At 38.6% G+C, this 124,749-nt stretch overlaps 4 protein-coding genes and 2 pseudogenes across 11 annotated transcripts; 4 read left to right on the top strand and 2 right to left on the bottom strand.

Annotated features, from left to right (window-relative positions):
* The first annotated feature begins 4,167 nt into the window (after positions 1-4,167).
* On the top strand, positions 4,168-49,233 carry LOC104592813 (protein MICRORCHIDIA 7). 3 transcript variants are annotated; one of them, XM_088900160.1, is made up of 21 exons: positions 4,168-5,397; positions 17,682-17,756; positions 17,884-17,918; positions 18,034-18,112; positions 18,737-18,829; positions 19,007-19,091; positions 23,302-23,377; positions 24,660-24,788; positions 28,921-29,019; positions 29,269-29,370; positions 30,552-30,713; positions 30,806-30,901; positions 32,272-32,323; positions 32,404-32,515; positions 32,593-32,663; positions 32,743-33,140; positions 47,215-47,294; positions 47,387-47,450; positions 48,528-48,650; positions 48,737-48,854; positions 48,980-49,233. In XM_088900160.1, the coding sequence occupies exons 1-20, from the start codon at positions 5,019-5,021 to the stop codon at positions 48,809-48,811; spliced, it is 2,385 nt and encodes a 794-aa protein (XP_088756286.1). In that variant the 5' UTR covers positions 4,168-5,018; the 3' UTR covers positions 48,812-48,854; positions 48,980-49,233. The 3 variants fall into 3 exon arrangements, with proteins under 3 accessions (XP_088756286.1, XP_010250612.1, XP_010250611.1); XM_010252310.3 differs by having other exon boundaries at positions 30,806-30,874; positions 48,737-49,233; XM_010252309.3 differs by having other exon boundaries at positions 48,737-49,233.
* A 1,032-nt stretch (positions 49,234-50,265) lies between these two features.
* On the top strand, positions 50,266-51,110 carry LOC104593266 (PI-PLC X domain-containing protein At5g67130 pseudogene; annotated as a pseudogene).
* A 7,376-nt stretch (positions 51,111-58,486) lies between these two features.
* On the top strand, positions 58,487-61,664 carry LOC104593265 (TPD1 protein homolog 1-like). Of its 2 annotated transcripts, none has more exons than XM_088901955.1 (3): positions 58,487-60,025; positions 60,205-60,294; positions 60,802-61,664. In XM_088901955.1, exons 1-3 carry the CDS (start codon positions 59,944-59,946, stop codon positions 61,137-61,139), a joined length of 510 nt encoding a protein of 169 aa, XP_088758081.1. In that variant the 5' UTR covers positions 58,487-59,943; the 3' UTR covers positions 61,140-61,664. The 2 variants fall into 2 exon arrangements, with proteins under 2 accessions (XP_088758081.1, XP_088758080.1); XM_088901954.1 differs by having other exon boundaries at positions 58,488-60,025; positions 60,799-61,664.
* A 22,083-nt stretch (positions 61,665-83,747) lies between these two features.
* On the top strand, positions 83,748-88,289 carry LOC104592811 (glutamate-1-semialdehyde 2,1-aminomutase, chloroplastic-like; annotated as a pseudogene). The gene is made up of 3 exons (XR_016083464.1): positions 83,748-84,288; positions 85,262-85,437; positions 87,061-88,289. The product of XR_016083464.1 is annotated as a glutamate-1-semialdehyde 2,1-aminomutase, chloroplastic-like (transcript).
* A 211-nt stretch (positions 88,290-88,500) lies between these two features.
* On the bottom strand, positions 88,501-89,953 carry LOC104592812 (Pollen Ole e 1 allergen and extensin family protein). The gene is made up of 2 exons (XM_010252308.3): positions 89,476-89,953; positions 88,501-89,362 (listed from the first exon to the last, which is right to left on the bottom strand). The coding sequence occupies exons 1-2, from the start codon at positions 89,651-89,653 to the stop codon at positions 89,019-89,021; spliced, it is 522 nt and encodes a 173-aa protein (XP_010250610.1). The 5' UTR covers positions 89,654-89,953; the 3' UTR covers positions 88,501-89,018.
* Positions 89,954-95,454: 5,501 nt separating this feature from the next.
* MUB4 (membrane-anchored ubiquitin-fold protein 4 precursor) lies at positions 95,455-111,132 on the bottom strand. Of its 4 annotated transcripts, none has more exons than XM_010252306.3 (4): positions 110,904-111,058; positions 110,458-110,700; positions 98,698-98,868; positions 95,455-95,844 (listed from the first exon to the last, which is right to left on the bottom strand). In XM_010252306.3, the coding sequence occupies exons 2-4, from the start codon at positions 110,585-110,587 to the stop codon at positions 95,789-95,791; spliced, it is 357 nt and encodes a 118-aa protein (XP_010250608.1). In that variant the 5' UTR covers positions 110,588-110,700; positions 110,904-111,058; the 3' UTR covers positions 95,455-95,788. The 4 variants fall into 4 exon arrangements, with proteins under 4 accessions (XP_010250608.1, XP_010250607.1, XP_010250609.1 ...); XM_010252305.3 differs by having other exon boundaries at positions 110,842-111,052; XM_010252307.3 differs by having other exon boundaries at positions 110,880-111,052.
* Between the last annotated feature and the right edge of the window lie 13,617 nt (positions 111,133-124,749).

Below are 124,749 nucleotides of genomic sequence, written 5' to 3'. Positions count from 1 at the left end.
GGACCCCAAGAAAAAAAAAGGGAAATGAATATATTACATTTTTTTTGGTAGAAATGAATATATTACATTTGATGATTATTGACATTGGGCTTGCCCCCATCCCAATTAACATTCTGTCTGTCAAAACAGTAGGGGAAGTTTCAAAGGGCATGGTATGCATTTGAAATTTTGAAGAATAATGGAGGATAAAATAGACATTCCAGTCTTTCTATCATTTATGTCAACTGCCAGGAAAAAACTTGGAGGTTTTGCAAATAGTGGGGAGAGTTTTAGTCCATTTCCTAAAAACTTGGAGGTTTTGCAAATATGGGTCTTTGCTACTTGTCTCTAGAGAGGCAACAGGGTAGGTTCATGGAGGATTTTGAAATTGTAGACTCTACCCACCTCTCAACCCCTACCCAAGGTTCAAATTATCGATACTGTATCGACTAAACCCTGAAACACCCCATGTAGGGGCGTATTCGGAGGCTTTTGATATAATACGTATTGGTAGATACGGGTCGGTACGTGACGAAATTTTTAACTTTGCCCTTACCTGCCCAAAACGCATAATGAATTGTTGGATTCTGATAATCCAAACCCTCTTTGCACATGAAAATGCAAAACCCTCCTTGACCCTACCCTCCTTGCAAGGGTAGGGTGGGTTAGGCTTAGAATTCACATTTAATTTCCTATTATTTCTTTATATATATATATAATCAATAAATAAGTAGAATAACATAAATAAACATCAAAGTTTCTATAATTGATCAAGACATGTAAAAAATACATACACTATCAATTATCCTTTAGATAAAATTCAAAATACTATTAAAGTCAAGACCTAATACATAAGTTCATATGCATTCCAACAACAGCCTATATTATACCTACCTACAAGTTGTAGAATCCCAAAACCCGTCCCCACCCTAAAATACATCCTCATCTCTTTAGCCTTTAGAAATGTCATTTATGGGATAGAACCTAAATGATTTTTAATTTTTGGATAAATCGCAAAGACCATGCATTATGGGGTCGATGATAATTCCTCCTTTAACTTTCATTTGTGACAAAGGCCCCTTTGAACTTTCATTTTGTAACAAATACCTCATGATCTTTCATTTTGTGACAAATACACCATGATCTTTCATTTCTACAAATACAAATATGTAGAGTGTAAAACCTTGTATTTTGTATTGTTTTATACATATTTCTATGTAAAAAATACAAATACAAATATATATATTTTGTATTATTTTGTACGTATTACCAAAATACTCACATGTTTATTTTATTTTTCTTGACCCTTTTCTCTTAAACCTTAATTAACCCAAAAATACCTCCATCTTATCCAAAAGACACTAGCTAAAATAGCAATAATCATTTCATTGACATATAAAAATAAGTTTCTTTAAATTATTGTTTCATTTTCACATGAATACCTTTTTTTCATCTTAAATTATAAAAATTATCCACTCATTTATCCAATAAATTAAAAAAACCAATTTTACATCTATTAGAAAGAAAATTCTACCATTTCATATAAATATCGACTGTGGTAAAAAATCTACAGGAATTTATTGGAAATTGAGAGAACTTTAATATTGTATTTGAAAAACTAATCAATCATAAATTGTTCAAATAAATAAGAAAATAATAGTTTGGGGATTTAAAAAATTAAATAGTTGAATAGAGATTTTTTTGAAGTTAATTGATGGAAATGTAACAAAAAGGGTATTTATCACAACATAAAAGTTTAGAGGTATTTGCAGTAAATGAAAGTTTAGGGGTAATTGTCATTTTTTTTATAATGCCCCATAGGGCAAATTCATTCATCAACAAACTCAGTTTACATATCTTGTACAATGGTATTGACGAGGAAATCAAGAGCTTGAGACCAAGTTTTAACTCTTGTACATGTAATAGAAAATTTAGCCAATTTATGTGCAGCCATGTTAGCTCTTATAGGAATGTGATAAACCGAGTAGCTTGAGAAGCAATGCAGCAATTGTTTGCAGTCAATGACTAAGACGCTAATACACCACGGTGGATCCAACGAATCCACTAACAAACATTTGATTAAAGTGAGGGCGTTGCTCTCAACCAGTGGAGCCTGAAGAGATTAACTTTAGTGGGTAGGAGATTAGAAACACTCTTCTAAATGAAAAGTAGGATATTTTGTGGTAGTAACTTGGTCCTCCAAAATGAATTCCAACTTATGTTTTGAGTCAACAAGTCACTGTTAGAAGATGAAGGAAGTTCATTTAGTAAGGATTTCATACCAGATGAGGTGGAGTAATTACCGCTGGGCGTAGGGAGCCAAACTAATTTATCATTAAAATGAGCTTCCAAAGCAGGCAACCGAATTGAGAGAATTGATTGGATTGTGTTGTGGTCAAAGTAATGGGCCAATTTGTCGTGATCCCATGTTCCCCTGTCATGATTGATGAATTCAGCTACTTTGATCTTGGAGAGGTCTTCACTTACTTTGGTCCAATCAGCTTGGATGCCTGGAATCCAGTTATCCACAAAAACATTTACAGCCCATCCTGACCCTATTAACCATCTACTGTCTTGATGTAAGAATTGTTTACAAGTCATTAAGCTCTTCCAAGTGGTAGAGGTGCTAGCTTTTGATTTTGCTAACCAAAAATTTTGATTTTCTAAATATTTGGCCTTGAGAATTTTTACCCAAAGTGCATTGTTTTCTTTCAGGAACCTCCAACATAATTTCGATACTAATGTCTTATTCCTCATTTCAGTTCATTGAAGACCAATTCCACCCTTATCCTTGGGTTTCAACAACCATTTTCCACTCCTTTTAAGTGAATTTTATTTTATCCTTCAGTTGAGCCCCACCAAAAGTCTCTGCAAAGATTATTGATTGATGAACATGTAGCTTTTGGTAATAAAAGAGTTTGCATATAATAATTTGGAACAACTTCAATGGTTGGTTTTATAAGCACTGTACAACTAACTTGGGAAATAGTTTTACTTTTTCACTCACTCATATTTTGGATTTTTTCCACAATAAGCTAATTGTCAATGACCCCATAATAAATGGACTCTTTATAATTTATCCTTTAATTTTGGACAAATTTTTTAAACTACCTCTATTAGTTAGTTAATTGACAAACTTAACTCTTAATGTTTAACTCCATTAGTTAGTTAATGGACTCTATTAGTTAGTCCATAATAAATGGACTGCAATCATCTCAGAAATATGAAATTACAGCCCGTTCTAATCTACTAGTAACTACTATAAACCGCATCTTGCCCGTGGATCTGACATCAATCCACGGTCAAGATTCAGTACACCCCTGGTAATCTTAACTCCGCCTAAAACCCCCGTCTTTTAAACCCAATACCACCCTCAATCCATATTCTCTACACTTCCCCTATTCCCTCTCTTTTCAACATTCTTTTCTTTGACTCAACCGCAGTAGGTGCAGCGGCAGCTTCGGCACCAACATGAGACACCTCTGTGGCCTTCGTCGCCAATCACCGTGTTGGCAAGCGGCAAGTTCTATCGCATCAAGCGACAAGTTCTATTGCATCAAATTCTCTGCCTTCCAGTACCGTCTTCAGCTGGAAGTCAAAAGGTATGACTTGACATTGTTTGCAAAATGATTTCAGTAATCGGATAGAGAGAGAAGCAGAACGGGGGACAAAGAGGAGAAGAACAAGAGCCCAAGATTTCTTCTTGTTTCTCCCTTCCCATCTCCTACGCCTCTATAACTGCGACGAGAGGTACTCCCCGGAAAACCGTTTCTCCCGCCCAAGATTTCCCATCGTTTCTCCTATCGTTTCCCACCATCGTTTTGTGATGGCCTTTCACACGAAAACCGACATCAGAAAATCTCCCCAGAAAACCGACCTCAGAAGAAGAGCAAGCAAGATTTAAGAAATTTCGTGACGACCTTTCTCATGAAAGCCGCTCGGTATTACTTCGAGCTCACGTCAACCCTGAAACGAAAAGGAAAAGACAACTAGAATCCATATTGGGCAAATGAATTTCACTGTCATCTGAGGTCTGGAATTACAGGAATATCCCCCAGGGAGTATGAATAAAATATTGAGCGAATGAACTGATCTAAGCATCCATATAATCAAAAGCGATTAGCTTAAAGCTCATCGGAGCTGACGGTGCATGAGCTTGTGGTGTAACCCCGCAGGCACCAGATGCAGCAAGGCTTTCCAACCAAACCTCATCGCGATGGTCGAGTCAGGGTCATTGTTGCGGTGCCATGACCAGTGGCAACTCCCGCCCTGTATGTCTCAGGCATTAGAGGGCATTGGAATTCCACCTCTTCCATCGGTGTAGATTCTTCTCAAGTAGGATTAAGAGGACAGCTCCGTTGCTACAACTCCACTCCCTGTTCTTGTTGACAGAGATGGGAGCTGCGCTGGTTAGGTGTCGATAATTAGAAGATGAACAGTGGAGTTTTCCACTATTTCAGCAGCGGACCCTCTACCTTCGAGTGGTTAGGTGCCAGACTGCTAGGGCTCCGTCCATTTATAAAGGGAAACCTGTTCCCGGTCTCGATCCGTAAGCATAGACGAACTAAAGCGGGGCATTTAATAGAGAACTTCAAAACGAACCTACTTGAGGTCTCTGAGAACGGAACCACAGGGGTACTTTTTAGTTTCACCCCAGGGGTAGACTGAACTATAAAAACCCCTATTTTTAAATAAAGATAAACTTTGTCAATTAATTAAATGACAGGGGTAGTTTAAGAAATTTGCTTTAATTTTTTAATCAAAAATTGATGTCAAAATGCAGCTTTATTTGGATAAACTGCAACTTCACGCGGTCACGCCTTCATCATTTATTGTACTTTCTAGTTTCAACAATCAGCGGCGGGGAAAAAACTGAAGCCGCGTCAGACTTCAAGTTGGGTTTGAGAGTTAGAGACCCCAAATAGAAACTCTCCATCTTTACTTTTCGTTGCATTCGTTATTCACTTCCACTGCACGATCAATTTTTAGATTTGTTTTCGATCCCCAAAACTCCCAATTTCCACTGTTTCATCATCGCCATGGACGCCGCTGTTAAGCAAGAAATCAGTGAAGCTGGAGAACTAACGATGGGAACCGCTCCGCCCAAGGCTTCTGTTTCTAATCCGGATGTAATCGAACTCAGTAGCAGCGGCTCTGATGACGACTCCGACGATGATTCCGTACTCGTTAAAAGGTCTCGAGATTCGAACGGCGTCGATGGAGATTCATCCAAGAAGCAGAAGTTCGATGTAGTGTTACCTCTTGGCTTCCTCGATCCCCTGCCACCGGAAGAACCTGTGCCTATGCGGGAGACCGTCACGCCTCCTCAACCTCAAGGTGTTGCTTCGAGTTGCAAGCAGTTCTGGAAAGCCGGGGATTACGAGGGCGCTCCTGGCGATTGCCCGACATCGTCTCTGAGTAATTCAACCATTTTTGTTTGTTTGTTTGCTTATTCTGTTGCTTTATTGTTTTGTTAATGTTCTCTTAGCTATTATCTGATATTTTTACGCACATAGTGGTTTAGTGTTAGAAGTCTGTCTTTTGTTTTAGCGCTTTGGGTTTTTCTTTGGATTGAACTGGATATATAACTGATTTGATTCTTTGGTGTTTGTGCATGTTGTGACTTGACGCTGGTGGAATCATGAAAGTACGATGGGATTCTTGCCAAAAGAAAAAGAAAAAGAAAAAGACAAAGAAAAAGAAAAAGAAAAAGAAAAAGAAAAATTTGATTGAACTAAACGATGCCAATGTTATTGAAATCACATTTATTATGTCAATAATGAAGTTACCTGGACTGGAGACCATGAATAATGCATATGCATCTTCTCATAGTTTGTAGAATTCATCTTACGACAATTACATCCTAATCCTCTCGAATTGAGAAAGGTCCTTGTTCTATAGTAGGGAAACAGGAAGACACTCAGTGACTTAAAGTTGGACAAAAAGAATCTTGGCCTAGAAAGATCTTCCTTAGATCTTGTCCAGAACCATCATTTGTGATCCTTTATAATAATTTTTTCTTTTTTTTCCTTTCTTTCTTTCCAGGAGGATTATCCCTCCACAAAGATCTTCCCTAGATCTTATATTTGGCCTAGGAACAAGACTGTATTTGATATGGAAAGTAAGGAACAATTGCAATGATGATTGATAAGATTTAGTAGGAGTAACAGAAAAACAATTCCATATTGTAAAATGGAATTATGGAAATAGGTAGTTTTTCATGGACATGGATATAGAGGAAAAGTTGTCAGCTTCTAAAGTAGGGCAATAAGTAGATAGGCATAATAATTAAAGAGTTGGTATAAAGGAAGATGAAGATATTGCATTGATGAGTAACCTTGGAGAGATTAAAACAGTGCTTAATAAGGGGAGAGAACTTTGGGGGAATCAATTAGTGGTTTCAGCAAAGGAGAAAGTTGAAGAATGGCATGCAATTAGAGACATGATTAGTAGTTTTTTTGAAGCTGAGAGGCTTGTTAATGTTAACTGTGTTTGATGAAAAGAAAGCCCTCCTAGACCTCCTGGACGAGGAAGTAGACATAGCAGATTTTTCATTTCAAACTAAGTTTGGTCAGGTTTTGATCTCATGTTGGTGCCCAAGCTCTAACTTGAAGCCTTTGCAGATAGATGATGGTATAACAGTGGGGTTGCCTTTTCACTTGTGGTGGCAATGAACATTTGAGTTGACTGCTACAGCCTGTTGGGGTTATTTAAGAGGTTTCTTTGTCAAAGACCTTCATTCAGTGGTATTGAGATTGGTGGGGATGAAGTTTGAATCTATACCCAGGAAGATTGAAATTTTCTTTGGCGGAATGTTTCACCATATCTGGCTTGCAACCTCCATTGAAGCTGCTTTGTGGAGAGGAGGAGGTCATAGGGTGGAAAGCAAACAAATTGAAGAAGATGAGCTATGTGGTAGGAAAAGATTGGATGATTCATTTTTTTTATTTGGGATTATTGCATGAAAGAGGGGTTGGAGGAATGGAATAGCAAGAAGATTGCGCTCCAAATTGCTAATAATAGTTTTACATTGAGAATTAGAGTGCAACTTGATGGTAGGTCTTATGCTCAGGTATTAATTGTTGGGGGAGGGGAACTGCTACCTACTTTGGAAAGTAATAACGTGCAAGGCAAGCTAAATGAGTTTGATCGACAGGTATTAGGGGGTGGGTTGGGTAACATTCCGAGTCAAGGCAATTTTGACATGTTTGGGGACTGAGAGCTGACTAAGGATGGGCTAAGTGACCAAGCGATCGGAATAAGAAGTTCAAGCTATGAGTTGGGATGAATGGGTTTAAGTGGGCTGGCTTATAACTCTAAATCAGATGGTTTTGACCATAGAGCACATGCTCTTTTAATTGGTCATGTGAACTAATGATAGACAATCCGTGGTTGCGCTAACCCAAATAGAATAGATACAAAGAGTGGCCTACTCTCTAGGCAATCATCCACAAACATCGTTCCAATGATCCCTGGGAATATTGAACTAATTATCGGTGATGTAGCACGATCTAATGCTCCGTGCTGGAGGACAGCTTGGACGTCGGGCTAGTGAGGTTGCTTGGTCGAGCTACAAAACAAGTCTATTAGAGTGTTCGGGGTACTTTACCCGGTGTGGGCACACCGATGCTTAAGTTAGCGATTTGGAGGTTTGAGAGAGCTGAAAGCTTTAGATTGCAAGAGAATTAGAGAGCTTAGTCGCGCATACCTTGTGAGACCGGAGGCAAGGCCTTTATATAGGCGAGCTGTCGTAGGCCTCACAATGCGTGCTTGAGATCGTCGGCTAGTCTGGTCCGGAGTTCGTTTTGCACCTGAAGATAGACTCTGTGTAAGCTAATAAGGCTTATCCAAGTCCGTTCGAATTGGGTGGGGAGAAGATAAACTCTGTTGACGTGGTGCCGTGATCTCGAGGAGATCAGAGACAATTGGCTTGCTTCTAGATAAAGGTTACGTGGCACCTTGGTCGGTGCATATAATTGAGCTACTCAAGCCTCGACCTAGCTAGGTGACCCGAGGTGCGCAAGGTGGTTGGGATCGCTGAGGTGCCTGAGGTCGCTGAGGTGTCACCACATCATTCCGTCACTCCATGTGTCGTCACATCATTGGATGGGCCAAATTGTCCCCTACTCCCGAGCTCGACATGGTCAACTCGGGCCGGGAGTATCATCGAGCTGAAAGGATTTGGCTCGGTCTTCGGTATCTGTTGAATGTACCAGGAGTGAAAGTGGGTAGGAGCTCTCTCACCTTGGCCAAATAGGCTGACATGGTGGGCTCTCGAGCCTCATATTGCCCATTCACTTGGTTCACCACTAGTTAAGAATCATTGCATACCACGAGGTGCTTTGCGCCGACCTCCTTTGCCAATGTTAGCCCGACTATTAATGCCTTGTACTCAGCTTCATTATTCGATGCTTCGAACGCAAATCGAAGGGCGTACTCCAACTTCACATAGCTAGGCCCATAGAGGATCAACCCAGCTCCAGTTCCGCACTGGTTAGACGAGTCATCCACGTGGAGGATTCAGGGCTTCTCGTCCCAGGTTGGGACAGGTGCCACACTGGTAGATGCCTCTAAAGTGGTAGTAGGCTCAACCACTCCAGGGGTCAGCGTGTTGAACGTACACTTGACGACGAAGTCAGCCAGAACCTGTGCTTTGATTACTGGGCATGACTCAAATCGGATGTCGTATTCGCTCAACTCGATGGCCCACTTCGTTAGTCTTCCCGAGACCTCGGGCTTTTGAAGAACGTGCTTCAGGTCGGTCGGTTAGGACTACAACGGTATGGGCTTGAAAGCATGGGTGCAACTTTCGATCTACCAATACCAAGGAAAAGGCCAGCTTTTCTATGTCGGGGTGCCTGGTCTCGGTTGCGTGTAAGACTTTACTTATATAATAGACAGATCATTGCACCCTGTCCACTTCTTAAATTAGTACTGAGATAACCACCTCGTCACTTGCAGAGAAGTAAAGTTTTAGCTCATCTTCGGGTTTCGGTCTAGTCAATAGTGGATGCAAAATGAGGTACCTTTTGAGCTCATCGAACGCGAGCTGGCATTCCTCGGTCCACTCAAAATCTTCATTTTTCTTTATGGCCGAATGGGAGACACCACCCAACCAATTTAGACATAAGCTGGTTCATGGCGGCTTTCCGGCCTGTTAGTTTTTGGACTTCTTTTATGACCTAGGTGGTTTCATATCTAAGATCGCCTGGATTTTATCCGGGTTGGCTTCGATGCCACATCGGCTATATAGCCAAGAAATTTGCTCGATGTGATCCCAAAGACACTTGTTCGGGTTGAGCTTCATGTTATATTTTCTTTAAATTTCAAAAACAGAATTTAAACCAGAAAACAAAGAATTAGAAAATTGAGTCTTCACGACCATGTCATCAACATAAGCCTCCATTTTATTACCAATCAAATTTGAAAAGATTTTGTTTACAAGTCGTTGGAAAGTTGCTCCAGCGTTTTTCAATCCGAAGGGCATTACTTTATAGCAATACAAGCCCAGTTCAGTTACAAAAGCTGTTTTTTCTTGGTTGGCCGGGTCCATCCAGATTTGGTTATAGCCGGAGTAGGCGTCCATGAAGCTCAACAACTCGTGCCTCGAGGTCGCGTCTACCAGGCGGTCTATTATGGGGAGCGGGCAACTGTTCTTTGGGTAGGCTCTGTTGAGGTCGGTGTAGTTGACGTACATGCACCACTTGCTAGTGGCTTTTTTCACAAGCATTGGGTTTGTAACCCAACTCGGGTACTGGACCTCCCTAATAAAGTTTGTTGCGAGAAGCTTCCCGATCTCCTTGTCAATTATCCTCCACCTCTCTAGGGCGAGGTTTTTCTTCCTTTGCCTGACTGGTCTGATAGTTGTGACTGTAATGGCTCTGGAAGGCGAGCTCCAATCTGCACGGTCATCTTGGGCTCGATGTCTGAGACCGGTACTAGGACGGTGTCTCCCATTGGGCGAGCTCACTTGTCGGCTTCTCTGGGGGTGGTTCCAGGTTGACATCGTTTGCCAGCTTCCCTTTGCTTTTCAACGCCGCTACTTACACTTGCGCGATTCCAGTTGGTCGCCTCGCGCCACCCCTACTTCGTAGATCATCGGAAATTTCGACAAGTAGTAGGTCGACACTACCGCTTGAAGTGCATGCAGGATGGGCCGACCTAAAATGGCGTTGTAGGGGGACAGAGTCACGACCACCAGGAAATTATGCTTGAAGCGGACTGAGTTTGGCTCCAAGCCTACTGTGACTGGCATTTTTATCCAGTCTAGATGTCGTACCACATTTCCATTGAAGCCGACGAGGGGAACGTTGGCCGGCTGTAGATCCTTCCTCTCGAGCTGCATCTTCTCGAATGCGTCTAGGAATAGTATGTCGGCCGAGCTTCCGGAGTCGACCAGAATTCGCTTTTTCTAGAAGTCATTAATTATCACCTTGACAACGAGGGCGTCATCGTGCGGATACTAGATTCCGCAAGCGTTTTCCTCAATGAAGTATATGACTTCCTCCACATGAGGGCGCTTCGGCGGATTCTTGTCCTCGTGCTCAAGCTCTCGGATTGAGTTTTTCTCTGTCGTAGTATTGCATCTTGCCACAATCGATCCGCCTGTGATCATGTTGATCACATCGCGAATGGGTCGCTTTGGTGGTGGTGGGTCCCGATGTGGCTGGTCCTTGTCCTGGTTCCTACTTGACTCTAGCACTTCTCTTGGCTGGTTGGTAGGTTGGCTCTGATCATCACGTTTGATGAACTGCTTGAGGTAGCTTCGATGGATCAACTCTTTGATCTCGTCCTTGAGGTTGCAATAGTTCTCTGTGTTGTGACTGATGTTGCGGTGGAAATGGCAGTACTTGTTTGGGTTATTGTTTGTGGGGTCGCCTCTCATCTTGGGTGGCCACTTAACGTACTCGGCCATCTTGATATGCATCAGTATCTCCCCTCTCTTAGCATTGAGGGTTGTTTAACTTCTGTTCCGGATGAGAGGGGTCCTCAAACGTCGGCCTAGCGACCTGTTGCTCCGTGTGGGGACCTACTCCTCCTTCTGGACGACCTGCTTCGTTTGTTACGAGGGGACTTGCTTCTCTTCAGCGACTTACTCTTGCGCCTTTGCTTGTTGCTCCCCACTTCTTCTTCTACCCTTTTTCTCTTCCCGCTTAGCTCTAACTGGGATTCGAGCGCCTCCTCCGCCTTGGTGAACTTGTCGGCCTAGTGGAGGAACTCCTCCATAGAAGATGGAGGGTTCGACTCAACTTCCTAGCACAAGTCGGGGTGTTGGACACCATTGGCCGCTGTGGTGAGATGAACGACCAGGTCGAGATTTGGGATCTGTAGGCGCTCTAGGTTGAATCACTTAATGTAATCTCGTAGCATCTCATTTGGTTGTTGGACCACGTTCAAAAGGTAGGTCGCCGACTTCGGACATCTTTTGTTGGTGGCGAAGTGGGTTGTAAACTGGTTCCAGCTTTTAATGGAGACCGCGACTAGCCCCGAGTACCACATTCGGGCTGTGCCTCGGAAAGTGGTTGGGAAGGCCATGCATAGGCTCGCATCATTTGCCCCATGTAACTGCATCAGGGCCTGGAAGCTGTCCAGATGGTCAATTGGATCGGTAGTCCTGTTGTAAGACTCCAGCCTTGGGGCGTTAAAATCCATAGGCCGTGGGGCCGTAAGGATATCTGGTGCTAGTGGGGAGGTGCGGGTCACCTGCTGTGCTGCTGGCTGGACAACGACCTAGCTCACATCTCCTTTTCTTTTTGCCTCCTCGTTGTTGGTTGGGGTGAGTTGGCTTCTCCCAGTGTTGCAGCACACATGTCGGCGACGCCTCCTTGACACCTCGGTTGAGTTGTTCCCTCCAGTTCTGATTGGTGTAGTGGCTCGACTGTGCTCTTTGATTGGGACCTGGTTTCGATCGTCAGAGCGACGAGGGTCCGGAACCTGGCCTTGGTTCTGGTTGCCGGGCTGCTGGTTCTGAATCGGCTCGACGTTCAAGTTCTGCTGTTGTGGTTGCTATTGCTTTTGCATTCCTACTAGGGTGGGAAATTGCTCCTCCCACGTCCTCATTTGCAGGTTCATGCCACAGATGTACTACACCAATGCATTGAATTGGCGCACATCAATCCCAGCAGGAACCACTGATGGCTCGACTGGAGGGAGAGGCACATTCACTTGGTGCAGGGGGAAGGCTGGATTTGGCATAACTAGAATGCCTAACAGGGTCAAGGTCACTGTGAACTGCCCGATAGTTATAGAGGGGACCTTAGGATGTGCTACAGGTTGGTCTTGCCCCCTTGTGACTTGGTTGTTGTTGTTGGCGGGTTGGTTGCTTGCGGATGACATTGAGATTGTTGTGATGAAGTGAAGTGAGAACTTGGATTTTGTTGCGTTCCCACAGACAATGCCAATTGATGTAGCGCGATCTGATGCTCCCTGCTGGAGGACAGCTCGGATGTCGGGCTAGTGAGGTTGCCTGGTCGAGATGCAAAACAAGTCTGTCAAAGTGTCCGGGGTACTTTACTCGGTGTGGGCACTCCGATGCTTAAGTCAGTGATTTGGAGGTTTGAGAGAGTTGAAAGCTTTAGATTGCAAGAGAATTAGAGAGCTTAGTTGCACGTACCTTGTGAGATTGGAGGCAAGGCCTTTATATAGGCGAGCTGCTGTAGGCCTCACGATGCAGGTCCGAGATCATCGGCCTGTTTGGTCCGGAGTTGGTTTCACACCCAAAGATAGACTCTATGTAATTTGAATTTGATAAGGCTTATACAAGTCCGTTCGAATCGGGTGGGGAGAAGATAAACTGTTGACGTGGTGCCGTGATCCCAAGGAGATCGGAGACAATTGGCTTACTTCTAGATAAAGGTTACATGGTGCCTCGATAGGTCAGTGCATATAATTGAGCTACTCGAGCCTCAATCTAGCCGGGTGACTTGAGGTGCGCGAGGTGGCTGGGATTGTTGAGGTGCCCGAGGTCGCTGAGGTGTCACCACATCATTTCATCATTCCATGTGTCGTCACATCATTGGACGGGTCAAATTGCCCCTCGTCAATCGGTATTCGGTAAAAGTATGAAGGGAAGCAATGATCTTGAACCAATGAGGGATGGTGCTTTTGTCAATCTTCTAGGTTGAGAGAACACCAAGAGTTTCAGGGGTATCAAACTGAATGGTCGACCCCCACCCCAAAGAGCCTATATATCTTATTAGTTATAAGTATTTACAAAGAAGCCCTTGAAGGGCTAAAGATAAAAAAGAATAATTACAAAGAGGCCCTTGGAGGGTTGAAAGATAAGAAAGAAAAAGAATGCTATGGTACAATAGGGACCATAAAACAACATTACATCAAGTATCTCTACACTCACCCTCAAACTGATGTTGAGACATAAGCATTAGTTTGCCCACAAGAAATAGATGTCTAGATTTCGTCATAGGCTTTGTGAGAATGTTAGCAATCTAGAAGTTGGAAGTTATATGAGGAAGGGAAATAGAGCCAGCAAGAAATAGATCAAACAAGAAATAGATCCCTAATGAAGTGTTAGTCCACCTCAATGTGTTTGGTTCTCTCATGAAACACTGGATTAGATGCAATTTTGACAGCACTAGTGTTGTCAGCATAGAGAGGAATAGGCGTGGGGAGGTGAACACCAAGATCAAGAAGAGATTGAAGCCAAACAATCTCACTGCATACCGATGACATAGCCCTGTATTCGGCTTCTGTAGATTACTTAGAAACTGTCTGTTGTTTCTTACCTTTTAGGAGATAAGGGAGTCTCTCAAAAAGACACCACCCAATAGATGACAGTAGACCGTATGGTGTTAGGACAACCTGCCCAATCTGCATAAATTCTCAACTAAAGAGGAGATGAAGAAGAAAAGAACAGTCCTCGAGGTAGAGTACCATGAACATAACAGATAATCCGGTGGACAACAGTCATGTGGGGCTGAAACGAACTGACTAACTACCTGAACCGCATGGGAAATGTCTGTACGAGTCATGGTGAGATAGATGAGAGACCCAACCAATTGTCGATATAGAGTAGCATCAGAAAGCAAGGCCCCATCGGATTTGGACATCTTGACATTGAGTTCCATAGGTGTATCAACCTGTTTGGTGTCTGTAAGGCCAGCAAGCTTAATAAGATCAGAAGCATACTTGCGTTAACAAACAAAGTAACCACGGTTGCTATGATGTACTTCCAACCCCAAGAAATAAGTAAGAGAACACAAATCTTTCATATGGAAGGAACTGTGGAGAAGAGACTTAAGTTCTTGGATTCCAACCTTATCATCCCCTGTCAATAACATATCATCTACATACAACAACAAGATGGTAATGCCTTGTGGTCTTTGACGGATGAAGAGAGAATAATCAGAGGCACTTTGATTGTAGCTAGCAGCCACTACAACATCTCAGAATTTTTCAAACCAAGCCCGAGGAGCTTGTTTGAGACAATATAAGGATTTCTTTAACTGACAAACAAGAGAGGGATCACCACTATATCTAGGAGGAGGCTTCATGTATACTATCTCCTTCAAAAGCATTCTTCACATCTAACTGATGAATGGCCCATGAATGTGTAGCAGATAAAGCTAGGAAGATACAGACTGTAGTAATCTTGGCAGTAGGAGCAAATGTCTCTTCATAATCAATGCCATACTCTTGGGTGTATCCTTGAGCAACAAGCCTAGCTTTGTACCGGTCCAACGAGCCATTTGATTTCAAACCGTGTAAACCCAATGACTTCCAATAAACGAAGCATCTAGGGGAGGGACCACCAAATCCCAAGTGTCATTCTCCTGTAAGGCATGAATTTCTGCATACATTGCATCTTTCCAATGAGGACTGGTAATGGCTTGCTTATATGAGCGGGAAATCTCTATGACAGATAACACAATAGAAAAAGAACTATGGTTTGAAGGGAAGCCATAGTGGTTAGGGGGTTGAGAAATACGAGAGGAACGACAAAGAGATGTGGAAGGAAGAGAATCTGAAGGAACATTACTTACAGGAGCATTAGTGGGGGGAGGATCCAAGCCAGGAGGAAGTGAGGTTGGAGGCGTAGGATCTGGGGCGCATAATCTTTTGCGAGAGAAGACAAGAAATTCCTTCACACCAGTAGGAGGAGAAGCATTCAGTGAGTCAAAATTCTGCAAGACAGAAATAGATGGAGCAGATAACTTTGCAACAACAGCAAAAAGGGAGATATGTTCAAGGAAAACAACATTTCGAGAAACACAAATACGACGAGCAGAAGGATCATAACAAAGAAATCCTTTGTGATCTGGACTATATTCCATAAAGGCACACATAACAGACCGAGTAGATAACTTAGTACGTTCATGAGGAGGAAGATGAACAAAGCAAAGACACCTAAAAACATGTAGGCTAGATAAGTCTGGTGAACGGCCAAACAGTATTTGAAAAAGGGGACATATTAGCTAGAACTGATGAGGGAACATAGTTAATCATGAAAACAACAGTACTAGCAGCCTCCACCCAAAAGGAAGAAGGTACATGTGATTCTTGTAGTAGGGTTCTAACAACACTGAGCACATGACCATTCTTACGCTTTGCCACTCCATTTTGTTGAGTTTTTGGTAAGAGGAAAAGAGGCAGTAGATGACAACTTATGGGAAATGTCATTGCTACCAATGATATTTAGTTTTTCACCATTGGTAGTAATTATATGTCTATGATGGGATTTAGGAATGCTATATGGGGGTTCAAAATAAGTTCCTGTCATATGATTAGTTGCTCTGGAATCAATGATCCAAATATGAGACTGAGAAGAATAGTAACTAGAAAACTCACCAAACAGGCCAATGACAGAAAAAGTGGAGGAATTAGCAAATGATACCAGTTGCTGAATTTCATCCATAGATACAGGAGATGCAGAAGGTTCACCCTTAGTAGAAGAATCACCCTTGGAAGAGGAAGCATCAATTATTTGGCCCTCAGTCACTTGATATGCACGTGGTTGGTTTTTCTTCTGGGCACCTTTAGATGGTCTAACTAGACAGTCTAGGATGATGTGACCATGCTGCTTACAATAGGTGCAAACATTCTTCTTCTTACAGTGAGATGCAATGTGTCCAAACCCCTTGCAATCATAACATTGTATTTTGGAGAAGTCCTTAGCCCCAGATTTCTTATTTCCATGAACAACAAAAGCTGTATCAGCCCTAAAGTCAATTAATTTTCCATCAAAACTTGCAGCAGTTAAAAGTCTAGTCTCCTTCCTCAACAAGTCCCCCATCACTGAATCCAAATCTGGAATAGTCCCTCTACTCAGTATGTTGGACCTGCTAATCTCAGATTCACTTTTATTTTCTCAAAGTGTTGCTGGAGATACTTGACACATTCTACAGGATCTGAAGATTTTGTATTGACAAGTTCATACTCTTCCCACAAATCAATAAAACCGGCATAATATTCCTAAATTTTCTTATCTCCCTGACAGTAGGAAAATATTTCAGATTCAATCTGATACTGTTTGGACATGTTGATTGATGGTACACTTTCTTCAAGTATGCATACATCTCATAAGCTGTATGCATCATTCTCATGGGTACAACAATATGAGAAACAATTGAACTTAGTATCCAAGAGACTAATTTCCCATTATCCAACTTCCATTGTGCATATCCTTTGATATCAGTTTCATCTGGCTTAATAATCTTCCCATCCAAATATCCTTCTAGGCCTTTTCCTTCAACAAAGAAGTCGAAATGGAACTTCCACATGCTGTAGTTAGTTCCATCGAACTTTATAGGAATGATATCAACCTTCTCAGACATTTCAAAAGTCTAAAATAAGTTAACAGATTTCAAGAGAGGGTAACAGTCCAAGAAACTGGTGATTAATCACCCAATTAAGATCAGTAGCAAATCAACAACAATGCTGAAATAATACTTCACCGAAAAAACTGAGGTCTGCTACAGAAATCTCAAAAGAGGGCTGTATCAATCTCAGTCCTAAAATGGTAAGTTTCAGGACTGTCAACAACAAGATGGGATCGATAGAATGATGAACAGATAAAGAAGGCCTGGGTGACACCAACTACAAAGTTCTAGGCTAATTGAATTAGCCAATTTTTAAAAAAAGAAGAAAATCTGACCTGCTGGGCTTTTCCAGGAAAAAGGATATCAGCTTCATCTGATCCAAAACAGCACTTAAAAAAACTTCAACCAGGATTTGAGAGTGATCGAAATACTCCTTAAGCAGTCTACTAATCACCCCAAAACTCAAACAAATCAGCAGCTGAAGGATATGGCCTGCCATGGTACCATGTCATTCTTCTAGGTTGAGAGAACACCAAGAGTTTCAGGGGCGTCAAACTGAATGGTTGACCCCCACCCCCAAAGAGCCTATATATCTTATTAGTTATTAGTTATATGTATTTACAAAGAGGCCCTTGAAGGGCTAAAGATAAAAAAGAATAATTACAAAGAGGCCCTTGGAGGGCTGAAAGATAAGAAAGAAAAAGAATGCTATGGTACAACAGGGGCCATAGAACAACATTACATCAAGTATCTCTACAGCTTTTACATATTAATTAAGTTTCGGAACTTATGGTGCTTTTACATTTTTCTTTTTGGAACTTATGGGCAATTGTCTTATATTTTGTTTCTGGAACTTATGGTGCTTTACATATTAATTAAGTTCCGGTTACTGATAAAAAATATTTTCTTTCCCCATATGTTTTGCAGGTGGCATGGATCATGTCAGGGTGCATCCCAAGTTTCTGCATTCAAATGCTACTAGCCATAAATGGGCTCTTGGAGGTATGTTTCCCTTGCCTAGTTTTTCTCAACTTCTTGTGCAAATTTTCATGTCTGTGGGTTTTGACATATAATTATGAATGTGGGCCATCTTGTATTGTTGGTAGCTTCTCATTTTCTCCTTTTACAGCTTTTGCAGAGCTCCTGGACAATTCTTTAGATGAGGTATTTTTTCTTTCTTTTTTTTTGGTTCTTGTTTGCTTGCTTTATGTCTTTAATTTTGTTATATTGTTTGTACCAAACCATGCCTTATACAATTTATCTTCCACCTTGATGTCAGATATGCCATGGAGCTACATATGTTAATATAGATATGCTGAAAAATGAAAAGGATGGTAGCAGAGTGTTGCTGGTTGAAGGTATGAAGCTGATTTTTCTTGTTTCTATTTTTGTGGTCTTATTACCTCCGATGTTGCTACCATACTGCATTATGAAGGTGGGAGTTGATAGTGCAGCCAATCCAGGTTGGCCTCAAATATGGTCTGGTGAACCCTAGAGGTTCAGTAGGTTGGTGGTTGTGGCATTAACCAAGCACTATTAGTAATGGGAAAAATGTTGGTTTGAATACTTTATTTCCTTTGTCATTTTTGCACAAAGTGGCCAGTCTCAAACTTGAATCTGTGTTCTCATGCTTGTCAACCTGAGATGACAGAGACGAGAAAAACAATCCTTACATAGAAGATAGAATAAGGAAGATGAATTGGTGTCTCTACTCGTTCAAATATGCCATATCTTTTATGTCTACACACACATAACACAGAACTTGCGCTTTCCTATTCTTTTAAGTTTTAATAGGTCAGGATGGTCCAGCCTTCGGATTATATTAGTCCGATACTTAAAATTTGCACAAAGATGCTTTTATGGAAAATTCTAGACTTAAAGTGGCATCATATTGATGGATAATGCTGTAGAATTGTCATGAATCATCTTGAACCTTTGATTCTCATGGTCATGTCTATGTTTATGATGTTTTGTTATTGCAGATAATGGTGGTGGGATGGATCCAGATAAAATGCGACAATGCATGTCTCTTGGATATTCTGCAAAAAGCAAATTGGCAAATACAATTGGACAATGTAAGTTATATTCATACAGAGAGGTGCTTTCCACAGAAGACAACAATATTTGCTTTCTAAGCAATCTGTTCTGACTTCTGACAGAGACCAGATATAATATAATTATTATTTTTATTATTGATGGATTTCATATTTTTAAGTTTATTGTTTTGCTATTATGCTATTTCTCTTTTCTAGATGGAAATGGCTTCAAGACAAGTACCATGAGGCTTGGAGCAGATGTTATTGTATTTTCACGTTGTCATGGAAAAGATGGGAAAAGGTTAGAAATGTTCTTTACCATTATTTCCCACTTCTACATTTTTTATGAATAATAAAATAAAATTTATATAGAAATTCAAGGATGGGTGAGATTTTCCCAAACAACACAATGAGCCCCTACAATATACAAATCCACAATAGTTACCCCTCATATAAAATTTGCAAAAGGCTAACTAATCAAAGAAACAAGAAACAAAAAAAAAAGTGGAACATTCCTCCAACCCTGCAGTCACTTATCCTCCACAGGAAGTACCTCCCCAACTCGTAAATGCTATTGCAGACATTAAGGTCCAGCTACACAGCCTCTTCCTTGCTTCTACTATCCCTTCTCTTCCTCTAGAGTTCCCAAAACAATTTTCTTTTTCATCTTCCTTTAACCACCTGACCACTATTCTCATGAGTCATGATTGCTATTCTAGCCACATTCCTCTCCTGCTTGACCAGCAACCACTCCCTACTTTGAAATCCTCTCTATTCCTGTCATCTTCTTCCAAATGTTTCTCTCTTTTTCTCTCTCCTTCTCTCAAAAATAAAGAAAAGAGAACTTCCTCTAAAGGTCTCTTCGGCTGCAACTCCCCTGCCCAAGAAAAACAGTGCTAGGGCTTAGCCACCTGTTTCTATATGCCACTACTATCTCAAAAGGAACAGATGCGTTTATGTATCATATCAACAAGATACTTCTCCCTCTCATCCTAATTGTCCTAACCACCAAAAGACTCTGGCCTCATCTATCCCCTTCCTCTTCTCTCTTATCTACATATCCAACAGAGTTCTCCAACCTCTCATCTGCATAGTTCTCATCATATATCTGTAGAGGGTGGGAGCAGGAACCTGCCACTGCATCCTTAACAGTCTCTGGTGGTGAACAGCTCATATACCATACTGACTATCTGTCGACATCACCTTGCAGGAAGGTGTTCTGCAATTAAATTGTTGAAAAGTCTTTTAATATCTCAAAAAAAAAAAAACATTGAAGAGTCTTATGTTCTCATCGGTGCCCTTGATGTTGTTAAGCTGAGCCTTTAGCAGCTCTTGTCCTGGATAGCATTACTCTCTTCATTCCTTGCCACCAGATGTCCAGCTTGTCCACTCCTCCTCCATTGCTGGTAAGTGAAATGACACCCTCTTCTTAACCGCCCGTCTCCTATACACTTTCACAGAGTGCTTTTTTAGAACTCTCTGAACAACCTCTGATTGCAGTCAAATTAAAATGAAAAGTTCATAGAGCCTTTATAGCTCGTGGCCTAGTAATGGCCTGTAAACGCTACCAAATCACATTGATAGGGACCAATGCACTTGCATTTCTAGATTAACATGTAAAAGGTCATTCTGAGTTAATTCCTACAGAAAGGAACTCTGGCTTCAAAGATTATGCTTCAAGGAACCTTTTTAAGTGTTAAATTAAATTGATTAGTTAATTAGGTGTTTCACTGATTTGTCATGGAAAGGTGATATATTATTACATTATATGTACCACCAATGGACAAATAACTAGAATATGATATTCTAGGTTTTGGTATGTCTGTATCATTGTCATTTTTGATGCAACATTGTCTGGCTCTTTTCAAGGTAATAGCATCATTTATTTCAAGATAGGTTATTTCATAGGCCAGTTTTCTTCTTTTTCAAGATGCTTCCCTTTTTTAAGAAATTAAATATCATGGACAAAGGAAATTTGCATGAAATTGGTAATTCAATGGGAATGCCATTACTTTCAACACAAGTACAATATGTCAGGCATGGCAAACCCTTCCATATTTAGAAATGTAGTTCATTTAAATACAAATCTATGAAGAAGTGACCATATATGGCAGGACCTTGCTGTGCTTTATTCAAATAGATAATATTGAAAGCAATCGTTGTTTTTTGATCGGTAACAGTGACCTTTTTATTAATTATAAACAGAATAATGTACAATGTAAATTACAATCAGTGCTTAGCATCTGCTACAGCTTAGCCCAACCCACTTTCCTTCCTCATTTGAATTGTGTGTGACTGTGTGTGTTACATCATTTTATTCTCTTATTCATACCCGTCCCCCAAATTGATTGATTCCTGCTGGTTCCAAGTCTGGTTAATGTATCAGTCATTCCATTTGCTGACCTCCTTATCCATGTAATCCTGGTATTCAATTCCATAGCAATGTCTCTTGCCTTGACTGGCTGTTGCAATTTCCAAGTCACTTGACAGGTTTTGCCCAGTCAATTTATCACTGGTTTTGAGTCATCTTCCACAATGCTATTTCTGTATCCAAGAGTTTAGCAAGGGGGCAGGTGATTAGCAAGTGATAGGTAGTTTCACCACTTGCCATACACAAGAAACAAATGTGAGGTGAGATACTCCAAGTTGGCCTTCTTTTTTGTGGGACATCACAGCATTAACCTTCTGGTGTAAACAATCCCAGCAAAAAGCTTTAATCTTGGAAGGGATGGGCCCCTTCCATAAGTCTGAACCAGGAAAACCGCTGGGGGTGAGGAGGAGGAGGTGAAAGGATGCAAAAGAAGGAAGAACAATAGAAGATCCTAGGGAGTTGGGCATCCAGATTCTAAATCTGAGGAGGAAGAATCAAGGGAGACACCCTCAAGCAAACTGAACAACATTGAAGCAATAGCAAAGGACACATCACATTCCCTTAATCCCCTACAAAGGCCCAAATCCCACCCAGCCCTGAGTTAGAAAAGTTGACACAATGAGACATAGGCTTGTTTTTATTCTAGATAGGGCAAAAAAGGCAAGGAATCTGTCCTTAATGGTTGGTCACCCGTCACCTACCCTAAGATCCTCAAGAAATTTGACTTTTTAATCCACTTGGCACATCATAATGGAATAAGGAAGCCTTGATCGAGATCATAACCATAAGGGGGTGGCTCATAGGGTTAAAGCATTGGATCTGTTTTCAGATATTCAGGTTGATGAGTTTTTCAGATCTTGGGGAGCAATTGTTGCTTCCTCTTCTAGAAGACAGATAGCATCAGTGGACTGGTCACCTCCATCAAGTGGCTGGCTGAAGCTGAATTTTGATGGGAGTTGTATGGGCAATCCTGGCCCCTCCGGAATTGGAGGAGTTATCACAGATGAATGAAGAAGGAAATATGTGTGCTCTATTCTCAGGTCCAATTGAGCAAGGTGATGTGGCATCTGCAGAATTTTAGGCAGCTGTTTTTGTAGTTGAGAAAGCCAAAGAATTGGGTATTGACTATTGAATGGTTAATTATTGAAGGCGACTCCAAAATATTGGTTGAACGCATCTAAGGAATGTTTTTAGGTGTTTCAAATGGCTCTCTAGGGGCATGTCTATTCAGGTTAATTGGGTTAGAAGATCTGCCAACAGCCTAGCAGATGGTCTAGCTATGCAAGGGGTTCGGAGACAGAGTATGTTTTGGGCTCAGCTATAATATGTTTGGGAGGTCTAGACACTTGGTGCCTGTTGTATTTTCCACAATGTCTTGCTTCTTTGCTTTCTTTTAAAATTAATAAATTCTTCTTATGAGTTACTGATAAAAAAAAAAATTAATGAGTCCAAGGAAGGAAAGAATCAAGGATATCCACAATAATTTTCCATGGGAATTTTAAGGTGGCCCTAGGATTCACCCTGGCATTCCCAACCATTTGATGCCAAACTATGAATGCTATTGATCACATCATGCCACAACTTGTCTGAGTCCAAGGGAAACCTCCAAAGCTATTTGCCCAGCAATGACAATTTCCTCATCCTAATTCACCCATACCAAAACCCCCATCGCTTTTCCTTCTACATGCTATGGTCTACTTGACAAGATGGCATTCTTACCCTCCCTTGATTCCCAAAGGAAATAAAATATTTCATGATTCTTTCAAGAGTCTTTGCCACCTTCACTAGAAGCTACTGAAAGGAAATAAACAGGCAAGTTTACTAAGGGTAATTCTTCCAGCTAATGAAACATAGTTCTTATTCTGCCACCAACTTCTCCGAAAAACTATCCACTATGGGGTTCCAAAAGCTTGTAGATCTAGGATTCCATCCAGTTGAAAGCAATTCATGTTTAGTTGCTAGTTTGTTAGTTTTATGTGTGGGTTAATTGTAACTTGGGTTTATTAATCTTTTGTTCTGTATTTATTGCACATGTTCACTTGTTGGATTTTCTTATTATTATACGCATTTGATTTGTAATTTGTAACATCTTTATCTTTACTATCAAAACTAATTGTTTCATCTGAACTTTTCCCTTTAGCCCCACACAAAGTATTGGAATGCTTTCGTACACATTTTTGAGGAGTACAGGGAAGGAGGATATTGTAGTCCCCATGGTAAGGATATGTTTAAGAACTCTTAGAGCATGTTCTTTTCTGTGTTACCCTATCAGGATTTTAGGTTAACTCTGTTGAGTTTCTAGTATCAAGGTTAAAAATATGTTCTAGTGAATTATGATGATTTTTAGGCTGTGTTTGGTTTGAGAGAAGATTTTGGTGGGATGGCATGATAAAGGGAAAATGGGTGAAAAATTTTCACGTTTTGTTTGGTTGCCAAAGGAAAAATAGTGGGGAAATCAACCCTAATAGTTAAATAATTAGGTAGTTAGTAATACTTTATTATTAATTAATTATTAATATTTTATCAATTAATTTGATAATTAGTTAATTAATTATTAAGTAAGAATTCATATTTTAATATCTATTTAAGATTTTATATTATTAATATTTATTATGAAATAGTTAAATAAATTTTATTTTGAATTATTAATTATTTAACGTTTTTATTATTTATTTATTCATTAATTACTTAATTAATTATTAACTATTTTGTTGTTAATTAATAATTAGTTAATTAGTTATTATCTTAGTTTTTATTTGTTTGTTATGTTATTGTTAAGATTGTATTTTATTAATACCTATGACTTAATTAATAGTTTTATTATTTTAATATTAATAAATTATTTTTCGTTATTAATTAATTATTTTAATTTATTTTAATATGCTATTATATAATTAATAATTTATTAATGGGTTATGCGTCTAATATTCTCTCAGAAATACTATAAAGAAGGTGAGGGTGGGCGTTGGCGCAACGGTTGGGTTGCTCCATTGCAACCTCGGTGACCAGGGTTCAAATCTTGGAAACAGCTTCTTTATGTGTACAGGGGTAAGGCTGTGTATGTCTTTCCCTCCCTAGACCCTGCATTGGTTGGAGCCTCATGCACTGGGCTGACCCTTTTTTAGAAATACTACAAGGTGTTTATTTTTTTGGTTAAACAAGTTTACCTCTACATTCCCACTTGTTTCTCACCAAAATGGTGGGATTCCACATCCCAAGAATTGGGATCTATGATCCCATGTTTCTCCCATCCCATTCCACAAACCAAACATGGGTAGGGAAGAATATTCCATATTTTCCCTTCCCACCCCACAAACCAAATGGAGCCTTAAGGAATATAACACCTTTAAGCTATATGCCTGTAACAACACAAATCCCGTAGTAATAAGCTATGTAATGATTGTAGAATTTATATATTTGATATATACTTCTCAGTCTTCTTCTTTTAAGCTGTTGCTTCCCTACCCCCCTCTGTGTTGTTGGCATTGAAATGACAAGATCGACTATGAGAAAGTAGGAAGCAATTGGAAAAAGGTGTTGCGGTCATCACCTGGTGATTGGAATACAAATTTAGATACTATTGTACAGTGGTCACCTTATTCAGATGAAGACGATCTTCTTCAGCAGGTGATTTTTCTTTTCTACTTAAATGATTATATGTAATTACATTTCTTATTATGATTTTCTATTAAGCTCCACCTATGGTAGAGGATTTGGTCTTTCATTCTGTTATGGACTTATGGTGCAATAATAAGGTATAAAAAATAAAAAATAGCTACTGTTGTGACATATAAACATATAAGTTATTTTTAAATTGAATGTGCTTTGTTGGTCTCGTATGAGAACAATTGCCAGTTACAGGATGTAGGATACTCACTGATTGGCTAATGTAATAACTAAAATAGATGCTTACAGGTATATTTAACTTTTTGTTGTAAATATTGATGTATTATGTATAAGATGCATGGTCAGTGAGGTCTATACCTGTAAGGGTAGTTATCTCTCTTTATTTTCTTTTGTTACTTATGCTTTTTAACTCCTGCTAGAAGCAGTAAATATTGAAACTTCATTTTTTATGAGTAATTAAAAAATTGCAAATACATTTTATTTTATTTCTTAGAAGCTTGGAAAACCCTTGTAGTCCTAATAATTTAGAGGCCAAAACATCTCTCTTCCCTCACTATTTCATTTATGTTGAACAGCCATTTATACATTAAAAATACCATAATTGTCAAGGTGGCAAGATGGGGCTGAGGGGCAAAGGCCTGCCTTGTCACCTAAGTGTCTAGGCATCACCTTGGTGAAACTTCGGCAAATAAAGGATTTAATTTATAAGATACGCTTGCTTTTTTGTTATGATTTCATATTGAAAATATCGATAACCATACAATAAAAGAGAGTATGGTCACTTTTTTGTCAGAAACCCTAATTTTTGTTACCAAATTTACTCCCCATCTTTCTTTTATTTTTTCAGTGTAATCTGTCATAGGAAAGAGGTTTCCAATTGGGTCAAGTAGGATCCCTCCCTGCATGACCTTACCTATAATTGCCATGTAGATGAATCCCGTGTCAGATCTAGACCATCCATCCTGTAGGGGACCCACTAATTCAATCCCATAGTCTGTACTACCCTACATCAAACCTTGTATTAGAGCTTTGCCTAATCGGTAATAGTTGTTTATCATTTTAGTTTTTAGTTAATACAAAGTTGTCCATGAAAGATGGTCTATCTTGAACATGTGGAAAAAGTCTTGTGGGTCAGAACTTTTTCTATGAATGAAGGGTGGGAGAGAATTTGTATGTCTCTTTATAAACTCCAATTTGGAGTAGGAAACGAACTCAAAACAACTTCTAACTCCTAATAGAGTAATAGTGACTCTAACTCCTAAAATAATTCTACTGGAAATTACCAAAAACATTTAAGTGTACTTTTACTTTAAATAGTAATTAGGGAATTTCTATAAATAGTAGGTAAGAAAGTTACCATAAATAATAATTTTGATTTTCTAATAAGAGTAAAATTCTAGATGACTTAAAAATCCTATTCTTAAGACACCTAGAACTAGAAAATAAATATAAAAAAGTAAAAAAAATACCAATACCCGTATCACCCATGAATTCAAAAATTGGTTTAGGAATAGGAAGCTGATTTCATCCTCCATTGATTCTAAAATTGGTTTAGGTTGCAATGTGGCACTGACCTTGTCTTTTTGTTACCTAGTTTGGCACTTTTTTGTCTGCACATCTTGTGTCAAGGTTGCAACTTGGACGGGATTAACTTGAATTAAATAACTTAATAAATAACTTGACTTATAATTCATTAAATTAAGTACTTGATAAAACTTAATTATTCATAATAACTTAATATATTATCTTAATTAAATTAAATAATAAAATTATTGAATAATTAATAATTGGATTAAAAGTTTACAATGAAGAAATAATAAAAATAGTAAAAAGCAAAACACATTTAATTGACAATAATAAAAACTTATACTTTACCTATTTCAAAAAATTTAACTAACAATAAAAAAAATTAATAATATGGTGTTACAGAAATGAATTGAAGAAGCTCAAATGGGCAACACAACATATGAATTTAATCATACAATGGGTGGGAAGGGAGGCTAATTCATTTGCTGATTGTTTAGCCAAACAAGGAGTAACTAGGGATAAGTTGTATTGGGCCCAATTGTAATCTTTGTGCTGTTTCTTTTCTTTTAAAGGGTGAGGCTGCATCTTGCACCTCCCGTCGGGATGCTTGTAACAATCTTTATCTTTTGTTGATAATGAATTCTTAATGAACTTTTATTTATCAAAAAAAAAATTATTAAACAATATATAAACCTAAAAATATTGCTTGGGGTTGGATTCGGTTTGGCTTAGCCCAGTTAAGAATGTCATAATATTCCTTTTGCTTTACTTCTTCTCAACAAAGCCCGTGCATTGCACGATGAAATAGGACACCAAACCAAACCAACCTACCTCATTGTTTTTATCAATGTGGGTGAAGAAGATGAAGTAGGCGGCTTCTTGTAACCCATTCTTGCCAACCCATACATTGTATGGTATCTAGGTTCCAAATAAACCTTCATTTCTATATTGATAACCTATACAATGGAACGTAGGATATCAATTATATAAAAACAATTAATATTATTATTAAAATTAAAATAAATACAAATATATTAAAAAAGTAATGGAATTAATACTAATTTTTATTCCATTTGTTCTTTTTCTTTTTTGTAGTAAATAAGCAAAACAAAAATCGTAGAGTTTTCACATTGAAAACACTACACTATAATAGACTTTATGGCCAGTTTTTGGTTGAAATTGTTAGAAAAAAGCAAAATCATTGGGTTTTGTATAATCCGGATTCAAATGTAGATGATTAAAACAGGTTCAATTAGTTCCTTTTTCGATTGTCTGTTGGCATATGGGTGCCCTACATCAACCCATGTGCTTCACAGTACCATATACTATACAGGTATGGTACCGTATACTACACAGTTTCTTTCACTAGCCATGTACTAAATGGTTACCAATATTTTTGAAAAAATAATTAATATTTAATAATCAAGACTATTTTTTTTTGTTTTTGAAATTAATTATTGTTAATTTAATACTATTCCATTTTAAAATAATAATTAGTATAAATTAAAGAAAATTTACCTAACAAACCTTGATAAAAATAAAAAATTAACAATCAAAAAATAATGTTTGAATCGGACATGAACCTGCTAGGTTCAATTGAGAATTAGCAAAGCCCATGCGTCGCATGAGGCCCTGCTAGTATGTGTATATATTGACATTTTTTTATGTATTTTTCTTTTACTCTACTTCTAAGTTGGGCTATAAAACCTAAATGAAAGGTAAAAGTGCAAAACATGAGCAAGAAGACCTTAAAACCCAACTACTTGTCAAACCAACCCACCCAGGACTGCTTGGCCTTAAACCTGACTTACCCTGCCCAAATTGCATCCCTACCTTGCAGTGCCTCTGTTATATTATTCCCAATTGAGGCAACCCCAAAAGTGTGTCCTTGCCTGGCGATGATGCCAAGACATGTGTACTTTGTTGAGTGATCCCTAAAAGTTCCTTATTGCCTAGGGGCACCTTGACAACTATGAGAAGTTCCACTAAATGCTCTAACCTGGATAATTTTCCAACCTCAAAAGCAATCCCAAACACTATCTTAATTTGTTGAAAGTAATATTTCCTTTTTTTCAATTCTTTTCTTATCTGATTTTGACTTCATAAACTTTAAATGTTGATAAATTCCTACTTTTTTTTGGTAGATAAATTCCTACTGGATCACCATATTGTTGGATCTTTGGGAATAAAATTATGGAAAAATTCATTTCCATTTGAATAGGTAAAACTAAATTTTCTTTTTCTATTGGATGAAATTGCAGCGACCAGCGAGAATTACACATTAATATTGGAAAGTAAATGTGTCCCCTACATGTTTGTATATATGGTCTATGGTGTTTTCATCCTTTCAATTTGTGAGTGATCCATTGATTCATATGGTGTTAATGTGTTATAGTGTTACCACAACCTCAGCCATTTTGTGTGCTACCTGATTTTCTGTACTCCCATACAATGTGGACCATCCTGAATGTTTAAATTGCAACTTTGTTTTTTGACATATACTTGTTTTTTTTTTTCCTTAGCTCAATTATTTTTTCTCCAAAGCTTATTATGTACTATCATTTTCACTTTTCCTTTTTATAATCTCCTGCTTTTGCTTTTACAGTTCAATTATTTGAAAGAACAAGGTACACGCATACTCATATATAATCTTTGGGAGGATGACCAAGGAGAATTGGAACTTGATTTTGACACAGATCCTCATGTATGTCTTCTATAACTTCCATTCTCAAAGCCTATAGCTTCTTTAACACATATAGACAAGTTTATTAATTATTTTTGAATGATTGACTTTTTTGGTTCTTTGGTTAAAAATTAAAAAAAAAAAAGTCGTCTTTGGTTTATGATTGAAGAAGATAATTCATGGTAGATAGTATACACCTCTATATGATGATTAAAAAGAGATTTGTGTCTATATAATTAATCATTTCATTTGTAACGTTTGAAATTACAGGATATTCAGATTAGAGGTGTCAATCGAGATGAGAAGAAGATACAGATGGCAAAGCAGTTCCCTAATTCTAGGCATTTCCTGACTTACCGACATTCGCTAAGGGTATATTATAATATTAGCTCTTGTTTTGGGGTTCTATAACCACTTTTGTGGCATTCTTAGGTAGAGATTCTAAAATTTATTTTACATTCTTGTTCAAAAGTTGCTGTACGTGTTGTTGCTAACTCAGCTCAGCATAGCCTTATTTCAACTATTTGTGTTGGAAACATTAATTGCCCTGCTAGTTCACTCTATCAATATGTTAAAATTGAGTTACACTATCTTATCTTATTATAGGATATCTCCCAAGGCACTTATCTTAGTAGTTGATGGTTTGATGGTTCTGCTGTCCAATTTAAATGGGTCATTGTCTAACATCATTTTATGATCTCTGGCCACTAGATTGGAATAGTTTTTTTCCCCTTAATTACAAAGGGCAAAATAGTTCATGGTGTCAGGCTAAGGATGATCATCTTGGTTGACTCACAGTTCATAGTGCCAAACAAAAAAACTGAACACACCATGAACCATTGAGGAAAAAGAAAAGGATGCAACAAAAAAGGGGTTGGGTAGTTGGGGGGACTTAGGTGGGTTTGGCTTTCTTGTCACTGCAACCAGCTATCACCATCTCTTCACACACCTGGTGAGCTTTGAGAAATGAATAATAATAAATTTATTATTATTATTTATTACTATTACTTGCACTTTATCTAAAAAAGAAGTCCAAGGAGTAAGAGGAAAGGAAAATAGGAAAATAGTCCAAGGAGTAGGAGGAAAGTCCAATTTTAATGCATCAATGCTTTGAAGTAATAATAGGAGTAAGAGGAAAGGAAAATAGTCTCTAGGCCTTCCTTTTGGGGCAAATGGTTCATGAATCAAAAACATTAGGAGGTATCTGATTATGTGCTGATGTGCATGGTGTTACGGAATTGCTACTGTATGCTATATGGTTAACATGCAGGCATGTGATGAGCATTCAGATCCACATAATTTTGAGCTCTGATATGTACACAATAATGTAGTTTTTTATGTGCTTTGGATATGTAGGTTTTGGACTTCACTGGAAGTAATCTATGATCATTATGTGGCTATGTTGTCCTGACTTGTTAAGTTCTCAACTCCAACTTTGTTGTTGTATCCACTTAAAATTGTTTTGACTTCTAAAAATAGGATCCAGTGCTAGGCATTTTAATAATGCATCTATGTGGGATTTCATGATATCATTTCATCTTCTTGTTTTTCAGAGTTATTCATCAATTCTTTATCTTAGACTTCCACATGGCTTCAGAATTATTCTACGTGGGAAAGATGTTGAGCATCACAACTTGGTGAAAGATATGATGTTAACAGAAAAAATCACATACAGGCCACAGCCTGGTGCATATGGGGTTCCCAAGGAATCAAATGTAATTCTCGCGTTGTGACATTATGCATTTATACCTGTCTTTTTAATTCATGATGATTTAATCTCTGACTTTCATCATATGTTGGATTTCAGATGGTTGCTGTTGTGACAATTGGGTTTGTCAAGGATGCAAAAGATCATATTGATATTCAAGGATTCAATGTTTATCACAAGAACCGACTTATTAAAGTTGTTTTTAATTCTTTTAATGCTTTTAATGTTAATTGGAAATGCAATTAGCAGAATCTGTTTAATATATAAGATGTATTATTTCTGCTCAATATTTCTGACACGAATCTTGAGAAACCATTTCTGAGGTCTAGCCACCTAGACATATTCTCGTTGGTTTTGATTGATTGTCCTCTGTGTGGCTATATTTCTGGTTGAAAATACTTGTATACTTAATGATACCTGGATACCTGTACACGCCTATTTACCCATTTTGCATACTGCATGCACTTATAGATGTACCCTATATCATTAACACTTTTAAAATATGTAAAACAATATATTTCAAAAAATTATACCATAAAGAATCTGCACATGTTAAAATTTTAATTAAATTCAGAAAGACTTAAGTCTTGAGAAATAACATTTATCTTTAAAAACTAGTTATAAATGTATAATATAAGCATATTACATAGAATACCCATACCAATAGGATTCATATTCCCTTGTCCTGTTTCTGTTTCTGTGTATACATATCTGGAAAATCATAGATACCGCACATTTGAGTTTCTTTAAACCGACAAAATTAGGTTTTGTCTAACATGGCATATATGTGATTTTACCAAGCATGGGTCTTTCTTTTGTAACTCCAACTTTGAATTTTGTAAATTAAGAGTTTTCATCTTCAATTTTCTGATAGATGATCTTCAATCTATAATGTATCCTTACCAACATTTATTCTCCAAAATTTCAAATACTGAGGAGTGAGGATTTTAAAGTATTCATATTACCAATCTAGAGGTGTATTATTGCAGCAAGAAAGCTTAAATTAGAGAGAAGGGGATAATAATCAAAGCTAGAACGAGTATTTAGTCATTCCAGGACTTGAGGAACTGAAGAATAACACTTGTGAAAATGACTCTATTTCTTACATTTTGATTCTTCTTAATATATAGCTGATCCAAAAGCTAACTGATACCCTAAAAAGTAAAGTCGCTTTCTTACAATGTTTTGAAGACTGGCCCTGATGTTGCACTAGAAATTAGAAAACTGTCATGATTGTGGGTTGACCAGTTCAACTGGATGAACTTTAATATTCTTGTTTACTGGTTCACTGGTCCAACTATCTAGGTTAATGCCAATTCAAGAACATTGCTTTCTTCTATAATGCTAAAGTAGTTGCATGTCTTTCACATGACCTCTAAACGAGGATAAGCAAAATATCAAACACAGAGTTTAAGACTATGACGAAAGTTGAGTCTCTTAAGCTTGCTTCCTGGTAGTGTGGAATGTCATAACCACTAGCCTGGAAAGATAGGAAAAACAAACCTGGATTGAGCATCTCCTATTTTTATGGAGCACTATAATCAGAGCTGTTTATTTTATTTCAGCCATTCTGGAGGGTCTGGAATGCTGCAGGGAGTGATGGTCGGGGAGTTATAGGTATTCTTTTGTACTTTTCAGACATTGATCTAATTATCTGAGACTAGGGTCATTTCTAATGCAATTTCATTTCGCTACAGGTGTGTTGGAAGCTAATTTTGTTGAACCAGCTCATGATAAACAAGGATTTGAACGTACTACGGTTCTTTCAAGACTCGAGGCACGATTAGTACAGATGCAAAAAAATTACTGGTTTGTTCTCGAATATTTTTTGACTTGGGTTTCAATGTTTCTTTAATGAATTAACTACAAACCACTATTTGATTTAGGTCCACCAACTGTCATAAAATTGGCTATGCTCCTCGGCGTCAAAAGAAGCTTGTTGAGTCTGCAAGTGGAGGTTGCTAGTTAAATGGTATTTCGTTTAATTGTCAGTTGTTCATGTTGTTTTTTTTTTTCTGACCAATTTAATTTTGCAGAGTCTTCACCTGAGTATCTTCCTCACCGATCAAAGCATTCAGAAAAAGCTGCCTCCCCAAGCAGAAGAAGAGAGCCTGAACGATCTCTTAAAACAGTTGACCCCAAACATGGGAATGCACACATGAATGATAAAGGGGAAAATGGAACAAAGAACACAAAAGGATCAACTTCTAAAGAACCATTGCCACCTTTTCTTGAAGATGATAGTGACACAGAGATTCGAACTGTTCCTCTTGAGAGAGTGATAAAGGGCAGTAGTAACAAGACATCCCCTAAGAAATCTTTCACAAAAGATGGTTCTCTCACAAAAGAGTTCTCTCATCCATGTTCAGGAACTTGCAAAGCTCAAAGAGATGATTTATCAAATGGGCATACTGCTAGAAGTTCACAGGCAAAGGTAAGTATCAACTGAAAAATAGGATTTTTTTTTTTTTTGGTTGTTGCTAGCTTCTACTGGAAATACTTGTTTCTTGTGCATATGTGATGTAGGACAAACTACTCAATTAGAAAGTTGAAAGATGAGTTGTGGAGGAGAACAATGAGGTACAAGGAGTTTAGCAATGAGTTGTGGTGGAGAACAATGAGGTTCAAAAACTAAGTGTTGGATAGAAATTTTCAATGAAACTTTATAGAGATCATTGGAATTATGGAGGCATTTTGAGTAGGTTGTCCACAAAGGAGAAGATATATATATATATATATATATATATATATATATATATATATATATATAGTTGTTGTTGAGTGGGCCGACTTGTGTTTAGTTTATTTCCTTTTAAATTAAGATGTTGTTGGGCCTTGGGCCCATTAGTCTTTATTTTTTAAAGAGTTGTAATTACTTAGGTTGAGTTGCCGCCCTACTTAGGGCATCTTTGTAATATCTCATACTTAAGTTAATTATAAATAGAATGAGGGGCTGGCGGCTAGGGTTAAGTCAATCTATCCTAGTCGACCTTTTGCTCTTTTCTTCCCTTTCCTTTGTCTCTTGCTGAAATCCCCAACTTTCTACTCTTCCTTTCACAAGAGGCTTGGCCGAAATCAGCACATAAGGTTTTCTACTTGGTATTAGAGCGGGTTGAAGGTTCTTGAAGAGATTTGTTCCTGCAGCCCTAGATCGGCCGACTGCATGGAGATTTAAGAGGCTGATCGAAGCTTTCAGGTAAGCCCAGTTTTGGATTTTCTTGGTGGATCTGTATGCCCTATAGCTGGTCTAGGGTTTCTCATCAGAATCAGGAAAAACTGGAGATAGGGGAAGAGTCCTGATTTTGTTGGACTCTTCAATTTTGACCTAGGTAGTGGCGTCCTATTTTTTTAGGGTTCCTTTGGGTTTTTTGTAAGGGGCGATTCAAGTTCCATGTGGTTTGGAGGCCTCTAGAGAGGGCGGTTGCTTCTTCTCTCTTTTCTCCCATCCCACCGAAAAGGAATCTTTCGTGGAAAGAAAGTCCAGGACACCAAAGGAGTGTCGTTGGTTCCAGAAGGTATTTTGTTTATTCTTGTTGCATTTTTTAGCTGTTTTCTGTACCTCTTTGAGACACATGGAGGGACACAGAGTTGAATATAAGCCCGGGAATGAAATGGGACCAGTGGGAGGAGGTGCTAGAGACCCCTTCGGAGCCGGAACCATTACTTCAGTTAGGTTGGATGGTACAAATTACTTGGAATGGTCCCAATCTGCAAAGATGGCCATTGAGGCTCGTGGAAAATTGGGGTATATTACTGGTGAAGAGGTAAAACCCGAAACTGGCAATTCCCGGTGGGTGCAAGAAAATTATATGGTAATGACATGGTTGTGTAATTCTATGTTGCCACATATAAGTAAAAACTTTTTATGGGCAAACACTGCTAAGGAGATATGGGATGGGGTGGTAGAGACCTATTCACAGAAGGAGAATGTTGCTAGGGCTTATCAACTAAGAAATCAGATTATTGCTACTAGGCAGGGAGATAAATCTGTTGCAACTTATTTTTCAGTCCTTAAGACCCTGTGGCAGGAGATCGATCATCTAGAGACCTTTGCTTGGGAAACCACCAAGGATGCAGCTACCTATCAAAGACACTTAGAGAAGTATAGGGTGTTTGAATTCCTTGTTGGCCTTAACCCTGAGTATGACATTGCACGACAACATCTTCTTTCCAGGGACAGTGTCACTCTCTCCCGAGCATATGCATTCGTGTCAGGGGAGGAGTGCAGGAGGGATGTAATGATGAAGAATCTCATGACTGATCAATCTGCTATGGTAAGTGCTGTGAAACCTAAACAGAATGGCATTGAAAACAAGAAGGAAGACAAAAGGGACTTAGTCTATGACTACTGTAAGAAATCGAAGCATACAAGAGATACTTGTTGGAAGCTTCACCCACATCTTGTGCCAACCAGATTGAAGAATAAGAAAGGAAATGCACATATGGCAGTTACTGGTGACACTCCGGCCCCTCCTACTACAACTGCCTTGGAGTCTGTTGCAGCTGCTACAGTAAGGGCCGAGCTTGAGAGGTTTGGGTTACTTCTGAATCAGAGGGATACAACTAGTTCCAATTCAGCCGCAACCGGACAACAAGGTACAGGTAGCACAGGTGGAAATCACTCCACCTCCCTTGCCCACACAGGTAGTCCACATGTCACTGCAAACTATGTTTCTGCTTCAGGTAAGGAGAGATCTCCTTGGATTATAGACTCTGGAGCCTCAGAGCACATGACCCATTGCTCCACCATTTTCTCCTCTTACCAGTTCAGTTCTAGCAGAGATAGGGTCTCCACAGCTAATGGATCCCATGTTCCTATTGCTGGGAAGGGATCTATCAAGATTAATGATTCCATTTGTTTACCCTCTGTCCTCCATGTTCCTAGATTGAGCACCAACTTGTTATCTGTTAGTAGTTTGACTAAGAATCTGAACTGCTCAGTAATTTTTTCTCTTGGACATTGTATTTTGCAGGATCTAGATTCAAAGAGGACGATTGGGAGTGGTCGTGAAGTGAATGGAATCTACCTCCTGGATACTCTTCCAATTCACCAAAGTCATCATGTTTGCAAGGGCAGTGAGTCAAAACTTGTGGATCAGATTATACTTTGGCATAATCGTCTGGGCCATTTGTCTTTTTCTTCTTTAAGTTCTTTGTTTCCAAAACTGTTTGAGTCTGTGAGTCTGTCAAGGTTGAAATGTGAAGGTTGTGAACTTGGAAAGCATTGTAGACACTCTTTTAAACCGAGTAATAAAAGATGTTATTCTCTTTTTGATGTTATTCATTCGGATGTGTGGGGCCCTTATCATGTTCCCTCTATGGGCGGCTATCGCTATTTTCTCCTGTTTGTGGATGATTTTTCTCGATATTCCTGGATTTACTTGATGAAATCACATAATGAGGTACCATCCTTGGTGAGACAATTCCATCAGATGGTATTAACACAGTTTGGAACTAGATTCAAGATGTTCAGATCTGACAATGCTAGGGAATATTTTGAGAGACATCTTGCCTCATATCTGTTGGAGTATGGTGTTGTCCATCAGAGTAGCTGTTCCTACAGTCCACAACAAAATGGTGTTGCAGAGAGAGAACAGACACATTGTTGAGACGGCAAGAAGCATGATGATCACAACAACAGTTCCGGTTCGTTTTTGGGGTGATGTTGTTCTCACGGCAGTATATCTGATTAACAGGATGCCTTCTCGTATACTTGGATTCAGCACTCCATTCAGCCTTTTTTTTCCTCAGGGGGAGATATTTCATATTCCTCTAAGAGTGTTTGGGTGTGTCTGCTTTGCGCATATTCTTGGTCCTTACCGTTCGAAGCTTGATCCCAAGGCAAAGAAATGCGTCTTCCTTGGATATGCAGAGAATCAGAAAGGGTACCGCTGCTATGATCCAGTCTCTGGGAACCGGTTTGTTACTATGGACATCACTTTCTTCGAATCTACATACTTCTTCTCAAGTAATCCTTCTCAGGGGGAGTGTTTTGGGGAAGTAAGTCAGCAGTCTATCCCTCTCCCAGTTCCAGTTCCTGTGCCTACTACTGTGCTTGACAACCATTCGATGTCACCTACCTTGCCCCCCCCCTTTTGCGTTCCGTCTCACAGTATTACTCACGGCAGAGACTTCATAAGGAGGTTGATTCCACTACAGCAGAACTCACACCCTTTTGCGTTCCGTCTCACAGTATTACTCACGGCAGAGACTTCATAAGGAGGTTGATTCCACTACAGCAGAACTCACACCACTTCCTGTCGATCCCTTGGAGACTCCAGATTCGGCTGATACAGATCCAGGTATTCCTCTTGATCCCTCTACTATTTCAGTTCCCATTGGTCCCACTAACACTGTTACAGATAACCTTGATCTCCCTATTGCTCTTAGAAAAGGGAAGAGGAAGTGCACTGCTCATTGCATATCACAATACTTATCCTACAGTGGACTTTTTCCTTCCTACCGTGCTTTTCTCTCTTCTCTTGATTCCGTGTCTATACCCAAGGGTGTTAGTGAGGCTCTCTCCAAACCTGAGTGGAAGGCAGCTATGCAAGAAGAGATGGAGGCTTTGATTAAGAATCGGACATGGGAGATTGTGGACCTACCAGAAGGCAAGGAGACAGTTGGATGCAGATGGGTTTACACAGTAAAGTATAAGGCAGATGGAAGCATAGAGAGGTACAAGGCAAGACTTGTTGCAAAAGGATACACACAGACCTATAGCATTGATTATCTAGAGACTTTTGCACCAGTTGCAAAGATGACCTCTGTTCGGATACTCCTTTCTCTTGCTGCCTCATACTCTTGGCCCTTGTTTCAACTGGATGTGAAGAATGCTTTCCTAAATGGGGATCTGCAAGAAGAGGTGTATATGGATCTTCCAGCTGGTTTTTATGATAATGCTAAAGAGGGAAAGGTATGCAAGCTGAAGAAGTCACTATATGGCTTGAAACAATCCCCTAGAGCATGGTTCGACAGATTCAGAAAGGCCCTGATTGTTTTTGGCTACACTCAAACTCAATCTGATCACACCTTGTTTGTGAAGCACAGGGGATCCTTGGTGTCAATCCTAATTGTTTATGTGGATGATATTGTTGTCACTGGGAATGATCTGAGTGAGATTGATAGTCTGAAGAGGAACCTGCATAAGGAATTTGAGATTAAGGACCTTGGAGAACTGAGATACTTCTTAGGCATTGAAGTTGCAAGATCGAAACATGGAATTTTTATCTCTCAAAGGAAGTATGTCTTGGACCTTCTCCAAGAAACAGGGAAACTTGGAACAAAGGCAGCTAGCACCCCCATTGATCAGAACCACAGAATCAGTGCATCAGAAGGTGAACCAGTAAAGGACCTTGGGAGGTACCAAAGACTTGTGGGTTGGCTACTATACTTGTGCATGACAAGACCAGACATCTCCTATGCAGTAAGTGTAGTAAGCCAATACATGCATGCTCCACGAGACTAGCACTGGAAGGCAGTTGACAGGATCCTTGCTTATCTGAAGGGACATCCAAGCAGAGGCATATTGTTTACTGATCATGGACAGCTCAAGCCAGAGACCTATACAGATGCGGACTGGGCAGAATGCCTCGATGACAGAAGATCAACTTCAGGAGTGTGCACCCTAGTTGGGGGCAACCTAGTCTCATGGAAGAGTAAAAAACAAACAATTGTGGCAAGATCAAGTGCAGAAGCCGAATATAGGGCCATGGCACATGGAGTTTCAGAACTTCTCTGGATCCGTTCTCTATTGGAAGAAATTGGTGTTCAGGCAGAAGAACCTATGATGCTATACTGCGATAACCAGGCAGCAATTAATATTGCTCATAATCCAGTCCAGCATGACCGAACTAAGCACATTGAAGTAGATAGACATTTTATCAGAGAAAGGATAACTTCAGGAGAAGTTTGTCTTCCATACATTTCTTCTGATCTATAGCTTGCTGATGTCCTCACAAAAGGCGTTGCAAAGAATAAGCTGGAGCATGATCTACGCAAGTTGGGGATGTATGACATCTACTCCCAACTTGAGGGGGAGTGTTGAGTGGGCCGACTTGTGTTTAGTTTATTTCCTTTTAAATTAAGATGTTGTTGGGCCTTGGGCCCATTAGTCTTTATTTTTTAAAGAGTTGTAATTACTTAGGTTGAGTTGCCGCCCTACTTAGGGCATCTTTGTAATATCTCATACTTAAGTTAATTATAAATAGAATGAGGGGCTGGCGGCTAGGGTTAAGTCAATCTATCCTAGTCGACCTTCTACTCTTTTCTTCCCTTTCCTTTGTCTCTTGCTGAAATCCCCAACTTTCTACTCTTCCTTTCACAAGAAGCTTGGCCGAAATCAGCACATAAGGTTTTCTACTGTTGTCAAGGAGTTTTGAAACTATGGTGTTATATGGAGTTTTGAAATGAAATTTGGTAGGAAGAAAGGTTATGAAGATCTATGGTAGGCATCATAGTTGTCAAGGAGTCTAGGTGATTCTGAGCCGTCTTATTCGACTTAGGACTCGTCAATCTCAACCAAAGGTACTGGAGCTGGATCGGGACATTGGGGTTCCTAGTCGCCTAGGTGATTTGAATTTTATAATATAAAGAACTGACTTTTGGCTAGTTCCCTAGTTTTATGAAGGTCATAAACAATTAATATTGAAAGATGGTTGCTGCTTGCCATGGAACCTAGGCAGTTGTCCTAGGATTTGCGTTTTTTATTAAGAAAAGGGTATTGACTAGGCGAAAAAGGACCCCTTATCACTTAGCCTCACCTCGATGCCTTGAAAGGTATACCTCTAGGGTTCACTCCCTTAATTTGACAATCAAGAAATAGAAAGATAGCTTAATATGTGGAGCAATGAGTTCGCATGGTGACAACACTTTCTTTTGACACTTCAATAAAACATGACATCATCATTCATGCCTTATTCCAACTATATGGGGTCGGCTACATGAAACTTGTTTTGCCAATCCGTTCTATTTAAAACCATATCCACTACTAATTATTAGTGATTAAATCATTTCGTACTACTTCTAGCCATGTCCTTTTTGGTCTATCCCTAGCTTTTTTAGCCCCTTCCACTTGTAACCAATGTTTTAAAACGCGGAGGCGTGACACAAGGCGTTTCACTACCTTGAGGTGTGAGGCATAGTTCAGAATGCAAGAGGCATAATCCTCCCGAACACAAGGAGGCATATGCCTCCTTAAGAGGAGGGGGGTTAGGAGGAAGGGGAGGAGGATGGAGAGGAAGGGGGGATCTCATTTTTTCTTTATTTTTAATAAAAATATTTTATATTAAGAAGAATAAAGATGCATAACATTAGTTGGGCTACATCGAAAAGGGGGCGAGGGGGTCTGGGGGGCTTCGCCCCCCAGCCGAAGGGGCAGGGGGCAAACCACTTTTCTTCCCTTCCTTTTCCTTTTCTCTCTTTTTTTTCTCTTTCTTTTTCTTTCACTTCCCTTTCTTTTCCTTTCCTTTTTTTTCATTTTTCTTTTTTCTTTTTGTCTTTTTATATAAGATGTGCATGAGGCGTATGCCTCTTGCACTTGAGGCGTACTCCTCAGAGGTATCAGTGCCTCTGGCATATGCCTCAGGGCGTTTTGGGAATGCCTCGCCTCCAGGCGTATGCCTCCCATGCCTTTTAAAACACTACTCGTAACAAATCACTTCTTCTAATTGGAGCTGTCGGTGGTCTTCTATGCATGTGACCAAACCATCTTAGCCTACTCTCTGATTTTGTCACTTATTGGAGCTAGTCCTAGGTTTCTACAGATGACTTCATTCATGATCCTATTCTTTCTAGTTTTTCCACCCATCCATCTTAGCATTTGCATTTTTGCCACACATTTCCTAAATATGTTGTTTCTTGACTGTCAAACACTCTGCTCCATACAACATAGCTAGCTTTACAACTGTTTTTATAGAATTTTCCTTTTAATCTAAGTGATATTCTCCTATCACGTAAAACTCTAGATGCACTCCATTTTGCCCAATCTACTCTAATTCTCTGGGTGACATCCTCCTCATCTCTCCTTTGTTATGAATTATTGAACCAAGGTACTAGAAATGGTCATATTGAATTATCTCCTGGTTTCCAATCCTAAGTATCTTGATTTACATTCCTATTATTACTAAATTTACATGTCATGTACTTTGCTTTAGTTTCTACTTATTTTAAGACCTTTTGTTTCTAGGGCATTTGCCCATAAGCTTAATTTTGCATTTTATACTTCATTAGTTTCATCAATTAAAACGAGTGCTTCCCTAGGTGATTTGGTTTGATGTGTAACACTTACTTGCAACCCTCTAATAAAACACAAACATGCTATTAATCAAACGAGAAACCAAATTATTCAGTGAGTGTGTCTTGCTATTATTACCCTAAATTACACATTAACAACCTTCTAACATATGAAAAAATAAGGATTGCCTCTAGGGTCTACTTAGAGGTGTAAAATGGGCCGTGCTGGACTGGCATGGCATGGCCCACGTGCGGCCCGTGCAAAGTGCAGGTCGGGCCATTCCGACCTGAGGCCCATCCCGGGTTGTGCCTCCCTCCCTTGGGATATTTTGGGGGGTCAGCTCGACACAGCTCGTGCAAGGCCATGGGCTAGGCTAGGCCATGGATCGGGCCAAAGCTATTTATTTAAAAAAATTGAAGAAAAAAAAAACTTAAAATTTTAACTTTATATGAATTTTGATGTATAAAATTGCTTATATATACAATAATTAAATAAAATAGTATAATAAAATTGAAAACAATTGTTTATTTTATTAATATATCATATATTGTATATTATTATATAATTATAATTTATATAATATTTTATATATTATATATTATATATTATAATAGAGTCATGTCGTGCCAGCCCACGGGCCACAGGTGGCATGGCACGACAGTGCGGGCCGTGTTGGCTCGACCCGCCGACCTGAAACCCCAAGCCTGGCACTGCCCATACAGTCATGCCGTTCCGCGGCATGGCTCAAAATCGTGCTGGGCTGTGTCGGGCCGCGGGCAACACGACCTGATTTACACCTCTAGGTCTCCTAGCTTACTATGACAATTTAGAAATATCAAGGTAGGCTAACACGTTGAGTGATTCAAGCGACGACACTTTCATGCAACCCTCCAATAAAACACAAACATGCTATTAATCAAATGAAAAACCAAAATCACCTAGTGAGTGCATGCCTGGATAATTTGGTTTTGATGAGTTTACATGATCACAGCACTTTCTTGTAACCCTACAATAAAACACAGAAATGCTAAGAATCAAATGAAAAATCAAACCACCTAGTGAGTGCATGCCTTTTTCGTTCCCCAAATGATACAAGAAATAACCTAGAAACATATGAAAAAATAGAGATTACCTCTACAATCTACCTACTACTTTACTATGACAATCAAGGATGCCAAGGTAGCCTAACATGTATTGTGATGTATGGCTTTCTAATAAAACACTAACCTGTTATCATTCAAAAGAAAAACCAACCCTCCAATAAATCACGAGCATGCTAATAATCAAATTTAAAACCAAATCACCTTGTTAGTACATGCCTAGGTGATTTGGTTTCAGTTAGTCCACATGGCCGCAACACCTTTTTGCAACCCTCCAACAAAGCATAGACATTCTATCAATCAAATGAAAGGAAAAATTACCTAGTGAGTGCATACATGTTATTGCTACCTCAAGTGATACATGAACTGCCCGCTATGATATGATAAAATGGAGACTACCTTACTAGGAATATTACGAAATATGAAGGTGGCCTAATATGTGGAACGATGAACTCACATAGTCATAATACTTTCTTGTGCCTCTAAAATAACCCATACATGTCATAAGTTAAAGGATAAACCAAGTCACCGAGTGAGTGCATGCTTGGGTGATTTGGCTTTCATGAGTTCACATAGTTATAACAATTTCTTGTGAGCATGCAATAAAACACAAACATGCTGTGCAATAAACCAAATAACTCAATGAAGTCATGTTTGCAATTGCTACACCAAATGATACAATGACAATGCACTATACAATTGAGACTATCGCTAGGATATACTACCTAACTATGATAATGAGGTAATACCAAGGTAGCTTAACATGTAGAGTGACGCCTAGGCAATAAGGCGCTCATGGAGGGTCACCTCATTCAATCACCAAGATAGTTTTTGCACAGTGCTGTTGATCCTTGGTCTTGGATACACTTATATTCTTAACTTTTTTTGAGGTTATAATAATAAATCAAACATTGTGAAACTAAATAATTTAGTTTGAGTTGAAATACTAGTTACTTTTTATTATTTTTCTTATTTGGGTTCAATCAAGATGTATATTGTCTTGAACCCTCAAAGACTTCAAAACCTGACCTACTAAACATGGAAGAACACAATTTTCTCTAATAAACACATTGATTTTCTTCTTCTTTCGTCCTTTCTTTTCATTTCTTCTTTTACTAGGACAAAAATAGAGGCTCAACTCCTCTATTTTCTATTTTTTTTTCTTCCATTTTCTTTCTTGAATTTGTTGATAGGTGGTTGCTGAAGGAGGGGGACCCAAAATCAGTCAACAGCTAGTGAGAACCACTCACATTTCGTAATATAGGAACTCAAATAAACTTAATACATTTATTCCACTACACTTTTGCACTTAGACAAGGTATATTAGACACTATAGGGGTGACAAATCCTACTAGAACTGAAAAATGAAAAATGAAAAATGTAGAAGTTATACTATCATACTCTGACTAAAAAATTTAATAACTCCTATGGCTCCATCTGTTTGCAGTGTGAATTCAAACTAGATGCAAATTTACACCTGGATCAGATTTGCATTCACTTGTTTGTATCTATGATTTGCAGTTTTGCACCTTTACCTGATGCGAAATCTATACTTTTTTGTTTCATTTTAGCAGTTCAAGTTTTGCTTGCCAAAAACTGATGCAAGCTACCCTCCTACATTCTCTTTCATACAAAATGGGGACTCCTCTTGTACATATAATCTTTTATAATATTTGAATAAATTTGACTGTACCGATAATAAAAAAAAGCTGAAACAAAAGTAAACAAGAATTTACACTCCCATGCATTTTAACCAGTTCAAATGGAAGTACATACAAAATCTGCCGTGCAAACAAATGGAGCCTAAACTTCTTAGCTAATTATTTTGAAACTTAAAATATGAACTATAATAGATAAACCAAGTTGTAAGCCAAACCCCACAAACATGTAAATCACGAAAATATGTTACTCAACACATGTAGGCCTTGTGTTGGATTGGAAAGATTGAAAAGGAAATTGGCATCCTGGAAAGCTAAATATCTCTCTTTGGGGGGTAGAATCACTCTACTAAAGAGCTCTCTATCTAACCTCCCCTCCTACTTCCTCTCTCTCTTCCCTATCCCTACCAAAGTGGTGAACAAAATAGAAAGGCTCCAAAGGAATTTTCTTTGGAAGGGCTGGGAGGAGGAAAAGAAAATACACTTAGTCAATTGGAAACAGGTGTGTACTCCGAAAGAAAGAGGTGGCTTAGGGGTGATAAGTCTGAAAACTTTTAACAAAGCTTTAATAGGTAAATGGATCTGGATATTTGCTAGAGAAAGAACTAGCTGGTGGAGGTCTTTAATGGCTGACAAGTATAAAACAGATGGAGGGGATTGGACAATTACCTTGAACTTTCCTTCCTTGGGTTGCTCTCTTTGGAAGAAAATTACGGAAATCTACCTTCTGGTTGAAAGTGGTTGGTCCCTTAAGTTGGGTTCAGGTCTTCGCTTGAAATTTTGGAAAGACAATTGGTGTAACAATAGGTCCCTTGAAGAGCTGTTCCCTCACCTGTTTCAACTCGCAGAGGATCAAGATGTAATGGTGGAAGATTGTTGTGAGCTGATGGGGAATGGTCTTGCATGGAGCCCTAAGTTCAGAAGACCTTTCCAAGATTGGGAAGTGGACCAAGTGGTGAACCTGTTGGACTTGCTCTCTAGTCAAGTTCTGAACCCCTTGGAAGAAGATTCATGGATTTGGAAGTGGAATGTTGATGGAATATTCACTGTAAGCTCTTTTGCCAAAAGATTAGCTAGTGGAGGACTGGATAATTTTCCTGCTGCTAGAATCTGGACTCAGATTCCTCCTCTCAAAGTGAATGCACTGCTGTGGGTGGTGGTATTGGACAAAAAATCTAACTAAACAGAATTTGACAAAAAGAGGAATTCTGATTCAAAACATGTTGTGTGAGCTGTGTGGGCAAGCAGAGGAGTTGGGATTTGGAACAATCATCTCTTCATCCATTGCCCTTTCGCGGCTGCAATTTGAAACCACTTTCTCTCTTCGGAAGGTATTTCCTGGGCCATGCCAAAACAGGTCTCAGATCTGCTAAGGAGTTGGGATTTGTTAGGTCTTTCTAAGCTGGCTAGAAGTGTGTGGTGGGCTATCCCTGCAGCGGTTATCAGTTCCATATGGGCGGAGAGAAACAGAAGAATCTTTCAGAATAAGGAAAAGGAGGTGGACTGTCTTGTGTCTGGTGCAGTGGGAAAGCTAGTGTCTTGGACTGCAGGTGTGAAAGGCTTCCAGCCTAGGGTCTTGGGGTCTCAGTTAAGATCTGTTAGTATATTTGAGATGTAATGTAAGCTGAGAGGCTGTTTTCAGCCTTCGCTCTCTTCTGGGAGTTCTTTTGTATGGTTCTGAATTCTATCAATAAATTTACCTTACCTTTTTCAAAAAAAAAAAAAACACATGTAGGCCTTGTCCCAACTTTATGGGGTTGGCTTCATGAATCCTGTTCTGCCATTCCACTCTGTTGCCATACCTATTGTTATGAGCCCTTAAACCATTTCTTGCTACTTCAACCCATGTCCATTTTGGTTTGCCTCTATCTATTCTAGACCCTTTAACTTATAACAGGTCACTTCCTCTCAGTAGTGTTGTAAATGGTCTTCTCTACATTTGACTAGACCCAGTGATTTAAAAGGCGTGCCTAGGCGCATAGGCGAGGTGCATTTTAGGCTAGATGCCTCACCCAGGTCCTAGGCACAGCCCTTCAAAAGGCGCACACCTAGGCGTGCACTTGGTGCACCTTGCACCTCAGCCTAGGTGTGCGCCTTTTGAAAATTTGACGCTTTTTTGCTTTTTTTGTGTCTAGTGGTTGGGTCGGGGGCTTCAAGAACCCCCTATTTGGTAATGTTTATTCATTCATCCCAATAAAATATCTTCTTAAAAAGCAATTAAAACTATAAAATCATTATTTTTTGTGTGAGAACTAAGAATTTAAGACCTAATGTGGACTTGTTTAGGCTTGCCTCGTGGGACATGGCACAAGGGCAGCTCATAGAATCAAGAATGTAATATGTTTTACATCACATTAGCTACTTGAAGTAATGCAATTGAGAAAAAAAGGGATTTTGGGTTTTATATGCTTGAAAATGTTTTATAAATTTGATTGTATTTTTAAATTCTCATTTGAATATGCTTTACATGTTATATTTATGTATTTTAATTTTAGATAATAGGTTTTTTTAAAACATTTATTTTAAAATTTAAGTTTATATTTTTAATAATATTATGTTTAATAATTTTTTGATTTTTTATTTTGTTTTGAATTTTTTGGCTTTTTTATTTTTTATTTTTTTGCGCCTTGCTTAAAAAGGCGCGTGCCTCAGGCGCAAATTGACCCTTGCACCTTGTGCTTCTAAAACACTGATTAGACCATCTTAATTTACTTTCACTTATATAACCTAGTGTAACTACTCCCAGGTTCCTTAAAATAAGTTCATTTCTGGTCCTATCTTTTTTGGTTTTCTTGTTCATCCATCTGACATTTGCATTTCTACCACACTCATTTCTTGGACACAATTCTTGGTTGCCCAACACTCTTCTCCATACAACATTGCTGGCCTTATAACCATTTTGTAGAATTTTTCTTTTGGCCTAAGTAGTATTTCGCATCACATGACTCAAAATGCAACATCCTCCTCAATCTCTCCCTTGTGAATTATCAAACCAAGGCAACGGAAGTGGTCACATTGAAATCTCTCTTGGTCTCCATTTCTAAGTGTACCCTGATCTTCACTCCTATCATTATTAGATTACTATGATTTGGTCCCTTAAATACGAAGCTGAGTTCCTGGCCTTCACTTTTGGTCTTGTCTCTTGACTTGATTAGCTATGCATTCCTTTTGTTAATTCATCATTTTTAGATTTCAAATTGAAACACAGTAATAGCTTCCGTAGGCCTTTATGCTTCAACTTTTAAGATTGACTAGATTTTATTTGATCAAACTTTTAGACAGCTTGATATTTATTGCTCCTTCAAATGCTGAGTTTAAATGGCATACGAGTGACTGTCTGGTTTGGACAGACAAGGATTCTTTCATATTTTTTATACAATTTCTGTTATTTCATAAAATGGGTGACTACTTTAATAATTCTGTTACAAATTCACAAGTAAGCCTCTCCTCCAACACCCAAAATGCGCACACAATACACCCATCCAAAGAAGCGCTAACAAATGGTTTTACTGGCAGGCAGCTGATAGGCGTGCCCATTCCAGTTATAGCGAAGATGGTCTAAATCAGCTGGGCAGAGAGGATTATATGTCTGACAGGTTCCCCCCATTTCTGTATTAAAATTTGTAGTGCTTGCTGTAGCAAGTAACTTGAAATCTTATCCTTACATTTTAGTTGTTTTATTTTTTAGATTAAGGAAAGTGGAGGCTGCTTTACAATTTGAAAGAGATAGATGTAAATCACTAGAAGACCGAGTAAGCATTTCTTCACCTTCCCCTACCACTTCAACCAATTGTACAAGTTGGGTTGGTCTTGTATTTCAGTCTCTTGGTCATCTTGTACTCCAATTTAATGTATATAATATTGGACATGGCTTGGGATGATGGTTGTTCCAAGTTCCCATCTGGCGTGAGAAAATAAATTCTTGCTTGTGCAGTGTATTTCTTGTTTATCCAAAACTAAAGCCAAAAACATGGTCTTGAATTTCTGGTTTCAGAAACATGATTTCCTTTGGTGGTTTGATGTTATGTTCCATAAAGCATACCATAGTCAGTAAGAGATTATAATCAAATGGATAATAGCTTAACTTTCTTTTTATTTTTCATAATTATTCATGCTTTGGACCCAAATCCATTTAAATACGAGTTGGTATAATTAATATAAGCTTTAAAACTGACATTTGTAAGAGAGTGTTTAGTAGAACTTGGGTGTATGTACCAAATAGTAGCCCATATCAGGCTTATAAAGTGAAAATGATTTTATTTTTAAAAACATCTTTTTGTTGGTTTCAGAAACACAGAGTTTTGTACCCTGAATCAAACTGAAAATATTCACTTTTTTTAAGAAAATATATGTCCAAGAATGCATTTATGTTTTTTTCTGATGTGACCTTTTTGAAAACAAAAAAAAAAAACTCAAAACGTTCATCTTGGAAAATACCCCCATAATAGCTGGACTTATTGTCCTCGGTGACTTTTTTGTCCAATTAATTTGACCAATTCTCCTGAACACAAAATTTAAAGTTGTTAGTTTTCTGATTCAGACATGTCTCAGTTTTTCTATATCTTGGTCTCGTTGAGAGGACCATAGTCTTTTAGTCTTTTCTTTGTGCATGTTAGTTTCATGTCTGGCTCTGGCTCGTTTGACCATGCCATCACTAGCCATTTGCTTTGCTTGTGTGGGCCAGCATTACCGAGGCTTCTCCTGTTCCTATTAAACTTTGATATAGTGTTACAGTAATATGCACATATTGAGATGATTATGGCTCTCCTTTCGCTGTGCAACTGATAGAACCAGTTCATTCTTGCATGTTTTTTGTTTTCTATGCCCAGCTTAACGAGGCAGAGCAAAGGATTGAGGAGATGAACAAGGAACAAGAGGCTTTGATAGACATATTTTCAGAAGAGAGGAATCGGAGAGACAGTGAAGAGGAGAATTTGAGGAAAAAGTTGAAGGTGAGGAAGAGGTTTCTCCTTAAATTTGCTTCTCAATAATTCCTTTCTATGTATTTGTTTCATGAGGTGAATTTTATTTCTTGAAGGATGCTTCTAATACTATACAAGAGTTGTTAGATAAAGTAAGGCTGCTGGAGAAAATGAGGTCTCCTAAGTCCTAATTGTAAAATGGATCATTAAAGATGCTGGTGCCCCTTGCTGAAGGTGACTTAATGGAACATTGTTGTGGTTTCAATTTCTCTGAGCAATTTACACTCTTATACACAACTAGTTGTTGATCATGCTGACCCAAGGATACGTAATTAGTTATATTTTGGCAAGCTGATCAGATTGGTGTCCAACTGTTCATACATCTTTAGAGGGATCGTTGAATGACGCAGTGTCTGGAGAAAGGAGGGAAGCTCTCTGGGGAAGTGAGAATATCTTTGTATTAACAACTATGTCACTATATTTCTGTCTAGATTATTTATCTCTAATTCTCTATGTACACTTACCAAAAAGATTCTATCTCCATGTACAGTTATTTATTTTAGTGTAACATTTTTTTTTTTTGCTGAAAATGCTAGTGAAGACTTTTTAAGCTGTATCCTTGCATTTGGTCTGACTGGTCAAATTATTGATGTGGTTTAAAGGGTACTGAATGGATTTTTGAAGGGGTGGATATTTTCTTTTTATTACTGTAGAGAACATTAATGTGGTCCCCACTGTTCGTTTATTTATGATTAGTGGTAGTTATTTTCAGTTGGTAGTTATTTCTTTTCTTTGCTTATATAAGCAGTAGGGGTAATTCAGCCTTTTCACCTTATTTTGATTATTAATATAAATAACTGAATGGGGCGACAATTCTAGTCATCCCACTCTTTGAATTCTCTACTGTTACTTTGGCCGAGTTTGGAAGGAGTACAAATGCAAATACGTAGAGTGCAAAATCTTGTATTTTGTATTATTTTGTATGTATTTACGCTGAAAATGTATTTGTACTGCTTCCAAACTGAGTCTTTGGAAACCTAAAGCAATAATACGTCTTAATTTGTACTGTTTTGTAAAATTAGTTGGATAAATTAGCTGGACACCCTGTACTATGGGGTCAGTGACAAAGACCTCCTATACGTTTTTTCTGCAACAAAGACCCCCTGAACTTTAGATAGACAAAGACCCCCTGTATGACTGTTTAAAATTTTCTAAATGTGCAAACTATCCTTTAATTTATGAAATTATCTTATTTTTTTACACCTTGGGAACAAAGTGACTGCCCGCACAATCTTTCTCCGTCGCTGGCACAACCCGGAACCGCCACAATACACCGGCCACCACCTACGTCATCTGCAAGAACTGAAGAAGACAGATCTGATTTATGTTGGCGATGGATAAGAGATAGGCAGGTAGTGGCGATGAAGAAGAAGAGTTGACGGTTCCACCAAGGTTTTCAAGGCATCCCGTAAGAAGCAGATGAATTCGTTGCTGTTGTCTCCCTCTCCGGCGCGACGACTAGAAAATGTACATAAACCACGAACTAACTCCGAGTGCAATGGACAATCTAGAAACAAGAAACCGTGTAAAAGACTAACTTAATTACGAGAGACTGTCTCTTAGTCTCATTTTTGTTTTGTTTTCTTTCTTTTTAATTGGCTACTAAGATACAGAAAAGATGGCAAAATTTTACCATAGGAGATTTGAAGCTGCAACTTAGCCACCATGTTAACCAGTTCCGCGGATCACCGGGAGACATGCAGAGCGGTTGCAGGAGGGTCTCTCTTCTTTTGTTCATCATCTCAACCTTTGTCCTCAGTTGCTGCGCGTGCTCCAACGGGAAATGTCAGTTTCTCAACTCGTGTCCTGGTCTGTACAGCGGTGCGGCAACTGTCCGGCGAGCAAGAAGAGAGAGCCCACTTGCACCAGAGACCAAGCCATCCAACCGAAATCATTTATTCTGGGGCTTCCCTTCAACAAGTATTCATGGTTGGTAACCAACAATTCGTTCTCTATTGTTGATGCACCGCCCCTGTCCGGTGTCCAGAGGATGACATTTTATAATCAAGAAGACTTTCTAATCAGTTGAGGAATGGTGTAAGAGGGTTGATATTGATGTTGGACATAGTATGATTTCGAGGACGAATTCTGGCTCTTCCATTCTATGCATGGACAATGCTACAACTTCACTGCCTTTGAACCTGCAATCAACACGTTGAAGGAAGTAGACGCATTTTTTAGTGAAAACCCATCACAGATCGTGGCCATCATAATTGAGGACTATGTGAGGACTATGTGCACATGCTTAAGGCATTGACAAAGCATTTCACAAATGCAGGATTACTAAAGTTTTGGTTTCCTGTCTCAAAGATGCCAAAGAAGGGTGAGGATTGACCTACCGTTACTGACATGGTTGTAGAGTGTTGTTGGTCAAAATGGGTTGAGGGCAACACTGTCAATTTTTTTCTAAATCGAAGTGTGGTTGAGTAGTCCAAGACCCGTAGTGGCTGGGACTGGTAGGTCTGTCTCGTGAGGAGTGAAGAAAGGAGAACATCAGAGGCCCCGGGTTGGTACTCTAGGCGGAGATTCTGATGGTCAAGTTTGTATGAAAGGGGTGCAAGGTGGATGAGGCCTGAGGTGTGAATGGTCAGACGAGGCCACAAAGGAGATTAAGAGTTCTCAAGTTCTTGTTCTTGATTCTAAGCTCCAGTGCCTTACCTTGAGGGGATTGTCTTCTATTTATACTTGAGGCTGCCTGGAGATAAGTGGGTTTGGACAGTCCAGATGTAGTCTGCACGCGAGGGGCGCGGTCATCTGAAATCGCCAAGTGACTTGGCGCCATTGGTTTCGGAATGCACGTCAAGTTCTGTTCCGCACACACCCTGATTGGGCCCGCCCTGAGCGCCGCCGTCTAACACGCATAGGCCCGCTATTGGGCAAGGCCATGTGCGCCTACATCACAGAGAATCACCGATTTCTGGTGTTCACTTCTGATGCTTCCAAGGAAGCTGACGAAGGAATTGCATATTAGTGGAAGTACATTCTGCAAAATGAAACTGGAGATCTTGGTTTTGTACAAGGCTCATGTTCGAACAGAAAGGAGTCACAACCACTAAATTCATGAAGTGCATCCCTGTTTCTACAGAATTACTTCCCTTCCAGTAGAATCTGAAAGCTGCAACGAGAACTCAGCTACACTTATTGGGATGGTCGGTACTTGTTACAAAGCGGCTGGAAATGTGATGCCTTGTTTCCGTGACATGAGGAGTGATGGAGGAGGAGGTGTTTTTTATGCTCTCGAAAGAATGAATGGACCGACTTTATGTGGGTGTAATACTATCACTCCTTGCTAGAGCTGTCAAACGGGCTGGCATGGCACGGCTCGTTGGTCATCCCAGGCCGTGCCTCTTTCCCCTATGATATTTTGGGGGGTCGGTCCAGTACGACCTATAGCTTGAACTTGCATAGGCTCGTGCCGTGTTATTGGTCGGATTGGTTCGTGGGCCAATCCTTAGGCCAGGTCAGGCGATGGATTGGGATAATGATATTTATTTTAAAAAAAAATCTTAATATATATCCGGCATGGCCCATACAATCGTGTCATACCCGACATGGCCTGTGAACTATCATGCCGGACCAGGCTGGACCGGCTCAAAATAGTGCTGGGCCATAGGCGGCATGGCCTGATTTACACTTCTACTCCTTACCAGGTTGGAGCATCAAAGGCATCATGCAAGGGAATTGCTGCAACTAATAGAACTCAAAGGACTGGAAGAAGCTTTTCTGGATATGTTCAGTTGTCCAAACCATTTTTAAATCTCTTGATTCTTAACTTATTTTGCTTTTCACTGATGGCATTTTTTGTCGTTGTAACTATTAAGATCACAAGATAGCTGATGGGTTTCTACTCTATAGCCTTGCATGCCATTACATAAATTTTGGGCTTTAGAACAAGTTGACTAAAAATTTTTGCATTGGCTAGTGGAAGGTTGAGACAGGCTAGCTGGAATACCGAATGTTACTGTGAAAGCAGCAACTCTTTTGAGTTCTCAGGCGAAAGTTGAAAGTTGATGTGGGATTTGTTTTGGGGTTTTTTAGTATATAGAAGTCAAGAGACACCAAAATACCAATGTATCAAGAGGCACCACTTCGGGAGTTATCTTATTGGTCATTTGGTCGTGCTTCAGCACTGTGAAATGAAATACAAATGAATCTATTCCTGTCAGTATTATATGAGAAATATCACAGTTTTCTGTGCACCTCCAAAAAACTTTGGTGGAATGGTTTAACTCCGACGATGATCTGATTTATTGCCCGATTCATCGCTGTTGAGTGTTGTCTCCTGTGACGACTATAACATTCCGGACTCTACCTCCCAACGTCGCCATTTCTGCTCGGATGGTCTTCAGGTAGAGGGATTTCAGTGTCTCGATCAGATCGGTCTTCGTAGCATAATGATGCTTTCAGAATCAATCTCCCGGTACCAGAAAAATCACCCGAAAATATAGTGATCTCGTCCGTCTTGGAAGGAAATAGTTTGAGCTCGGGAATGTCTGAGCTAGGTCTGCTATTTAACTCTCTGACATGTTGAATTACCTTCGCCAACAATGAATAACCGGTCACCACCAGCCAATGGGTAAGACAGGCAGTTTATGGTCAATTAGGTTTTAAGAGAGAATGACAAAAAAAAAGAAAGGTTAATGGAGTATTTTAATAATTTAACGTCTTCCATCATTTGCCCTAGCGATCATGGCAAAGTAAATAAGGGAGTCTTTGCCACTGACCCCATATGGGGTCATTATAATTTATCTAAATAAAATCTTTTTAACATGTAAGTTTGTGGCAAATAAAACCTTTTTAACACGTAAGTTTGTGGTTAATTTTGTATGTATTTGATTTTGAAAACACGGCTACATAAATGTCAAATAGACATTAACATTTATTGCAGATAAAGAAAATTAAACAACTGTTTGGTTTCACTGTTTATCAAATAAATGGTAGAAAACTGAAATGCTTTAAATTTTGTGCGTGGGACATTTGGGAAAATGTCAAATTCTTAATTTTCCCAATGCCCAACGTTTCTTAAAATCAAATGGTGTGACACATTTTAATAAGTATTAATATGAGCTAGAGAGTAAAAAAACATATAAAATGAAATCCAACCAAACAATAAAAATAGGGAATGCTTAAAATGAAAAAGTATAAATAAATATTTAAAGTAAAAAACTACAAATAAATGACCTATCCATTAATGCTCACGAAACCAAATACATACTTTATGAACAAGATTTAAGTTCAAAATATCACAACTTATCGGCATATACGTATTGGTTTTTAGCGATATCCGTACGTTAAAATGGAGATAATTTTACTGTTTTCAAATGTTATTAGGTGATGGGATAGAGTCGAACCTTCCAGTTTAAGCGAGTGAATAATGATGAGATAGGGTTTTCAGTTGAACGAAGCTCTTACGTCGATGCTTCGAACCTTTCAGTTTAGCTGAGTGACGACGCTCTTGTATCGATATTTCGAGCCTTAACTGAGTGATTTTATATTTTCTTACACACCTCTTATTTCTTTCATCTACTTTCTCCCCTACAAATATCCAGTATCAATAATTACAGATCATGTTTTCAAATCTTCGTAAGCCACTGGTTGATGAAATCTTAATATCTTACGATGACAATTGTGAGAGTGCTGGTTCCGAAAATTTTCAAATTTTAAATTCTTGTAAACAAACCTTTTAATATGGGATTAAGACCTGCCCTATAAAATAGAACTTATAATCCAAAGGTTAAATTAAATCAGGTATTATTTCAACAAGTTTTCTTGGCGGTAAAAGAATATTTCTCTTTCGTTTTAGTGACTTGTTTTAACATATATAATCTATAGGTGGGTATATATTGATTCATAACGGTTTAGGAATGATTAATATGAACTGATATGATCGTATTAGTCAATATGATATTTTAAATCTTATTCACATAGAATAGAACTTAGATGAATTTCGATTTTATAATGTAATAATTTAGTAAAATATGTTATAACTCCTAGGGTTCCAAAAGAAGAAGAAGAACGAAAAAGAAGAAAAAAAGAGGATTCTAGAAGTCTTTGTTGTATCACTCAAGTGGATTCCACTTTCAAAAACTGACAAAGATTTATGAGTGCTCGTTAGCAGGTTTCTTTTTTAAGGAAAATTCTCGATTAGTATCTTGTACTTTGGGTCGTGCCACTTTGGTCATCGAACTTTAAAATGCAATAATTCAATACCCAAACTTTTAAAATGTGTCAATCCAGTATTTGCCGTTAACTAGCTGTTAAGTGGCATTTGAAAATGACATAAATGCCCTTCAAGTGTTATTTAATTTTCTTTATCAACCATCTAAACGTTGACAAAAAAATTAACAATCCAAATCTTTGCCTTTTCCATTCAAGAAAGTTGGTGTCACGTTTGAGTGGGCATTCTAGTGACCCAACTTTAATGAATAGAAGAGGCAAGGATTAGAGACTGTTAATTTTTTGTCAATGTTTGGATGGTTGATAAAGAAAATTAGATGACACTCAAAGGGCATTTGTGTCTTTTTTAAATGACACTTAACGACTGGTTAACAACTATTTAGCAACAGGTATGTATTGTCATGTTTTGAAAATTCGAGTATTGAATTATCGCATTTTAAAGTTCGGGGACCAAAGTGGCACTAGGCCCAAAGTATAAGGTACTAATAAGGAAATTTTCCCTTTTTATTCAAGAAAATATATACAAGAAACAAAATTAAAAATAAAAGATAAACCTATCGAGCTAATTACTTGTAATGTTTTTCAAATTGTGGTTTCACACATTCAAATCTAACAAGTAGTTTCAAGGAACCATTCTACCTAAAAGCTTAAGTTGTTAGGTAAAGCTCCTGAATAGGTTATTATTCTTCCACTTGCCCCCTCATGCGAAAGTTTATCAGACTTGAAACGACAAGCACAGATCCAGCCATATCTTGTGTTGAAACTTAATTAATTATAATTAGGTGATGAGGGTCAAACACTACACCACCTGGTCAAATAGGTTATAGTACCATCTCAAAAAAAATATTCTACCTAAAGCTTAAGCTTTTAGGTGAAGTCACTAAATAGAACCGTTCTTTAACAGGCAGGTCCAAAAAGGAAGTTCCCAGCTCATTGTGTTCCATTTGAGCTGCAAGATAAGCTTCTGTATTTATTTCAAGGGCTTGAGAATCTGAACCTGGATTTGAGGTCATCCATCAAATGGGAAATGTGTAATTGTCTATAACAACACAACCTTTTTAAGGTTCAAAATCTTGATCAACAAAATGCATTCCTCATAGGAATGGCAATGGGGCGGGACCATATTCCCTATCCTGACCCCAATCCTCGCTATGGATAGAAATTACTCTCCATCCTTGATCCCCAATGGAAACAAGATCCTTGTGGGGACTTGAATCCCTGAAATATTTTAGTTAAATATATTTTTTTGGAAAGTTAATTTATTTAAAATAAATAAATATATATTTAATGTAAATACTATTTAATATACATAATCAAGGTCAGGGCGGGACAATTACCATCCCTATTAATCCCTATCCTTGCCCCACACCCCACCCCTGCCATGGCAATTGATGGGGTTGGGAAGGTCAGGTACCTGGCAAGGATGGGGAAAATTACCATCCCTAATTCCTCAACCAATAGTGTGAGAAGCCTTACATGAACTGAATATAATAGCAATTTGCTTCTCAAAACCATACCAAAAGAGGCATTGTCACTATCTTAAAAAAAAAAAAAAACGACATACGCTTTCAGCACAAGATTAACAGCAACCAAAAAGATTAAATTTGGATTTCATCACCATTCAGTCAATAGTAGTGGCAGATTTAGAACCTTTGAGTGATGGGGGCAAGCATTATCATAACATTTGAGTAATTAAACAAAAAAATGAGATTAAAATATTTTCATTCTAAACATTTTAAGAGAAATAAATATATCTCACAAATGAAAAAAAAATATATAAGAGAAATAATACATCTCACCCCTTTGAAAAAAATACCACAAAATTAACAAACCCCTTAACAACATCAATTTTCTAAGAGAAATAACCATTAAAAAAGATATTATAAAAGTAAAAATAATTTTAAATATCTCACTAGTACAAAAATAAAAGTAATAATATATTCAAAAATATAAAAAAAAGATAAAATATTAAATAAATACAACAAAATATAGGTACAGTACAATCATATGAAAAAACACTTGTAACAAATAAGAACTTAAAAGAATAATATTATTCTCAATAAGTTCCTATCAAGGAAAAGAAATAAAGATTATCAACAAAATAAGAATTGTGATTTGTTAAGTAAATTATTTCATCTGGGAAAATTAGAGCCAATAATAAGACAAAAATAGAATAACAAACCTAAGTGTGCATATAAAAATTTCATTTTCAATGGAAATTTATGAAAGACATCATTCATTTTTTGCTTAAAAAACAAAAAATAACTTCTTGTAATTTGTAAATGGTTTCATAACAAATAGCTTAGATAATATCAGAACCATATTTATATGCCTTGAAACGCTAAAACCCAAATGTAAAAACCCACAAGGGATTAAAAAATGAAAAAAGGGTTGGAATTAAAAAATGCAAATCCAAGATAACTAAGTATAACTTTTTAGTAGTAATGCTCGCTAGCAAACAAAGTTGGGGGTTAAAAACAATGTAAATCCAAGATAATAAAATACAACTTTCTAGTTTGAAGGCTTGCTAACAAAGTTGGAATTAGAAAATAAAAATAAAGGATAAGATCCAAATGGATCATCTTTTCTCCTAGAATTTTTTTTATGTTTTCAAGCATATAGGGATCTAGACTATAAAAAAAAAAAAAATGAAAGAAAAATACTGTTCTTAACATAGCAACGGTTAGGATGATTTTGCGCAAAAACTAGAGGTTGTAATTTGTAAAGAGAGAGATCTCTTCAAGTGTGTTTCGTGCTTTAAGAATGCTAGAATGAACAAAGCTAGAAGGGAAGGACTCTACTTAGCTCATTTTCTTAGTTTTTTCTGCATAGTGCAGCAATTTTTGCAATGTGTGGTTAGGACATACTGTTAGGTCGGTGTAAGGAGCGTTCTACGAGGATGAGGTCCAGATTCTCAAATGATCCCTTCAATTTTCAGGGGTAATGGTTGCTAGATTTTAAGTAGATCCTTGGACATGGGTGCCATTTTTTGACCCCTTACCCATACCAAAAATAAATAAATAAGCCCCCTACCATTTTATACTTTTATTTGAGTGGGGCAAATACAGATTTCTTTTACTTCTTCATCTTCTTCTGTTCATTACTGATTGCCAAACGGCCATCGACAATCACACGCATAAAGTTTTCTTCTACTTCTTCATCTTCTTCTATTCTTCTTATATTTATATTCATATTTATGTTATACAAATTAAAACAGATAGGTGCAATTCGTAAAAATTAATTTTGATTATATAAAAGTTAACACACGTACCCTTACGCTACGCTATTAAAATATAACATATATTTTATCCATATCACATGACATAATATGTGATTAGTGATATAGGCCCAAAGTCCGACCCGGACAATGAAACAGATTCGGATACATCGAATTCAAAATCCAAAAACTTTACATCCGGTAGGGTTTTGGACATTAAAGGGGGGTACGAATTGGAAGAGCGGTTCCACTTAAAAACCTTGGCATGCACATGGATGTATGAATTCAATGGCGGGTGCGGGTGCGGGTCCATGTGCATGTCCATCCATATCCATATCCATATCCAAACCTGATCTGAAGAGTGAAGCGTGAAGACACCTACCTCATAATAACATCCGGCAAGGGCACCCCACCCAGTCTCACTGCTCTTCTCTGCTTTGCACTATTCTCAGCTCAGCTCACTAAATCCTTAATCAGTAATCTCCAGGCTCGCGCGTGTGTTCCTCTGAAATTGCATGAGATGAGACGGTTTTCACTTTTCTGCCGCATGTACGCGTCGTGAGGGCTCATCTTGACATCTTGTAAGCCTATATATTAATCTCACCTCTGTAACTCTCCCTCTCCTATTTGTTGACATTCCATTCCCATGGAAGGAAGAAAAACCGGATTTCAAAAGATTGCCTCGAGTCACGAACCCTAATCTCTGTTCACTCTCTCTCTCTCACCGTCTCTCGGTCTCGCAGAGTCGCAGTTTACATGCGCGCGTTTCCGATGTAGATTGTTCTTCCTCGTGCGACCAAATATTCTAAAAAGTCTCGAAATCTTAAATCCGTTTTGATCAAAATCAAAATCTTCTTGGATAAATTTCGATTTTAAATCTTTTCAGCTCGAACTAACTTCTCCGGTTATCGACGTTTGTTTTGAGGTTGCGACTTTCGAGCGAAGCTAGCCAGCACAACATTCCGATATACAACCTGTTTTATCCACTGTCCACGCAGTAAAACCAAATGCAACTTTCCCATCTCGGTGCTAGTCTCTGAGCCCTCTGCCCCTGGTCATCGACTCATCGTCTCTAGCTAGCTGCACGGAGCTTCTCGGTTTCCAAGGATGTTTGGGTTTTCGAAGACAGGAGTCTTATTAAGCAGTTGTGCTTTTACTGCGTTGGTTCGGTTTTAGGAAAGCGCGTTAGCCGAAGCAGACCTCACATTCACTACATTTACGAAAGGGTTTAAAAAGGTTTTCGAAGCTTTTCCTGTTTCCATCTTCTAATTGTTTAAAACGGTCCGGTCTTTCTCTCTTCTTCTGCAGAAAGATTTCCTTTCTGCTGCTTCTTTACAAACTGTTCTAGTTTCAGGCACATGCGGTTTGATCTGATTTCTTTCACTTTTTTGTGAGTGTAAAAAGCTCAGCTCGTCATTTGAGGTTTTTAAGTCAAATCTTCTGGATTTGTTTTCTCTTTCCTTAATATTTTATTTTCGTCTTTGTTTATTAATCGGCGGTAGTTGTTTTCTTTGACTGATTTGTTGAGTAGACAAGTTCAAGTTGGCTTATGTACTCTTTCGTTCGGCGCAGATTTCCGTCTGAACTGTGAATGCTTAATTTGCATGTCATGCCATTCTTCTCTCTATTCGATTCGCCCTGTAGCTAGGCTAGAGTCTTCTCCGTCGGTCTTTTCGGCCATTCTGCAAACGACATTCATCAGAAACTCTAGCTCCGCCTTTCATATTCTTTTGGTTACATTAACTCGGCCTTTCAATAACTTCTGGATCATTCCATCCGATACACCAGTCTGATTCAGTTACTATTTCTTCTGGAGATCTCACTTGCATAGGCGTTGCACCGGAGAGCGGAGAATTCAAGTTTCCAACGATGAAGACTTCACCGTCAATTCGGCGAGTCGCCCTCGTTGTAGCTGCAGTCATGGTCGGCTTTCTACTCATCCTTTATACAGGTCTGTGGACTGTACTAAATCGAATCAGACGCCCTTACTCAAACCACTTTCTCCATCTTCTTTGATTGCCTAACCTCTCGCCCTTTTATTTTTTATTATTTCCCGATGAATTCCTTTCATTTTATCGTGGCGTGTTTTTCTTCGATTATTCCATTGCTGATTAAAGTCGCACCGCGCAGGTTTGCAAGACGAGCAGCGCAGCTCAACCATATTTGAACGAAACATTAGCTTCTCTGCTCAGCCTCCACACCGCAAGCTTCTTCACCAGCGTAAGAATTAAAATAGTTTCTGCCTGTTAATATTTTCCTGTATAATCGAACAGAATTAGGGTTCGAGCGTGCCTTGCTTCTCGCCTGTGCCTATTGATTCTGAGAGACTGAGCTGGTGAGGGGGAGAAATCAGATACAGACAGACAATTGTTCGTATATATGTCCCTTTTCCAGGGAGCTGTTTCTTGGATGACCAGATACGGGCACCGTTTAGTCCGGGACTCCTGGCTCGTTAGACGAATTCTAGAATGGGACCACCCAACCCCCTCACCCAAAAGCTCAGCAAGCGGCCAAGCGCACGTTACCCGACCCAGAAAAGCAAAAAAATGGTGGGCTATGCTCAAATGATCCTTCTGTCTTTAACCCGTCAACCGACTCAGAAAAGGAAAAAGGAATAATATTTGTCTCAAGACCTACTAGTCTGTTGGTCTTTATCCCTGAAGGTGATTTTCTTGATTCAGAAATTTTCATTTTGTTTGCATCTGGGGTCTGGTTGTGTTGCAGCAGAAGCATTGATTGAGCCCAACCGAATATGGGGAGAGAAGTGTTCCAAGTCTGACATAGTGGTGAGCCAGGGGCCCACGGCTCCTCTGCCAAATGGGATCCCAACCTACACGGTGGAGGTCATGAACGTGTGCGTGACAGGGTGCAACATCTCCGGCATCCACCTGAACTGCGGCTGGTTCAGTTCGGCTCGCTTGATCAACCCCCATGTATTCAAGCGCCTCCGTTATAACGACTGCCTCGTCAACGACGGCAAGCCCCTTGCGAACGGCGCCACCCTATCATTCCAGTATGCTAACACCTTCCTTTACCCACTCGCGGTCTCATCCATCGTCTGCTGAAGTCGGTGATATCGATTAATAAGAGACAGGACTCTGCAAGAGGACAAACGATAATATAAAGCGAAAGCACGGACTAGGTGTGTGGATTTTTTGCTTTTGCTTTATAATTTTGTTTGTTTCCCTTTTCTTTCTTTTCTATTTTCTGTGGATAGGGGGTTTCTTTCATTAATGTTGTATAGCGAGTCTCACAAGATTTTTTTGGTATTAACGGAGTTTTTGTTTTGTTATGTTATGTTGTCTCTCTTCCGCCATTAACGAGGGACTGAGAGAGATGTGCAAATTTGCTGCACATTAGAATTTAGAATAGGGATAGGTTGTTACACCACTACGCGTACGGATACGAAAGAACAAAGCGTGGGGACCATGGGGACTGGGGAGAACGTTTTTATTCTTTTGTGGAGGTTTTTTGTTGTGTATACAGTATACTCTTAGCATGTGGATTGCGTGGGTGGAGAAAGTGGAATGTTGATTTATTAGAGAGAAGATAAGTGTTAAAGTAACCACTGACCGGTGGGGGATCGATTCTTCTCATCATAAATGTGTTACAGGGAAATTCTTCTGGTCTAAATTCTGTGAATCCGATTGTATGAGGATCTTTTATTGTTTTTTTGGTATTTAGGGTTTTTATTGTTTGTTTGTTATGTGGCGATTGCCAGCTTAGCTCTGGCTATTCATTCCCCATTTTCTTCTCTTTAAACTCTGTGAGCGTGACTGATAAAACAGAGAGTCTGCGGGCGAGGGAGAGAAGTGTGTTACACTGTCACCACCCAATCCATTTTCAGTCTTGTTGATTAGACGTCATTACCCGGAGGCTTAAATATCCTTGTGCATTTACCGAGGCACCTTTGAGGCTTTGACTACTGATTGATCGAATAATTTTTACGCACTAATTTTCAATTTTTATCTATTAAATTCCTCCAACACCTAACTAGTTCGTATAACCCCATGAAAAAAAAAAATTAGTTCGTATAATCTTTTGATGGAACATAATAAGTCTGTGTTTGCAATATAAATATTTTTCCGTATAGTGTTACGTGCATGATTAGGACGTTAGCCGTAAAACTGAACGTGTGCAATAAATGGACAGTGAGGGCTGACTGACGAATATCGTCCATTGCCTTTCCACTTTTCGGTTCCTTCGTTTTTAGCAATCAACTGTCTTTTGATTGGTCTTCGCTCGGTCCCCCCCCCCCCTCTCTCTCACTCTCTCTCTCTCTAAGTCACTAGTCACATTGGTTCACTCCTCCAACCTACTGTCGTGCTCTAATGTCCCCTTGTTTTCGTCTCTAAATCACGACTCTGCCCTCGATGCGCATTCGAAGTTCTCATGTTCCAACCCACCCGCCCTACCATCATGCATTATTTAAACAGATATAGATCCTCTTATGTTAAAAATAAATAAATTCTTGCATGAGACAATTGCTACCATTCATTCGTTCCAATATGGCTGCAGACTGAAGGCCTTGGTCATCAGATAATGGTTAGCCCTTGTTTATATATTTGTAAAAACCGCAGCGGCTGTACAGCGGATACTACCACTTGTGATTGAGAACATTATACATTGATAGGATATGAGCTTTACCAATCGAAGAGATTTGCTTTGTCACTTTTTTCGGTAGACAACCAAAGAGAAAGAGGATTTGCTAGAGCAGAGCAGCCTAGTGCGTGACCTGGAATTAAAGAAACAGGTAGGTCCGGCGGGTTACTTCGGGATGTCGAGTAAAGGCGATTCATGGTTCAGACAACCTTTTCCCTTCCCGTCCAAAACCAAAAGTAGTTTACAGAAGTGTCGGTTCACTACTGTTTAGCCAAGCCACCAATTCAATAAAATATTACATTAATTTAAATCACTGCCTTTGCCTACACAGTGGCCAATTAAAATCCTCGTTCAGAAATCGACAGTTTTGAATTTTCGTCGCAATTTTAGAAAGTATGGATGCAAGTCGGATGGGATTGGGTCGCTTTTCGGTCAGCCTAGAGGTATAATGTGCACGGCCCCCACTTATGCAGGCCTTGCAGTACTGTGGCCTGTGGGTTGGCACGATTTTAATAAATTATAAAAAAAAATTAATATAAATTAATAAGATATATAAGAAATTAAAGAAAATCTTAAAATTTTATTTTATATAAGTTTTGATGTATATAATTGTTTATATATGATATAATAAAATAAATTTTGAAAAATTACAATTGTTTCTACACGAGAATCACCATTCCTATGTGTAAGTAGTCCCTCTAAGCATGACTAATGGGAGTGGTTTTTTGAATTTGTTTTATTTTATTTTTATGGGTAAATTGCTGAAACTTTCCATGCAGTTTGGTAATTGAAGTCACTTACCTTGAACTTTCTATCACAGTTGCAAGTAGACACCCCCCCCCCCCTCCCCCCACAAAATCCTCTAACAAGAGGCACAAAAATGTCCAAAATACCAATGCAATTTTTATTGAGGCCGGTTTTTGCAGAAAAAATAATTAAAACTTTATAAACAACAAAAAGATAGAGAATTTAATGGAGGGCAAATTTGAAAAAAAAAATCAATTTTAGAAAAAGAGATTGGAAGGGTTTGGAGTAGCATTATTATGAAGAGAATATTTGGAAAAAAAAACATTTTGGTCAAAAGTAATTGTATGGGTATTTTAGACATTTTCATGCCTCTTTTTAGAGGATTCTAAGAAGGGGATCTACTTTCAACTATGTTAGAAAGTTGAGTGATTGCAATTACCAAACTTCAGGTCATGTTTCATCAACAGTCAAAAGCATTAAGAGAGGTTTCAACAATTTACCCTATTTCTATTTACTAGCAATTTGGCGAGAAAATTTTCTTGATATTATTTGAATTTTAGATTTATCATAGTTAAAATAGAAATTGAAAATTAACAAAAGTAACAATATGATTAAAAATAAACTTAAATGCTTGTAGTAAATTTGTACATACATTGCAGGTGAATATTTTAAATTACAATATTTATTATTATTATTATTATTATTATTATTATTATTATTATTATTATTATTATTATTATTATTATTATTAAATTTTGTTTTTCAATGCTATCATAAATAAAAATAATTTTTACTTTAACAAGCATTTTTATTTAATATGATGGATATATAACATTAGAAATGTTCCAAAATGTTTGTGACAAATTTCTGCACTTTTTATTTTTTGTGTTCTATCTTTTTTTAATATTTATTATTCAATTATGACATCATGAGTTTCTTTGAAAAGTTGGATCGTTGTCCCACCATCTGGATAAGAAAATAGATTAATTTGCTTTGGGATTAGTTTTAAATTACATGTTTCATCTACATTATATAAATAATTTTTACTTATTATACTTAGTTTTTGTTTGACATAATTAATTGTTTTTTTTGTATCATATATTTTATTTATTTTAATTTTTATTATTTAATTATGGCATTATTTATTAACCAATTTGACCCTAAATGGTTAAATTGCTTACCCACCACCTGGAGGGAAGAAAATGGTTTAATTTTCAAACTATTTTTCAAAATATTTATTTTTATACTATTAAATTTAATATTGTAGACTTAATTAATAAAATTTAATGATAAGAAAAATATATCTTAAATATAAAATTTAATGAAAGGATATACCTTAGGTATTAGATTTAATGGGAATGGGAAAATAGTTTTATTTCCAATTGGTAACATTGATTGGCCCATTATTTAATGGGAATGGGAAAATACATCTACATTTCTTATTTAACATACTTTTTATTGTTTAATATGTCAAATGTATGATTTTAAAAACAGTTCCTTTTTTTAATTTCTATATTTTTTGCATTTTATCTATTTTTGAATTTTATTATTTAATTGTGGTAACATAGCCCATTAGACCCAAAATGGTTTAATTTCTTACCACCACCTAGATGAAAACACTATTTTTTCTAGGTAGATTTTAAAAGTATAAGTTTTTTATGTTATTGGAATTATTAATTTATTATATATGGATTTAATTATGAGAAGAAACGAAAATGTCTTAAATATATGATTCAGTGAAGATGAATGCAAGTTAATACGTTAAATTGAGATTTAAAGAGAGATTTAAATGCATTGATTATCTTAAAATTACTTATTTTCAACTCATTTAATATCAATAATCGATTACCCTATTTGCCCTCATTTTTTATCAATAAATTTAAATATTAAAGAATAAATTTTGTCCTTAAAAAATTACAAAAATATTCTTGAGATACTTTTTAAATAGTAGAGATCTATTTATTGTCATAACCCTCTTCTCCCCTTTCTCCTCTATTTCCACCTTCTAGTTCTTCATGCCGGTCACCTTCAGTAACTCCACTAACAGGGGAGCAGAGGTTAGAGGCGGGAGAGAGAGGGGAGAGGAACGGCACAAAGAGAAAAGTTAAAAAAGCAAGAAAAAAAAAAACAAACAAACATTCAAGCCATTCCCATCAAAAGCGATTTACACGTGGTTATAGTCATCTCATGTAAAACTATTGTGGACTCTTGTAATTGGTACCACACCCCGCTCAACAGCTACGGGTGTTCAGCTAACCCAAATTCGTATCCCAGATGATCACTTGGCATCCCGCTTTAGGGCTCTCCCTTGTAAGGTCAGCGGACCTTATACGCACCCTGTTTTCATCATCCCTTAATTTCGAGTAATGTGTAATATCTAATATCAATGCATATATATATAACATAAATAAATGTCCATTCGGGTTGGTCATCACTTGTCTACTCTGAGCCCACTCTAATGAAAAAAAAGCAATCAACTGCACAGAAATTGCCTCATAGAAGAAGTACAATTTGTATATTTGGAATGGTGATAGGTCGGAGAATGAATGGGGGTAGCGAATCATATGTGGAGGCGTTGATAAATAAAACTAAAAAATAATAAAAGTCTTTGTGGTGGATCTAAATCTCTCAAATAAAACTATATCCCAGAAGGGCTTTAAAGCCTTTTTCTTAAAGCCTTCTTCATCCTAAGTCTAGATTGCCAGAGCTAATCCCAACTTAATTTTGGGCCCGTATTTAGACCTAGACTTGAACCTTTCTTACATTAGCCATGAGCTCTACTGGATTTAGGGCTGTCAATGGAGTCTAAAGGTTTATATCCAGTTCGACTTCAAATTCAATTCCCCAAATATAGATGTTAGAACTTGTATTTGATTAATAATTAGATCGGATGTGGATTTATTATATATATATATATATTCAAAATAATTAGATTTTTAAATTCTCTAATTTTTTTGATCATTTTAAATATAATAAAATGATTTCAGATTAAATCTGAATTCGGTGCAAAATCAAAATGATAATGTGAATGAAAATACAACTGAATTTTATCCAAATCCGATCCATTTATAACCCTAACTAAGCTAATCCTGATCAAACTTCGTTCCAATTCCAATCCTGCGCCAAAAGTACAAGAGAAAACTCATTATACTTAGACAAAGCAACCTATCTTTCCACTATTACTAGATGTTACAATTGGATAGAAGTTCATAAGCCCTACTTCGAAATATCACTCCATTCAAGAGGTAGCCTACACGTAAATGTTTTTTTTTTCTTCCTTCTTTATCAAGAAAGGGAAAAAAGCTACTCCATTTTCTCAAATGATAATAACTTTGGTTCAGTTGGTGTTCGGAATGGCCGAGGATAATAAAGTAATTTTGCCCCCTCAGAGAAGTCGCTGCTGAGGCCAAGGTGTGTAGGCTGAGGCGGGGTGGATCCCGAGTATGGTAGAAGCCGAGGGTAGATGGCCAAAGTGCTGCAAGGTGGAAATTCGTCAGAGGCTCCGAGTGAGAACCCGAGGCAGAGTCTCCAACGATCAAGTTAGTATAGGGTACGAAGGGAGAGTACCAGGATAGGATCCTGGTAGGTAGTTCTATAATAAAGTCACAATAGCAGTTATTGCAATAGCTATTATGACAATAGTTGTAGGTCTTGAGTTTTTGTAATCCCTTTATTTGGAGGGGGGTACCCCTATTTATACTTGAACTGCCTGAAGGTAGGTGGAAATGAACGCCTGAGATGGGAGACGTACAAGGGCCTGCAGCGGGTTTGTTAAGGTCATGTGAGTGCATCGCGATTAATTCCGTACGATGTGGACAAGACAACCCCTGCTGTAGTGGATCTCGCTCCCTGATTTGGCGCTCGTGGACTAGGCCTCCCAGCCTCAAATGGGCTGGGTTGGGCCACCCCACATCAAGTTCTTGTTGTAAAAAAGTACATCTAAATTTGTTATTTAATTTTGCGCCCAAAGTAGGTGGTTTATTAGATTATGTTGCAATAGGCACGTGCGTTATATATTCATTAACATGAACAAATAAAAATAAATATTAATTAGGTCTTAAATTTATAAAATTTGTATAAGATACTGACAGTAGTCACATTGAATTGAAGCCAGAAAGAAAGTCTCCTTGAAAAATGGTCGTAGTATTTTAGTGACACATGACCTACTTAGAGAGAAAATAATATGCGGGAGAGGTCAATTAAGTTTGATTGATTAATGAATGAGCAATTGACTTGTTCAAATAGTATGTGATGGAGGGAGATTTGACCCGACCCCTTGGCCATACGACACGTGGAAGCAATCGAGAGAGACCTAGTAGAAGCGCCAATTCAGTATGCAGCGGGTCCTCAACCCGAGTTCCGAGGAAAAAAGTCCCGAGCTCTCCCTCCGAGGTCCTGAGCCTTACAAGGTGCACAGAATGCAAAAACCCGAACTGCCCACCCAGGGGCAGTTCGGACCATACTTCTATCCGAACTCAAGACCACCTCGCACACCACTTCGGCTCCAAGTCGCCTGACTGAACAACCATACCTGATGCCCAGAAAGCTCGTATACGGAGGCGGCGCACCTGACTGATTAGAGGTCCGACAGATGACAGCCGCCCTCCAACGGCCACCTGCCACCGCCATCTTCGACGTGGCAGAGACGACCCTGACAAGGAACAGTGGAGGTTATGACACCCGAACTGGCAACTGGCAGTGGAGATTATGACACCCGAACTGGTAACTGGTAACTGGCAACTGCTGAGGAAATGACACCCGATCTGGCAGAGGAAATGACACCCGATCTAGCGGAGGTAATGATACCCGAACTGGCAGAGGTGTGGAAGTAAGTGTACAGGGTGATTATAAAAGACCCCCATCTCCCAAGGAAGGAGGTATGTGATTCTTGCGCTTTCTGGTCTTAGAATTCCCCATTTCCCTTGCCTTTTGAAGAGCACTAACTTGAGCTTCGGAGTGTTGCAACCGGGTTCCTCCCCGGAAGTCACCATTTTCTTCCTTGTTTCAGGCACCTCCAATCTCGTCAGAAGCAAGGTAACCAGCAGCTAGGACCGACCGGATTGCGCATCATCATTTGGCATCGTCTGTGTGAAACCTTTCAAAAAACCTCCCCTATCCTTTAACTCTCTCTCTCAAAAAACCTTAGCTTCCATGGCTTCCTCCAGCAGCAACAGGCACAACGCCGACTTGAATGCTGTAGGGGAACACCCTCAGCCCGCCACTGTATGCATCGAACAATTCACCGTCCCCCTCTCAACGGACGGAATCCCTAGCCTCAATGCACCAAGCATGGTGGCACCTGTGAATGTTCCCCTTCCCCTCCCTATCGAGACAACTTTTGTTGAACCTACTGTTGTCCCTCTGGCGACTAGCCAAAACCAGTTCAATGACTTGATGCAGTGCATGCGGGCAATGCAAGCCCAAATGCAGCAATTCCAGCAACATCAGCTTCATCAGCAGCAAGTACTACACCACATTTCTCAGTATCACTATCAACAGTAGTTCCCCCAACTGCCTCTGAACCAACCACAGCTCCCACCTCGGCACCCTGCTCCGAAGCTGGCCAAGCCCTCCCCTCAGGGCGGGCACCCTAACCGATGAGGAGCCTCCCAACTCCAGGACCCCTCCAAGAGCCAAGCCTCATCCTCGGGCAGGAGGGAAAGACTAATCACCCCCGCCTCGCAGCTCGCCGGTGGATCGGGAACCTCCTTGCCAGTTAAGTCAGCACCTCGGCACTCTAAGTTCGAGTTCCCGCTCACACAGAACTAGTTTGGCGTCCTGGCAGAGGACTACCAGCAGTCCGGGCCGATCAACCTCGGCAACACCGAGGCAAGTAGCGCCAACACCAGGCCCTCTAAGCAGCAGCGAAGACGTCGGTGAAGTCGCCGAACTACCACCCACATCCTGCCCGAGCTCCAAGGTAAAGAAGAAACAAGCTCGGACGAGGTAAAAGTTGCACCTATTCTTTCAGTCCCTTCCCCCCTGTCATCAGAACTCCTTGCAGTCCCCATGCCCAAGGATCAAACTCCCTCCTCTAGACAAGTATGACGGGTCTTTTGACCCCAATGACCATGTCGATGCTTTCCAGTCCCAAATGCACCTGGCAAGGGCCAGTGAGTCTTGTATGTGTGTGGCGTTCACTACAATCTTCAGGGGAGTAGCCCGCACCTGGTATAGGAACCTGGCCCCCGGGTCGATAAGAAGCTGGACCCAATTCATGCAGTTCTTCACCGCGCACTTTGTTACCAGCAAGCGGTACCCCCGCACCGAGGAGAGCCTCCTCGGAATAGTCCAAAAGGAAGGAGAGTCCATCCGGGGCTATATCAAACAGTTCAATGATGCATGCTTGCAGATTTCGCGCCTAGACCCCGCGGTACAGCTCGCGGCAGCCAAGAGGGGTGTGACACACAAGGAGTTCAGGTGGCACATGGTAGTCAACCAACCCGTGATCGTAGCCGAGTTCCTCAAGCTTGCAGACAAATTCATAAGAACTGAGGAGGTGATCAGCCAAAGGACTGAAGGCAGGATCGAAAAAAGGAAGAGGGAAGGCGAGCCCTCCAACTCAGATGACAGGAGAAAGAGAGACCCAGCTCGGGGGCCGAAGCCAAGCCAGCCGTTTCGAGCTCCCTCAGTAGGCTGGGTGGACTACACGCCCTTAAACACGAAGCAGGCCGAGATCTTAATGACGATCAAAGACGCCCCGTATGTGAAGTGGCCACCTCATCTAAAGGGAAACCCGAACGAGAGGAATAAAAACTCGTACTACAACTTCCATAGGGACGACGGTCATAGCACTGAGCATTATAAAAATCTCCGCGACGAGATAGAGGAGCTTATCCGTCGCGGGTACCTACGAAATTTTGTACAGCATAATAATAATAATAATAATAATAATAATAATAATAATAATAATAATAATAATAATAATAATAATAATAATAATAATAATAATAATAATAATAATAATAATAATAATAATAATAATAATAATAATAATAATAATAATAATAATAATAATAATAATAATAATAATAATAATAATAATAATAATAATAATAATAATAATAATAATAATAGTAATAAGACAGATCGATAGGGAGAGCACAACAGAGATGCTCCCGAGTCCAGCAGCCGACCAGCCGAACCACAGAAGCAGCCCCCAGAGGAAAGACCAGTTCGGGGAACAATCCACGTGATCGTTGGAGGATCAATCGTAGCAGGATGCACCTCGACAACAGCTCAGGCATCAACCCGGGAGGCCACCAGAGAAGAACAAAATCCCCAAAGTGGCCTAGGATGGAAGACCCCATATTCTTCACCGAAGACAATGCGCGCGGGGTCCACTACCCCCACGACGACGCACTTGTCATAAAGATGAAGATCAACAACTTCGAAGTCCAGCGAGTACTCATTGACTCCGGTAGTTCGGCAGATATCCTCTTTAAAGCGGCTTTCGACAAGCTCCAGTTCCGAGAGAGTGACTTGAAGCCCGCGAACACCCCGCTGGTCGGCTTCAGCGGAGAAGAGGTCAGACCCCTGGGAAAGGTCACAGTACCTGTGGAAATCGGCACATGGCCTAGCACGGTAAGAATCAGTCACGATTTCTTGGTGGTTGCGACCCTCTCCCCCTACAATGCCATAGTAGGTTGGCCGATCACCCACGCTTTAAAAGCTGTGGTGTCCACTTACTATTTGGCCATGAAGTTCCCAACGGACTTCGGCATCGGGGTAGTGCGGGGCGACTAGCTCGAGTCCTGCAAGTGCTACGTTGCTGCCCTCAAGGGAAAGGCCAAGGTAACCAGCGACCTCGAACTGGAGCGACCTATGGAATAGAACAAGGAGCGAACTGCACCAACAGAGGAAACTGTTCCCATCTCTGTATCGGCAGAGGACCCTGCCAGATTACTTCAGGTCGGAGCATCCCTTGAAGAACCCCTGCGATCCGAACTGGTACGCTTCTTACTCAGTAACTTAGATGTTTTCGCTTGGTCCGTGGCAGAAATGCCCGGCATAGACCCTATGCTCATAACTCACAAGCTCAATACTGACCCTGTAGTCAGACCCATTAGACAGAAGAAACGCAACTTAGCCCCAGAACGTTGGAGGGCGGTCGATGAGGAGGTCGAGAAGCTCCTCGCAGTAGACTTCATAAGGGAAGTTCATTACCTGAGCTGGGTAGCCAACCCAGTTCTGGTAAAAAAGACAAACGGCAAGTGGCGCATGTGCGTCGACTACACTCGTGTCCTCAAGCTCGGGACACGAGTTGCTAAGCTTCCTGGATGCCTACTCGAGCTACAACCAAATCAGGATGGACCCGTCCGACGAGGAAAAAACCACCTTCATAACCAAGTTCAGCCTGTACTGCTACAAGGTTATGCCCTTCGGACTGAAAAATGCTGGGGCGACCTTTCAAAGGCTCGTGAATAAGCTGTTTCAGCCCTTAATTGGCACGAAGATAGAATGTTATGTAGACGATATGGTCGTCAAGACACAGTTCGGGTGAGTTCCTAGGGTACATCGTCAACCGGCGCGGTATTGAGGCCAACCCGGACAAAATAAAGGCCATCCTAAATATGACACCACCCCGAAAAGTAATAGAGGTTCAGTGGCTAAACGGCTGGATAGCCGCTCTGAGTCGTTTCATGTCTAAGTCAGCAGACCGTTGCCTGCCCTTCTTCAAGGCAATAAATGGCAAAGGGTTCGAGTGGAACCCGAACTGCCAGCTCGCATTTGACGAGCTCAAGAAATACCTCGCTAGCATCCCGGTGTTGACCCGGGCCGAAGAGGGTGATGTTTTGAACTATACCTCTCGGCAAGCAACGAAGTGGTCAGTTCGGTACTGATAAAGGAAGCAGATCGGGTCCAACGACCCATCTACTATGTTAGTAAGATATTGCAGGGAGCAGAAACAAGATATCTAGAGATAGAAAAGCTAGCCTATGCGCTGGTCATTGCGGCTCGCAAACTCCGCCCGTATTTCCAAGCTCATACCATCGTCGTCCTCACCGACAAACCCTTGAGGCAAGTATTACTCAGGCCCGAGGTCTCTGGACGATTGATGAAGTGGGTCATCGAACTCAGTGAGTACGATCTCCAGTACAAGCCCCGAACCGCTATCAAAGCTCAAGCCTTGGCATATTTTGTTGCAGAATGCATGTTCAGCTCCGAGGTCCTCAGTCCGGTTGAGCACGAGGCTCCCAGTTCGGGTGAGCTCCGTGCTCCCAGGCCGGTTGAGTCAGAGCCCCGTGAGGTCGCACCCCATTTGGTATCCCTTCTGGTTAGGCCGAGCGCGAACTGGGATGAAGAGCCCTGGATCCTTCACGTAGATGGCTCCTCAAATCAGCAGGGCAGCGGAGCCGGTGTAGTTCTTCGCGGTCCGAGTGGCACGAAACTAGAGTACGCGCTACGCTTCGAGTTCGCGGAATCCATCAATGAGGCGGAATACGAGGCGTTGATAGCAGGGCTAGCTCTGGCGCAAGAGGTAAAGGCAAAACACATAGTTATCTGCAGCGATTCCCAACTCGTGGTCAACCAAATTACAGGGGAATACGAAGCTTGTGAGCTAGTTATGATCACCTACTTGGCAAAGGTAAAAGAGGCACGGCTTAGCTTCTAGTCACACTTCATCAAGCAAATCCTGAGGTCAGAGAACACTAAGGCCGATGCCCTATCCCGGCTAGCCAGCACTAGTGACAACACCATGAGAACTGTGTACATGGAGGAGTTACCTCGGCCTAGCATTCTCCGGGGGGCAGAAGAGGTCGCTCCTGTCGCCCAAGCAGAACCGAGCTGGATTGATCCACTCGCGAGCTTCCTGCTACATGGAATCCTCCCCGCAGAACGCAATGCCGCCAGCAGGGTAGAGCGCCAGGCAGCCAAGTACGTCATGATAGACGGACGGCTGTACCGAAGATCCTACACGCTCCCCTACCTGTGCTGTTTGCGACCTCCCGAAGCCGAGCTCGTACTCTGTGACACTCATGAAGGCTATGTGGCGGACACCTAGGGGCAGGGCTATCGCTCAGAAGGCACTACGACAGGGGTACTATTGGCCAACAATGAAAGCAGACGTCGTCGGGCTAATCAGGAAGTGCCAAAAGCACGCCGATATTTACCATCAGCTCGCCGCCGACCTCTAGTACCTCGCCAGCCCATGGCCCTTCGCATAATGGGGTATCGACCTACTCGGGCCATTCCCGCTAGCAACAGGAGGAAGGAAGTTCCTAGTAGTGGCAGTAGACTACTTCACCAAGTGGGTTGAAGTTGAAACTCTCGTAACCATCACAGCTCGAAACGTCCAGAACTTCTTATGGAAGAACATAGTGTACCGCTTCGGGCTACCTCGGGTGGTGATCTCCGACAACGGCAAGCAGTTCGAGGACATCAAATTCCAAGAGTGGTGCCAAGGCATGGGGATCCGGCAAAACTTCACGTCGATTGTGCACCCACAAGCAAACGGTCAGGCAGAAGTCACGAACAGAGCTATCCTCCGCGGACTAAAAGCCAGGCTAGACCGAGCTAAAGGGTTATGGGTAGACGAGCTACCCAGCGTCCTATGGGCATACCGAACTACAGAGAAAACCGCCACTGGAGAAACTCCCTTCAACCTCACCTAGGGCACGGAGGCAGTCATCCCAGCCGAAATCGAAATCCCCTCACTTCGGTTGGAAGCATACAACGACAATACTAATAACGATGAGCTACGTACCAACCTCAACCTACTTGACAAGGTGAGGGACATCGCATACATCAGAACTGTAGCGTACCAGCAAAGGGTAGCTCAGTACTACAACGCCAGAGTTAAGAAATGAAACTTTCGCGTCGGCGACCTGGTCCTCCCCAAGATCATGGTACCTGAGCCCGGCGTTGGCAAACTCGGGCCGAACTGGGAAGGACCCTACCGAGTAAAGAGAGTACTCGAGGGAGCATACGATCTCGAGACCCTGGAAGGTAAATAGATACCCTGGGCATGGAACATCGTCAACTTAAGACGATTTTACATATAAATTATCAAACTAAGCAGGCCATGAAGCCACTACCAGAGCCAAAGGGCCAGAATGCCGAGCTAACAAAGACCTCGGCACCCTAAGGCCCAGAATGCCGAGCTAAAGATGACCTCGGCACTGTAAGCTCAGTGCATAGCCCAGGGCCCAATTCACCCTATGTTAACTAACCCGGGCGGAGAACAGATCGGGCACATAGCCTTACTATGTTAACTCGCCTTGGGGCTTAAGTCTAGCAGTTCGGGCATATAGTCACTTCAGCAAAAGAAGAATATTTGCACAACACTTGAACATAAAAAGTACTTCATTGCTAAATGTTCGCTTTACAGTATTTAAAATTACAAAAACAAAAAACACAAACGAGCTCATAAGCCCGGAGGTCAATCTTCCTCGCCTTCAAAAGGGACTTCGACAATACCTGAAGGTCTCGCTTCGTCTTCGGAATCCGCATCATCATCAGCTATAGCAGCCGTTTTCGGGGTGATGCGCGAAGTGGTTATGGCACTAATATCGAGCTCGGGGTACGTGTTCCTTATCATCCATCGGCTCAACTTGAAACCCCTTCTATACGAGCCCACCATCATATCGTCAAAGCGCGGCGAAGCAATGTAATCCTCGATGGCTTTCACCTTCGCCTCCTCAACGGCCTGAGAGAAGATCTGAGTCTTCTCCCTAATATCTTCTTGGAGGTACTCAACCTAATGCTCCAGAACCAACTTCAGGTCCGCCACGTGTCTCACCACCATTCCTAAGGCCTCTTTGTCCCTCCGAAACCTCGACAGCTCAGCTCGCGCAGCACGGGAAGCCGCTTCGGCAGCTTGTGCTCTTTTCAAGCCCCTCTCCGCTTGTATTTCCAAAGCGTGGATAGGGGAGTTCACCTGCCAGAACGAGGACAAATCAGCTCGGTAAAAAAAACAAAAAACAAAAAAAAAACACTACTTCAACTTACCACCATGGCGTGAGAGGCAGCCCGAGCGCCTATGAGATTTGTAGGAAGATCGGCCCTCGCTGCGACCTCCTCGGGGCAAGTAGCCTTCTTGCTTTTTCGGAGAGCGTAGCTCGGCGTCAGCATGCTCCCAACCTCATCGTGACTTCCCAAGCCCGAAGGCACAGCCCGGGTATAAGTAGTGTCGGCATAGGGGACCCCTGCCGCTTCCTGAACTGGAGGGGGCACCTCTGGCTCCCCAGGAGGCTCCATTCTCGGTGCCTCGAGCTCCGCAACCCAGGAAGGATCGACGCGGACCCGCTTAGCAGCTCGTTTCCTCCTTTTCATGCCAGCAAACAAGTTCGCACCTCGAGTCTTCTCTGCCTCCATAACACCTGCAAAAAGGAGCTTGGCGTCAAAAGACGGGAATAAAAGCAAAAGCAAGAGTATCTTCGTCTGAGCAAGAAACCTACCCGAACTCAGACCGACCTGAATAAGCTTGTCCTCCGTCAGGTAGATTTCGCATTTGAGCCCTTGCCGGGCCCAGTTCTGGAGGCCCTTCACCATATCTTCGTCTAATGTGACACCGGGGTCAGGAGCGGCCAAACCCCACTCAGTAGGAAACGGCCACCCCGTAGCACTTTGAACCATGAAGTAGTCCCACTTCCATGCCGGGACCTTATTTGGGAGATGGTGTAAAAGCCTGAAGCTCGGGCGAGGTGACAAGTAGTATGCCCTCCTACACCCGGGCAGGGGACCCACTTGTTTCTTAAGCATGAGAATAGAAAAAAAAATTTCCAAGTCCAAAGGAAGACAGTTTTCACAGCAAAGGGAGGTGGTCCCGACAAGGTTGCGAATAGAGCTCGGGTGAAGCTGACCTACAGTGACGCTGAAGTGGTTCATGACCTCGACGATTAGGGGATGGAAGGGAAGGCGTAGCCCGGCAACAAGCTGCTCCCGGAATATCACGATTTCATATGGACCGTGCTCCCAAGGAAAGTCGCCCGAGAGTAAAAAGTAAGTATACTCCCTAGGCAGGTTGTACTGGACGATAAGGGACCAAAGCCTCTTGGACGTCATAATGGAAGGTCCGAACTTATCTAGCACCCGACCTCGACGGGAGGTGGATGCCAAACTACCCGAGGTGACTCGGCCTACGGGCTCAAACCCGAGCTCTTCCTTGAGCTCTACCTCGGGCTCCGCCTCGGACTCACTAAAGTTGTCGGGGGCAGCAGCTCGGTTCGTAGAACCAACATCGGACCCCCCAAGAGACTACCTAAACTACCCGAACTAGACATCGAAACAAAGATAAGGTTGAGGACTCACCAGGAAAAGCTACCGGACTACGAAAAGTGATGCGAGCCCAAGAAACGAGTGCTGAAGGATGGCGAAGGAAAGTGACCAGGGGCCCCCCGCTATTTATAGCCACTGCACTCGCTCATCAACGGCCAAGATCGAAACCATCCAACGGCTCCCCATGAAACCAGTTGCGCACCCCCCAAGAAAAAGTCAGTTTGGCGCGCATTTTTGACGATTCAAAAATTTAAAATCGTTTACGCGCGAGAGCTACACACAGCCCGGAATTGACCCCTGGCTGAACCAAGCCGACCCTAGTTGAGCCAAGAACACAAACAGGTCAGACCGGAGAAGTTCCAACCCAAGGCCAAAGTGTCTCAAGGCAAATCCACCCGTCATCCCGTGAACTCCCCACGCCGGGTCAGGACCCCGGGCATAGGGAGTGGGGGGGCAATTGATGGAGGGAGATTTGACCCGACCCCTTGGCCATACGACACGTGGAAGCAACTGAGAGTGACCTGGTAGAAGCGCCAGCTCGGCACGGCAGCAGGCCCTCAACCCGAGCTCTCCCTCCGAGGTCCTGAGCCTTACAAGGAGCACAAAATGCAAAAAACCCAACTTGCCCACCCAGGGGCAGTTCGGGCCATACTTCTATCCAAACTCAAGACCACCTCGCACACCACTTCGGCTCCAAGTCGCCTGACTGAACAACCGTACCTGAAGCCTAGGAAGCCCGTACACGGAGGCGGCGCGCCTGACTGATTAGGGGTCTGACACATGACAGCCGCCCTCCAACGGCCACCTGCCACTGCCATCTCAGACGTGGCAGAGACGGCCCTGACAAGGAACAGTGGAGGTTATGACACCCGAACTGGCAACTGGCAGTGGAGGTTATGACACCCGAACTGGCAACTAGCAACTGGCAACTGGCAAAGGAAATGACACCTAATTTGGTAGAGGAAATGACACCCGATTTGGCGGAGGTAATGATACCTGAACTGGCAAAGGTGTGGAAGTAAGTGTACGGGGTGATTATAAAAGACCCCCATCTCCCAAGGAAGGAGGTATGTGATTCTTGCGCTTTTTGGTCTTAGAATTCCCCATTTCCCTTGCCTTCTGAAGAGCACTAACTTGAGCTTCGGAGTGTTCCAACCGAGTTCCTCCCCGGAAGTCTCTATTTTCTTCCTTGTTTCAGGCACCTCCAATCTCGTCAGAAACAAGGTAACCGGCAGCTAGGACCGACCGGATTGCGCATCATCAGTATGTATTAAGTTAAGCGGTTTAAGCCAACTCAGTTTTATGTTTTATCAACCATACATGCATAAAATGGCAAAAACATTTATAACCGGGTCTATGTACTTTGGCTATCCTACAAGTTCGATGGCCTGGACTAAATTTGTGCGAATCTTTTTTTTTTTACGTTAATTGATGGAAAATTAACGGAGGGGGTCTTTATTGCAATTAAAAGTTCAAAGGGTCTGTTGTAAATAAAAGTATAGGGGATATTTGTCATTTTGAAAATTTATAGTCAAAATTGACATATAATCCAATTATATAGTCAAAGCAGGCTCAACATTAAACACATTGCAGATTGATTCAAAACCAATATAACTATGACAAGCAACTGTACATTTTAAATTATACTAATAAAAAGGGATTCTAGCAGAAAGAGGTGACTTTTGAACTCTATTAGCAACATAAAGTAACCGTTTTGTAAAATATCAGAGACAAGGCATCTTTTGCAAGCTAATATCACAAAAGGGCAGTAAAAAACAAGCTGTATTTTTATGACAAAATTGCCCTTATTTATAGTCATCTCCTTTTCTGCAAAATGTACGGAAAACCCAAAGAAACCTTTCTTCGTCTCTGCTTGTTGGTAATCGACTGACACTTTTGAAAATTCATTCATCTTCTTCCTAAAGAAATCAGCAGGAATGGGATCTCTCTCTCTCCAAAATCGGAAATAAACCCTATTGTAGCCTTGTTCTTCATCTTGAACGCTGTTCATCTTTTTGTTGGTAATAGAGATCAAAAGTTGCCTCTTTGTACTAGAATCCCTACAAACAACACCAAGATATCAAACAACAAGGAAAAAAAAAAGAATTGAAGCAAGGCTGAATGCTCTGCAACCAATTTCAATTAGTTCTTTGGGTGATGATAGCCAACTGCAGTGGTTTGCACCAATGTGAGAAGTAGAGTGATAACGATGAGATTCACAATCTTGTCCCATTTGCTGGGCTTCACATAACTACTAATCTCATCACTTGCAACACTGAGACTCTGGTCGTTCGTTTACTACCTCCGGCAAGCGTAAATGAACCGAGGTATTGTGCAAACTTTCCACACTTGCAGTATCGACATCAATGATCCCATGTATAGTAAGGACCTTGGCGTCTTCATGACTACGAATCAGCTCACTCATGAACTTCAGATATGCACAAACCTCACCACCGCTTCTATCCTGATACTACTCCCCTTTGAAATCAATCAAGCTCTCAAGCAGCGTCTTTGTATTGGGTCCAATGAAGATGAACGGAGGCAGAGATAAGCATCAAATTTCAATCATTTTGTCTTGAAGCTAAAGAGCATGGTGAAGGTGGACAATACACTGTCGTCTTCTTTGACAACACTACCACTCAAGTCAGGCCCAGACAGAGTAAGCCAAAGGGCATGGAGAAGGGTTGGCAGTTGGCACTTCTTCCAAACCACTCTTCTTGCAGTGGAAGAAGCCAAGAAATGATGTAGTTGCTCTTCTTCCATTGAAATCAAGCGTGGGCTTCACCAGACTGTGAACAGTTCGAAACCAGAAGAAAATGAAGAAGAGAAACATCTCATTCACAAAAAAACCAGCTACTAATAGTAGCTTACATGAGCTTATATACAAAACGAAGAGAGAGAAAACTAACATAAAGAATAACAAACTTTGTAACTAACACTGCCACCTCATCAGGAAATGCCAACTCACTAAAACTAATTCTCTAACTCACTTAACAGAATAAATAACTAACTAAATGAGCTACACTAAAATTACAGCAGCTGTACAAACTGTCATACAACACCATCCTCACCAAGTCATGGGGTCCCTTCCATTTTCCCCTACTCAACACCACTTGGAAGAAGCTTTGCTCCATCAACTTCTAGAGGATCAAGAGGGGAAATTGATTACTGATGGAAAACATGGACAGACCCAGTTATTGATCCTTTTCTTGTCCCAATCTTCGCCCAGATTTCTATCCTAAGGGTAAACAAACGATGCTAAACCACCCAAGGAGCACAAGGCCACTTGCAATATGAAGCAGCCTTGCTTCACCATTATATCCACGAACTCGTCTCCCTTGGGGGCTACATTGAATTTGTCATCAATAACATATATTTTTCTGGCTTCGTCCTTTAGAGCTGCAACTTCTTTGTATTTTCTCTCAGTATCTTCATTAGGATTAGAGCTTCGTACAATATGTTGCCACTACAGTTCCAAATATGGAGATCAGTAAATCTTCTACAGAAGTTAACATGAACCTATTATGTTCTTCCGGACAGGTTGGAGCCGTTGATCCATTGACAGTTCTGGGTCATGGCGATCCGATTCTCAGCCATGATCGAGAGAGAGAGAGAAACACCTTTTTTTTATTATTGAGAAGAATAGAACAAATTTCCTAATTTCTTTTGAGAATAGTCGAGAGGGCAATTTTGTCCTGTATGATATAAATACGAAGTGTGTGTCATAAGGTGGATACACCTCGTATGTTCCAAATTTCCATTCTCATTGTCTTTCTATCTCCCTCCCACTCTCTTACTTTCACAGTTGTCTCTCCCTGCTAAACAACTGTGTGATTTGAGAAAAGGACATTCTTTCAGTGAATCTCTCTTGTCTCCCTCTCTCTCAATTAGGGATGGCAATTTCCCCATAGAATCGGGGCCCCACTCTTTACGGGGCAGGTTTTCCCTGACCCTAAATAAGGACGGGGCAGGGATGAGTTTTGTATATAATTCCCCGAACCTGCCCTGAATCCGAAGGTAAATTAGTAAAATATCTCTAGGTTTAATATTGATATTTAAAATATCTCTAAGTTTTCACTAAAATTTTAAAATCCTAGGATCCCATAATTTTATTTTTGAATTACCCCTAAAGTATTATATTTCAATTCTAAAATACCCCCAAATTCCTATATCCTATGTATAAATTGTACATAAAATAGACAATTTTTAGGTAATTGCCTTGAAACGGGGAAAATTCGGGGATTCCCCACCTTGCCACTGGGGACGGGGCAGGTACGGGGCAAGGTATCTTGACTTCGGGGCGGGGACGGGGAGGGGGTGCCCCGCCCCATTGCCTTTCCTATTGCCAATCTACCATTCTCCCTCAATTTCTCTCAATTTGTTTATCATTTAATCTCTCATTCTCCATCATTTTCTCTCTCAGTCAATCTCTCATTCTCCCTCAATCTCTATTGTTCTCTGTTAGTTTCTTCCCTATTCCCTCTCTCGTTCTTTTCTTTTCTTTTTTTCTTACACACTTAAACGATATTAACTAGACCGTATTAAAGAACATAAGACCAACTTGGTATGGTTCTAACTCCCTCAACCCAATTTGATAAAAATTCACAAGAAACTATTGGCTGTGAAATTTACACCAATTTGATAGAAATTTATAACTTGATTGTACAAATTGTTGGTCCCTTGACTAACTTATAACTTATATGGTTTGATTAATACTATATAAGTTTCTATGAAGAATAAAAAAACAAGAATTGGAGTGGGAGAAAGATTAAAGGAGAACGATAGAGATTGAGGAAGAATGAGAGATCTAGAGAGAGAGAGATTTTGATTTGGTTGTAGACCAAAGCTAAGAGAGTGGGAGAGACATAGGGAGCGGAAGATCGAGAGATGACTGTGAGAATGAGAGAGTGAGACGGAGATCAAGATGCAAAGGGAGCGAGAGAGACAAAAGGAGCGGGAGATTGAGAGGCAACTAGAGCAAAAGATTAAGAGACAAAAGGAGTGGGAGAAACAGAGGAAATGGGAGATTGAGAGAGATGTTTTGAGTTTTGTATAATTTTTTTGCTGGGTCCAACATGGATTAAGAATCTCATGTTGGCAACAACCACATAAGCCTCTGATGACATGGTGGGGGTTTTATAATTTGAAATATACAACCAACTATTAGAGTTTTATTGGTTTCTGAACCAACCTACATAAATTTAAATGTACAACTAGCTCTGACTATGATCAGACTCAGATTTAACTCCATCTTATCCAATTATATTATAGTATTTACTAAGGTGGCATTTGATAATGCTGAATCTGCTTCTTATCTTTGAAAAACTTGCTTTTCAGAGATAATAGACATTTGGGGTCATGTCTTAAAAGTTGATCTGAATGCCACTTTTAGGTCATAAACTTTAAGACCCAGGTAAGGCACTGGACGTGGTCAAATGCATTTCAGACCTGGCCAAAAGTCTAAAATATCCTTGATATTTTTAATAATGACAAATTATACCCTCATTTCTTGATAGAAGCCTATTCGATCTGTTGACATTAAACGAGAAGGGAGATGACAATGAAGAACTTGAAGAAACCCTACGGTGGAGATCTCACTAGAAAGAAAATCTCTCTCAAATCCCATTCTCCCCCCCCCCCTCTCTCTAAGAATTCGAAGAAACCCTTTCGGTAGCTTTGACTTTGCCTCTGTTCAAGTTTCTTTGATGCAAGAAACCCTTTCAGTCCTTCACGATTGTTTTTGTTCGGCTCCGTTTGGTTTGTGGAATGGGGATGAGAAAAAGGGAATATTCCAAAAATATTCCTTTTTCTCTCATTTGTTTTGAGGAAAATAGAGGGATGGGATGAGAAAAATGTGGGATGCCAAATCCCAAAATCATGGAATCAGGGTCGCACCAAAATAGTGTGACCCCAGTGGAAAAACTCGAGAAACCACTGTTACCAATGACGACGAACAGAGGAGGGATGAGCTAAGAAAAATGAACCAGCAATGACGAATAGAGGAGGGAGAGAACTAGTGCCTTCCCCGTTACCACCGAACTAGCAAGGAACTAGTGTTATTGGCCTTCTTCTTCACCAGATACTGGCGATATGCTTTTTGTCTTCCTCCCTTTCTCAGTGATCTCTCTTCTCCCTCACCTTCTTCTTTCTTAGCACTCCTATCTCTCTCTCATTCCCTCATTTTCCTCTCTCTCTCTCTCTCTCTCTCTCTCTCTCTTTGATCGTCATTGCTTTCTCAACTCTACTTGCTTTACTTCAGATCCCAAGTTCATCCCCTGTTACAGAGAAAGTGTGAAGAGGCATATTTAGAGTGATAAAAATGGCAAGACCACTACGCGGTGGTCGATTAAGCACTGGCAGAGGAAGGGGGACTATCGATGCCAAAGGACCTCTTTGGAGCTTCAGTCATGGAGTTCTCTATCTCTCCCTCCATCTTCCTCTTCTCTCTTCTCCCTCACCTTCTTCTTCCTATTCTTCCCATCTTCCTCCCTTTCTGGCGATCTGCTTTCTCAACACTCCTATCTCTCTCTCATTACCTCATTTTTCCTCTCTCTCTCTCTCTCTCTCTCTCTCTGACCATCGCTACAGTCATGGAGCTCTCTTCTTCATCTTACATGAATTTGGCGAAGAACCAGACAATGGAAAAGTAAATTTTCCCATATATAAAACCAAACAACAAAAAGATAAATTTTTACACTTTCCCATCCCACCCAAATCTTCCCACAAACCAAACAGAGACTTCAAGCTTTTTAGATTTATCAAACGTCACCTAATTTTAATATATAAGTGTCATATAATTAATATTTAAATTATAAAAATATATATGTTATATTATATTATATATAAATTTATATATAATAAATTCAATATATTATATTTATATTAATTTTTTATATAAAATAAAAAATGAAAAATAATTATCTTTCTCGATATTACATCAGCGCCCGCATGTACATATCAGCGATTGGGAACATCTCCACCATTCTCCGGTACTTGTCATTGAGATATGTTCCCAATAAACGGTTGGGATGATGTCGGGCGCTGATGTGAACTCCTTTCTCTACTTGAGTCCCCTGCTGAATAGTTCGACTCTATAACCTCCGTGGATTGCAGAAAGGCTAATGCTAGAGCTAGAATAGAATCCCGGGCTTGGCTTCCAGCTGGACCAGGACCAGGAGCCCTGAAATCACAAACCCAGGTTTATGTTACGTGGTGTGAGACTGTGAGTGTGACGGACAGGCACACTCTCCTTCATTGTCCGTTTGCAAAATTGTCAACCGTCGTGGTTTTGAACTTCGGAATTTAGATCCGCGGACTTCCAGTTTCCTTTGAACTCTTTTCTTTTTTTTTTGTTTTTTTTTGAATGAATTTCTGTTTGTTTGGTTAGCTTCGTTGTTTTCATGACCAGCCGTGAACAAGTCCACTCCATTCAGAAGAATAGGGTAGAGAACAAGGAGAAAGTCGATGACAGCGATACCAGGGGTTGGACTCTCATGGCGGTCGAAGGTATCTCAGAGACCATATTTGAACCCACCTCTATCTTCTCCTTGTCGCGTCTCCTCTCAAATTAGACTGTCTCGTTCGGTTGGGAAGAAGAAGATCCTCACTCTTCAGAAATCTGAAGAAATCTTCAATGCCGCCAAGGTACGAACAACATCGTCGGATTGTGTTTTGTGGTTTCTGTAAGATGGTTTTGATCCAAAACTTGAGAATATGATATTTTAGTACTTGATTTTCGTTAGTTTTCCCGATTTTTCACAATAGCTTAATATGTCTAACAGTAGGAGACCGAATTCGGGCATTTTCAGTAGCGACAAGACGACTTAACATATTTACCTATGCATATTTTTCTTCCCCGTACTGTGAAGCTTATTTTACGATGTCAAACCAACTTTAAATTTTTATTAAAAAAAAAAAAAGCCACCATTCTCCACAAATGCGGATACCCGAAGCTTTTCTTTGAAAAAATGACATGTGGAAAATGATAGAGGCATTTCCTAATGTTACCAAACAAGCACTCTCCATTTCCTAATGTTACCAAACAAGCACTTTCCATATCTTGTGTATAGGGTTTTTGCATTTCCTATTCTACATTAGATGTTCAACTATTCAAGATGATTTCTTCACTGGTTAGAGGAACCCTATAGTTTTAGATGCTGAAGAATAGAGCCATTGAAAAGTATTTCAATTATTCAATATAGATCAATTGATGAAGCTATCTATTTTAAAATTTATTGGATTTCGTCTGCATTGTAAGTTGCCTAATTGTAAATGGAGATGGCATTGGGATATGAGCGCAAGTTTTAGTTGGGTTTTAGTACCATATAGATCTCATGTTTTGAACTTTGTAAGCCAATACCATCATTTGAAGTTTAAACAGGCCCACTGTAAGACCTTGAAAGCTGCTTTGGTGCTCAAGTAAAACCTTTGTGCTCAGAGTTGAATATTAGTTTCAATAATTTTTGGGCATGTCTGGATGTTTGTTTCTCATTTTTTTTTTTTGATAATTATCTGGATGTTTGTTTCTTAGAGAATAACTTTTCTTGCCTCTTGATGTGCAAGGTGAATATTCTGTGGCTTCTCAACTTTCAATATGAATTTGCAAACTTGATTGTAGGATTTGATGCCTGGAGGTGTAAATTCTCCGGTCAGTGTCTTCAATTCAGTTGGTGGACAACCCATTGTAATAATTGATTATGTGAAGGGCTCTCACATGTGGGATGTTGATGGCAACAAGTGTATTGACTATGTTGGCTCATGGGGCCAGCTATCATAGGACATGCTGATGACGAGGTGATATTCTTTCTCCCTGTTTTCTAACCTTGGATAAACATAAATTGGCTCTGTTTTGGAGGAGTGCAAATACAAATATGTTCAAGTGTAAATGCAAGGTTTAGAAATGTAAATATGGACCCTATACAAGGTTTTGCACTGAACATATTTGTATTTGCACTACAGATGTTAGATCAGGAAGCCCAACAGCATTTATTATTCACATTTTATTAGTTATACTTAAATAAAGACATGCTCTTTGGTTGGGCATTTTGAAAATTTGGCTGGTGCTGATATTTGAAGTTTATGAAATTCTTACATAATCCATACTCAAAAACTTCCTGGCTATGTAAAGAATGATTTACACATGTTTTAATCAGTTTCTTTAAATTTTGTGCCAGTTTCCTAGCCACCGTTCACTTGCTTATCCAGTATCCACCCAGTTAGGTTGCTAGACAGTTTTCAAGGCTAGCCAGCTAGACATGCCTGGTACATAAAAGCATAGATCCTATTCATCTTCATATTAAGAATGTCTTGGGTTCATTACATTTTAGTGCTTTTTAGCCTATTTCTGACAGTCCTCTTAGTTAATTTCATTACAATGTACTGCTTGATTAAAGCTTCATACAACTTAGCCTTATGCCTACTATATAGGATGTATTACATGAATCCTGTTGTGCCATTCCACTCCGATAAAAGCTTCATATGGTTTTCAAATTGTTTATATTCTTTTTTTTCCTTCAAAATAGCTATTTGAATAAAACTATACTGGATTTATCAACTTGAAAGAACTTGGCTAGTTTTATTTAGTAGTTGCTTTTTTTATTTGAAATTTCATGCTTTTTCCTCATTTAGATACTCCTAACATTGTATTGCACATTTAAATCCCTCCAGAACATCCAACGCTCAAAAAGAAAGACCTTTTTTTGTATGATTTTTTCAAATTCCAAGAATACATGAACGCCTTCTCCCCAAGCACCTATGCAACTAGATAATCCAACTCCTAGGCACATGTAAACATCAAAATCATTGTTTAATCTCTTCAGAAACATTCTTTAGGGACATATCGTGTTGCTGAAATCTTGCAGTAATTTTTAAAACATTGTTTCCAATCTCTCCTAAGAGAGATCCATACAGACAAATATATAGGAGAAATCTTAGCATAGTTTTACTAACCAAGGCTCAATTTTATATCTGAATTAAAAAATTCAGGAATGTATTGCTCTCTCTTGTAATATCCCTGTGGATTATGATGACAAAGAACTGATTGGTGGCATTGTGGTAATACAGTTCCAGTTCAATGCTACACTTTTTATCCAAAAGTACTAATGCCATTTTTGTGCTTTATAGGATCATTATTGTTAAATCTTTCAGCTGGTATTAACACAGGAGCTATGGGAAATCTTTCCATCTGCAAAGTTAAAATCCATCTGATCAGATTATCATGACTGCATCTGATCTGCAGACTTACTGCCTTCTACAATCTTTTAATTGTCCAAATAAAAAATGGATTAGATGGTTTTGATAATCACTTTTACAACCAAATGTTGAACCCCAGTCTCCTGTTGTATACAATTTCTCATTAATCTTTTCAACTATGGCATCAATATATGAGATTTTATTGGTTTAATTATTTACATCTAGGTGCTTGCAGCCTTAGCTGGGACAATGAAGAAAGGCACAAGCTTTGGTGCTCCATGTGTTTTAGAGAATGTGCTGGCAGAGATGGTCATATCAGCTGTCCGAAGCACTGAGATGGTGCGGTTTGTAAACTCCGTCTTGTTCGTGCCTTCACTGGGCGGCAGAAGATCATAAAGTTTGAAGGTTGTTATCATGGGCATGCTGACCCTTCCTTGTCAAGGCTGGCAGTGTTGTTGCAACCCTTGGGCTCCCTGACTCCCCTGGGGTCCCAAAAAGTGCCACCTATGATACCCTTGCATCTCCTTTCATTGACCTTCCAACTGTAGAAAGGCTTTTTGAGACCAACAAAGAAGAAATCACTGCCATTATCCTTGAACCAGTAGTTGGAAATTCTGGCTTAATTGTGCCTAAACCTGGATTTTTAAATGCCCTTCATCGGATAACAAAAGAATATGGTGCTCTTCTGATCTTTGATGAAGTAATAACTGGATTTCGTTTGGCTTATGGTGGAGCTCAAGAGTATAACTCCTGATCTGACAACACTTGGGAAGATTATAGGGGGAGGCCTTCCAGTTGGCGCCTATGGAGGGAGAAGAGAGATTATGGAAATGGTGGCGCCAGCAGGACCCATGTACCAGGCCAGGACCTTGAGCAGGAACCCATTGGCTATGGCAGCTGGTATCCACACACTCAAGCGGTTGAAGGAGCCTGGGAGCTATGAATACTTGGATAAGATCACAGGAGAGTTCATTGGTGGAATTCTAAATGCTGGCCATAAGTTATGTGGTGGATATATTAGCGGGATGTTTGGGTTCTTCACAGAAGGGCCAGTATATAGTTTTTGTGATGCAAAGAAGAGTGACACCACAAAGTTTGCAAGGTTTTATAGGGGAATGTTGAAGGTATGTACTTTGCTCCTTCACAGTTCGAAGTTGGGTTACAAGTTTGGTACATACTTCTGATGATACTGAAGGGACAATAGCAGCAGCTGAGAAGGTCTCCCAGCGGATTTAGACCCTCAACTCTGTACCTCATCATTGTTCTTCTCTTTTAAGTGAGTTGTTTCTTTTGTAGCTCGGTTTTCCCAGGTAGTTTTTATAGGTTATCGTCATCTACATGTCACAATTTCTGTTGCTTTATAACCTTTCCGGTGTAGCCTTTGGCACAATAAGTCAATAAAAGTTGATTGTAGTCCTAGTGGAAACTACTGTCTTCCTACTTGTTTTCATCCACCTTTATTAGTATCACAAGATCTGTTTCTTCTGGTAACGGTATTTTAAGGAAGTTGCATATTGCAAAGATGGTTAATATAACCAAATCGGAGGCAACTACTTGTCTGTTGTTTATCCTTCCTCCAGTTATTGTAAGAGTACAGATAGATGAGTCAAGATATGTTGGGACTGTAATTGTATTTCTTCCACAGAGATTTCAAGATGTTGCAAATGAATATTACCAATAAGACAACAATTTCAAAGTGGTATGCGACGTAAATACATAATCTATTGTATCCACTAAATTGTATTCAATGCTTACATGAGAACTCTGTCGGCATAAATAACCATATGGGGAGAAACATGTAAGGGATAAAACAAAATTCTATCGTCGGAGGGGTGAAAGATGACCAGGCCAGGATACTCGGTCTTTTGTATTAAACATGGATGGTGAAGGAAGCGATGCAGGGTAAATGATGGTCTTTTAAGATTGAATGTAGGTGGTGAAGGATGTTAGGCAGGGATTAAAGGTAAACGGAGGAGATGGGGAAAACAGAGCAGAGGAGGGAATGGGAAAGACAGGGAAGGTGGCGCTGGAAGCTGCATTAATGGATGGATAAGGTGGCAAGGTAGGCAAAGGCAACGAGGTTAAAGGTAAAGGAAATGGTGGCAGGTGGGGTTTAATGAAAACCCAATGGTGGGAAGTAGGGCAAAAAGAACCTTGAAGAATTCAAACAACCTTAGAACTCTCTATTTGTACTTACCACACAAGGTAATATTCCTCTTGCGTGGTCTGTAATTCAATGCACCTAAGCTGTACACGCAGAGATTGACTTGCCTGGATATGATTGCCATTTGGTCTGATGTTTTTCTTAAGCCAGGAACATTGCATGAAGAAGATGAGCTCCCAATCAAGCTTGCTTGGCAAACTGATTCTATGGCTGGACCGTTAGCGCATTCAAATCCATCAACAGATGGGATTTCCAAACTATAAACACCAAATCGATCAGTAGTTCTGTTGACCGAGAAGGAGAGCCTCTCTGAGGTGGTTTGTGAGTTTGCATTGAACTTACAGTCCATGTGAACTTCCACATCTGTTCAGGTGGTTTAAACAATTAAAACCAGAAACCTACTGAAATCTTTACTTAAATCTACCCAGGAGGATCTGAATAATCTAGAATGCATTTATAGTGCCGAATTTTATTACCTGGTAAGAAGTAGCTCTGTCTAGAGAAGATATTGCTGGAGCATATATCACAATAAACCACCCCCATTACAGTGATTTTAGCAGCAGGTTTTGCTGGGTGAACCTTCAGAGAGAGCAAGGGAGTAAAGAAAGACACAAGAAGAAGAAAGACAACCCTTGGATCCATGGCAGCGAACATGGGAATGGGAGGAGAAGCTTCCACCCAAGCTGTGCTATTTAGTGTACTGTATGAATGAATAATGGTATGGTTTGATGAATGAATATTTTATACATAGAATGAACCCGTGACTAGTTGAAACGAGTAGAGAAGCTTTTTATCTCCTCACTGGAAAACAAAGACATGTGAAGGGATGATGGCAGAGAGAGAAAGAGAGAGAGGTGGGGGGGCTGTAGTCCTACCGGCGGATTCACAGACGGTGGAGATTGATGGGGAGAATCCATACATTCCTAGATTGTGAAATTAAGAAAGCGGAAGAAGGTAAAGTTATAAGGAAATCCATCGGAAAGGAGGATTGGAATCTTTTTTATGTTTAGTTTGGGAAATTAGCACCTTTGGACTCCTTGTCTTATTCTATTGCTAGTTTGCTATATCAACAAAATGTTTTTTAAGTACTTCACTGTCTTCTTTTGTCTTGTTTTGGAACGATAGTAGTGCCAGTACGTAGGCATGTGGATTTTGAATTAATATCTGTCTGTTATGTAGAAGAGTGTATCAGGTGTATCAACTATTAAATGCATCACTGTGACACTGTATAGAAGAATATGACACCTAGTAATGCTTTGTAAACCACAGATCAACATAGTTGTGATGTGGTGCTTTTTCTCGGTAAATTACAGGAAATTCCTTTCTTTTTTTTTGTGGGGAGGGGGGGTTGGCTGTCATTTTAACCCATTTATCTTTTTTTTTTTCTCTCCTTTTTATCAGATTCCTATCCATATTTGTTATTCATCTGGTCAAGGAATGGATAGATTCCTATCTCATGTAATGGAGTTTTTGCTTTACTAGTTTATGAAACCTAAAAATGTCCTTTAGGTTGACCTAAAAAATAATTTATAGAATTACTACCCATTGATGCCAAATCCCACGATGAGGTTAGAACTGTAAACTGCATTGACAAACCTCGGCAAGGGTGTCAATCCTGTAATCACGGAGCCCTAAGGAGGATCCTTGGGGGTGGACTCGTATGGTCAAGTCAATAGGACTAAAAATAAGGATGAGTTCAGGAGTTCAGCCTCCGGATTTCTCCTACTGACTTCCTTCTACTCCCCTCTCTATTAACTCAATAAAATGATGCCAGTTATTTTTAATCAAGTTAGAAGAGTCCGACTTTAGTGTCACAACTCACAACTAACCAACATCTTAACCCTATTCTCTATTTTACCCACAAGTAATTCAAATTTTTCCCACAATCCAGAAATCTTCTCAATATTGTTCATGGAAACTTAGGAGCTATACTCCTCCCAACATCTTCATCGGCAGCAACAAGAAAAATAAATCCAATATCTAAGAGAAAATTGAATGTGTATAGTCTCCTCTGCAACAAAACTATATGTCAATACCTAAAAGAACCTCTCTAATTCATGGCTCATATGCAGCGTTAAACGCATTAATACCCAAAAGAACTCAGTTTGATCCTTTATATGTTTTAAACCCACAGCTTGAAATCTGAACTAGTTGAGAATTATTTCTTGATCCTCCGAGAAATCGAAAAGTGGCTTTCGTTGAACAGAATGGTAAAATTAGAGAATGGGGAAGTGGATTTTGTGTATAATTAAAATAGATATTTTTGTTTTTATTTCTTTTATTTTAAGCTTAATAGGGCAAATTCGCTCTTCATAAAACAGATCACCCAATATTTTTTTAATTTTTAGAAACATTTAATTAATGCATAAAAAATAGGTATTTTCTTTAAAAGAATATCTGACTGAGGGATTAAAGCGTTGGTCAATCGTTACATTAAATAAGATTTAGGGACAGCCGGAATCATTTTATTGGGTTAGTAGAAAGGGGGAGTAGAGGGAAATTGGTAAGAAACCCGGACTGAATGAATCAAAGTGTGAGGTGTGTGTCGAGATGAACTAGCGTACATGATCGACTGTTAACTCACGAGTTCATATTGATGCCCCCACAGAGTGCGCTCCAGTCTCTACATTCATTACAAACATCTCCTGCGGTTGTCATTGAGAGATGATCCCAGTACATTATTGGGATGTGCTGTGGGGTACCCCATGGGCACACTCTGCAGATGCAAACTATTAATTCGCAATAAACATACAAATGTCAAGAGAATGGTCCAGTCGGTCGGTTCACATGTGATAGGCAGGTATTACTATTTCTGCATGTTGCGTTCAGGTCACCTAGTGGAATACCAGTCTGCACTTCAAGGTAAATTTATGGAATTACCCTGAGGTGGGACACGTTGCACTTTACTACTGGCACGGACAATTGAGCTGTATCACTACCCTTTTTCATTTAATACAATGAAAGAAGGATATTTGTAGTCATGTGTTGAGTTCAGCTTAGGTGAGGTTTAGGTTGACAGACTTACAGATGTGGAAGTTCACATAAACCATAAAGCCTTCGTCATGTGGTGAGCTCTGCTTCGAAGGTGTACTCAAGCAAGCCTGTCATAAACTCATAATATGAAATTGCATACAAATTAGACTCCGGATCTCGTGCCCACAACAACTCTATTTACACCTGTACCTCTATGTATTGAAAACATCTCCTCGTGCATAATACTATATAGGAGGATGAGATGCTCCTCGTGTGACTGCGATATTACGTGGATAGATGTGAGATATTATATAGGTAGGTGTGGGCAAAATTCTTGTAGGCAAGAGATCGGACTCTACAATTTATTCATTAGCAGCCCCCAAGCTGATTGAGTCCAATAGGCTTTATTCATAGTGAAGTTGTGGATTAAGAATTTAAGGGTTTGGTCCAGGAGTGAAATAAATCAGAACAAACCCCGCCTATGCAAATTGATCATGGTCCACACCATTCAGTTTGCACCATTGTTTTAAAAGGGAATGAAGAATTCGGAATTCATTTTTCACAGAATCCTCCTCACACCCATGCACGTTGCAGCCTCATATTGGAAATATCTCTACTTGTATGTAAGGGCGGCAATTTTTAACCCAACCTGCTCAATCCGCCCAACCCACTCATTTATTAATGGGTTGGGTCGTAATTTTTAATACTGGGTTCTTAGCGGGTGGACCAACCCAATAACAAAATTTTAAATGGGTTGAGCGGGTTGGGTCATGAGTGTCCAATGGATATCCATCTAGTTTTTCATCATTTGTTTATATCTTGAAGAGAAATCTCGACAAATTTCTCTTCCTCTACTAGTGGCAAGTCTCCTCTACAACTCTGAAATCTGAGGGCGACAAGTCTCTTCTACAACTTTCAGATCTAAGGGTGATAAGTCTCCTTTACATATTTGAGATCTGAGGGTGACAACTCTCTCTCTCTCTCTCTCTCTCTCTTTGAACTAGAACCCTAATCTAATGGCAGTAGTATCAGTTTGGAAGAAGATCAATTGTTGGAGGAAGAGAAACCATCATTTGAGTTAGAGTTTTGAGGGAAGAGGTTCATTGGAATTTGGAAGCAATAGTACTACAGTGTGTCTACAATGGGGCTATTGTTATTGTTTGCTAGATATCTAAACGACAAATATCCTTATATATGACGAGAGGCATTTTGCCCAACGGTGATTTTTCTACAATTTTTTGTAATTTTTCCAGTAGCTATTTATATTGTCTATAATTTCTATTATATTTCTTCACTCTTTATGTTTTTCTTTGATTTTTTATATCATTATCAAATTTTTGTTCTTTTTCTGCAATTTCTAGTTTTTTGTAATTTGTTATTTTTCTTCATTTTCTATGTTTTGCAGTGATTTTTATTATATAATTATGCAATTTCATTTTTTTATTTTTTATATAATTTCTATTAATTTTATGCATTTTTGTGTTTTGTTTAGACCTATTCATAGGCCGGGTAGCCCGACGGCCCAGCCCGCACCTCGGTTGGGCTTGGTCATGTAATTAGGCCCGCGGGCCTGACCTCAGGCCTAACACAATAAGCCCGACTGTGTTACGAGCCGGGCTCGGGATTTGTCAAAAAAGCCCGGCCCGACTCAGCATTATATATTTTATAAAATACATAATATGTATTTTATATATTATATAAAATATATAAATAATATAATATTTATTGAAATATATATATTTATAATTTAATATATACATTTTTTATTTTTTTCTTTATAATTTCTCTCTCTCTCTATTCAGCCACTTCAGTAGTAGTAACAAAATGGGATAAATTTCAGGCTCGGGCCCAGACCCGGGCTTCGGGCATTTTATGAGGGTCGAGCTTGGGCCCAAGTTGTAGGCCCGATGGTCGGATCGGCCTGGCCCATAAACAGGTCTAGTTTTGTTTAATTTCATTAATTAAACAAGTCCCATTCTCTCATTAATTTCATTAAATTATATTTAGGGTTAAAATATCTCTCATTAATTTTATATTTACTCCTATAGTTAAGTGCAATTTTTCTCTCTTAATTTTAAATTTGAATTTCAATTCCAACGCCTAATTGAAATTCTCTTCTTATTAATTTCATTAATTAATAACCCTCTTTCTCATTAAATTCGTTTTATTAGTATAAAACTACAAACTTAGCAATAGCAAGATTCAAACCTTAGACATTAGACTTTAACAAGTAGAGGTTCACCACTAAGCCATGCCCATTTGCTTGATATAGCTTTATGCATTTTTATTTTTAAATAAATTCTCTTTTTCTTAGTGTATGCTTATCAATAAATGTTAGAATTAATTATTAAAATTTATGTATTAATAAATATAAAGATAAATTATATTGATTGTTTTAAAACTAATATATATCAATATTCATTTTAGTTTTTTTTTTCGCGTTTTAGTTATTCCATCATTTGTGAATAATTACTAAATGCGTCCTGATATCTTGAATTCTATATAGACCATTAAACTACAGCTTTTTTTTTACTTTTATATTTTTAAAATTTATTTATAATCATATAATCATATAAAACTTATAACTATCGTTATTAATATATTTTTAGGATTTATTTAAGCTTTTTAGCATATTTATGTATATCATGATTTTTTGTCTGTATCTATACATATCCAAAGCGTATCCCGATACATCTCTTAAAATTATCTTTCCGATACACCTTACGTTTCCGATACTTTAAACCTTGATTTTATCTAAATGAGTTGAATTGGGTTAGATTCAAGTGGGTTTGGATTGAATCCAACACATTTAATTCGCCCAATTGCCACCTCTACTTGTATGTTTTCATTCACGGAGAAATGGTCCCAATGCACGGCTGCAGGTGTTGTGAGATGAGTATGAGAACCATTTTGTGAGAAGCAAATCTGGATTCGTGGGGGAATGGAGTTAAACCGCCTTCGTCTCACTTGCGTTGCAAGTCTAGGAGTTTGGATCTGATCCCAACAGCCATTCCAACCATACGTCGGAACATTTCCCTGATATATGGCTGCAATGGCGGTTGGGACCAGATCTGAACTATGAGTCTTACGTCTCAAATTTGATGAGTCACATTCTTTACCATCTTTGAAGTCTGAAGAGTCTGAATCATTCCCGTTGAGTGGAGCGAGACCCAAACCCAGGTGGGGAAAAACACGTTAAATTTTACTTTACATTCAAGATCATCTTCCAAATCCCTCCCAAATCGCCTTTTTATTCTATTTAATGCCATATCCAGGCCCAAGCATTATTTCACATTGCAAAAATATAAATCTTAGTAGGTTCTTTATTAGACCTATTTATCATTAATCCTACCACGAAGAAAAAAAAGGTTATCCTGCATTCCAGTTTCCTGCGAGGGTAATCCGTTTGTCGGAAATTGCAACGGATAATATACTTATAAGCATTACAACAAACAAGTCAACTTCAATGAAAGCATTGCATGGGTCCAATAAATTTCTGATGCATATCACATTTATCATGTTATTCCAAAGATGCAGAGATTGTGTTTGTATAAATGAATACATCGGTAGATTTATCAAACCTACCAAGATTTGATAATAATTAAAGGACAGTAGTTTTAGGGCACACACAACAACTGCGTATGTAACACCGCCATACACTGGTACATACAAACGTCTCTCCCATAGAACACAACAGGGTGGACGTTGGTCTACTTGGTATGATGGACATCTCTCCGGCAATTCGCACACCATGGCTCTAAGTAATATATGTAACTTGTACAGCATAATCAGTTCGGATGACAATTTCTTTTGTCCTCACAAAATGGAGCAGGAGCAAACACTTTTCTTCGGTGACTCGTCTATTTTCTTTTCTGTTTCATACAACCAGCACGAGGAGAGTTTTTATCAATCCACAGCAGCACAGAGCAAATATCAGCAGCACTAGTTTTCATTTTTATTTTAGTAGATGCAGAGGACCCAGCGTACATACATCCAGGTCAAGAGAACAAAAGCACAACTACCCTACAAGTACAAAAAGACAAAAAAAGGTGGTGATGATCCAGAGGCATCCGGTTTGCCATAACACGTTACAGCAGCATCATCATCATCTATACCTTTTTTCCAACTATATAGGATCAGTTACATGAATCCTGTTTCCCCAATCCGTTTTATTTAAAAGCATATATGATATCCCCTATTAAATTATTAGTACTTAAATTATTTCTTACTACTACTCATGTCCTTTTTAATCTGCCCAAACTCTTCTAACCCCTTCAACGTGTAACAAATCACGTCTAACTGGCACAGTTGGTTGTCTTCTATGCATGTGCCTAAACCAAACTACTCTATCATCTTATCATCTATTAGAGATACTCTTAAGTTCCTATGGATAACTTCATTCCTAATCCTATCCTTGCTAGATTTTCCACTCATCCGTCTTTCACATTCATTTTCATCTTGTTTCTTGTCTTGACTGCACAACACTCTGCTCCATACAACATAGCTTACCACTCATAACACGTTACAGCAAATTTTGGAAAAATATTACTCAAAAGCTCATTACTATTCCGAGGTTGTACGTGTATTTCACATCAGTGATCTTGTCAAACTGCATAGTTGATAGAACAGTTTTCCTTCGAATACACTATATGGACCAGCTCTTTAAATCCAAAAGGCTCTTGGCATAGAAAGCAAAATCCTGGAGGGGGTTGTTAGTGTCATCCCTCTAACCCCCACCCCCACCCTCCCACTCCTTCCAACAGGTAGAAAAAAGAACACAGAAGGCAGGTGCATGCATTTGGAAACATTTACCTGCCTACAGGTATCACCATGTCAGTAAAATCCCAAACTCTGGAAAACCATGAGCATGAAGTCTTGCTACCTTACATTTGTGCAAAATGATATAAAGCATATCAATAAAGATAACTATAGACTACTATGGGGCTCTAACTTAGTGAGACGTTTCTGACTTTGAACTGGAGAATAATACTAACTCTAATGAATGTTGTAAAGCAGTAAACAGCCAGCTATGTAGATAAGGCTGATAACATATATAAATGACTCCTCTGCACGTACGAGAGGCATTACTGCACCACATAGAGATAGCATCATAGAGTTCCAGTTTTGGGGCTCCTTAAAATAACCTAGAGGGTTTTGCCACTCAATTGAAGGTATAGTCCTGAAAACCTTTTTAACTTCTCAAAAAAGAAATTGAAACTTAAACTTTGGAAAAGGGCTGTCAAGAATGAAAACTAATTGAATAGACCTTATGGAATCTATAATGATTGAAGTCTATACTTTATACAAGAAATGAATTACACCATAGCTACTACTGGTGGAACAGCTAGATATCATTACCACATAAAATGGTTGGGTTGGGTAAGAGTTGAATATCAACCCACCCATATTGACCCACCAACCCACCATGACCATCATCAATCCTACATCATAACCCACCCTAACCCTAACGTACCCTGACCCACTTGACCCATCACATTGACATTTAACCACCCTCACTTATAAAAACAAAAATGGGTAGGGACAGCCCGTATACACAAAATAATAAATTTTGAGAGAATAATCTCTCTCAAGACTGTCACGTGACAAAAACAAGTCAACCCGTATACCCAAAAAGGCAAAAATTGTAGATAAATGCAGAAAAATACCAGAAAATTTTAGCAAATGTAGAAAATACCAAAAAATTGTAAAAATGTAGAAAAATACCAAAAAATTACAAAAATGCAGAAAATAACAGAAAATTGTAAAAAATGCAGAACTTTTATAAAAGTGCTTTTGTGTAAAAGTATTTTTATAAAAGTGCTTTTGTAAAAGTACTTTTATAAAAATGCTTTTATGCTTTCATAAAAGTGTTTTCGTAAAAGTGCTTTCGTATAAAAGTGCTTTCATAAAAGTACTTTTATAAAAGTGTTGTGCTTTCATAAAAGTATTTTTGTAAAAGTGCTTTTATGCTTTCATAAAAGTACTTTTGTAAAAGTGCTTGTGTAAAAGTATGTTCATGAAAGTACTTTTATAAAAGTACTTGTACTTTTATGCTTTCATAAAAGTGTTTTCGTAAAAGTACTTTAATAAAAGTGCTAAAAGTACTTTTATAAGTGCTTTTATGCTTTCATAAAAGTATTTTCGTAAAAACACTTTCATAAAGTGTTTTTATAAAAGTACTATTGTAAAAGTACTTTTGTGTAAAAGTGCTCTCGTAAAAGTTCTTTTCATAAAATTGCTTTTGTGAAAGTGTTTTTGTATAAAATTGCATGTGACCACGAAAGGTAGTAAAATCAATTTTATTTCGCTTTCATTAACAAAATGAAATTTGGCATAATGGTTTGGAAGTGTAATGAAATGTTTGTGCGTTAGGAGGTTTGGGTTTCAATCGCTACAGCTTCCATTTTTTGAGATTTGGCGAGTATTGACTTTAACCCAACCATCTTGACCCGCATGACCCAACCCATCCTCTCGACCCAACCCACCCTAACCCTTTTCCACTGACCCTAATGGGTTGCTCGACCCATATTGACCCATCAATAGATTGAGTGGGTATAGGTGGATTCAAAGGTGGGTGAGTTGGGTGGGTCAAATGGGTTGGGGTCAAGATTGCCAGCCCTATTACCACAATCTCACTCAAAGGAGTTGAATGTTAAGATAAATAAACAATACTAATATCACATGCTGATGACTATAGGACTAAGATGCAATATAATGTGGCATACCTGTTTTTGTTTTCGCTAAAGATGGTTGCACAACAACATGCATTGTGATAACTCCGCCAGGAAGCTCTCCAAAAGGTACTCTACATTGGCCAACGGTCTTGTTGTTTTCCAGGATTTTCCCAGCACATATCAGTTTCACATCACTTGCTGCCTTGGGTATAATTTTTTTGTCTGCAATTAACACGAACATTTTAACAGAATATTCACTAAAAGATGGGAAAAAAACGTATGGAAAAAACAACGGAGGCATTGCACAAAACCAACGTTAACAGTAAGCACCCCAATGCCTAAATGCCTTATCATGCTATTTTGCTTGCAAAATTGCCAGTACTGGAAGGCCACCAAAGTAATAACTGCAAATACTAATTGATCCAGCCCCAGTGCAAAATGAGATTTCGGTGAATTAAAAAATTGTACAGGCCGTCATCATTTATGAATTCTGGGACAACATTCTGTAGAGTGGACTGACAGTTTAGTCCCTTCCAACAACTTCACAAAATAGACTTGTTCTACCCACCTCTTCCCTAGCTAAACCATCGGGAAAGAGCAGGTAACATGTGGCATCATCATTTGACTAGAAGAGCTAGAATTCAACAAGTTTGGTTATCACTACCTCCCTATTCCATCTTGATGGCCATAGGCTCATAGCCTGGAAACAAAGCAGGTTAGGTATAGCCAGATGGAGGAGTTCGTGGGGACTGTAAAGGAGAAGTTTTTTTGGTATATTCAGACCCTATGAGTGGTGGAGACTCCATTTGGCTGCAGTTCTATCCAACTATAGGGACCATGTTTAAGTGTAAGATTAGGCTAACTAATTTATAGCTGGAAGGAATGTAGGATGAATGGGGGTATACTACAAGTTGACAGCTTAACAGATCAAAACAAAATATAGTTGAACAAAACTGAAAGCTGTTTACAGTAGATTTAAAGAGTTGGGTCCACTTGCTTATGCTTTAAGATCGAAATAAAAACACTGGAATTAGCATGAACCTGTGATTTCATGATTTTTTCATTGTCACAGCACTAATGAGTAATGAACAATGGTAGTAGTGTACAACAATAACAAGCCTAAGTGGCCGGTCACATCGAGTAGAAGAATGGGTAATTCAATTCAAAGTGGTTTTTATCATAGATTCACATACTTTAAATAAAGGAGAAAAAAATACAGGCTTGCCACCCAATGTCTTAACCCCTAAATTCTAAATAAGGAAGCACTACATGTGGATCATATTATAGGAGTCTTAGAAATCATATCATAGAAATCTTTAAATAAAAGAAAAAGAAAATAAATATTTGATAGCTTGCCAGTTCTTCATTATGTAGGTCCAATGGTAGGTGACTCCAAGCCATAGAAAGCCCGGGAATGGATTTCCAAACCGATTCGTTGCAGACCCCAGTAGAAAGCTGAGAAAAAAGGAGACATGAAGTCTAGGAAATAATATATCAATGTCAGGCTGCAATCATTCACCACACTGATGATATCTCTTCTCTGAACACTTCAGAAATCACTGGAAGGATATACTTTTCAATGCTGGATATAATGTTAGATGAACTTTCATAAATCACTGTCATGCTTTTATCTTATTAACCATGCTATCTTCCCCTTTTTCCAGTCTAATGATAATACACCATATCAAGCCAGAAATATCAAACTGCATATCAAGTTCTGATTCCCACTGCCCATCAACCTTAAATCCTGACCACCAAGTCTCTTTTCTTTTAGCACATAGAAACTTAGAAAGGTTCAACAGTGACTTTCTGAGATAGAAAGTATCCTTATTATCTGATAAAAGCAATTTCTAGCATAGAGAGCACAGACTGGAAAATACACATTCGTGCTCCAATGAAAATGTCCCTACATTTTTTATGGTAAACGAATATTCATTAAGATAAAAAAAAAAAAAAAGAATTATGGCAACTTGGTGATAAGAAATCACCCAAAATATAGATAAATCTTTCCACCTACACTCCATTTAAAACAAAACCCCTAACTGACCAATGACAACTCCAAACAAATCCTACTGGTTATGCAATACTATGATATATTATATTATTATGTACTTCTGAACCAAACACAAAAAGAAAGGGATGGCCAAAAGGCCCAAAACTACACATCTAAAAATAAACATAGACCCTCCCCGATCCAACTGCTGCTACATCTTCCATCAATTCAACCCATAAAAACCTTTGTTAATCCAATTTGAATACAAATCCTGAATTATCTATCAAAAGAACAAAAAAATACTGAAATTTATTGTGCAACATAACTACATCTTCCATGTATTCTTATTAAATCTTCACTCCACTGTCTTAACCCCCCCCCCCTCTTTATATTTAAGTTAATTCCATCTTCCATTGACTCCCTATGTTTCCTTCTCATAAACCTTATGCCCTTCCTAACATATAGCATTAATTTAACATCTACTTCTTTGTCTTCCTTCTGGTTTGAAGAAGACATTCCATGCAATTTTTCTCCCCCTAGAAAGAATAACCCAACTTCTTGCCAATATGAACCTCCCTATACACTACCATATTTATGTCCAGCTTTTTCTTTACTAGATGAGCCTCATCCACAATGCAGTCATTTTCAGCTTCTTCTTGAACTATTGGTGCCCCATCTTTTTTTATTTATTTATCAATGAAGATAACTTTTATTAAGCATCAAAAAGAAAGAATTGCATCAAGGTGGAAAGTTCACCACCACAAGAAACCTTAGATTTTTGCCCAAAAAAACTGTTGTCTTGTGGTCCCTTGTTTAGCCAATGTGTCTGCCATCCCATTTGCTGTTCTTCTAACCCATCTAAATGTGACATTCATCCCTCTTTCTAGGGATTCAATTTCATGGACTGTATGCCTGTAAACCCATTGGATTTGGGTACTATTCCTTGTCCATGAGATAACCACTTGAGAATCCCCTTCCACTTCCAAGTTAAGAAACCCAAACTGCTTAGCAAATGTAAGGCCCTGAAGAAGACTATACAACTCTGCTGTCACTGCATCACCATTGGTTACAGGACCTGAATATAAAGCAAACACCTTCCCTTCTGAGTCTCAAAAGACCCCTCCCATCCCAGCTATAGCCTGATTGCCTATGTAGCTACCATCAATGTTGAGTTTTATACGGTTGGCTGCTGGTTGTCTCTATTCCATCACTTTTCTTTCCTTGTTTTGAGCTGACATAGCCACCTCCTTCCACTTTCTCAGGATATCATTTAGAGATAAAGATTTGAAATTCTCCATTGACCTTACCCAATGAGCAACCTTTATTTTAACTGTTTCCAGGACTTCCAAATCAGTTCTACTCTTATCATTGAAAATCCTTCCATTTCTTTCTTCCCAAACAGTCCAAATCAATGCAGCTCTCACAGCTTTCCACATTATCCTTCCTCTAGCCTTTGATTATCGCAGGAAAGATGCTCCTGCACCCAAAGAGAGAACAAAGATGCTCCCAAATACCAAGCACAAAAGGACAGGATAAGAAAATATAGGAAATAGTTTCACCGTTATTTTTGCAAAGAAAGCACGCTTGAGGAGAAAGGCAAGTGTTTGGCCTTTGTTTCTGCAGCATGTCAAAGGTGTTAATCTTACCAAGGAAAACTTCCCAACAAAAAGCCTAAATCTTAGGAGGGATTGGCTTGCTCCAAATTTTTTTCACTAGGAAATTCACCCCATAAATAGAATGCTGAATTAGGAAGTTGAAGAAGGATGCACAAGTAAAAAGACCATATGAGGAAATGGACCACACCTTGTTGTCCTCAACGCTTTGATCAAAAAAATGGAGTCAAGTTTGGCCAAGAAGAGGATGAGAGAAACACACTCCATTTCCCTTAGACCTCTTCTAAACCCCAAATCCCAACTTAATCCCAAGGCCAAGAAATTCACAAACTTAGAGATGGGTTCACATTTATAGTTGGAAATTGTATAAAGCACAGGAAATTGGACCTTCAGTGGTTGACTACCTAACCAAAGGTTCTCCCAAAACAAAATTCTTGACCCATTGCCCGCATCATAGTGAATGAGATTAATAAAGAAAGAATATACCTCACAAATAGCTTTCCAAGGAAAGGAGTTTGCATTGGGGGCTATGTTTGCATCCCAGCCATTTTCCGACTGACCATGAACGCTAACAATCACCTTGTGCTAGAGCTTGTTTCTTTCTAGAGGAAACCTCCAAAGCCATTTTCCTAGAAGAGCTGAGTTCTTATTGAATTAAATTGCCTAAACCAAGCCCATCCCCTCTTCTTTGGATCTACTAACTTGTTCCTATTTCACCAAGTGGTCTTTCTTTCCATCCCCCAGTTCCCCCAAGAAATCCAACATTAGCTTTTCTAATTGCCAAGCAATTTTGACGGGTATACGAAAGGTAGACAAGAAGTAGATAGGAAGATTGGCAAAGGTGGCTTTGATCAAGGTTATCCTCCCTCCCAACAAAATATAATTCCTCTTCCAGAGAACCAGATTTTTAGTAAATCTTTCCAATACAGGCTTCCAAAAGCTCTTAGATCTTGGGTTTCCACCTAGGGGGAGTCCTAGATAATCCAAAGGCCAATTTTTTACTTCACAACCTAGGAGATCTGCTAACAAAAGAGCTTCCTCTTCTTGCATGTTCATCCCCACCACACAACTTTTCCCAAGTTGACCCTTAAGTTAAAAAGTTTCTCAAAGGATCTCACCAACTCTTTAAGGTTTCCTAGGGACTCAGAACTGGAGTCCTTACTGAAGAGGATTATGTCATCTGCAAATTGCAAGTGAGTGACAACAATCTCATCCCTTCCCACCCTCCATCCTCCAAACAACCACTCAACTCTATTTTTGTGATCATTCTGCTTAAGACCTCTGCAATTAAGGTGAAGAGGAACGGAGATAAAGGGTCACCTTGTCTTAAACTTCTCTTGGCTGGAAAGAAATCTCTAGCAAAACCATTAATCATAATTGAGTATTGAATTGTGCTTAAGCAACCCTTGATCCAAAGCCTCCAATTTCCCTAAACCCAAAATTCTTCAGAACCTCAGTAAGCAAAGACCAATCCACCAAGTCATAAGCCTTTTTTAAGTCCAACTTACAAATAAAACCTTTTCCACCCTTTTTCTTCTTCTCTGAAACACATTCATTAGCCACTAAAACCTGATCAACAATTTGTCTTCCTTCAATGAAAGCCCCTTGGGATTGGGAAACTACTATGGAAAAAGCCTTCTTCAATTTACCCGATAGAACTTTTGCTATTATTTTGTAAAGGCTACCCACCAAGCTGATTGGTCCAAAGTCCCTTGGAGTTTTAGCTTCCTAAACTCATCAAACACCTCTTTTATATCCTTTTCCAAAACCTCTCAACAATCCTGGAAAAAAGCCATAGAGAACCCATTCGGCCCAGGTGCTTTCGATCTTTCCATGGAGAAGACAGCCTCTTTAATTTCCTCAATACTAAACTCAGCCTCCAACATATTTGATTGACTATCAGTCAATCTATCCCAATCCAAATCAGGGAGTTCTTGTCTACTTCCTCCAGAACTGGAGAAAATACCTCTAAAATGGTCCACAAAGGTTTTGACAATCTCCTCTTCCCTTTTGACTTCAACTCCTTCCACCTCTAAGCTTGTGAAATTTTTCTTTTTCCTTCCATTTGCTAGGTTATGGAAAAACCTTGTATTTCCATCTCCTTCCTGGGGCCACTTGCACCTAGACTTTTGCCTCCATGAGATTTCTTCTTTTCTCAAGAGATCTTCCAATTCCACATTCAGCTTCCATTGCTCTTCTCACTCCTCACTAATTTCTCTCAAGGCTTCCTTTCTATCCAAATCCTGTATTTTTTATGAGATTCTTTCTTGAGCTTCTTCAAGTCTTCCAAAAAGGTCCCTATTCCACTCCTTAATCCTCCCCTTTAATGCTTTCAATTTCCTCATAAATCTAAGACACTTTTTTTCTATTTCTTGGTCTTTCCTCGTTCCCCAAGTTTTTACCCTTTCCTTGAATTGGGGATCTTCCAACCACATATTCTCAAACCGGAAGGGAGGCCACCAAACAACAGCTCTTGCCCAAAAGAGACTGGGCAATGATCTGAGGTAACCCTAGGTAAGGCTATAGCTACCAAATTTTCCCACAAATCTTCCCAATCTACCGAGAAAAGGAACCTATCCAGTTTGAAACAGATTGGGATATCTTGGAAATTTGACCAAGTAAAGTTAGCCTAGAGTAGAGTGGGTTCCTTCAACTCAAGGGACTCAATCAAATTATTGAATTTTCTCATGCTGAGGGTACCCTCAAGCCTTGATTTGTCTTGTTTGTTTCTCTTGAAAACCCTAAGACATTGAAATCCCCACCTAAACACCACGGTCCCTCCCACAAACCTCTCATTGCACTCAATTCCTTCCAAAAAAGATCTCTCCCCTTATAAGAATTAGGACCATACACGTTGGTTAGAACCCATTCCTTACCATCACTAGCTCTTTTTATTTTGATTGAAACCAAAAAATTCCCAATGAGCTCTTCCAAGCATTCCATTTCCTCATTCTTCCAAATGGTGAGAATTCCACCAGAAGCTCCCCGAGAGGGTGCAAAAGTCCAATTCAACCCTCTGATTCCCCAAATACTCCTAATCCACCTTCTATCTATTTCTGAAATCTTGGTTTCTTGAATCATAAAAAATATCTGGCCTCTCTTTCCTTAAAACACTTCTAATCAACTTTCTTTTCTTTGCGCTTCCTAACCCTCTCATATTCAACTCCTCTTCCTTTTACCCCTCCCTTTACTCCTTCTCATAAGTTATTTTTGTAGCTAGCTTTTCCACTTCACTTTTCTTCTTCTTGATGGTCGTTTTCCTTCTTCCCTCCTCCTCCTTTCCTTTCCTTGATCTTGAGTAAACTTTATCTTTTGTAGGTGTATTTAAGCACTCTTTCTCTTGAAATTTCTCACCTCCACTCCCCGAATCAATGGCTTCCCCTCTTGGGCTAACAAACTCAGCAAAACCTCCAAAAGTCCTATCCTCCTCTTCCAAAAGTAGAGACAAATTCCTCCACTGTAACCTCTAAAGATTTGCATCAGACAGGAAGGCACAGGTGATTTCAGGATTCAAAGTCAATTGGCTTGGATCTGGATCTGCAAACACAACAGGACAGGAAGGCACATAACCATTAACCAGTAACGCAAAAAGGAGTACCCAAATGGCTAGAAGCAGGGGCGGAATTAGAGGGGGATAAGGGGTTAGAATCTCCCTGTTCCAATCTTTCACAAGCTTCCCTATCATCAGACACTTTTTGCTGGTTTGCCTCTTGAGAAAAATCCATTACAGCATCCTTATTGTGTTCCTCTTGAGCTTCCTCATTAAAAATACTGGATCTACCAATCTTCCTCGGCCCATGATCCTGTTTGTGTACATGCATTGATACTCTAGTGTTTTAGAAGCGCAAGGCACAAGGCACAAAGAGAGGTGCTCACCTTTTTGAAGCAAGGCGCAAAAATAAAAAAAAAATGCTAAAAAATAAAAAAAAATGTCAACAAATTCTAAAAATAAAAAGAATTATTAAACATAAATATTAATAAAAATATAAACTTCAATTTCAAAATAAATGTTTTAAAAAAGTAAAAAACCTATTATCTAAAATTAAAATACATAAACATAACATGTAAAGCATATTCAAATGAGAATTTAAAAATAAAATCAAACATATAAAACATTTTCAAGTATGTAAAACCCACAATCTCTTTTTTTTCCTCGATTGCATTACTTCAAGTAGCTAAGGCCCTGTTCGGTATCATTCCATGGGAACGTTTCTCGGGTTCCGAATGTTCTCACGGATCAGAAATACGTTTGGATGCATTTTGTCACATGAAATATCATGTTCTGGAACAAGAACAAGCTGCCAGGAGTGTGTTTTTTTGGAGTGACAAAACCGTGTGTTCCCACAACGTTAACTTGAAAAACAAACACAATTTCTCACGTGTAAAGAGGGATGTTAATGTAGTTTTGCTCAAATAAAAGAAACGTTGGGCACAAAATGCCCTTGTCAGTTATCTCTTTTCTTCCTCATCCCACTGCCGCACAATCCATCAACCAAGAAAGAGTAGTTGGCCAGAACTTTCTTCTTCTTTGCTTGTGGATTCACTGACTTGAACCGTTGCCATTTGAAGAGTTTGAACCATAGTTCAGCCTGAAAATAGTGATTAACGCACTGAAAAACGCCAGAACTTCTTTTCTTCTTCTGCCATATCATCACACAAACAGAGTTCAGCCTCCTTGTTCCTCTTTTCTCCCCCTTCTCTAATGTTTAATTTTTTTTTTTTTTTTTTGCAGGTTAGGTCAATATCCTCCTTCATTCAACTCTCTTAGCCAATCCCCTTTCCAAAAGATAAACCCTATGTTTTGTTTTCTGATCATTTGTTGGCTGCAACAAAAGATCTAATGACTTGAATATGTTGTAATTTTTCATTTTAGTTCGCTTCCATTCCTAATCCAAAAGAAAATTTTTCACTTTATTTTGTTCCCTAAAGTAGTAATCTAGAAATACTGGTTCCATTCATGATTTTGGAATAGGGATTAGCATTAATCCTCTCCCTCCCCTACTTGGTAGATAACATCCATGTTTCCTACAATTGAATCTTGGAATTTAATGTTTTAGTTTTCCTATATTGTAGAATTTAAGATCCTAAGAAGAGTCCCAAGTTTTATCATTCTATTGTTCATTGGATGTTACTCTTTTATAAGAAGTGTTTCAGCTCTATGTTATTGAGCAATTGCATCATTTAGTTTAGATTTGTTGAATTTAAAAGAGAAGTGCCTAATAGATTAGTAACCACTATTATGATTTTTTGTATGTATATTGATATGAAGAATTAATCATAAGAAATAATATGGCTATCCAAACATCATTTCTACTTTTATAAAACAAAAATATGTTCTTTAAGAACAATTTGCCAAACAAGTCAGTTATTTTTCAGGAATAAGAAACAGGATTCCTGTTCCGGAACAGGAATTTCTCTAAGAACAGAAATAGGTAGGAATGATGCCAAACAGGGCCTAATGTGATGTAAAACATATTACATTCCTGATTCTACGAGCCTGCCTTTGTGCCACACCCCTCGAGGCAAGCCCAAACAAGTCCATGTTAGGGTCTTAAGTTCTTAGTTCTCACACAAAAAATAATGATTTTATAATTTTAATTGCTTTTTAAGAAGATATTGACATTGTATTAGGATGAATGAATGAACAACATTACCAAATAGGGGGTTCTCGGAGCTTTAGTGAGCGAGCAAAGCAAGCGAACCTCCTATTTGGTAACGTTGTTCATTCATTCATCTTAGTACAATGTAAATATCTTCTTAAAAAGCAATTAAAATTATAAAATTATTTTTTGTGTGAGAACTAAAAATTTAAGACCCTAACAAGGTTTGGATCCATCTACTATTGTATTCAACTCTCTAGGAATCCAAAACAAGGTTTGGATCCATGACACCCAACATATCTCTAGCCTCATCAGGTCACTTTACCAGACTCCAAAATTTAACTTCACTACCCCCTATACCAGCATCAACTAGACCAGGATATCAATTATCAAAAAAAAAAAAGACCAGGATATCTCTAGCTTGATCACACCTATACCAGCATCACCTAGGTTCCCTAACACACTACCCCCTCCTAACAAGGGGAAGGACCCTAGGTGGTGGTCATAATTCTAGGGGAGGAATACAAGAAATTAATAACACTTCCTTCTCCTTCATCCATAGACTTTATTATTATTATTTTTTTTTTTTTTTGCAGAGTCCAGCTCCTCATAATCTACTTCTCAATCTAGTGAATATATGAACCACTAATGATTCTTGTTCCCCTTTTATCCTTCTACCAATACTAACATTATGTTCCCCTACATTTTGAAGTAAGATATAGACCTAGCACTCTGGAAACCATGCCTCAAAGCCTTTTTCTCTCTAGCCTTCTCTACCTTATTGGAGTTGTAGTCATCACAATAAAAAAACAAAAAGAACAAAATACTGCTGGCACTATATGGACCATGTAGCTGACTACATCAGAACCACCATAACAAAACCATAATATAAGAAATCTAAAGTCTCAACTCAAGTACGTCACCCCCTATTGCCTAGCTTCGCCTTGGAGCCTTGAAAACTATGATTGGGTGACCTGTCCTGCATTCCCAAATACTTTCTTCTTCTCTCATTTCTCTCTTCTTCTCCTTGTCTCTCTCAATCTATTCTCTTACAATTTAGTATCAAAGCATGCCAAAAATAATAACAAATAAAATAAAACTTTATGAGCCTAGGTCCTTTATCTCAGACTCCTTAGCTAAGAAACTTTTCAACCTATTATCACTATGTCACCTTCATGCTTGAGAAATATAGTAATTTTACGTTCTTCTTGACGAAGAGTGTGTGTCCTACTTGGCTTTTTTAGGTCTATTGTCATGGACAAGCTAGGCATGTAATAACATTTATGCACCAGATTCAAGTGGTGTTTTTTTTGGATATCTTTTGAAGGGCTACACAACGGGGGGTAGCCCATCCCCCAACCTAGGTGCAGGCAGGATTTGATCCCAAGTCTCCGCTACTCTCTTACCAACCAGCTGGTTGGCGCCTTGCATTATTATTAGTCAATGAGACTTGATGATATATCATCGTGGTATACACAATCAAACTTGCAGGAAAGGGGTGATATACACAATCAAGTATGATAATTATAATTTAGATTCTTATAAAGTGAGAAACAGGGGCAGAGTGACCTATTAGCAATTACTAAATATATTTTCCAAATTCTATATTTGAAAGCAGAAAAATAAATAAGTCAACTGCAGCAGAGATGACTCATTGAAGACCCAAATACCACTCCAAGAAAGCAGACAATGGGCAATCTCCATTACTCACTAATCTGAATGCAATCAAAGGGGCATTTTCAGGTTGGAGATTCTCGGTGATCTTGTAAAAAGGAAAGGATTATCTGAATTGAACAATGAAGCATCAAACAACCATTAACCAGAACTCCTTAGGCTTTTCTTGAAGCCTTTCTGAGTATAACATCCAAGTTTTTTTTCTGTCCCCAGAAAAAAGAGGTACACTTTCACAGGATAACCCATATGCGATCATTATTTCTCATATGTAGTATTTACATATTCTTATACCTCGTTCGTGGAATATAGTTACCACTAGCAGCTCCTCAAAAAGATCGTCCAGACCTTTGAGGTACACTGTCGCAAGTATTGCAGCTTTGTTCTGCTGCAGAGGAAAAGCTAGTTCCGCTTGATAATTCAATGTTCTATGCAAAGACAAATTTCGTATATCACTTGTCACCTGATAACATTTTCAAGAACAACAACTACAAACCAAAACAAAGCCAATAATTCATTTCTAGAATAACGAAACAACAGCCAACAGGGAAAAGGGGGGAAGAGCACCCAAGAAAATCGGGAAAAATCGTTCCTGGTTAGAGGTCCACAAACAATTAAATAAAATCATACTGTAGTAAGCTTTCTTTTGTACTTACTCAGAGCTCTTAGGAGAACTATCTTTGAAGGTCTACATTTTAAACGACCTCAGGGCGCTATAGTATCATTCTATAACTGCCAATCATCCATGATAAACCCAAAAAAGAGAGTAGGTAAAATTCGTGGATGACTACCGACAGATTTTAAGGAGAAAGTAATAGGATTACCGCAGAATCCACAGGAAGAAAGAACAAGTAACAGCACCAAAACAAGAACAGAAGCAAACTGGCGACCGTAAAGAAGCACAAAAATAAATAAATAAATAAAAGTATCTAACCTCTTGGCCACTCGGAAACGATTCTTTCCTTGAGCATGGCGACCGTCGAGGCTGAGGAATACCTAATTGGACCAATATCCGATCCATCGTACAGACGGAATTTAAGTTCGACCAGGTCCTCTTCCGGCATTAGAACTCTCAAAACAGTTCCAATTTCCAAATCACCGATCTACCAATCACGACTCAAATTCACGAATTCCTTGTTCGCGCACTCCCTCTTAGATAAACTAGGGTTCATTCAACCTGAAAACGAAGCCTGAACTCAAACAGTTGGATCGAAGAAATTATGAAATATCTAGAGAACAGATCAATTCAGTTGAAATCACAGCAACGGTTATTGTTTAAGCAAAAAGATAAAGGGGGGAAAACTCGTCGTAAAAGGACCTTCAACCAACAGATTCAGAAAGATTGAGATTACGGACTAGGGAGCGATTCAAGAGCTTTACTAGGGTTTTGGAATATGCGGCATGAGAAGTTCAGGATTTGAGCTTCAACCGAAAAAAAAAAGGATAAGTATGCGAAGTCTAGACCCGATCATGACACCATTTCTCTGCCTTTATTTGTCTTCTTATTCCTCTTTCCTTTCCCCACCCCCCCCCCCCCCCCCCCCCCTCTCTCTCTCTCTCTCTTTCAGCAGCTCCAGGTAGGGAAAGTGAGGTTTTGGGTTCGAATCTTGCCACAGAGAAGAGCTTTGTTTGGTCGGTCGAGGATAAACGGAGAAACCTGAGATACTGTTACTGTGCGTGGGACTTGGGTTCGCTTCGCTTCGATGCCGGCTTGACTGACCAAATTTGAAGTGGATAAATTTGACGCGTGGTCTGCGAAAATTTATACGTATTTGATAGATGTAATACTGGAGTAGTTGGTAGACACATCGTAGAAGAAAGGTGGACACTCGTCTAGAGTTCTGATCTGCTGTGCACTATTTGATGTACACGTTGCTGTATGTGCAACAGAACCCAACACCTGTTTCTGGAATCACGTGAAAATACGAACTCGAAATTTTGGCTGTCCCACCCACGTTCAACAGCCTGTGATATTCCAGTATCGTGTTCGATTCGAGTCTTAAATTCTTAATATCCTCTATTTGCTCAGTTAAGCGTTTTTAAGAGTTTGTTAATCGTTACAACGTCAAAACGAGGCTTCCTGTACAGGAGAAAACGTTTTTTTCCTTTTTTTTTTTTTCGCGTACGTGGCATGGCGTCTGATCGGCACCGTTGCACTTCACGAGCATTTCATTTCTATTGATGTGTCATACGTGCCACCTCACTAAATAAATTGGAATGGATAATAAAATTGTATTTGACAATCCTGAAAAAAAAATGTTTTTATAATGATTAACTTTGGAATTTAGGATTTTTTGAAATGTCATATTTATGTTTTTTGAATTGTCTTAATGATCCTTAATCTTGGTATTAAAATTTGAAAAAGGCCGACTACTTTTTTCAAATATCACACAAATATATTATAATATTAAGTTAAATCACTTTAAACACCTAGAGGATGTTTTGGAACGATGTATTTTACAACCGTTCCATTTTACAAGTGGGTCTTAATTTATAAGTGATTCATTTTATTTGTTTTTTTGAGAAACACAAAAAAAACGGGATATAGGCTGATTAGACATTTAAATTGATTTAGCTTAATATTATAATATATTTATAATGACAAATATTTAACATCTCAAAAAGTGATCAACTTTTTCAATTTCCAATGTGCCATGCCATGTCACTAGGGTCATTCAGGATCACTAAGGCCAATTAAGAAATGGAAATTTAGTGTTTTAAGAAACCCTTTCTTTCCCCAATCCCAAAACTAATTATTACAAAAATGTTTTCTTAAAAACTAGGACTATTAATTGCCATTTTTTTAGATTATGTTTACTTGCGAATGTTGCACAAATAATACATCAGTAGAAACGGAACAATCATAAAACGCACTTGTGAAATACAATAGTGCCAAACACCTACTATGTTGTCCAAAGTGCATTGATATCAAACATAACATACATTACATAGTGAATTGGACCAGATAACCCAAGGGCCAACCCTAAATGGAAGTTCTTTTTTTGGATTTTGAGAGGAGGAAAAATTGGTCAATGGGATTTTGGTTCCAATTGATCAAGAATCTCATGTTCTTTTTTTTATAAATTTATGTGGGGACTAGGGAAAGTTTATTTTCCTGGATACCGGTGGGTAAATAATTTTCCCACCTAGGGGGAAAGTTGCCAACACTTGAATGGGACAAAAATGTCCCCTTTGATAATGGAATTTTATGGATAAAATGGTCATTGGCTTATTTACATGAAAAATAAAAGAACATTGATAAATGCACTTACCCGGGTAAGTAGTGTTTCATAGGAAAAACTTACCTAGGTACCTACATTTACCCGAGTAAGTAACTTACTAAAAAGTGAACGATGCCTAAATAGCGAACCTAAAGCCTAAATATGGACCAGGCCCAAGGTCAAGTCCAATTTTTAGCCTAGCTCAAACTGATAATTGATATATTTAAATTGGGCTCAAGCTTGTCAATTGAGCTTAAATTGGCCTATAAGGCACAAGGTACTAAAAAGTTGCATGAACTTATTTAATACTACTGTTTAAACCTTAAATAGGAATTTTGTATATTTTGCATATATACAAGCATAAGAAGGTGCCAACTAACTCAATTGGTAAGAACTTTGGCTTGGTTATAACAGGATCAATTATTGCCTTCAATAGTTTTTTTTTTTTTTTTTTTTGGGGGGGGGGGGGGTTATATACATATAACAAAAGCATGCATGTTTATGCATACATGTGTATACTAGTAAGTGTGTACGTGGCAATTCTATATGATGATAATGATAGGAATAATGTATCTAACATTTTTTATAAAATTCATGTATTTTTATTTTATTTTATTGTTTTTTCATTATTAATCGGATGCTAATAATCTGAATCTAATTATGTAAGTACCTCATATTGGGCTGCAAAGTTTTAGGTATCATTGACATGCCTCCTCACTTGGCTAGACTCTTCTTTTTGTAATGTTTCTATCTTCGTGGTGTATATTTTTTTGTTCATTTATAAAAAAATGTAAGATTTAAAAAGAGGGAATTGAATGGGGTGAAATTTGTAGTTCAAACTACATTGTAAACCTCATAATTAAATAGTGATTAAATTCAAAAAATTGGGTATTTTAGTCAAAAGAAAGTTCCACAATTTTATTCATATTTTTAATAGTATTATAAATATAGAATTATACATGTGTTCAATTTTTTCTATAATTTTTTTTTATTTCTCTGTGTATAAAAATAATATTTTTATGTACACTTATTTTTATTTAATATGATAAATATACAATATAATACATGTGCCCAAATGTTTTTTTATAAATTTTATGTATTTTTATTTTTGTACTTTTTATATTTTATTAATTTTTATTATTTAATTATGACATTAAAGGTTGATAGATTTGACCCAATAGTTGAACTATTGACCTTTGCTAAATAGGAAAATAATTTCATTTTTGGTTAGTTTTAGATTATGTATTTCATTTTCATCATCGATAAAAATAATTCTTTTTTATTACACTTGTTTTTTAAATTTGGTTAATAAAAAATATCACAAATGTGTCTATTTTTTCTACATTTTTGTAAATTTTATATTTATTTATATTTAAAAATTTTATTATATAACTATGATTTCATGGGTTGACCAATTTGATTTGGATAGTTGAATTACTTAGTCATTACTTGGATAAAGAATGGTTTTGTTATTACATTTTAAAATATATGCGTTTATATTGTTAAAAGTATTGGATATAGATCTAATTAGTAGTATTTGTCAATGAAAAAATAACTTAAATATAGGATTTAATAAGAGAGAATGGAAGTTAATAATACCTTAAACACAAGATGAGAGGGTATTAAATGAGATGAAAGGCATTAATTGAAATTACATTTACAACCTTCACAATTAGAGATGGACTAAATAACAAATGTTGACATTTTAATCAATAAAAGTTCCACACCTTCATTCATACTTTTTATAATAGTATATACATATATATATATGCATCTATGTATTAGTAAGGATAGGTGCAATATATGGGCATTGTAAAAGTGAAATTGAGCTCTATGACATTTCCAATTGAGATGAGCCGATTCAAGTCCAACCCAAGCATTATATTTTGGGTTATGTCTAGATGTTATGACCACAAGCAAAGTTTCACCACGAATGAAAGTGGCCAAATTACTATGCTATATTCTTTATTACTTTTAACATTTATTATTTTTGTTATTTTACTATTTTTATATTATTTTAAATCGATATTATTATTTTTTTGAATGGAATTTGAAAAGAGATTTAAAATTGTAATTCTTGAATTACTTATAGTTATTAATAATTTAATTTTTATCAAAACACTGTTAGTCACATTTGTTTTAGTTCTCTAAATTATACTATTTTTATTATATTTAAATATAACTTAAATGGTTTGTAATTTTATTATATATGTTTAATTTGTATTATCCAATTTAAGAACATTTTTAAAATGTTAATAACATAACTACTTTTAAATTGATTTTAATTTAATAAAAACTAATTTAAAAAGTATTAAGTTTATTATTTTTATTAATATTTATTAGATTTGACTTTAAATGGAATTTAAATGTTTTAATTTTTATTATTTTTGTTAATTACTATTGTTATTATTTTTTGTTTTATTTTAAATAAATTTAATGAGAAAAACAAATTTTATGAAATTCTAATCTTTTTAACTTTAGTACCTTTATTATTAATTATTATTTTTATTATATTTAACTATTTTTATTATATTTTATTTTTAAAAATAAATTTTAGTAATATTTTTATTTTATTATTTTAATTAATTTTACTAACTTTTCCTTTTTTTGATTGTATTAAATTTTATTAATTATTATTAAATTATTGTTTTTTATTAATTATTATATGGTTTCTTTAAATTTATTATTATTTTTTACTAATTTGGATTGCTTTGAAAAGGAATTTAAATGGGTTTTAACATAAAAATTATTTTTAGAAGTAAATTATTGTTATAGCAATTTAATATCTTATATAATGTTATATTATTTATTTATTTTTTATATTTATTTGTTGTTAGATAATTTTCTATATATTTAATACCAGTCATTACTTGTGCGTTGTACGAGCTTTGTTATGGGCCCATAACATTCATAATTATTCAGACAAGTTGGAACAAACCTAACGCAAGCATTACCTTTTGGGTTGTATCTAGTTGATTTCACCAAAACCCAAGTTACAATCCCAATTGGTTTAGCTACGAAGTTAGTTCAGTTAATTATGTTAAGCCTATTAAATTAATTAGTTAAGTTAAAAAAGTAAATTACAAATTATTTTTAAATTTTAAAGTTTGAATGTAATTTATTTATATTATTTTTGATGGAATTTAAATGATTTTTTCATAAAATTCATTTAATGTTACTTAGTTAATTAAGTGAAACATGCTACTTAAGTTAATTAAGATAATTAGGTTTAACTAAAATAACTTAAATTAATTGCCAAGTTAACCTGGTTAGTCATGTTAAATCCTCTTTCATGTACAACAAACACAAACCAAAGGGTTAAAATCATGGTTTTTAAAATGGATCCGGTGATCGAACCGGTCAGGGGTCCAGTTATCGGGTCGAACGGTCCGACTCGAATGGTTGGTCCATTCTGACAAAAAAATAAAAAAAATTGAAAAATGGTCAAAACCATTTGAACGGTTAACCGATGGATTCAGTGGTTTGCTGACCAAAATCAACGGTTTGAGGGAAAAAGCGGTTTTGGAAAAAAATGGAATCGGTTTTTCTGGTCTGACCGTCCGATTTTAAAAACCATGGTTAAAATATTAATATGATATGTCCTATATCGAAGTGAAAATATTTTTTAAAACATTTAAAACTTTTTTGATATACAAATATTTAAAACTTTAAAATAATAGGTAGGACCCTCTAATACCTATAAAATTAAGAAAAAGTGAAAAAAAGAAGAAAGAGTATTGGTCATATTGATAGACCACCGATACCCACTTGAGGGTATCAAGTGTACAATATTTTAGGAGTTGTTTAATTTCATTGCCATTTATTTAAAAACAGTTTTATGACATGAATCTTGAAAAAAGAGGAAGGTTGTTGAAGAACATTTTTAGGCAGTTAGGCGGCGCCATATAAGATGAATAGTGAAAAAATGCCTTGGGGAAAACATCAAAAAGGCATTTCTCCAAGAATGGGTCTCATAATCTAAGAAAAATGTTTATTTGATAAACAATTTAATTAAACAATATTTCAAATTCTATTGGGAAAAACACCTATGTGGTCATGAGCAAATATCATTTTTTAGATAAATCACAATATAACCAAACACCATCTTAGTCATTGCACAAATTTGGAGATGTAGTGCACGGAGGAAACCAAAAAAGAGTGAGGTGTTGTTAGAAAAAGAGCGAAACTACCAATAAACTAGCGATACAGTAAATTAGAACATACTTTCGAGAAACAGGGTGGCTGTACCTGAGAAACTTATCTCACTCAGTTTGAGAACAATGAGAGTTGCATGTACACAGTGGCGGCACTAGGAAGAAGAACAGAGAATACACCTAAGCACTCTCCATTTAAAATCCAATCAAAAAGTTTCTCTTAAGGTCAGGGTTAAAAAGTATGTACCTAAACAAATAGGATTGATACATGGAAAAAAGTAATGAATTATGTTAAAATTTGAACCGGAGTTTCAACAAATCAAATTGGGAAAGAGATGGTCTACTCCTGGTATAAGATCGGAAAAGGTTTTTTTTTTTTTTTTTTTTTTTTTTTTGAGGGGGTCCTCCGAGATCAAATCAGCCCCCCACAACATCCCTGCTGTGTATTGAGAACATCTCCCGATAATAATACCAAAAATGGTGATGTCATCATTGGGAGATGTTCCCAATAAATGGCAAGGATATGATGTAGGACGTTGTGGGGGGCTGATTTGAATTCAGATTTCATCCAATAAACTAGCTCCGCCTGGTGTGTACAAGTAAAAAATATATATATTCTCAAATCTTCTCTAAGTTCTAAAAAAAAAACAGAAATTGGATTTGTTCCTCACAGAGGGCACCTCACACCTACCTCAAAGCATGTTTTAGCCGTGCATCTCGAACATCTCCATGATTATAAATTTTTATCCATTTCCAATGCATGGCTGGAACATGCTGTGAGGTCGGTGTGAGGCATGCTCTGTGAGGAGTAGATCTGAACTTCAAAAAAACAGAGAGCATCTCCTGAGTAGAGGTGTCAATTGGATTGGATTTGGTCCAACCCGATCTAGTTCAACGAGTCCACTTACAAATGGACTAGACCCAATCTGGTCCAAATCCAATCCAAACTTAATGAAATATCAAAAATTATATATAAAAAAACAGAACATATAAAAATTACAAAAGTACATTAAAATGAAGAAATCTGAAAATTACAAAAATATACCCTTTTGGCATTGAAAAAGCACTTTTGTAAAAGTACTTTCATAAAGTACTTTGATAAAAGTATTTTTGTAAAAGCACTTTAATGAAAATACTTTTGTAAAAGTGCATTGATAAAAGTACTTTTGTATAAGTGCTTTTATAAAAGTGCTTTCTTTAAAGTTCTTTCATAAAAGTGCTTTTATAAAAGTACTTTCATAAAAGTGCTTTTTATAAAAATGCTTTTACAAAAGTGCTTCCATAAAAGTGCTTTTATAAAAGTACTTCCATAAAAGTACTTCTGTAAAAGTACTTTCATGTAAAAGTGCTTTTATAAAACTGTTGTTGTAAAAGTGCTTTTATAAAATCACTTTTGTGAGAGTTTCACAAAAGTATTTTTTTATAAAATTGTTTTCATAAAAGTACTTTTCATAAAATTACTCTATAAAAGTGCTTTCGTAAAAGTACTTTTATAAAAGTGATTTTATGTCGGCTTCCGTTTTGATTGGTTTCAAATTAGACAAGGGTTTGATCCCATGATCGAATTATTGGAATTTTGGTTTAAGTCCAATTTAAATCAATAAGAATATGAACTAATTTATTTTGGATTAACCTAATCCAATAATTATAATTGTCCGTCCAAATTCGATATAATAAGGTTTGGATCAGATTGAATCGGCATAGAAATGATGTTATTGCTTATAGGCTTTCAAAGCTGGAATAGGAAAAAATCCTATGTCACGTCTCTCATTCGTTCTCTAAGCTTTCAAGTTAAAAACTAACCGAGGTGACTGATACGAATTAAGTAAAGATGTGGTTGACGTAAAAATAAAGAAAGATGTAAGAAAGAATAAAAAAAAAAGAGTTTTAATTTGATAAATAGAGAGTTTTCCAATATCTGACGTTGAACAGGGGATTGAGAACCGTTGGCAAATGTTTCCTTGCCTTGCAAGCACGATAATGGGGATTCAATAAAAATAAATAAAAAAATCAAGAAAGAAAGAATTGAAAAGGAAAAGGGAATAAGGAAAGACCATGTGATTGGATCAATTTATTTTAGTATATAGAGCAGATATGTTATTGATATATACATGTATGCATCAACATATGTACATATGCATGCTAGGCTCGGGTTGGGTTGGGTTGGGTTCAAGTCCAGGCCATGATTATTCAAAAAATAGAAAATCAAAAAAATCAAGTCCAGTCCATGTAAATTGTAGGATAAATCATCGGGGCTCGGATTGGATTCGTCAAGTTAAACCTTTAAGGCTATGTTTGGAAACAATGCAAATGAAGTGTAAATCCTATTTCAGGATGAATTTGCATTCTGATTTACTTTTGTTGTGTTTGGCAACATTACATTTTTCTGTTTACAAATAATAGACAATGCATATTTACATTAATAATAAGATGTAAAAGTACATCAATAAAAAAGAAGTAAATTTGCATTCAAGTGGGCTTTTGATAAAAAAAAGCATATGTTTTATTGGAATTCGTGTTTGCATCCATTAGAGCTAAAAGTCTGTATGGTAAGAAGGTAAATTTGTCAATGCAAAACTAACCTAACTTTGTAATTTATATGAACCATTTTACACTCTACATATTTGCATTGTTTCCAAATGCAGACTCAATTTGAAAAGAATATAATTGTAAATACGTATAGTATAAATACATAAAAAATAATATAAAATACAAGATTTTACACTCTACGTATTTGTATTTGTACTCCTTCCAAATTGAGCATAATTTTCAAAATATAAAAGGCATAGAATTATGACAAAGTGAGTCAGTGGGTGGAGTGAATCCCAGTGGGTGATGGGCCGGACCAGGCCGGGCTTGACACATGTCATATAAGGGATCTGCTACCCCACATAGCTTCCAACATGATCTACAGTCGCACGTTTCAAACGAAAAAAAAATTTTTTTTGAAGGCTTAAAACATATTTCATTCATTCAATAAATTGATACAAATATATAGACTTGCCAAAAAGGCCAATCAGAAACCAAGTACAATTTCTCATGAAGAACAAAATATAGAAATGGATGTAGGAGAACAAAAGAACTTTTACAATCAAACAAAGGTGAAAAATTACCATCAGAAATAGAAAAACACAACTCCAATCCACCATAAAAGGCAAGAGAAAAGATAGGAGAGGTCCCCAAAAGAGATTACAAAGAGCCGGTTATAGCATGGTTGGGGTAGATCCACAAAAGATGACAGAGCCCCAAACGTTACAACTGATATCAGATACTGTAATTGCCTTCAAAACGGCATTCACTGTAGAATTGCAAATGGAACTGATCATGAATTGTTTCTGCCGGAAAATCACGATTGGACTTAACTATGAATGGAAAAATGAAAAGCAACACCCACTGGTATCGAAAGCCCAATACAGGATCCAAGAGCAAGTGACCCTCTTGTCAAAATACCTGAAAAAAAAAAAAACAAACAAACAAACAAGAAAAAAAGAAAAGAAATAATAAAGGAAAACAATAACTCCCCAAAGGGAGTCACCCCAACAGAGAGATTAATATAACCTCGAGCAACGTGAAAGAGAAACTCTCTCTAAACAGAGAGGGAGAGGGAATGGTTGTGCGACTTGTAGAGACGGAGCTTTGATGGATCGTATTTGAGATGTGCGGCTATACATCATGTTGGGAGCTTTGATGCGTAGCAAATCCGGATTTTGAAATTTTGAGCACCTAATAACTCCATTCCTTATGTGGTCGATTCGTCGTCACTCGTGGTCGTGGTCATGTAAAATGTAAATTGAAGGGTAGTCACGAGATGGAAATCATGTCAGTGTTGCAAACCGACCAACCAACCAAAGTTTCAAACCTTGGAGAATTTTAATTTAGGCAGGAATCCATTAAGGAGGCGCCACGCACTACTGTACTTTCAGTTCATCTCCCTCCCATACAAGTTCAAAGTTCAATCTACTACCTGCAAGGCTGCAATCATACTTTATATTCCTGTCTTTCTTCTCATTGAGTTCTCTATGAACAGTCAACTCAAAACCCCTAATTAGAAATTAGAATTGGAAGGTGTAAGTGTCATTGTTCGTATGCTAGGCTAAGAGCTGATGGGAATAAGGGATAGGAAAACCACTATAGCTTTATTCGCTCAACGGTTCAAACTTCAGAGGACGATGATATGCTTATTATGTATGTAAGGCTCAGCTTGCAAAGAATATAAATGCAAATTTGTACAGTAGACAAAATATGAAAATGATATAAATTACAAAATACAAGTTTTTGCACTCTACATACAAAATAGAAGGGGCTCCAATGCTATCATTGGGTGGATCAATTCACTTTCGGCTTATCCTTCGAATATCTCTAGTTCTCCTTGATTCCAGTTTTCTAACTTTGCTAATAACTTTGTTGACGTGTTGACCTAGGTGCCAGAGGGTTGAGGGGTTCTTTGTGATGTTGCAATGTTTATTTTACAGCTTGTGCAAAAAAAATTCTAACTACATTTATATGAATTTAGGGTCTGTTTGGTTTATATCCGGAATCTAAATTGGAATTAGAATCAAAATCCTTCAGAATTGGAATCAGAATGGTTTATTCCTATAGTCTGTTTGGTTCATACAGGAATAAAAATGACAATTGGAATCAGCTGGAATGAAATTTCATTCTCAAGGGAGGGGGAGGGAATGGCCATTCCCTCAAATGGGGGAATGTCATTCCACTAGGAATAAGAATAGGATTCCGATTCCGCCCAACCAAACAGTTGGAATTGGAATAGCTCATTCTGATTCTAATTCCAGACCCTATTCCTATGAACCAAATGGGCCCTTAAAATTTAACTCATAACATCTTTGTGGAATTATGACCATTAAAATTTACCTTATAACACATGTCAACTGCTTTATTAGGTATTGAGCCTTGTAATATGAATTGCTCTTTGGTAAACTTCCAAAAACCTCTTTGAGTACATGCCGGCAAATTATTGGCACTCATTATGTAGAAATGAAGGAAAATAATAACTGAACATGTCACAACATGATCAATATTTTTAGGAAGCATAACCAAATGGTCAAGAATTAATGGACATGATGAATGTGTTGATGTTAGCAATCTCCAAATGAGTGGACACTTGAGCAGATTTGGCTAGGATCTGAAGAGGATTAGAGACTATTTATGTTATTGGTCTAGAAAGGTTCTAACATGGCTATATTGTGTTCAGGAGTTCTGGACTGACTATTTAGTCTAAAGTGACCGGAAAAAGGATTTCCAAGAGTCAAGGATCTAAGCTAAATTGATTAGACTACAAAAAAAAGAAAAAAAAATCTCAAGTCTAGTTTTCAAATCTGAACATAAGAGTAGAGGTTGCTTTGTTTTAGATCTATAATCCAAGGACTAAAATTTAGGTTCCTATGGCTAGCTAAGAGAAAATAAGAAATTAAGGTGGAAAGAGAGGGCTAGAACAGTTAAAAGCTATGGTATGCTTTTTGGGAAGAAGTTGTAAGGGATAGAACTTTGGTACATCATTAATTGAAAATAGAAAGTAATAAATGGCAAAGAGAATAAGAAAAACATCTTTGGGCTTCAATACTTGAATATGTTAGAACCATGGTTTTAAAAAATGACCTAGAAACAAAATTGTTCTGGCCATCGGTTTTTGGGTTGACGGTTCGATCGTCTGATTCGAATGCACAACCCATTTTGAAAAAAATTAAAAAATAAAAAATAATTAAAAATAAAAAACAACCAAAACCCGTTGAATGGGTTGATGGTTCGACCGCCCAGGTCAATGGGTCATTGACTGATTTAATGATTTTTGGCCAATGACTGAGTTTGGGGTAAAACGGAACCGGTTGCTTAGACGGTTCCCGGACTGAATGGTCTAACCATCCAGGTCAACGACAGTTCGAAAACCATGGTTAGAACCACTCAAACTATAGTAATAGGAAAATAATACTTGTTCTTGCTGAATTAGACTAGACATTATAATAGTAATTATATGCATAAGAATGCAATGTGGTGGGGTAATGGCTAGTCATTGGCCTCTCCAGAAGACACAATGACTCAATGAGTGGCAAGCAGGTGTAGAAGACGCAGTCTTTACAAACTAGAGTTTCCAAGGGAGACTACACCCATTTTTTTATAATATCCCAAATGATTTTGGGAGTTAATCTCTACAATCACACAAGAAAATACCCAAGGATCAAACAATCTCCAGTCCATCCAACAAAGCCAATGATTTGGCTACCATGTGTTGGATTTTAATCTCATTACAGATTAAATCCAATGGGGTTTGATTGATTAATTAATGAAAACACACTTGCGCACATGTCTTGAAAAATAGTTTTTTCTCTTACTGAAACCAGTTTTCAACTTGTCCCACATTGGAAAATTATAAAACTTGTTTTGAGTTTTTAAATAAAAGATTATTTACACTCCTTAGAAATAAAGAGGAGAGTATGAAGGCTTGTTACTGCACTACGCGTGCGCACACGTGTGTGCGCGTGTGTGACCCAATGAGGTGCTTTAGAGGTGCACTTCGCGGGTGCTTGAGAAGGGCGGCTTCAACTTTTGGTGTGAGGCTGACCATTGACGTTTCAATGGTCACGATTTGATCAGGTGTGATCAAGAGGCACTATTCAAAGTTAATAGTCATTAACTGTTAACTACCTTTTTAACGGTCATAGTGTTTGAAATTGTGTCTGTTCAATGAGCCTTTTCTGAACTAGCACCTTCCTCCGCTACATGACTCTTCAGAAAATATTTAAGGAGCATGAATCAAGTAAATGTACACACAAGCTTTCTGAAAAATCACTATTGTCTCTCTCTATTCGTCTGCTACTATTTCACAGAAGGTTTCTTTGGAAAATCTTGACTTTGTTGGTTGTAGACTCTCGCCTAAGGTTTTGTTGTATCTTGGGAACGGATTTGCCTATAACCTAACAACAAACTTAGTGAAATTGAGTGTGGACAAATAACATTTTAAAGACAGTGTCTTCAAACATACTTCAGAGCTTATCCTCCAAGTTTCAATGACTCTAAATTCCCCAACATCATGTTCGAACCATCACCATAAAAATGACCAAAGGCAACATCTAATTTCCACAATCACGAATAATTCCCCCACCACAACACTACCAATAATACTAAAATGTAAGACTATAAAACCCCACTATACAACCAACTTGTATAGCTTGTTGACCTAGCAAGTAGCAATTAACTTTCAACTTTCAGCCGCACATTGGGAATAACTTTCAACTTTCATGGGGAATTGTATTCAATCTTTGAATTCCCAGCACACTACGGTTATACATTGAGAACATTAGTGATATCAAGCAAATACAGGAGATATTCTCAATGCGCGACTATAGTGGGTAGGAGTGGGTGGGATTCTTGTGGGTAAGAGATCCGAATACAATGGGGGCTGATCCGTTGGGTAGTGTTTGTGTTTCTTTTCTGGCTCTAGCTCTAGCTCTAGGGTTAAATATCCTCACTACCTTACTCTCACTTTTGGGTTATGTTATAAAACCTCTCTGGGAATTTAGGGTCTGTTTGGTTTGAGAGAATAGAACCCTGGAATCAGAATCAGAATGGGTCATTCTGTTTCCGGAAGTTTGGTCAACCAGAATGGGAATGAGTAGGCGGAATGCCATTCCCAACCCTATTCCCTGGACTGGGAATCACATTCCCAAATTGTGATTACATAATAGAGGCTAAGATCCCGTGAGTTCAAAGTTCGAACTAGTTGACGCCATCAACTCTATGTTTGAGAATGTGATTACATAATAGATTACATTATAGAGACCGACTTCTTTATCATTCCCAAAATTGTTGCTTATGTCAACGCGGTTTTGGGTTTTT

This window comes from Nelumbo nucifera, chromosome 3, assembly GCF_055504915.1.
Source record: "Nelumbo nucifera cultivar China Antique chromosome 3, China Antique-T2T, whole genome shotgun sequence".
NCBI lineage: Eukaryota > Viridiplantae > Streptophyta > Magnoliopsida > Proteales > Nelumbonaceae > Nelumbo > Nelumbo nucifera.
Note: the sequence above shows the minus strand (reverse complement) of the source record. Positions and strands in the feature narration are given on the sequence as shown.

Excerpts from the sequence above, each read along its gene's own strand:
- LOC104592813 (XM_088900160.1), top strand. The coding sequence starts at position 5,019 with ATGGACGCCGCTGTTAAGCAAGAAATCAGTGAAGCTGGAGAACTAACG. Across the intron at positions 30,902-32,271 it reads ACAAGAACCGACTTATTAAA|CCATTCTGGAGGGTCTGGAA; the intron begins GTTGTTTTTAAT and ends ATTTTATTTCAG. Across the intron at positions 32,664-32,742 it reads TGTTGAGTCTGCAAGTGGAG|AGTCTTCACCTGAGTATCTT; the intron begins GTTGCTAGTTAA and ends TTAATTTTGCAG.
- LOC104593265 (XM_088901954.1), top strand. The coding sequence starts at position 59,944 with ATGAAGACTTCACCGTCAATTCGGCGAGTCGCCCTCGTTGTAGCTGCA. Across the intron at positions 60,026-60,204 it reads TCTACTCATCCTTTATACAG|GTTTGCAAGACGAGCAGCGC; the intron begins GTCTGTGGACTG and ends CGCACCGCGCAG. Across the intron at positions 60,295-60,798 it reads CCGCAAGCTTCTTCACCAGC|CAGAAGCATTGATTGAGCCC; the intron begins GTAAGAATTAAA and ends GTTGTGTTGCAG.
- LOC104592812 (XM_010252308.3), bottom strand. The coding sequence starts at position 89,653 with ATGTTCGCTGCCATGGATCCAAGGGTTGTCTTTCTTCTTCTTGTGTCT. Across the intron at positions 89,363-89,475 it reads ACAGAGCTACTTCTTACCAG|ATGTGGAAGTTCACATGGAC; the intron begins GTAATAAAATTC and ends CCACCTGAACAG.
- MUB4 (XM_010252306.3), bottom strand. The coding sequence starts at position 110,587 with ATGCCGGAAGAGGACCTGGTCGAACTTAAATTCCGTCTGTACGATGGA. Across the intron at positions 98,869-110,457 it reads CGTTTCCGAGTGGCCAAGAG|ACAAAAAAATTATACCCAAG; the intron begins GTTAGATACTTT and ends TGTTAATTGCAG. Across the intron at positions 95,845-98,697 it reads TTTAGCGAAAACAAAAACAG|AAAAGAAAATAGACGAGTCA; the intron begins GTATGCCACATT and ends TGTATGAAACAG.